Source organism: Dufourea novaeangliae, unplaced genomic scaffold, assembly GCF_001272555.1.
Source record: "Dufourea novaeangliae isolate 0120121106 unplaced genomic scaffold, ASM127255v1 scaffold241, whole genome shotgun sequence".
Classification (NCBI taxonomy): Eukaryota; Metazoa; Arthropoda; class Insecta; order Hymenoptera; family Halictidae; genus Dufourea; species Dufourea novaeangliae.
The window spans coordinates 772,568-877,067 of record NW_015374117.1 but is presented as its reverse complement, the minus strand read 5'-3'; the positions used below and the strand labels follow the sequence as shown (position 1 = coordinate 877,067).

General features: G+C 37.7%; 7 protein-coding genes across 8 annotated transcripts; 5 read left to right on the top strand and 2 right to left on the bottom strand.

The window, feature by feature from the left end:
• Positions 1–2,648: 2,648 nt before the first annotated feature.
• Positions 2,649–4,149, bottom strand: LOC107191177 (39S ribosomal protein L21, mitochondrial). 2 transcript variants are annotated; one of them, XM_015580149.1, is made up of 4 exons: positions 3,918–4,149; positions 3,305–3,433; positions 2,909–3,229; positions 2,649–2,827 (listed from the first exon to the last, which is right to left on the bottom strand). In XM_015580149.1, exons 1-4 carry the CDS (start codon positions 4,015–4,017, stop codon positions 2,727–2,729), a joined length of 651 nt encoding a protein of 216 aa, XP_015435635.1. In that variant the 5' UTR covers positions 4,018–4,149; the 3' UTR covers positions 2,649–2,726. The 2 variants fall into 2 exon arrangements, with proteins under 2 accessions (XP_015435635.1, XP_015435636.1); XM_015580150.1 differs by having other exon boundaries at positions 3,305–3,430.
• A 1,206-nt stretch (positions 4,150–5,355) lies between these two features.
• On the top strand, positions 5,356–16,717 carry LOC107191166 (cholinephosphotransferase 1). The gene is made up of 9 exons (XM_015580135.1): positions 5,356–5,711; positions 6,295–6,442; positions 6,814–6,936; positions 7,012–7,115; positions 9,629–9,763; positions 12,192–12,350; positions 12,435–12,560; positions 12,652–12,790; positions 16,506–16,717. The coding sequence occupies exons 1-9, from the start codon at positions 5,475–5,477 to the stop codon at positions 16,580–16,582; spliced, it is 1,248 nt and encodes a 415-aa protein (XP_015435621.1). The 5' UTR covers positions 5,356–5,474; the 3' UTR covers positions 16,583–16,717.
• Positions 16,718–25,990: 9,273 nt separating this feature from the next.
• Positions 25,991–62,803, top strand: LOC107191184 (MAP kinase-activating death domain protein). Its single transcript, XM_015580162.1, is given in 33 exon segments — positions 25,991–26,066; positions 29,650–29,876; positions 30,642–30,810; positions 31,114–31,279; positions 31,476–31,656; positions 32,118–32,275; positions 32,528–32,828; positions 33,605–33,934; positions 34,440–34,472; positions 34,834–34,943; positions 35,729–36,226; positions 36,350–36,555; positions 36,869–37,107; positions 41,264–41,617; positions 41,985–42,053; positions 42,310–42,466; positions 42,469–42,696; positions 43,046–43,138; positions 43,221–43,351; positions 43,565–43,723; positions 44,097–44,294; positions 44,562–44,649; positions 44,730–44,869; positions 45,494–45,634; positions 47,335–47,479; positions 47,625–47,754; positions 48,093–48,309; positions 48,554–48,826; positions 49,128–49,307; positions 52,415–52,423; positions 60,214–60,286; positions 60,947–60,993; positions 62,158–62,803. Coding segments are annotated over 32 exon segments (5,706 nt in total). The 5' UTR covers positions 25,991–26,066; positions 29,650–29,780; the 3' UTR covers positions 62,545–62,803.
• Positions 62,804–68,807: 6,004 nt separating this feature from the next.
• LOC107191168 (farnesol dehydrogenase-like) lies at positions 68,808–71,828 on the top strand. The gene is given in 6 exon segments (XM_015580137.1): positions 68,808–68,933; positions 70,057–70,121; positions 70,124–70,220; positions 70,504–70,754; positions 70,964–71,110; positions 71,581–71,828. Coding segments are annotated over 6 exon segments (690 nt in total). The 5' UTR covers positions 68,808–68,845; the 3' UTR covers positions 71,623–71,828.
• A 6,054-nt stretch (positions 71,829–77,882) lies between these two features.
• On the top strand, positions 77,883–80,100 carry LOC107191167 (dehydrogenase/reductase SDR family member 11-like). Its single transcript, XM_015580136.1, has 4 exons — positions 77,883–78,020; positions 78,752–79,016; positions 79,379–79,551; positions 79,689–80,100. Exons 1-4 carry the CDS (start codon positions 77,883–77,885, stop codon positions 79,860–79,862), a joined length of 750 nt encoding a protein of 249 aa, XP_015435622.1. The 3' UTR covers positions 79,863–80,100.
• Positions 80,101–85,237: 5,137 nt separating this feature from the next.
• On the bottom strand, positions 85,238–86,974 carry LOC107191175 (serine/arginine-rich splicing factor 1B). Its single transcript, XM_015580147.1, has 3 exons — positions 86,662–86,974; positions 85,708–86,092; positions 85,238–85,621 (listed from the first exon to the last, which is right to left on the bottom strand). The coding sequence occupies exons 1-3, from the start codon at positions 86,829–86,831 to the stop codon at positions 85,430–85,432; spliced, it is 747 nt and encodes a 248-aa protein (XP_015435633.1). The 5' UTR covers positions 86,832–86,974; the 3' UTR covers positions 85,238–85,429.
• A 797-nt stretch (positions 86,975–87,771) lies between these two features.
• Positions 87,772–90,034, top strand: LOC107191179 (WD repeat-containing protein 34-like). Its single transcript, XM_015580152.1, has 9 exons — positions 87,772–87,948; positions 88,017–88,101; positions 88,248–88,463; positions 88,584–88,818; positions 88,889–89,090; positions 89,156–89,355; positions 89,414–89,556; positions 89,655–89,857; positions 89,912–90,034. The coding sequence occupies exons 1-9, from the start codon at positions 87,890–87,892 to the stop codon at positions 89,979–89,981; spliced, it is 1,413 nt and encodes a 470-aa protein (XP_015435638.1). The 5' UTR covers positions 87,772–87,889; the 3' UTR covers positions 89,982–90,034.
• Positions 90,035–104,500: the final 14,466 nt, after the last annotated feature.

The following is a 104,500-nucleotide window of genomic DNA, read 5'->3' as shown; positions in this document are numbered from 1 at the left end:
GAGTGCTTGGTCAAGACGAATCAGCTGTTATAGGGTACTAATCTACATTCTTTAAACTTCGAATGTAGTGCATGACGAAGGAAAGTGTTGCCTGTTTAGTGGTTATGTAATTGCCACAGGTTTCGATCGGATTTACACTGCTAAACGAGCATCAGTTTTCCTCGTCATGGATTACATTCGAAGTTTAAAGAACGCAGATTAGTACTCTCTGGCAGGTGGGAACCAGTAATTACAAGAACATTGTTAAAATCTCAATTGTTTGCAACGGTTGACACTCTATCTCGCGATGCGTACCCCGTTTAGTTCACTTTAAATAGCTCTTCCAACGTTCTATGGACAAGTTACGTCTTGATCAAGCATTCAGTTTGAAGCTGAAAGAACGTAGATTAATCTCCTGTCATTGAAAATAACAATAAACGACCAGAACACTGTTAAAATCGCATTTAATCGCGGAATACCACTATTTTTTTGACCGGTGGCGCCGCCCGCGGCGATTCGCTCAAACTTTTAGCCAAATAATACCGACAGGTGAGTGAAAATTTCTAGTGATGGAAAAATGCGAATTTCTCAGTAATTAGGCGTTGAAAATGAACGTTTTCCTCGTCATGCATTAGATTGGAAGTTTAAAGAACGTAGAATAATACTCTCTAACGGCTGGGAACCAGTAATTACAAGAACATTGTTAAAATCAGATTTATTTGCAACGGTTGACACTGTATCTCGTCATGCGTACCCCGGTTAGTTCACTTTGCATAGCTCTTACACCCTTATACGGATAGCTTTCGTTTAGCTGAAGCACTCAATTTGTAGCTGAAAGTACGTAGATTAATCCACTATTATTGATAATAACAATAAACAACTAGAACACTGTTAAAATTGCATTTAATCGCGGAGTACCACTATTTTTTCGACCGGTGGCGCCATCCGTGGCAGAACGCTGAAACTGCTGGCCATATAATTGGCTAGTAGTTTCAGGGATTCGCCACGGATGGCGCCACCAGTCAAAAAAATAGTGGTACTCCGTGATTAAATGCGATTTTAACAGTGTTCTGGTCGTTTATTGGAATTATCAATAATAGTAGGTTAATCTACGTACTTTCAGCTACAAATTGAGTGCTTCAGCTAAACGAAAACTATCGGTATAACGGTGTAAGAGCTGTGCAAAGTGTACTAACCGGGGTACGCATGACGAGATACAGTGTCAACCGTTGGAAATAAGTGTGATTTTAACAATGTTCTTGTAATTGCTGGTACCTAGCCGTTGGAGAGTATTAATCTACATTTTTTAAACGTTGTATCTAATGCAAGACGAAGAAGAACGGTGCCCGTTTAGCTGTGTAAATGCAATAGAAATCCATACAAACAGGGTTGCTGCTCCATGAGGGTCAACGTTAATCTGGCATAACTACTTTTACTAATTCTGGGGTTTTGCAGTATTGAGTCGATGGATTAAGCCCTCAGGAACAATTTGAGACTAATGATGTTCATTTTAAGTGCTTAATTACTGAGATATTTGCATTTTTCCATCACTAGATATTTTCACTCACCTGTCGGTATGATTTGGCTAGCAGTTTGAGCGAATTGCCACGGTTGGCGCCACCGGTCAAAAAAAAAGGGGTACTCCACGAGAAAATGCTATTTTAACAGTGTTCCGGTTTTGTATTGTTATTGTCAATGACCGGGGATTAATCTACGTTCTTTCAGCTACAAATCGAGTGCTTTATCTAAACGAAATCTGTCCGTATAACGGTGTAGGAGCTGTCTAAAGTGAACTAACCGGGGTACGCATGACGAGATAGTGTCAACCGTTGCAATTAAATGTGATTTTAACAATGTTCTTGTAATTACTGGTTCCCAGCCGTTAGAGAGTATTATTCTACGTTCTTCAAACTTCGAATGTAATGCGTGACGAGGAAAGATGATGTCTGTTCAGCGGTGTAAATGTAATCGAAATCTGTTGCAAGTAGGGTTGCCGCCCCTTAAGGGGCTACGGTAATACAGACATAACTACTTTTACTAATTCAGGGGTTCTGCACTATTGATTCCATGCATTACGTCCTGAGGGACAATTGGAGGCTAATGACGTTCTTTTTAAGACAACTCCAATTGGTACAAGATTGTACAATGTTTATGCAGTTAGAATATTTTAGCTAATTTGAACATATGAAATTGATGTTTATATATTAATGATATTATATTATATATATGTATATGTATATTTGAGTACACATATACGTAAACTAAGTGATATAAATGTTTAAAATACAATACGATGCGCCACTAAATGTCCCAGAAATTCCCAAGTTTTCCGACACTTCCTGAATCCAAGATGGCGGGAAACGGTGGGGTCACAGAACCCCCGCACGAGGCGCTAGAGACCCCGTTCGGTGGGAGCGTGGGGTCATGGAACCCCCGGCGGGGACGCCAGACACCGTGTGGTGAGACCGTGGGGTCATAGAACCCCCGGTGCACGCGAAAGAGTACCCCGTGTGTGTGAGATTACTGTATAGTAGGTTGTTAAGTGGGGTGTAACGCAAGAACAAAGACATCGTTTTCGTCGTTAGATACTTAGTTCAATGCGTTTCATTCAAAATATGATATGTTAATATTTTCAGTGTACAAAATTGAATAACTATATATCAGTGGTAATAATGTATTTATTTTCAAGGGTATTTTTGAAAGTCTGTTCTAGTAGTAATATATTACATTAATGACCTTAGTGTACTTCAATATATTCTATGTAAGCCTTCCACTTCTGCCTTTTTGTCTATGTCTCCATTTATAGTTATAGAGTTTATTCGCAACATTGTTCTGTGTGATCTCATAACTGCAAAAAAACGAGTAGTTTTGAAATAGGAAACTTATCTAATATTCCAGTATAATGGTTATAATTCATATAATATCTTACAGTTGATCCTACGATATTGCTTCCGCGGTTTCATTCTAAAACGTGTTATTGTGTGGGACATAGTCTTTTGAATTACAGTTGCATCCACAGATACCAATTCCCTGTTCAATATTGGCCTTCCAATAAGAGTAAAATCCTTACTGCCAAGAAGTAATACTTTTTCTAATTTTAATTTCTCTCCTGGTTGAGGGGGCCAATGACCTTGAACAGTTATAACATCACTTTCTGTTACTTTAAACTGTACTCCACCCACATGTACAATTGCAAATAAACGCCCAGCTGTGTTGGTAGCTATTTGTTTGTTAATTTCATTTATCACATCTGCAAATAGAGAAGATATTATAGATGTACTAATTAAAAATATAAACTATATTTAGTACATATGCAGATAATAACCTGAAGCTTGTTTCTCTTTTTCCTCATTATGTTCAATTACTTCTTGTTGATAACTAGGTGGGTCACAAAACCAAGGCAGCTTATAACGTGTCCTGTAACCAGCTACTCCCATACTCCATAATTTCACTGCTACAATAAATATAATAATTACTTTTATATTCTATCCTCTATATGATATTATTGAAGAATTATTATATCACTTTTGGTATAAGTTTTCTTGTATTATGTTGTGACTACATTATGAATGCTAATGCAAATCTAGATTCTCAGACTAATTCCTAAAAAATGCAATTAAAAAGATAATTATTTCTTCTATTCTAGGATTTATAAAATAAAATTGTTTCACTATGTGCATAAAAGTATGCATATCCATAGTTCAATTGTTATATGACTTCAATATTACATTAAAAATGATAAAAGGGAATATAATAGCTTGTATTGTGCAAAAACTAAATATGGTCAATCACGCGTCATAGTGTTACGTACTTGCTATTATTATGTTTAATGTAATATTAGTAAATACACAAACGCAAAAGTTAGGTTATATAACCTCAATTTTTATACAAATGAAGTAATAAGACAGTTCTTATTTTTAAACAAAGGTTGGACAAACCTGGGTAATTTTCTTTATATATTGTAGTCGGGGAAATCTTTCTAAGGCAAGTGTTCGTGGCAAAATTGAATAGTTTCGTGAGACCGGTTAGAGTCGCCATGATTTTTATGCACTGATTAGGAGACTAAATTATACATATTCATTTATGAAACAGAAAGTTTCAATCTACATCAATGACGTTTTTATCAGCTATTTAACTTAACGAATACTTTGCTCAATGAAACAAAGTGTCTTTTGGTTCTGGTCTTTGCCAAATAATTTTTGCATATATTCACACTTATTACTTTAAAAACAACATGGTGACAAAGAGAATTAAAAAATTCATCACATTTCAAATGAGACAGTAAATAAGTTTTCTAAAATAAGAATCCGAATTTCATATAGGGAATGGCAGATGTTTTCGCAATAAAAATTATATAAGGATAATGTAAACAATTCAGCGGTAAATTTTCAAATAACATCTTTCGATAGCGTTTTACTCAATAGGAAACGGGATAAAGTAAAACAATGATTATTAAACTGCATTGCGAATTGTTTAAAGATATGTACATATATAGTTTATTTTTTATTAGTTTTTATAGATATACCATCGATAGAAACGCATTGTCATTGTGACGTTTAACTATACCTCGTTCTTACTGTAGCCACATGCATGGCTATGTCGTTGTTGTATTATAAAATTATGAAGTAAATATTGCTGATATTCGAAGTTTCATATATGATATATTCTAAGATATATATCTTATATATATATGTATTACAGTATCCCTCATTTTTACTTTTAGACGAGCAATCAAAGATAAGTACACGGATTGAGAAAAACTAACAAAAGGGAACAAGAAAATCATTATATTATTTTGTGCTATCACAACGTAGAACATTATCGGAAATATATACGAGAAACATGCAATAAGTTATGTAGAAATTCTTTTTTCAGAACAAAATTCATTGGTTGCAACATAAAATTATACCTGACGAAGAAAAATTATTTTCTAAATTTTTATATAAAAAAATAAATATGTACAAGTAATAGCGTAATAAAGAAATGTATATTTTCTATGTGGCTTTTTAATAATAATTTACATTTATTCTATGATCAAATGTTTTAACTCCGTTATGCATCTTAACATTCAAACAAGTCTAAAAAATTTTCTCCACATAAAGACTTTGTTATTTCAAAATTTTGTCAAATGAATACAAACTAAGGGAAATTCCGAAACGTTTCACAGACGTTGAAATTTGTTCACAAATCGTTTGTATGTCACGTAATACGCATAGAAATGCAAAGAAAAATACTTATTTTGTAGTTGCTGAACACTTTCGGAACGGAAGGGTTAAATAGAATTTGAAAATGGTCGCAGTAGTATATGCGGAAGACTCGTGGTATTTTTGTAGACTTCGCTTGTAGTTCCGGTTGAAACCAGTGCGCGAAGAGATGTCGTACGTGTTCACGCGAACAGTTACTTGTTATGTTTAGTCGTGTTGTGAGGGAATCGATGACCGTCGAATTGTCGTGAATCGTTCTTGGTGTTTTCAGTAATCCGGTCGCGTTGAATTATGCAGTTTTATAAGGAAAAGCTTCTGTCGCCCGGACAACTAAAACGCCTGAGCGAGCACAAATACAGCTGCACGAGTAACAGTCTTTTGGATGGGCTACTTCAACCCTGGTGGGACTGGCTGGTCAGCAAGGTTCCGCTTTGGCTTGCGCCCAATTTAATCACGGTTCTGGGGCTTATCGTCAACATCGTTACCACTTTGATTCTTGTTTATTACAGCCCCGACGCCAAGGCCGAGGTACCATTTACATAACCTATATCTCATGTTACACTCTGTTTCTTCTGACAGTGTTGTCCTCGATGTACAAGATATATAGTCAACTCTTAAAATTTATCTGGTCCACCACAGAAGCATTTTTCACACCTTATAGACGACTGTCATCACAAAAAGTCAGAGAGAAAGTTCTTGCAAGTTTTCTCAGGGCTATAGATAATATTTCAACTTGTTAGATTCAGTTTGTGTTGGTTCAACTGTGCAAGTCGTTGTTAACATACAAACCTGAATTCTGTGTAGGCCCTGGGAGAGCACATAAATCGGATTGCCTAAAGAGGTTTACAGGGAACTAGTTTCATGAGCTTGTTATATCTTGTTTATGAACTATAAGACTAATAGATTCTTCAAAAGGCCTAATGCATATTCATTATGAATTTATTGTGTGTCTAAAAGAGTATGATAAACAAGAAATGAAGTTACTGACTAAAAATATATATTGTATATAGGAGGGCAAATATTTGTATACTGTCATTGTGCAAACTAATGTCTCCTATTTATAACTTACATGAATGACAAGGATGTGAATAACATTATATTAATATTTTAGGCACCTCGATGGGCATGTTTCTTATGTGCATTTGGCCTATTTGTTTATCAAAGTTTAGATGCCATAGATGGCAAACAGGCTAGAAGAACAGGGACTTCGACTCCATTGGGTGAACTTTTTGATCATGGATGTGATTCCATTTCGACTGGTATGTGACCCAAGAAAAATAAATTTCTCTGATTCTTTCAGCCATTGACTTCCTATGCTAAATATTTGTAGTAGAATGTCTAAACATTCTTTTCTGTTGAAGCAAAATTATATTAAGGTTCTGTATTATACATTATATGCAATGCAGATACAGAATTCTATATATCTCTACAATTTTAATATTGACATTAAATCATATATCAATAAAAGTTTTTTTGGAAATATAACATAAAGAGAATATCATATATATTATAATTTTCATAATATTGTACATTTAAGAGGTATATGTCGATTTCTGTGATTAACTGTACATACATTTTTAACTTTCTGACAAGGGAAATGATAACATTGTTATTTTTATATTTTTTTTAGTATTTGTTGCTCTGTCAGCGTGTATAGCAGTACAATTAGGATATTATCCAACATGGATGTTTTTCCAGTGCTTTTGTGCTATGACACTTTTTTACTGTGCTCACTGGCAGACTTATGTTTCAGGTAAATGTTTATTTATATGCAAGGTGATTAGTAATGATAATTATATTGTGATCAAATGCAAATGTTTCCGAACAGGGTCACTAAGGTTCGGCAAGGTAGATGTCACTGAAGCACAGTTTACCATTATTACTATTCATCTCATTTCTGCAGTTTTTGGACCTAAAGTGTGGATGATGGAGGTTGTATATTTTTTTTTAACAATAGCATGTTACCATTATGTGCGCAACTTAAAAATATTCTATGTCAATCAGAAAATACTGAAATCCTGATGAAAAAATTAATACTTTCTGGATACGCAGTTGACAATTTATTAAACTCTGTACTTATTAATTGGCAAAAAATGTTTATTTTCCATCTTTTTTTCAGTTTTCAAAACTAACTTAAGCTTTAATGTAAGAAATTCAGTTTCATACAAGCATAGAATCATTTTTGAGGCACAATAGTAATATTTTTATAGTAAAATCTTTAAGAATGCAAACACCCGATTTGTAGTATAATTAAATTGCGAAGTACAAAATATAACAAATTTTCGTTAGATGTAACATTAGAAATATAAGAAGTCAATTTTGGGAACAAGTTCGTAAAATTATTACACATTCATGTATAACAATCGTTCATTGATGAGTGGGTACTGCAACATTAAGTTCATTATTTTTTTTTCCTCCGTTATTTGGACCTTCATGGAATTTTACATGTCGTCGTTCCAATGGTAAAGCTGCGAAGTTTCAACAACGTAATTTTTCAGGAGGGATGAAATCTGCTTTGTTAATTAATGTAAAATCACTGCACTGATTTTATCCACCAATTATGGCATTTATATGTGTTTTTTGACCTTCTTAAATACATAGTGAAAGATTAACTTAAATAAATAGTAAGAAAAAATTCAAACATTTAGCTTGGATTCGCAAAAATTGCAGTTTCGCAGCTTTACCATTGAAACGACGATGTGCGCTATCTTTGTTATAGTTCTCACCGATTCGTTCGTACTTTCATTTACTTCAGTCAGTATCAGACAAATTTATAAAAGTGAAAAAGAAATACATTATACTAATCAGAAGCAGTAAATTAGTAATTCTGCATTGTAATTGAAGTGAACGCCGCACAGATAAATTGGCAAAAAATGAATAATTTTTTATTTCACATTCTTTATCTCAAGACTCATGAAGCTTATGGAAAAAAAATTTTAAGATGCCTTTTTCTGCATGAGTCTAACGAGGTTATTTCTTACAGATACCATACATAGATGGTTTTATGTTTAAGTATTTAATAGGAGTTATGACAGTGATTTGTGCATTGGCAAACTTGTATTCTATCTTTTCGGTGATTTTCACCGGAGGAGTGGGCAAGAATGGTTCAACTGTGGCTGTAAGTTAGTCAAATTAGACTTTTTGTTTTTGGAAATATGGAATTGGGAGCAGCATGGCATGAGGAGCGACGCTGAAATTACTTTTTTTTGCTATGAGACTTATTTATTACTTTAACATGCATTTTATTTCCAGACTTAATACTCATTTATTTCCTTTTCATTAATTTCTTTCATATTTCCTCACACTTCATCGTCTCTACCACAATGAATGTACGAGGCGTGACGATAAAGTTTGAGGAATAATTCATTTAAAAATTTTCTTGACACACGTGAGACCGTCACCTACAAACTAGCCCATTTAAGACTGTACACGCGCTTTCTACCGTCAAATCCATTGATCGTAACATTTCTGGTAGTCACGTGCTAACATCTGTGTGAATACCCGCGTTACATTGCAAGCTGTGACAACAAACTTTCGAGAATAATTTTATTTCCGTCAAAGTTGACGAACTGTTTACATTGCTGTCACTTTGACGGAAATAAAATTATTCTCAAACTATGTAACGCCGGATATTAGAATAGATACCAGAAAGTGAGTACCAGAAATGTTACGATCAATGGACCGACGCTGGAATGCGTGTATGTACATACAGTCTCAAGAAGACTCTGAAGGTGATGGCCTTACATTTGTTTAATTTTCGAAATAAAATTTCTAAACGCATTATTCTCGAAACTTTATTGTCACACCTCGCACTATTTGCATTTATACTTACAATTGTTAATCATTAAACTCATATCGATATACATATATACATATGTTAAAGGTGATACTTAGATGTGTGTTTTTACAACGTACAGTTACACATATAAATTCAACTGTAATTATTTCTTGTATTTTTATCTCAAATGGTATGCTTTTGAAACAATTTCTATGGAAAAAAAAATATAATATACGAAATGTATTTCACGTACAACCCAAAATTAATACACTTCAAATCAATTGGTTTAACACAAAAATCTAACAGAGGATCTACTCTTTTTATCATGATCATAATCCTTTTATTTGCAATACCAACAATTCAGTCTGAATGCCAGCACAGTCGTTATATAATATAAAATGAAGGTAGAGAGGTAACAAGTGATTTCTATATCTTAATTGATTAAGTATACTATGCAGCTCCCTCGTGCCTAGTAATTTATTTTTATGTTATTTTGTCTACAAGTATGGGCCACAAGTGAAACTAGCCCATTGGAGGGCGTTGATATGTGATTGTAGAGTAAAATATATTATATAGGATAATGTAGAATAAACCATATTTACCTAAGTAATGGAAATAATTTTGTCACTAATTTTCATAATAGGCGAGATTTTGTGCATCTGTTTAGATACCAGTGTTCGGTGTAGGCACGATCAGTAACTACGTAGCAGTGATATTTTATGCAGGCTACATTCATGCATTCCTTGAATTCTGTAAAGTATTTGAATCTGGTGGGATTGGAAAGAATGGTTCCACAATTGCAGTAAGTTCCATAAATAAGAAACCAACCAATCGCATACACACAGATTTCTTATATTTTTGCCACTATAGCATAGCTATGACGTCTGTCTACTTTCATTCTGCTTGCCTGTCTGAACTATTGGGTTATATGATTGTTCGTGCTAAGAATAATTTTTTTGACTAATTTACACATATCTATATTAATTTATTATAATGAATATTGTCATATGGTGTGCAGGTTACAAAAAAATGTCGCTTATAGTCTGATATTAAACAACAAAGGTGCTATTTCTTCCATGCACATATATCTCCTTATTTTCTACTCGTGCGTTTTCTCCTGTTCCTTTTGAGTATTTGAGATTTGGTAGAAAAATATCTTTTGTTTCGATACCGGATAAGGAAATTTACTTTTCATCTTGTTATAGAATAAAAATCTTATGGTGGGACTGTTGCCGTCAACTGGCTTTACTAATACCTAATAAAAATATATAGATACTCATTTTCACGTTTATAGGGTCTACAGAATTTCACGGCAAAATTGAATGATTTAACAGTATGATAGTTGTAACTCGTGTTTTACTAATTCAGCACACACGAAGACGAACAATTAGACATACATTTTCGAAAATTTGAAATTGTTTCAAGAGCAAGAAGTTTTCCCCAACGTGTGTTGTCCCCGGAATCAGTGATATACATGTAGTATATAATGTTAACTAATGGAAAGATCTTTCGTATCACTTACACAGTTGCCATACACTGGCACAGAGGTCAAGGTGTTCCCATTATGGGCTGCTGTGGGCATCGCTATTTTACTTGCACAGAGCAGCATATCCGTCATTCTAGCCGGTGGTGTCGGAAAAAATGGCTCCACCGTCGCAGTAAGTCGGTTCAGAAATCATAGGATTATTGTGTAGTGCACTCTGCGTCTTATGTCGATTTAGGCCCACAACAAATAAACCAATATGAATATTTTCTTTTAGTTCCAGTATTAAATGCGTACCACCGTACATTTTTGTTAATATTCTAGCTTTAATAGAGTATTCTGAAGTATTAAAAAATACATTACTGTTAAGGGGAGTCGGAAATATATTTAGGTAAGAATAATCGCGTTCTGAGAACGAAAATATATGTTATTCGCCGTAGTGTTTGCTATTTAAAATGACACATAATTTATTAAAATTAGATGAACATGAAGTATTTTATATTTTCCTTTTATACAACTGTATGATCGGAATTAACATTGGTAAGATAGATCTTCTCAGACTCCTCTTAATGTAATTAGCATGCGAAGAAATGATGTATTTCTGTGGGTCTAAATTTTGCAAGAGCATCACACAGAACTGTTTACTGTATCTTTGTGTCCACTGTGGTTAACACCTTTTCCTATGTATCTGTGAACTTATATTGGTACATTCAAACATGTTTTCCTTCATCTAGTCTTCCCATCCATTGATTGCAGCTCTCCTTCTATCCGATAATAGCTTAGAAAAGTTGCATAAGTTACTGTAAATGCATCCACTTAATTGCATGCTATTAGTAATGATGATATAACCTTTGTTACTGCATATATGCTTTGCAGCAACCAATTTTAATGTGTTGTCACATATACGGTGTGGCCGAGAGAAGATAGTATAAGTGGACAGGAGTTGGTTCCTTATGCAAAAATAAATCAAAAGTATACAATACAATTTTTTCATTCAAGGCTTAGCTTTTGAAAGAATCGTTTTTGAAAACTTACCTGAAACGCGTGTATTCCTATTAAGTAGAAACGGAATGCAACGAACAGACCGATTAGCAAAGTTCTATCCAAATTAAATTATCTCGAACACGAAGCCTTAAAGGAAAAAATGTTATCCCTTTTTTTTCGACTTACTTTTGCATATTGAATCACAACCCGTCTGGTTATACTACAATTTTGGGAACACCCTGTATATTGCTAGATTTAATATAGTTTTTATGCTTCCTAACATTAAAAAAAAATATTGACACTGCAAGTAGTTTTTCTTTACTGTAGTTTGAAAAAAAAAGTATATTTTACATTGGAGTACGTAAATTGTAGCGTCTGGTGGAAATGAAACTTGTCGACTAATTATTTCGCATCAGAGTATACAAATTTGTAGTTACTAATAATGTGTATACCTTAATTGTAGATTAGCTTATTTCAATTTTTTACAAAACCAATATTAACGTTCTGACAATTTACTTACTATACGTGAGATACAAATAGTTGATTCCTTTTTCTTTAAATTGATATTGTTTACAGATTTATGCTAATATTTTAATTATTCAGTGTTGTGTAGTTAAATTAGTATTAAATGTGAAATATTCACGTTTATTTTTAAAAGCGTATATAGTTCCTTGTAACTAGCTTTTGAAGTACAGTTTACCTAAAAATACCTTTTTTCATCAAGTGTGCCAACAATTCTTTCATAATATTTATTTGGTTTCAGGGAACGTCAGTTTTATCTCCAATTATTCCATTTAGCTTTGTGGTAGTACCAGCTTTTATAATTTATAGAAAAAGTGCCGAGCACGTATATGAAAATCATCCTGCATTGTACATACTTGCATTTGGAATGGTTGCCGCTAAAGTTACGAATCGTTTAGTGGTAGGTATATTTGTAAATTTTTTTAAATATTGTATTCAGATTCGCACACTTAATATTTTGTGATATCATTGTTCATTATTGCAGGTCGCACATATGACGAAAAATGAAATGCAATATTTAGACAGTTCGCTGATTGGACCAGCAATGCTGTTCCTGAATCAGTATTTCAATTTTTTTATCAAAGAATATTATGTTCTTTGGTTGTGCTTTGTAAGTCTTATTATCTCTATACATACGTTTTAATCGACTTGTTTTAAATGTATCGTATTTTCATATCCTTCCTGTTTATGCTTGTTTCTAGATTTGGGTTACTCTGGATTTACTCCGGTATAGTGCTCAAGTTTGCCTTGAGATCTGCGATCATATGATGATCAAACTGTTTAGGATACCATTAGGAGACCATCGAATGAGCCAGGTTTCTAGTGCAGCTGAAAAAAATGGTACTAATAGGTCCCAACGTAACAGATTGCAAAAGAAACATCACTAGGATTTATTTGTGATAATGAATGCGCTGTATGATTCGTTTTGTGTATAAAAAACAGAGTTACAATGTAAGGAAACCTAGAAATTTGATAAGTTTTTGTTATTATGACTGTATATAAGAAAAACAATTTTTTGAATAGTACAGTTCATTTATTATCACATTAATTTATAATCACGTCGTATCTGATTGGATATAAATAAGAAGTCCTATCGACATGTTGGTTAAACAGTTACTCATTGCTTGTCGTTGATTCGTCATCAACGAGTACAATATCATGAACTTAGTGATCAGGACTATAATTAGATCAAATAGATTAGAGTGCACGTCACGATACATCTTTAAAAGACAAAAGAAATGATACACTGAGTATTCACTGGGAATAGTTACAACAAAAAGACATGACATAACTTTTAAGTGGCTTTATATTTCATTGTTATCACTTTTATAATAATTCAATTAAATCGGTGAATGTAAACTATTTACTTAATCTTCATTTGTTAACAACTGATATAAAGAATATTTGTCTGTGGTAGAGTGAAATCAATCATAACGCCTTGATTGAAATTTTATTGCAACTTAATTACAAAGAGGAGTTTACAAATTTGATGAAAAAAAATGATATTGGAGACAAATTTACACGAAACATTGAGAAAAAAAACAGGAGTGAAACATTTTTGTTATTATATTACTGTCATGATCTCATGAAGTAGTTCGTTCATATCACGCAAGGTGGACAGAGGAAACATTATTTCTCTTTGAACCTACAGTTCTGAATAACAACTGGCATGTATATAGATTTAAAGTACAGGTAATCCAATATTTACATAGTCAATTATAACAGAAACTGTTTATAGCATAAGGAAAAATTACCAAAGATATTCACTTTTAACTGAAGTGATCCTTGTGTAGAGAAACTATTTTTTTTTAAACAAATTCTAATTTATTGAAGAACTGTATGGAATTGAAGGAATGTTAACAGATTTTGTCTCTAGAAGCATAATCTTTTTTTACGTGGTTCTTTATTCTTTATTAACGAGTGAATAATTCTAAATAAAATTGCACATATCAGAAAATGTGCACATTGCATATATACTGGATGAAGGAATTATTCTTAATTTTGAAGAATTTTAAGTTAGCACTGGTGTGGGCTTAAAATTTGTTTATTGTTGCGAGTCAAGAATTTCTTTTTTTTTTCTTTTTTTTTTCATTTTTTTAGGTTCCTATTGTATACGAAAAGTATAGTACTTCACGAAATAAATCTTAATAAATACAATGATAGTATACGTTATATAGTAAGGATTATCTAATTTAAAAATATAAAACAGGAGTAAAAAAATGATTGATTAAAAAATTCTGAGAAATTAATATTAAGTATGTTAGTAGAGAAAGAAACTATTTTGTATTACCTACAATTTTTTATTTCATCCAAAAGTTTATATGCATAAATTTCTTCGAAAGCATACTTTTCAAATTGAAAGCATTCTCTATTTAAAGAAGTTGTGCAAGATATTTATAAAATTAGTTAAAAGAAGTGGAAACAATAATGTTTGTTCTATATAATAATCAAACACGCCGTATAATATATTATTACATGTTAGAAAAATTTTTACAAAACAATTTAGATTATCAGGACGACAATACAACTAAGAGGCTTTTCTGCAGTATGACCGGAGAATAAATATGTACCTAATATGCTAATGTACCGTATCTTGGTTTCTGTTCGTAAACTGTAATATACTGTTTCGATAAACGGTTTTCCTATTACGTGCTATCTTTCATTTTACACGTTTTCATTAGAGAAGCTTAATGTAACGATGAGAAACTTTAAAACTACTTCCCCACTCTCCCTTCTTCAGATTTAATCCACATTAATCCTTTCAAGATGGTTTGTAAAGGTGATTCTCTGAAATAAACTCTGGGTCTTGCATTCTAATGTAGTCATGTAGCCATTTCAAACTGTAATCCGCATGCTGCATTATTATCTGTGCAAATTCCTTCTAGAACCAATGCTTGTTTAACCGAACAATTGCAGAAGAAAAAGAGTTCAGGTATTCACATGAAATTATAAATTTATTCGAAAATCAGATAACATTATGAAATTAGCTGCACATAAAATGGATCAGAAAACTTGTTATATGATACTTGAATTTCTAATTTTATGATAGTATTATTGTTACAGATCGCATGATGTGTTTCACATTAAATTGTTTAGCCTCAGCATGTTCATGGAAGTTTTATGTGTACTTCTCTTTTAGCTCTTGTGTCAAAGAATATATTTTCATAAAGTGAAATTACTATTTCCACTTATGTACATACATTCTTCTGTATACTGATTCCATTTATAAAACAAGTTTTGTAGTATTGGATAGTTTCTAATATTTATAAATTATTAAATGCGTGAAACTGAGGTTTAAGGTACATAGAAACCAACGTATTTTACAAATATATTTGCAACAAGTGTGCTGTGTAGTCAAATGAAGTGCTCTTCAAAAAGAAATACTTTTGTATATACATTTAATTATAAATGTCTTATTTAAATGCTCCTTGTTATTTTTAAGGGTGATTACCGATAAGACATGAAGTTTCGTGGTTTTGGCACTGACAAAGTAACGAATCATAATACAAAATCCCCCCTTTGTTCTTGTACACAGTAAATCACGAGGTATGTAATCCTATGAATGGAGGATTAATGGCATGTAATCATTAAATTTGCATGCCTCTGTGCCTATTCCTATATTGCTTGGCCGTAATGCTTTATCGAACGCGTTCAGGATGTTACACCTCTTGAATTTCCTGACTACTATTTAATCAGTGATTAATAATCACAATAGAAGAACTTCTGAACACGATCGCTGTGATTGATACACAAGCCGACAATTGGGTTATAGAAAGTAAAGGGTTCGGCGTCCATGGACACGTTTCCAAGAAGTAGGATTGAAGAGTATACATATTTCTTGTATTTCAGTTTTTCACGTAGGAATGATGTTTTAGAGTGAAAGCGTAAAATTACAAGAGAAAGACTTCAATGAAGAATGAAAATATAATATATAGCTTTCTAAGATTTAAATGGCGGCCGTACCCTGATCGACATTATGGTTGTAATGAGTGGTCTGTTACATAATTGGGTATATAAATCCATAGTTATCTAATGTTAGATAGTGTTATATTGTGGTACAATATTTAGTGTGTAATATATGTTACCTTACGTATGTGCGAATAACATTTTAATGCCTGGTGTGAGAGAGAGAGAGAGCGTAACGCCAGTTTGAAAACTCTAAGGAAAGGTAGTTTTACGTGACTATAAGTAACTTTCCCGCCTAATCGGTGTATATATTTCACGTGCAAGTTTTTACGGAGGCACGTTTAATTTCTCTTCATATATACATATACACACTTCCCAGATAGCATGTGACGTCTTGAAGACGCCCGTTTTACGGCTATTTTAGGTCTAACACGCCTTTAAGCCGTCTTCAAGACGTCATTGGGTGTCACGTGCTACCTGGGTTAAGACGGAAACCGCTTCAAGAACTTTTATAACATCACAGACTATTATTTACCATGTGTAATTAATAAAAATTCACGTTTTAACAAGGTATTCGCACATGCCCCCCCCTTGTTTTTGTCTCTCTGTTCTCTTATTCGTTGGTATGCATGAATAGTTTTGTTCACAGTTCGCATGATGGTGGAACAAGAGCCTCTGTTAGACGAGGAATATCATCACGGATCCGATACTACCCTCGACCTATGACCGTTGCAAAAGTATTCATCGGCGTGATGATGATTATTTAAACACTACATTGGGTGGTGTAAATAATACATCTAAATTAAAACACTAATATCACACACACACACACACACACACACACACACTTACATTAATGTACGAAGGAATAATGGAGTGTAAAGTTCGGTTGCAATGCCGATCATCCTTGGTGGATGATTAAGATTTTTTTTATACGAAAGAGAGAATAGATAGATAGGTATTAGATACAATATACACAGAAACAGTTTGTCGATTATTCTGTGGTTGTTTCGGGGGCGGCCGAGACGAAAATGTTGCGTTGCATCGATAACGGTGATTAGGCGCGAGATTGCCCCAGATTCAAAGGTTTTTAAACACGCGAACGAAATAACTCTAATTGAAACTGTGAAGTACAATTCTCATAATCCGGTGACTGATTAAGAAATACATAGTTGTTCTTGTACAGCTGTCGATAGAATTTTACGAAACAGTCGAGACAAAGGGAATAGCAAAGATGTTTTTTTTTTACGTTGTTTACACAGATATGTATGTACCTCTTTATGCGTGTGTGTAAGATGAAACCTAAATGATCAAGTTTTTTTTTTTTTTTCTTAAACGAGATTTGTCCTTACAGTAGAGTATAAGTTTTTCGCATAATGAAACATGTATGTATTGTTTCCGTCTTTGTTTCGGGGAGTATGAAATATCGAATTGAAATTATTTTCAAGTATATATATATATATATATATATATATATATTTAAAATGCAGGAAGTAAAACGATGATTTAGTATTAGTTATTATTGTAAGTACACACTTGTAACGGTACGGTGATAATATTTTATTCGAGTGCTTGCGTTTATCTACGAACAATTTGTATTATCTATGCGTAAGATACTGAATTCGAATACGAATCGGTAATTCCGCGGAATTACGATGTTATACAAAGATGCAATGACATTTAAGATGATTGATTTTCCATCGATTATTGTTATATTTAATCGAAACTAAAAACCAAAATAAAGAACCGAGAATGTAACATCGATTTCTAAATAATCGGCACGTCCAGTTTAAAAGAAATTTATTATAGATTCTAACAGTTGTAATAGCGAACGATGTAAATTATGTAAAATAAAGTTTAAAGTAAAATTTCAATAATATTGTTCAAATCAATTGTTTCGTTCAATTTTCCACCGTGTATTATTATAACATCTTACGCGTTGAAAACACAATTATTTTAATGTTGCTCTCGAAATGCTTTCCTCGCGTTCGAAAGTGGAACGAATTCGAATAACGATTAAAAAGTTTCGCATCCTTTTACAGGGGTGGGGGTGAATTGGGTCAACGGTAATCACTATTTCCCGGGAATTCGGTCACATACTTGAGTGCAGTTCGATAAAAATGTTTACGCATTTTATTAAAAAGGAAGTATAATTCTATAACAATAAATCATCATCTTATAAAATTGTTAATCAATGTAAGAATCAAACATCATATGTAAATTATTGAATTCTCATACAGAGTGTTCCCGAAATGGTGGTACAAGCCGAAAGGATGCGATGCTGCATCTATGTATAAATCAGTCGAAAATGTAGAATATCATTTTTTCGCGTCTGTTCATTAAATTCTTTTTCTAGTTCCTGTCACTACGATTACATATACGAGTTAGATGAATTTTGAAAATTCTCTTGGAAACGAAGTATCTGTTATTCTAAATTTTCGACTTATTTCGCCATGTAGAATCACACATCCCTTTCGGGTTGTTTCAGAATTTCCGAAACACCCTGTATAATTATTTTGAAATATCATTTTACATAATTACACTTGTGTAAACTAGTTTTGCGTATAAAATAAAACTTTTGTACATACATTTATTTTCACCTAGAATATAACGTTTTGTTACTATTGATTTACGTGAGCATATTCCCTTGCACGTTCTTTCTAGATTTTTAATATGCAATTACCTTCAAATACACGCGATAAACGGGTAGAATTGGAGGGTTGTGTCCGATGTTGTCATAGCAATCCTCGAGACAGAAGGTAAAGGGGAATACGTAAACAAGCCCATTTTGTTTTTCGCTCACTGATTCCGTTGACACGTTTTTTGTCGAGTCTGGCAACCTCGAAAAATCATGACCGAGACACGTTTTTTCTACTACCCTTGTTCAGTCGACTCGGGGACACCCTTTGTAGGTACTTGGCCGTCCTCAATATTGCGCCCCCAGAAGCGTAGCCCTTCTCCTTACCCTTAATGTTCAGGATTTTCCTTCCCGTAATACCAAACGAAATTTTCTGCGATTGTTCGTTATTTATAAAAAAAAATATATGATTGAAAAAAATGTGTTCCAAATTTTTTTTGTCCTTACCCTTGGTGTTTCAGATTTTTTTGTGCATAGTATTAAATTTTTATTTTCTGAGATTGCTTGTTATTTACAAAAAAACAATACATGATTGAAAAAACAAATGTGTTTCAGACTTTGATCCTCCTTACTCACTGCTACGCCACCCAAATGTAAGAAAAGAGGCTGGATTATTTAAATACCGTTGCAAAATTTTGCATTTGAAAATAATATATCAATATAATTTAAAACGAGACCAACAGTCTCTATTAATTAAACGCATATATTTTCGACAACTTATGCCTTAAAAAAAAACGAAATAATCACTGTCTGACTACATATGACCCTTTCCACTGCGGCAGTCAACGTGTTAATCGAATACCAAAAATCGTAGAATTTTTTTTGTAACAATTCGATCGATCCCAATTTTCATCTAACTCACGATGTTCATTTGTTACTTCGGTTCTACGAACATTCAATCGAGGATCTACATTAAGTTTCTGTGGACATTCCCGTTTATTCAGACAGATTTTGATAAAGTTTTATCATTAAATATGTCACACGATATTCTAATTCGTTTTAATTAGACGATTTTTTCGGATTATCTTGTTAACGTTTGTCTGGAAATTTTCGTTGGAACGTACCATTGATGAGTAGTACAGCGCACGCAAGCGCAAACAGTGTAACCACATTGGTAGAGGGTAGTAGAATAGTACCGATTATGATCAGCCCGGTCACGGTAGAGGCAAGACTTTTGGTCACGGGCCAGTGAATGCCTTTCCTTTTTATTAACCCTAGAACGCCCAAGGGGGTGGGCTCTTCGAACCCACAAGTCGAATAGCGTAAAATTGTAACTATTTCCCGTTTGCAAACAATTTTCAAAAAATTATTTATTGTCGTATACATGTTTAAGTTTGATATACAAAAGTCCTCGTTACTATATGTGAAGAACATTGTGCATAAAAAAAAGAAAATGGAGTACGCGTTGCGACAGTGGCGATCGCGTTTGGCTGTTATTACGTTTTATTACACGATATATTAAATCTTGTCTCTGAAGAATGACAAACGATCACAGAACGAAGAATCGAACTAATGGAAGAATTACAAGAATTAGATTTAGATTAGCTCCATGTTAGTATACTATTTTACGTGATCATTCTATTTTACAAATACATATAAATAAAAAATAATTTAAAAAATAAATTTGTACCAAAAAATAATTTTTTTTAGAAGAAATATGTAAGAAGTGTGGGTTCGAGGGGGTTTACGTGACAGCTCGAATGCTCGGGCGTTCTAGGGTTAATTGTTCGATGATTTAAAATATTTAATTATAAAACGATAAATGTCCTTACAGTGGTTTCGACCGCTACAGAGGCTTTAAAAGTGATGACGCAGGATCATCGAGAGGTTTTCGATAGTCACAAAGAATTGCTGATGTTCTTGAATAGGGGATTTTCAAGAGTCACAAGGACATCTGTAGATCTCCAGAAGAGATGATACACGGGGATCTCAGGAAAGTTCAGGGATCCTCAACGAAATCTAAGAAACTTTGGGGTCCAAGAATCCTTCAAGATCCCAGAAAATTCTCAAGGGACACCTTACGGAACTCCGAGTATTATCGAGAAACCAGCTTGGCCTAGAAACTGTAAGCTACCTAAAAAATGTCCAGATTTTTAAAAGAGGTTTCGAAGATCTTCAGGACTCTCAAAATTCCCAAAGAATCTAACTGATCCTCTAAAAATTCTGCAGATTTTCGAAATCCTCAAGAAATCTAAAATGGTCCACTGAGAACCTTGAAGACTTCTAAAATCCCCAAAAAACCTAAATGATCCAATTCTGAAGATTTTTAGAATCCTCGAGAAATCTAAATGGTCCATCGGGGGATCTAATGGTAATCTTTAGTCGGTAGATCCATTCACAAATTCCTTCATCTATTACAAATAACTATTGATCGTTAATCGAATAGAAAATACGCCACGATTGTACTATCTACATCGAACAGTCCCACGTTCTTGGGTTCTTTAGGAGGGGAACAATGGAACGGAATTTAATCGATAAGATCGAACGTTACTCGACGAAGGGCTCCCTGTATTCCTATTGTCCCGGGTACCTACGTCCCTGCGTTCCACCTCCACGTTCCCGAGCATCCAGCTAAGCCTGACAGCGTTATTGATCCAGCTGGTGGCGGGCACGTCTATGCAATGAGGCCATCCATTCCCGTGGATGGTCCTACGCGCTCCCTGGCCCGAGAGAGTGTGCCCCCGCCACTGAGAAGGTGCTAACGTCGAATTCGGGAGTCAGTTCGTATCTGCGACCATATATACTTATATACACAGCCTGTTTAGATACACGGATCTACGAGTCGAAGTGAAGCAAATATAACGGAAAATGGTGCCCCCATGTGACGTCATAAGATAATTCCGGATAATTCAACATTTTATTCTGTAATCAGTAATTCTATTAAACAAATGGTTTTTCTCTAGACATCCATTGTTCTTATTATTTATTTTAATCAACGTATGTCAATAAAAGGAAATAATTTCAGATTGAATGTTACCAACATTTCAACTAACATTCAAATAATTTTTCGAAATTATAATTTCCAAAATACATTATAATGGGCATTATTTAAAATCGTAAGTGTAACATAAAAATTCACAACTAGTAAAATAAAATATATATTTTACTTAGCAATGATTAAATTATATTTTCGTAAATTATTTAGACATGCATTCCTTGATGTGATATATATATATATATTTTATTATTTAAATCTACTCTCATACATTCGTGGATTTCTCGTACTCAAGGCCATTGGATTGGTCTTGATCTGTACTTTTTGATCCTTTTGTTCGATTTTATTTAACTATTACGCCCCGCTGATAAAAATATGTAGTACCGTTTAAAAAAGAAATCGATGACCTTGAAATTTCGAAAAAATGTGACCTTGAGAAAAATATTTGATTATCTTCTAACCAAATAATACTTCCGTTCACATTTTTCTTTGTATCTTCGAAAAGAAGTGAGATATCGAAGGTGCTCGCATCAGGAGGGACACGCTACATAGTATGCTATAAATGCAAATTAGCTAGTCTAAATATTAGTTGCAACTCTTTTTTCTATCTCCTTTTAAAATTTCGAGACGTTGTTAATGAATAGAGAACACAATTAGGTCGTGGAAGGAGATTAAGAAGAATCGTAGGTGTGAAAAGAGGAAAATACTAACCGGGTCGAAAATGACCCCAAGACCATTAGTTCTGCCCACGTGTTCGTCGAATCGCCATATACGCTAAATTAAAGGGACTGTATATTATAATCCTACGAGAGAAACAACATCCTCAGAGTTTTATTAAGAACATTACCTACGCTGTGTTATCACCATAAACCACCCTCATCAACCCCCAAGGCTGTTCCATCGAGCGACCGTGAAAGTTCAAGCAGGATCAAGGAAATCGCGAAAAAACTGTACACAGAGATTATTCAAGATGAATCAATATTTTTCTTGGAAAAAGTTTTATACCTCTCTAGTACAAATTTTGCAATTTTTTAAACAAGTATAACGTATAAAGTGGAGTTCTAATATTTGCTTTACACACTTCATACTTTTCTATTCCAACGCATATGTACTTAACTTTTCTTTTTTAATATTCACTACATTTCTTCCTCGAATGTATGCACTCTTATCGAAGGAAAGTTTGCCAGTTTTCATTTAACATTGAGAACTTTCGATAAATGCACGATATTTTATGTCAAGTTGTTATTTTACGTTTCATTTAGTTATTTTCTCTTCGCCAGAACAGCAATCTATTCCCCCAATAAGCCAATTGACCGGAGAGAATCGAATTATTCTGCATTCGGTCAAGTACGGTCAACAATCAAATTTCCAAACAATTATTGAAACACATACACGTGTGTATGGGGACTTCTGTGAACTGGCGCACGTCTTCAACACATGTCTGTGCGTTGTAACCGCATTATACACGGCTGATAAGCTACATTCCACGTGTGCGTGCCGCGTAAGCTGTAGGTATACACATACACGCATAATAAAAGCCGCGAGGAACAGTGGTGGCGCAATTAACTCGCCAGTTGGCGGCCTAAAAAGAGCGTAATTTCATGCAGGCCACGGCAATGCAACCGATAATCACGAAAACCTGCGCGTTCTATTCTTGTCGCACGATGAATGTTTCGGTACACAATGAATATTCAACGAAGGCACAGAAATCACGTTCGATCTGCTATTGGTTCTTTTATTCCGTGCATGCGTATTTATTGGACCGTTTAAAAAAACACAAAGTGCCACACCTGAAAGTGTTTTTACTTTTAGAACATACTACGATACTTAAGATATTATTTTTATTATGAAAAATAATATTATAGTACTTTCACATTGTGTAAAAAATATTAATATTATACTACTTTCACATTGTGTAATAATATTAATATTATAATACTTTATATTATTAGGTTTACTTTAATCGCGATTAAAGGTTCACTTGAAGCTTGGGATTCGCGAAGAATTACTTTGAACTTTCGACCGAAGCTTCATTTAAATCGCGATTAGAGGTTCACTTCGAACTTGACCGCATGTTCACTTTGAACATCATTGAAAGTGCACACTGAACTTGACTAAAGGTTCACTTTAACCACGACCAAAGGTTCACTTCAAGGACCTTCGACTAAGGATGACTCTGGATTCGTGAAGGTTCACTTTGAACGGAACCAAAGATGTTCGCTAGGACCTCGTGAATGATAGACCGAAACTCGTTGAAATTTCATTATTCGGAACACGGTGATGGCTGATTCAGAACTGATCGTCCTATTTTTCCGCGAGGTCTATACCACGGAATTCTGACACGAAAATAGAAATTTACCCACGACGTTTGGTTACAGGTCTCCATGGAGGTGGAAAGCGACGATTCTTCCAGGTCGAATCAGTTTCAGGATGGTTCGCTACAATGATCGGGATAGGGACACACGTATTAATTACCCCTCCAATAACGGTTTCCCTGAAAGGACAATACGTTTATTTTCACTCGTGGAATAAATTGGTTTTTCCAGGTATAGAATACCATCTGCCCCGTGTGCCTTTTGAGACGGAACAAAAGTTGTATATTGATTTGTAGTATTTGTATTAACGAATATTATGCCTATTATTTTTAACATTTGATCATTTTTAAAATTTATAATTTACATTTCTTTGCCTAATGGTTATTCACTGGTGTGCAGTGAATTACTTTAAAATTTTTTATTTTTAATAAAATGTATCCTACGAAATTTCTATATTTAAATAATAATACAAAATATAAAAATGCTGCGAATCCAATGGACACAGGAATCAAGAACTACCATATTTAATATTTTATTAATCATCAAATAGAAAATATTTTATGATTAAATATGAAATAGTAGAAAATATATTATAATGATAATTAAAGACATTTTACGTATTTCATTGCTGGTTATTCATTCTTGGTCGATTTAATGACTGATTGATTAATTTTTTGTAGATCTCTTTAGATCCCCAGTGATTCGCGTGTAATTTATTATACTAGGATCCTGTATTTGAATACGAACTTCATGAGTAACTTGGAAAATGTTCACGTCGTTCATGTCTCAGACGAATTAATCGCCACTTAAGGCGAACTAATTTACAAGTCCCTTAATTTTCCGAGGAGTACGCGTGCAGTTCAAGGCAATGCTCGCTCCACAGACGTTATCCTTGAACTGAATAGTTAACGCAACACCTTCAGGACACACGAGGATGCACGCTCGAAAGGCGAATTTTTCATTTTGTACCTTAAACATTGCAAAAGTGAGGACACCTTCCCCTGTAATGCTGTACATAAAAACGACGTAACCAGCAACATAGTATAAAATAACGAGAGTGAACACATAACGGTGGTCTTAAAAGAAAACAATCATTCAATTCAGGTGCGTCTTTCTTAGTGTTATTTTTCTGCACAACAATTTATACAGATCGTTCATTAATAACGTGTACTATTAAAAATGCAAAATTATTCGAGTAATCGATACTTTACTGGTCTATCTATATTTCCTAATCTCGTTCGCGTACGATGCTTGAAAATTATGTTAGAAATTATTTTTGTTGTAAGTAGCCGAAATCTCGATGCAGGTGTTAACGTTTTATTTTTAACGTTCATCGAATTCACCTGTGTCCAGAGATCACGAAATCGTAAACACCTCGATTTCATAGTTTCGATCGATACTGTAACAATGGCGTATTAACTAAATTAAGAAACTCGATTCTTTGTAAGTGATCTCATAAGAAACAAAATTTAATTTCTAAAAAATATTTAATCTTTTTATTAAATTTATATACTTATAAACTGACAGTTAAATGAGAAAACGTTATGTAATTGTTTATTGCTTGTTTAAAGAATTATCAAAGGTTCTAAATAAATATTTTAAATGATCCATTGAATATCTTGACTTATAACAATGAAGTGCGAACATTTTTATACAATTCCTGAACAGTCGAATATAGTGACTTTGCTATCGCGTCTGCTCATTGCATTCCATTTCTACTTTCTGCCAGCACGAAAAATCGCGCGTTGCAGATGAATCTTCAAATTTAATTTTCTCGAAATCTAAGCCTCAGATGACAAAACATTATTCTATAATTTCGACTTATTTTTATACATAGAATCATCCCCGCCCCTCTTCTCGTCGAAGGTGACCTTGAATAATCACGAAAAAGAAGTTGACAAAAAATTTGCTATAATCACGTTAAAGCTCTCTTGAAACCATGCTACACCTGATAGAAACATTTTCGATCGAACTACTAATAACAGAGTAATCTCTACTGATTCGTGGTTCACCAACATCAGTCTCACAATTTTTGAATAACGATTTAAGGTTCTGGGCGTTAAAGGGTTGATGTGTGTTCATCGTACGTAGGACAGGCCTAGATCCGGGGCTCGGCTGTCACGGGGTTCAGGGGCGACCCGTTTACAACGCAAGTGCCGCCCCTGGTCGCGCACGCCTGCCTAGTAAGCTGTTCAGCGAACGATCGCTAGTGTGGTATCGCCAGTTGGCCGATACGGACTCGGGCTTCGTGTGGGCATTTCCATGACGGCGAAGTGGCGATTATCATCCACGAACACGGCCTCCATTCATCTCTAATTACACGTAAGTTCACATACCTGTCGCAAAAACCGCCAAAAAAGAACTCTAATTTTCCTGATCACGAATCCCAATTTTTGTCGGGATCTAGCTTTGATTAAGGGTTGTCTATGGAAGCGTTAGGATTCTTGTTCGCTCGTGAAATCCAGCGAAAAATGTTCTGGGCACCGATGGGAATTTCGAGTTCCCGATGGTAGAGAAAATCTGTTTTTTTTTTCAGCGTGAATTTGAGGTTAAGATCGATTCCAGACCGTTTGAATCGTGGCTAGGAGTTAACTGAGGATGTTAGCATAGTGAGCTGATGACATTTTAGGGTTTGGCTTCTTTGATGAATGTACGCGTGTGTGTTGGAAGAATAGCTTCTTGGATGGTTGCGAGACGTTTGGTTTTTGGGGGAGTGTTTTAGGGTGGAGATGTGGTTTGAGTTTGGATGGGAGCTTAACGGATGATGAGGAGGACCTTTAGGTTTAAGTAAGTTTTTGGGTGAATATGGAAGCAATGAGGATTTATGGATGATTGTAGAGTCTTGTGGTTGGGTGGTTTAGAGGACAGATCGTTGAAGATTGTTGAATTTTTTCTGTGGGAATTGAGTACAGGTTGCAGGAGACTCGTCCACTATTTGGGACTGGAACGCTGCGTTTAATATTCCTTCTATCAGTTAGTTAACTTAAGCGATAGATAATTTTGTTGTAAATTCTTATTTGAGCCCATAACAGTGCCGTCTTTTAGATATTGTCTGACTGTCATTGCAGCGCGCCATTGATTAATTGGCGCATCGTCAGAAATCTATCGGTTTTGTTCTGTTCTGGTTGAAACGGTTGGGTATGTTAATTGTCCGTCGTTCGAATGTTAATTGATTTAAATTTGTATTATTAAATGGTACGAAGTCGTGATTTAGGATCCGTGTGGTTGTAGGTTTCATAGCTTGACCCAGAATTCCTGTCAGATTCCGGTGGAAGTGGGACGGGGAAATGTGATCCGGAAGTTTGACTGTGGATATGAAATTTGCTTCGTGTTTCGTACGTCCGTCGCTTTTGACGTCGGAATATTTTTGTCGAGTGAAAGAAATTTCTGTTAACCAGCTTGAAAAATTAGGAGAAAAAAACTGTACCAACGAACGTTCGTGAAAAATCGGCAGTATGGAAATATGAAAGTGTCAGGCAGAGTATTTATAATATTCGATTTGTAAGTCAGCCTTAACGTGACATTTTCTTTTTGAATGAATGATAGATAGTACCTAGTATTTCGGGAATATTTTGTTTAATCAAGTGTTAATTGCATTCAATGAATCAATGTGTAATGTTGAAGAACAACGAATTGGAATGTGGTTTTTACTTCAAGAATTGTGTTTGAATGATGGAAGCTTTACCCTCCCCCACGTTCAACGTCAAATTTTCGTTTTCGAGGGGTCGAAGGTCCGACGAATAGGAATTAAATAACCGTCGAGTGGAGTAATGCAGTTATCGGCGATCAATGAAACCCTCCACTTTGTCTGGTAGACGTATCGTGAACCGATATTAACCATTAGGTGCATTTCACTACGAACATAGTCTGAAAAATTTGAAAAGTTCAATTTATCATTTATATTCGAAAAAAATAATACAAAATATGTAAGAGGTACTCGAAAAAATTTAACTTTAAACATTTAACCTTTAAAAATGTAACTTATGCTCATTTGCATAATTTTCTAGGCAAATTACCCTCGAATGTTTTATTATTTCGGGCATAATCATTAAGATTCTTTTATAAGCTATTCATCTATAACCACTTCTGTTACAACCCAACACGAAACTGTGCTAGATTATTCCCAAAAAAATCTCACCGATCCAAGATTGCATCGATTCAAAAATAAACCAATAAATTTCTTCGTACTTAATATCTACACCCTTATATTATAGGTAACAATATATTCCATCTATAACCTAACAAATTTTTTTAGATTATAAACATATATTTAAAAATTCCTACTTTTATATAGATACTAAACACTTTCGTACACACAAAAAAAATTCACCCCATAAACACGTGAAATGGTAACAATCCACTTAATAATAATGTAGAAAGGCATCTTTTTTATTTTTTGGACGTAAACGAACGGAAACATCGGAGGCGACGGCGCGTTACGTCGGCAAACATTAAACTTGAAATCGACGTCCTTCGGTATTGCCGTTCCGCCGTTTTATCGCGCTCGTCGAGCGACGAAACGAACCGGAAACGGATCACCGTTCCCTGTGTCCCCATGAACGTTCCGCGCGCGTTTTCTTTGACGTTCGTGACGGAGGAGTCGGTGACGTTCTCTCGTTCGGACGAGGGAGCACGCTAAACGTGTGGGGGTCGAGAACGATTTGCTTAGGGGGAGAACCTGTGGAAACTGTGGAAAGGTTTCGAGACGAAACGTCAGTGGCGGCCCACGCGCAAACGCGACGTCAAACATTCCGGGGACGAGCGTGTACTTTTCGATCGATGACGAATTTTCGGTTTTCCGGACCCTATTTCCCCCTATGAGGCATTCATCGAATTGCCCACGATATTTTAATAAATTTCGATCGAAGAATTGCCCACGATATTTTATTACATATCGATCGAAGAATTGCCCACAATATTTTATTAAATATCGATCGAAGAATTGGCCACGTAATTTTCAAAAATTTCCATTTATGTATTAATCGAGCTACGGAATAGAGGATATATGTATTTATAAAAAAAATGTATGAAAACAAATTTTGTATATGTATATACTAATATTCAATTGATATGTATTAGGCTAAACGACGGGAAGTTAACAAAATTTGGAAAATACGACGATACTCGTATCTTTCTTTTATCTATTATTTCAGGCGTCGACCGAAATCTGTTCAGTATTTTTGATCTAGAATTGGGAAATTCATATCAGTCGAGTGATATTTAGAGATTTTATAATAAAAAAAAAATCGTATTACTTTGTTTTTTTTTTGTTCCTGGTCGCAGTTGTCCATTCCTTTCTAGAAATTTTTTAGTTCAAGATCATCTGAAGGTCACAGTATACCAGATCGTTGAATTCGTCTGGACACCAGCTATTACACCGTAAAGTTGAAAACATACAGTGCAATTTAACAAAAAACCATCGATGACCTTCAGAAGACCTTTAAGACAATCAGAAAATTTTTCCTATCATTGTATTTTTCTCTTAGAACATTACAACTTTCCCCTTCAACGTTTTCTTCCATCCTCAATCCTAATTGAGATATTGGGGTATTCATGATTTCTCGTGAATCACCCTATACAATTTCTCTCGCCTCGCTAATCCAGCATCAATTTTCCCCACGACTATTTCCACAAAAGAGATACTACTCGTCTCGATTCCGTGAATGAACCGAATTAACGTATCCGTTTCAAGCCGCACATTGTAATTCCGTCGAGCGTAACCACGAGACACGAACGAAACACCCCTCTATAGTTGACTCCATAGGGATCGGTTGTACATATTATATCGTCTGTGTCACGCGGTCTGGAAACCACGCGACGTAGAATAATAGCGAATTAATTGACCCGTTCTAATTTTAGCGTTACTAGAGTGTCTGACTCCTGCTATTGATTTCCGTGGTTCCAGATGTGGAAGACCAAACGAAGAATGCTACAGCCATGACTCGATCGGAAGGGGATTCGTACCGAAGTGCTGCGTCGGCACAGATGACACGTAAACAGTGTACAGAACGGTGACAGAGCTTGTAAACTGCAGCCATGGATATACAGAAGAAGTATCTGTGCCCCCGCCTGGTCGATTATCTCGCCATCGTGGGGGCCAGACTGCCGTCAGTCTCTCGTCAGCCTGTGCAGGTAACCGATCTTCTCGATATTGATGAATATGATTGATCGAATATGATTTTAGTGGGGCGATTTCTCCTGGAGAAACGGAGTGAAAATTGTAGAATGGAGATTTTCTTACGTGTCTTCGTTTTGGACGTACATACAGTAAATCGTTGATTAATGTCCGAAGACCCCTTGGCACTGAACATTAAATATTTCACAAACTAATGGCCATTATTGCGGCTGAAGCAAATATCATTTATTTCAGAATTCCAAGCTTTTATCATTGTGCTAATCCTCATAAAAAAATCCGTGTTGTATCTACTGTACATCACCGGTAATTATTAAACTGGTATACAAATAGGAAATATATATTACTTATCAATAGACTGCGGATTTTATGCATCTAATCGTAAGGCTCTTTGAAACGCAATAAAAGAAAAACATTTTAATCAAATTCAAACGATATTCCGATTTTATTCGGAACCAAATCACATATTTAAGAGAAGATAGAAATTCCCACATTCGCTCTTGCCTTTAACCAAAAGATTTTAGAAAATTTTATTTTCCATAGAAAATTCGCAGTCTGGGTTTATTGTTTACTGAAAGAAATGGTGTTTATTACTAACTAATATACCGCAAAATACCACGTCGCTAATAGGATCACTTGGTCAGTACTTTAAATAGCACTGAATTGGCGGAATTAAGTGGAACACGAGGGTGAAGATTGACTTCTTCGAGACTGATTAATCGGTTCATCGAATAGCCAATTAACGGTACCATGGCGATTTATAGGTTCCAGAATTGCTGCGAAGATATCCAGTGGAGGATCACAAGGATTTTCCCCTGCCCTTGGACATGGTCTACTTTTGTCAGCCGGAGGGCTGCACGAGCGTGGGCCCAAAACGCACAGCCTTACGAGAGGCGACCTCCTTCACGTTCACCTTGACGGACAAAGATTCTGGTACGGAAACCATCCGGTGATACTAACGAGCCTTGTTCTGTTTACGATTAAACAACGAACACGTCCGATATATAACGAAAGTTCAGATTTCACGCCTTATCGCGTGGCTGGCTGTTATTGGATTGTTTAAATAACGAGAAAATTTTTATCAGAAATTACAAGGGAATTTTTTTTTTTTTGAAGAAATAACCCACAAATATTTGTGGGTCTATAGAGTCGTTGATATTTGAGAAATTTTTCTTGCTATCAAAACAGAACAGTGATACCGAGTGGTATTATTAAAAAATTTTGTAAAAATCGTAGGTAGAACTCGGTACGGGATATGCGTGAATTTCTATCGGCCGATAGAAAGGGTAGGAGTCGCGGTCGCTGGTGCAATGGCCGTAAGAAGGGACAAATACAATACCACGTTCAGGAGGGAGAGCTGGCGGAAGAGCATGGAAAAGAGCACGGATTCTGCCTTTTCTAGGTGAAATATAACACATCATTCAATTTTCTAGGACCGCAAAATACGATGCACAATATTTGTGTACAGTTCCTCAAACCATGTCAAGCATCCTCAAACCAGTTCGAACGTCCTTCTTAACACCAATTCAAAGAACCGCGATTGCAGTAGATTGCTAGTTTTACGATTTTGCGATTGTATCTCTAGCTATTGTTTATAGCGACTATAGGAGCAGTGCGGTGGGCCCTAGCGATTCAGAGAAAGACTGTCCCAGCAGCCGAAGGGACTCCGACACTTCCCACATACCGAGCGCACCGAGATTAGGGATCACCGCGCCCAGTGGCGACAGCGAGAGCGGCGGAAGCCACACTCCATCGCCGTGTGCTTCGCGTAGACGACAGGTACGATCGTAAACAGTAATTCAGATGCCTCTCGATTATTGTCCAGACGTATCCCCACAACTAGGGGGGGGGGAGGCACCTATCTAATCTATATAGAAAATAATATAAAGAAGTAAAAGGTACGAGATAATTCTCGACGACGGACAAAAAACGGTGGACAACCGTTCGATGCGGGGATTCGTTAACTGCTCGCGGACTGGGAATGTCGACGAGCAGTTCAGGAATCACTCCATTGTACAGTGGTTACTGCGTGTCGTGAAGTAATGTTACACTTTTTATCGATGATTGAGTAGTAGCAGAGTATGTATTAATTATATACTTCATTGTTTTCTTGAGAAATGTAAGGGAATCGATGTATAATACAAGTTGATCAGACAGTATGGGGTGGCAAAAGGTTGATATTCGATGAATGTATATTTAACCAAGGAATTCTGAGGAGAATCGATACGATGTCCTTTCAGAGGATACGAAACCACTCCCTGACGTCACTCTGCATCATTTCCCATCATCCATTCTTTTCGATGTTCCGGGAATGCCTTTTCGTTCTGAAGAAGATCATCGACGCGTGTAACGAGAGCTCCTCGCCGCAAAAAGTGGGAGCTTCGAGGCAGACTAACAGGTATTTGAACCAATATAATGACACACACACACTATGAAAAACATTATTTCGTCTTATTAAATGGTGTCCACGACAAAGAGAGCGCTCCACGGATCAGTATTCTCAGAAACTCCCCTATTTAGCGTCCACTACGATCCCTTAGGTCCAAGGTCATCCCATAGGATCTGAACTAAATTTAACCTTGACCTTGGATTTCGTCCTTAGAGCATTTATGTGTATGTGTAATCGAACGATTTTATCGATTCACGACAGAGACACGGTATGGAGCGTTCTAACCGGACAGATACTCGAGGGAACGCCGTCTATAGTGCTCCACGACGTACGCGAGATCGAGACCTGGATACTGCGTCTGCTGAGCAGCCCGGTACCGGTTCCCACAAAGACACGTGTCGAGGTCGAGATCGTGTCGCAAAGTATGCAGCCACCGCTCTGTTTTGCACTCCCAGACCACACTAGATTCTCTCTCGTTGATTTCCCTCTGCATCTACCCCTGGAACTTCTTGGCGTTGACATATGTCTGAAGGTCCTCACGTTGATTCTTTTGGAGCACAAGGTGAGCACCCGCAACATAGTCTGTTCATAGGCGAAGATTAGTTAACTCATCATTTGATTAAATGCTTTTCTAAGGAAGACGAGTTAACTCGTCATTTGAAACGAATTTTCCAGTGATGAGGACAAGTTAACTCATTGTTTGAAAATGTTGCGCGACGAACGACGACGAATTAATTTCTTACCAATTAGTTTCTCATTCCCTGCAACGGAGACAGTATATCTGCAGTTGTTCTTTATCGTTAGTTTCATTATTTTATTTTTATCAGAAATACTATTAAGGGAAAACGAGATAAAAGATTAATAGAAGAAATGTTTGAAGAAAGTACAACGTATTATTAGAACTATTAGGCCTTCGAACGTGGCCGTTTAATTCGAACTGGCTCTCGATCGGGATTTACGTAATTGCTAAGGGGCTAATTTACCCCCGACGGAGAACAAGTGATCCGTGTACTTCTAGGTTAACTGCGAAGCGGTAGTTGCGTCAGTGTTCGATTAATCTATTACGAAACAGCAAATTGTTGCAGACTGGTGCTGCGAAAACTGTTTCGAGTTTACCAAGACGACAATTAAAGCGAAACTTTATAATTAACGATGGATCGATATTCTTCAACTTAAATAGTTTTGAATTCACCAATGAATGAACAATAATATTAAGTAAACAAACGTATCGAACGAATATTGAAAAAAATCTCATTTATAAAAATGTAGCGAGACGATCCAAAAAAGCGTGTTTGTAAATACTTTTTGTTCAGTAATTGTCCTTGTGTTTGGTTTCAGATCGTGTTGCAATCCCGCGACTACAATGCCCTGTCGATGTCCGTAATGGCGTTCGTTACAATGATTTATCCTCTGGAGTATATGTTCCCCGCGATACCGTTGTTACCCACGTGCATGAACTGCGCGGAACAGTTGTTGCTTGCACCTACACCATTTGTTATCGGAATACCCGCTACTTTTTTATTGTACAAAACGAACTTTAAAATGCCCGATGACATTTGGCTAGTGGACCTAGACAGCAATAAGATAAGCGCGCCTACTGGTCTGGGCGATCAATTGCCACCGTTGCCCGAACCAGAAGGCAGCATCCTAAAGAATCACCTGAAGCAGGTAAATAATAAATGAACCCGACACACGCACTGTTAACTATCGGTTTCGATCGGACCTGGGCAGGATCTGATTCAAAGAACATTTCGGGTACCTTACGCGGCCATTAACAGATCCGTAGCCGCCATGTTCTCGGTTTTCTTACTTAAACCAAAAAAATGAACACAATTATTTTTTAAATTTGACTAAAATCATTTGGCAAAAATCAGACTCAAAAGCTTCCACAGTCGTTCTCTATAGAAACTTAATAGATGGGGGGATCTACAATTATCAAAACGTCGTGGAACTCCTTGAAGTATTATTTCCACTTCAGAATTTAAAAAAAAAAAAAAACAAGAAATATTCTTTAAAACGGATAAATTTCCAGTTTCGAGAGGAGATGTTTGCCCAGGTCTACCACCGAACCGCCGTCATTTCGATCGTACCGTGATCCGTATATACGTGTATATCGTTTCGAGATCGTATAACGTTCTTAATTAATTCGTTACTCCTCCGTTCGGTTCCGCAGGCGATGCAACTGATGGACCAAGCCGGCTCTGGTGTAATTATTTCTATTACCACTCATTTCGTTTTGCATGTAGCGCAATTAGATGAAGCTCCTTGTGTAGTAGTTAGCGGCATGGAAGCAGTCTGCGTATGACTGTAGACACTATTTTTCGTTACCTTTTATTTTTAACTTTCAAACGTTATTCCGGTAGAATATATCCGACAAAAAGAAACGGGCAGGGGGGGGGGGGCGAAGCTTGGGGATTAATCGGACTGGGCAGCGTAGCGATTTAGATCGAGTAGTCCTAGTTGCTTCAATTACCGTCGACGATTAGAAGGTCTATCATATGCTCTACGAAGGTCTACACGAAAGAATTTTGTTTTTCGTACGTTTCACGATGCTTTCGCGTTTCCAGGCAATGTCTAGTATGAATCCGCAACCGTTACCGCATGACGCCACCCCGAGAACATCGCTCCAGGCTCCCAGTCGAAGGGAGAGCACGACCTCTCATCTGTCTACTTTGAGGTAATTCGAAGAAAAAAATTGTGGGGTCATGTGTGATTTAAACGTAACTTCCCGAATATCATTTTAATTGTGAAATATTTTATACGTAATTCGAATGGCATTAAGTGGTTCAGTATCCTGCAAATATTTTCTCGAAGCTGTCAAGGCCGTCGATGTTTTTTTAACATCGTCAAAAAGTAATTTAGTATACATTATAATCAATTAATAGTATTATAAATTAGCTTCAATTAATTTTCATGTGGCTAATTTTAAAGTTTCAATATTTTTCAAAATTTGTGCACAAAGATAACAAATAAGACGATATCCTGTTTCTTTCTCAAATTTTTCAGCAGAGCTCCGCTATTATAAAATTACATTTCTCTAAAACATTTGCCAAAGAAGTAATTAAAAAATATGTTTTTTTTATCTGAAGTAATTTTCATCCGGTTCTTTTATGCTTCCACTGTAAGTACCCACAAAGCTCATTTCGCTCAGCTTATTAAAGCAACATTTATAGATTATCAACAAAAAGATTGACACTACATTTCAAACAGCTGTAAAACTAACACTTTTTAACATCTTCAAAAATCCATCGAGACACGTCTATATACCACTACAGACACATGTCAAAGTTACAACAAAATCCGAAATGTTGCACCAAAAAGTGTCCGATTACGCTCGGAGAATAATCCTGTACCGAATGTTCGACAGGATCGAATATTCTGTAAATGCTATACATTGGATATTTGGATTCTATAATCCACAATGCAATAATAACCACAATTATACATACGTTATGCCCACAGCATATCGTCGAAGCACAGACCGAGCATCGACCACCACCACCACGCTTATCCGCAGAGTAGCCCGTTGGGTTCGCCGGGCACGATGACTTCCGGTGGCCGTCGATTCTCTATGTCCCAATCGGCCGGTTCTTCGTCGCCCCAGAAGCCAATGTCACAAGTCACGTCTCCCTTCAATCCCTTCATTCAGGACAACGACGTGGACTCGGTGGACGTCGCCACCAGGGTGGCGATGGTGCGATTCTTCAACTCGCAGAATCTTCTCGCGAACTTCACCGAGCACACGCGAACGCTTCGATTGTATCCGAGGCCGGTGGTTGCATTCCAGATTAACTCGTTTCTGCGCTCGAGACCGAGGGCCAGTCACTTTTTAAGCAAATTCGCCCGGACCCAGGCGGTCGAGTTCCTCGCCGAGTGGTCGTTGACACCAAACAACGTGGCGTTCCTCAGGGTACAGACGGGGGTGTTCGATCCGTCCCAGATCGGCGACAAGTCTAAGTGGTACGTTTTTTTTTCTTGCGTCATTTTGCCGTGTAGTCGAAAACCGACGATCCCTTCGGTGGTGTTTGGGGCATGTAGAAATCTGGCCTGCTGACGATGTCCTTCAATTTCTACGAAAAACAGGTTTGCTTCGACTCTGGAACCGATTTATTTCCCGGTCTGGGATTCAGGGAGCTCGCTGGCGAACGCCCTGAAGGCGATGAAGGAACACGAGAATCAGCCGACCGACGAGAGCGGCTCGGACTCGGAGGGCGCTGAGAGTACGAGTTCATCTTACTCCTCTTTGAGCGATTTCGTCTCCGAGATGGTGTCCTCGGACCTATCGCCGAGTACGTACGAGCAGTTTGAAAGTGTGTTGGTTAGAAATTTAGTGTTGTTTCGAAAGAAAGGAATTATACGTGCTTATGAATTTGTGTAGTTTCATTTGTGGAATATCTGCTTTATTCTAATGTAAACAAAACTTGAATCTTATATTTTGAAATTCTTCATGGTACGGTACCTTTGGAACCAAATTCCTATGCGTATTCTTTGTTTATTTGGATAAGTGTCACGGCAACCAATTCAACCAGTTATTAGGCTTAGGTCTGAACACGAATTCTGATGAATATAAGTTAGGTCTGAGCCTGTCGATCGGTTTCACAGGTTACAATTATTCCCACGCGGCCGAGCCCCAGCCGATGTCCCTGTCGGTGGATCCGAAGAACGTTTACAATCCACCGAGTGCGTTGCAATATCCCGGGGTAGACGAGGAGTCCACGGTTAGGCCAGAAAGTCCACCGAGTACATCGTCCAGCCACAGCGATCTGAGCAGTCCGAGCTTCAACAGAGACTCGGAATTCGAGTTGAACCCGAAGGCTCAAGAAGACTCGCCGTCGACCAACGTAAGTTTCCATTCATCCCGTGAAACTTCGTCACCAGTATATTTGTTCAAATTAATATTCCTTTACTATTATACGACACATGTTTCTTGAATTTCGTAGTGAAATTTACCGGGGGATGATTCGAAAAGAACGAAACACTTTAAAACGGTCGTTATTGAGACATTCCATTGTTTGGTTAAAAATAATTGGTCATCGTTTGATTATTAAATGGTACATCAGGTTGTGGTTTAATGTAATCTTTAAACGAGATATCGAAGTGATTCGATTCTTTTTGAGTCTCCCTTTAATATTCTTGTTAGACCACAGAGACACTTTCAGATGAAATACTCATGGTTCACATGATCTCACGGATATATCACTTTTAGCTCGATTCTGCATTCAGTATCACCTGCCCCCGTCATCGTATCACTGTTTCCGATACACCCTGTATAAGACACAAAGCACCGAGTATTTCGTCTGGAAGTACCTTAACACTCTGACTGTCACACTGCATTACAATCTTCGAACGAAATGAAAATCATACGTTACTGCTCATGATTGCCCATTTATATTGGACTCGCAGTACTGAGAGATGTGTATGAAATTTTTCCAGACAACCAATTTCCTTTATAGTACACCCAAATATATTTTTTAATCGTGAAAACGCAAAAAATATTTTATGTGTAATTTAAATGGTATTAAATGGTCAGTACCCTACGGGCAGCGTTCTTTTTTCTAATGTTTTTTCTCTCGAAGTGTTCGAGGTAATCGATGTTTCCTATCAAATACCTATATACATATTTTTCATATATCATACATTTCAGATATGTACTATAATATGACCTTGAGAAGATATGCAGTTATTTATAATATAAGATAATTCTTATGATTTAAAACATAATATATGAGCCGCTTGGAATATCGTTTGTGTACTTACATAGTACGCGTTTGAGGTTAGGTTTGCAATTCGAAGTTCGTAACGTTCACAACCATCCAACAGCCGATTTCTCTTCTAACGTTTTTCATTTACCTTTGGACCCCGTGCTTGATCATAGGATAAAGAGGAGGGTGGTAGCTTTGAGTCAGACTCTGCATCAACAATAACACCACGCACAATCCTGAGCGCACAAAGTTCGGTACGACAGTTCGGGGGTGTCGGAACGGCCTCTATGGCCACCCCGACAGTCAGCGACATTGAACGTCCTGCCGCTCCCCACAGGACCTCACGTGTCAGTAGATTTGTCGTTCCTGTGAGTCATCCGCCACGCCAACGTCTTCTCTCAGTCTCTCGGTGTTAACCACTTTGTCGATTGTTGCCTTTTTATCTGATTGGTGTCACACAATTGGGATGCATGCTGCACGGGACTGGGTACGATTCGGCAACGAAAACAAACGCGATTGTTCCTTCTGCCGTTAGATGGCGAATTTTATTGTATCGAGCGGAAGATCGACCGCTTTATCGAAGGTTCCGTTAATCGTTTCGCTACTGAACATCGATTACAGCCATTGGACCCCCTTTTGCCTTATTTAACGCAAAGTCGAACTCGTGACGATTTTCATTTGGAATTCAAAAGAGAACTTTGGCAATCGGAAAAATTCGATTTTTTTAATAGTAACTGTACGTGTATAATGAACATGGAATTTGTTTTTTTTTTTTTATAGAAATCGTAAGGCAAAGGGTCAAATATAAGGTTTAATGACATAATAAAAAAATACAACTTTAAATAAATATTGTTTTTATATAAATACTATTCTATTTTTATGCTTGGAAGGTCATAGTTTCTAATGCATTGAATTAAGACAATAGAGGAACGAAAGAGCGTACAGTGCGCAAAGGGTTGAGTATCATATTAAAAAAATGTTGGGTTTTTAAAGCAAAGTATGAAAATTAGAATATTAGACTTTACTCAATTTTGTATTTATACTGAGTTTCGAACAGTTGAAAATACGAAAATTCGCAGTCTGTTGAATCCATGGGACGAAAAAACGAATGCAGAGAAATCAGTAGTTCGAGTCAATGACTGACGAAACTGCACTAGATAAAACTTCTCTAGATCAAAATTCACCATGGATTATACATTTACCTCAGCATAGAATATAAAGTCCAGAATTTTTGTAGTTTCATTTTATCGAATCTAATGATTCGAGGCAATTTCATTTTACAAAAAATTTACTTTCAATATCGCCCAAAAATAAAACAATGTTTATGAAGTATTCTACCCAGTCCCGAGGAAAACCCACGTCCAGCATGAAACCCTTTAATTTTCAAATTCTGTACAGGATCCATTACTTGTTTTGCGTTTTTGTGTTCTGTAATACATTGATTCCTCCCTGTATACATTGAACAATTGCAGTTGAATTATTCCTGGAACCATATATTTCTTAATTTTCTGTTCATTCTTTTTCTTTTCCATTCGAATAAACTTGGTCTTTTCGTTCGTCTTTTCGTTGAACTGATTTTCGATCGATCTCACTTTTGGGAATCTCTAAATGCATGCTCTTTGTCTCTCTTTCTCTTTCTCTTTTTGTGTCTCGCACCGTGAAAGCCCACGCGACACACCAGAAATGCTGCAACCCGACGAGAATTCCATTTGAATCGCACTTTTTCTCTCTCTATCGATGTTTACGTGCACACCATTCGGCGATTCCGTCGAAACCTGCATGGTCGAAAACGATCGTTTTCCTTATTTCTGCTCGTTACTGCCATTGTGTTTCATTATATCTGTGTACTGTACTCGTTTCACGGTCGAACCTGTATCCCCCCATGAAAATAATATTCACTGGACCGAATCTAATCACACAGATTCCAGGTATTACATATGTAAAGGGGGGATTTTGTCACATTACACAACGTCGAATAAACACGTGATTAGCCTTTATTAACCCTCGAATGGTAAGGTGGGTGGTTCGAAGATCGTACTTGGTTACGTCGAATTCGATTCGAGCTGTTTTTTGCTATTTTCAAACAGGTGAAGACAAAAAAAAATTTTTTTTATCTTGAAATTGTATGTTTGTTTATTTATGTAATAACAAATAATATTTGAGATGTATAATCTATTGATTAATAAAAAAATGTTTCAAAACGAGAATAACAAAAAATAGAGCGAGGACAGCAGAAGAGGATCTGTAACTTGGGTCAGACACGACCCGGACCTTACCATTGGAGGGTTAAAATTATCATGGAAATTCTAGAAAATTCGAGAAAAAATTTATGAACACACGTGTAACGAAATTCCAGTTGTGTATGCTACTAAAATCTTGCAACCAAAATTATATATTTTCTGGTAGATTCGGAAGATCAAGTGATCGTCGTATTATTGGCTGTAGTGGTATCAGAAACTCGGCTGTGTCGAAACCGAAACGAATACACGGACAGTAAACTGTATTTTCGATATTGAAATGTACTCTCACAGAAACGAGCAAACCAATCCTTGTTTTTTTTTCTGTATACACACGAACACCTGTCGTGTTTCGTAACAATTTTGGTAAAAATAATTTAGTCCCTTCCGTTGTCCACCTATTGGTACATTGTCAGTAGTATCCAAAAGTAAACAGTACCTAGAACACACGTAGGTAAGGAGTATGAAAATCTTTCTTGAAGTTTCGACTTGAAATTCTTCACCCTAGTAAGTACTTAGAAGATCGTTCTTCTGTGACCAAAAGTCTTCGGAGGGATCGTGTCCATTGACATGATAAACATGGCGTGGACACGGAAGAAATACAATATCCTTAGATTTTTATCGAAGAAACAAGTCTTGAACACCTTTGAAAAAAGCGCGCCGTGACTGTCGCTGACCTACGCTAACCCCTTGGTAGGCGGATTGCCTAGCTTCAGGCGTTTTCGACCCCAATTTTTCACGGTTAATAACTCAAAAACTTTGCTTCGTATTAAATGTAGAATCACCCCTAAACGAATAAATTCGTATCCTCTGAAGTTTTGTTTACGGGGAAAATTTAATTTGTTTACTTTTAAAAGAATGTACCGTGTCCGAATGATTGTGGGTGTAACGAAGACATAACGACATACAAGTTATTTGCATATGTGTAACGGTAGCTTAAGGATATCGTATTCTATCCCCAGTGTCCACGTCGCTTAATCTCGCCTGAACTCCCCGAGAGTTAGGGTTCCTGATCATTCGTGAAAACAAACTTCACCATTTCGATTTATTTTTCGAAGATCCAACCGTCTGGAGCGGTTCTTCAGCGTCACCCGAGCGTTGGGAACGTTTTAGCGAGGGCGTCGAGCTTCGGGACCGGTACCGGACCGCTGTTGCCCAGACAGATGAGCAGCAGCAGCGCTGAGAACTCCGAGTCGTCGACGGTATCCAGACAGCTTTCCGTGGGCGAGACGAGAAAGCTGTCCGTGGAAGGTGGACAGAGGCAGAGCATCTCGAACGTGACTGGGAACGGTGTTCTTAGGCAAGGGTCGCAGGGATCGTTGTTCGAGCAGATAGCGACTCAGGCAAAGGATCTGGTCAGGGAAACGACCCGGCAGAGCAGCCAGGATGGCCTTCTTGCTCAGATGGACAAGGTAGATCATCCAGTTGGTAGTTCGAATCTTGTCATTGGGGTGATGCTTAACCCTTAACGAGCGGGACCACGTAGATTTACGTTTTGGCTGTATTTCCGAAAACCGATCAGACCCTATTTGGTTGAAATTTTGCGAATACCTTCATTTTACATAGAAACAACGTTTGCGAGAAGGATTTTTGCCGACTCGAACGTTAAGGCCCAAAATTTGTAAGAAAATATATTTACCACTTTAGTGTCACTCCCAGCACAAATGAATTTTTTCGGACGCTAAGAAATTCTATAACGGGTCATCTATACCAGATAAAATTCAACCACTGTCTTTAGAGAACACACTGACTAATAGAGAGGATTTATTCGTTCGATAGCTGAAACATCAAGCGAAAGAGAAGATCACAGAAGCCGGTGAAGACAGTCTTTTCGCGCCATTGGAACAGGTAACAATTAACATATTAACACACCGTGAACTTTTCTAAACACAGTGGACTCTTGCGCTATTGCCACGCGAGGCACTTCCCCCTCCACACGTACTTTCGCGCGCACAAATTCGCTCTCCCGCCACGTTGCGTACTGCGTCGCCACCAGCACGATCCAGCATTTTATTCCATTACAGCCCCGACTACGGCAACATCGCAAGAGTCCACTGTACACAAGAATCATTTTCGCTTATTTAATCCCACGAAATCACGACAGTTCACGCAACAGACGAAGAAAGCTGTCGGGGAGGCGACGAAATCCGTACAGGAGGCGTCGAAGACAGCGATCGAAGCGAGCAAAACCGCGGCCGGCGTCAGCAAAAACACCTTCGACGATCTGACGTACGTGGGCAAGAGCACTTTCGGCGATTTGACTATAATTCTCGATCGATCGTGAAATGTTTACAGGGTCTGGGTGACTCGCAGCAATCGCCGCCACCGTCGCCGGGTATGCTACAACGTCGAGACTCGAGCAGCACGCAATTGGTCGCCTCGGACAGCCGCGGTGGCCGCCGGGACATTGGACGTGATTTCTTCAGCAATATTAGTAGCGATTTAAATGGCATCGCTGCGCAAACTAGCAGCATGTTCAGTGATCTATTTGGTAAGAAAAATATACACAGGGTGAAGGTACATAACACCGCCCCCGTGTTCCTAATATCTCGAATATATCTAAGATAACTCGTTACTTGTTGATTGTATCAGAAAACATTTTAATGAATGATTTTTTTATAACTTATTTTGGTCGAGATATGAAGGTGACCTTGAGGTTTTTCACGGTCAATGCATCTTGTTTTTAATAGTACGTTGTCGCCAATAAAAGGACAAATTCAAACTTAAAAAGAAAATGTAACATTTGTTAGAAGATGTATTTGGTACCTTCACTCTACGTACTATTTTTCTGTAGTTTTTGCTCACTAACAGAATTAACCTGTCGAACTCAATCTACACAGGCAGTAAGAATAATTCTAATCGGAACGCCGGTCTGCAGCAGCAGTCACAAAAAGGGGACAAGAAGACGCCGATACTGGGGCCATTACCCAAAAGTACGATTCAGTTTGGTTTTGATTGAAATCGAATTTTCAAGAGAATTTTTCCTAGAACTGATTTATACATTTTCTTCGTTAGGTAAAACGGGATTGGTGGAGCGTTCGTCGTTGATCAAACACTCCAACAAAGCCAGCGCGGAGGACATTCAGAGGATGCAGAACGCGGAGCGGTCCAGTACAAATAGCGACAATCAGGCTTTCCTCACGGACGTAAGTTTTATTTTATGGCCATATGCGACTGAAACAAGTATCATTGGCTTCAGAATTCCAAGCTCTATCACTGGTGCCGAACCTCATTAAAAAGTCAGTGTTACACCTGAGGACCTCTCCTTGTTAAGAGTTGTATATTGATTAGCATATTTTTTGACTTAGTATATTTAATCCCCCAACAAGTCCTCTCTAATATTTTCGGAATCGTATCAGGTAGTGAATCAAGCGTTAGCCGGCGAGGGCGTCGGTTGGCTGAAGCTGAACAGGCTGAAGAAACTAATGGAAGACGAGAGCTACCGTGATCTGATGGTCAGCAAGCTGAACAAAGGTCTGAACAAGAAGATCAGTCCTGACGATCACATCGACGATGTGGTACGTTCCGATATACCCTAAGATCAGGCCTAAAGGTGCATATCCACTAGTATTTGCCTAGTGTCGCATCACCGTTATGTATCATTGTGAACGGGTGATTGTGTATCGAAAATTTTATGTAGGATATGCAACAAATGGATACGCACCTTAATAAATTTTCTCTCTCATCTTTGTCGTAATAACAATTTTTAAAAATCGAAGAAATTCGAATCTTTACATCTGCCATTCACGAATACACTTTCGAAACGTGTTATTTTGCAATAAAGTTCCACCGTCCAGTTATAAATAAATCTCAAATAAATCCTAAACGTTCAATGATCGATGACTGGATAAAGAAACCTTGTTTTGACACACACGCGTTTTGTGTGATCAGTGCATATCGAAGCCGGTTTACAAGGGGATGCTAAAGTGCCTTCAAGCAGTGGCTCACGGTCTTGGACACACTTACAATAATTTCGGACTGGGCGGTATGGCTTCCGTCTTCCAGCTAATGGAGATCGCGCACACCCACTATTGGAGCAAGGACTTCTCGGAAGGGGGCGGAGGTTTCGACAGTTCTATAATGTCGCAAGTAAGTGCATTCAAGAGATTCTCGTCTGATTCCGTATTGGATTGTTGCCATAATAAACGTCGTTTTTAAATCCGCAGAGTTTTAAACGATTTTATTTTGAAATAAATATTTTTTTTTAAACAAAACAAAATTCTTCTTGATCTCTATGTTTAACGATTTTTCCGGATAAGTGAAATGAAGCGAATTATGAAAACGACATTTATTATACAATAACTTGATGCTTAATATTGAAACGTGTTTCTTTATGGATCTTTCTGTTCTACTCAGGCATCCAGTCCATTCGGTAGCAGGGAGAATCTGAGGTCACCACAGTCACCTGCTCATCAAGAATACAGCGACGAACGACAAAGATCAGGTTTGAAAATTGTTTACAATTTAACTGATACTATTAATTATATAATTAATGTATCCTTTATTAACTTATTACGACAAAAGCGTCCCAACTTCATTTGGAAATGCCGCACGGACACACGTCACCGGCTCCCGAGGGTTCTCAATCGACGACGGACATGTTCCTCGACATGTTCACGAAAAAAGGGAAGTTCCTCAGCAGGCTAACTTCGTTCGACTCCGAGGTAAAAATATTCGGCGATAAAATGTTCCGCGACAAGGCGGTTCACAAAGGAGAAATGATTTTGTAACATTCTGTCTCGCATTGTTAATCACGACGTTAATTCAATCGGTGTAAAGCCTCGCAAAAATTTCTGTGAAATGGGAACAGGAAGTTCCATCCAGTATGCCTGCTTTAAACGTTACACACGTGATCATCTGACATTCAGAAACTCGACTTCATAAGGGAATTGTAATGGAATATTTCAATTCTTTTTTTAATCATGTCGTTAAATTCAATGTCTGAAATTTAAATGATCAATTCAAGACATTGATAAACGAGGGAAATGGCATTAATACATTTTTGTTCATTAGTAATATTCTACACTTCAGTCATACCGATCATATCGATCCTCCTCACCCCTCAAAATCTACTCGTGTCGCTTTTTGTTCATTGTCGATACAAGACACTGCTGCTTAATAAAAAAAAAAGTATCCCAATACTTCCATACTGCTCGTCGAGATTCAGTATATGGAGTCAACGAAATACCGTTTCGATGACGGTTATCATTGTCCACCGTAGAACAGAGCCTATTCGTTTCACACGATGAGCAAACTCGTTCAGTCGTCGTGTGTGTGTTTTCTTTTAGAGTGGGCGGGGAGGTGGAACAGGAAGCAGCGAAGCTTTGTCCACAGACGGAGGTAGCATTATCACTAACCCTGCTTTTCGGCAAGCGCACCAGGCTTCTTTCCGAAGCACTGTCTCTGATAGCGAGGTCGAGCAAGGCAATGTAAATGATCAACTGAATCCGTTTCTACTTATCTTTTTGTCCGTATTACATACCCTAGAATTAAAACGTTGGTCGTTAGAGCGACCGTGTTTAGAAGCTACGGGAACTAGCCACCCCTCCCCCCAACATCCCCCAAGGTCACCTTGGACGAGTCGAAGTCATAGTCATTTTTGGAAATTTTTTTCGAAAAAATTGCCGAGAATAACTATGTCATTGACTTATCCAAGGCGGCGAAATCCCTGAATAGCTGTTAGACCGCCTGTTTAGACTAGCGTCGATTTCGGGGAGCGAGTCGAACAGCCTCCCCGAGTGTCGTGGACGATTAAATTAACAGCAAACATCGAACAGAATATAAAGAAACTACGAATGAACACGGTGACGATCAACCCCGGCTAGACCAGGATAGCATGCTCTGCTACCGATCGCTGAAGTAGCGTTTGCACACGCGAGGCCGATAAAAGCTTGTTGTAACAATTAGCCCGACACACGTTCGATGCATCTTCCTTCGCTGAATTTAGACACGATCACGTTAGTGGACTGCTCAAGATCCGCCCTATTCAAATATTTCGAGACTTTTACATAAATAAATGGTCGAAAGAATTCGAGGATCATATATTGTAATCATTGTATTTGTCGATATCATGTGTAATTCCGGTAAAAATTTTTTACGGAATCGAAACTATGTAGCTATTAGTATTGTATGTAAAAGATCTGGATTTGTTTCGTTTCCTTGAATTCGATGGAGCAATAGGACTCACACACGGTAGCGATCCTATAATTGTTTTGAGTAATGTATTTTATAGTGTTCGTTAGATAAAACAGTAGATATCCGTTAAATGCTACACATTAGATTTCCATCTAGAAAAGCAACGAGAGAATAAAGTGATCTTGAGCGGACGACTGAATTGGTCCAGTCGCCCTGGCACAGGATAAGGCACACCAATTTTTAGTCAGATATTTTAGATAAGTGTAGATTTCTAGTTTCTAGCGAACCGAGTGGTGCCCCCCACGAGAACCAGGGGTTGAAACGGTCACGAAAGTAATTGTTGATAGATCATAACAATTGTTATATAAAGGTTCCGACTGAAACTGTTACGAGGAACGGAGATGATGTTACAACTTTACAAATGTCTGGGCTCTGGCCTACATCGTTTTCGGTTAGGATTCCAAAGTCTGTTATTATAATTAATTTGGGATCAGTACGAAACTGTTTTCCCATCGTGTCTATCATTCTGTTTTCGAAGAACAACATAGAATCAACAGGAATAACATCGAACCAATGTAGAACCAATATAGAAACTATAAAGAAACGATATAGAAACGATACAGAAACGACATAATTGTGGAAGTGTAACCGAAACCAACATGGGCCAAGAACCTTTTTTACCCACGACAGTGACCATCATTTCAGTTCTTTGTAACTGTATCGGGAACCAGAACCGAAATCAGAACCGTTTTCAATCCCTGCCACGAACGGCTACACTCCGTGAACAAGTAGTTTGATCGATCGAGTTGAGCTTGCAAACGAACTGCATCGAGAAACACGATCGTAGGTGTGATCGATCGGGCTTGTTAGACGAGTTAGAGTTTGATTGCTAGAGAAGAAACGTTCTATCTTTTGCGAGTTCTCGACGAGAATAAGCACATTTCGGAATGGTGTTATTCCTTTCGTTTATTTTTATGGGAATCCGTTGTTTCAGTTCCCACGTCAGCCGAAACAACGTACCGGAAGCGTATGGTCGAGCAAATCGTCGCTGAGCACCGGTTTCCGGTACCATGGCGGAAGTCTGGTGCCGACAAACACCGCGCAGAGTCCAGAGGCCGCCAGGACATACTTGTTCGAAGGTATTCTCTTAAATGTACCGTGGATAATTTCATGGAAATTCATCAATTCGTCCACTAAAAACGATGGTCGAACGGAGATTTCGAAAGGTTTCATCGTTTCGAAAATGAAAGAGAAAATTGAACGAGCTTTATCGAAATTTTGTAGGACTATTGGGGAAAGAGAGATCGTCGCTTTGGGACCAGATGCAGTTTTGGGAGGACGCGTTCCTGGACGCTGTGTCTCAGGAGAGAGATATGATTGGTATGGACCAAGGTCCAGGAGAGATGATGGAAAGGTAATCACTGATTGCTATTAGTGCAAGCAGATCTGGGCAAATTTGATTTAAAATGAAAACAAGAAAGAACTATGTGAAATAATTCCTTCAGAAAAATGTCAATAATCTGAACTCAGACCTAGTCACCTGTTATAATTTCGAAGAACAATTTCACAATTATTTCTAAGAATTAATATTTCAAATAATATCATTTTAGAAGTGCCCGGGTCTGTTGTAAAATAATAGCTTTTTGAACAGTGCACGAGGGTTAATAGTGTCCCAGTAAAGGTCTAAGCTTTTCGTTCGACAAAGTAGCAGAGAGAAAATAATTATTAATTATATTAATAAATATACATTAGGTATAAAGGCTTGAGCGAAAGCGAGAAGAAACGACTAGAGCACGACGAGGACAGGCTACTGTGCACATTGTTGCACAATCTGACAGCGATCTTAGTGATGCTGAACGTCGAGAAGAATGAACTGAAACGTAAAGTGAGAAGGTTGCTCGGGAAAAGCCACATCGGTCTGATCTACAGTCAGGAGCTGAACCAACTCCTCGACCAAATACACAATCTTGTAAGTGACCCAATTCTTCCCTAAGCTTAAACGTAATTGTAAATTTTTTCTTTTCTATTTTTGTTTATTTTTGTAATTCTTTAGATAGTTCTATGGAACTTTTGTCGAACTTTTTTTAAACTTTTTTGAGTTGTCCTCTGGACTCTATAATTTATGTTTCACTATTATAAATTTTTCCTCACTTTTGTAAATATTACTATTATTGCTGTTTCTTTTTTTTTAATCGGTTCGTTGATCGTTTCAGTACGGCAACGACATAGACTTGAAGCCCCTAACGTCACGACAGATGCACCGACAGTCGTTCACCGTGCACGCAGGCGTCGACGCGGAGGGCGATCTACGGTTCCTCGAGGTCCGTCACGACGGCCTCGTGCTCCGATCGGTAAACGGCGTGATCGTCGAGCGATGGTGGTACGAGCGTCTCGTGAATATGACGTACAGTCCGAAGAACAAAGTATTGTGCCTTTGGCGGCGAAACGGCGGGCAAACGCAGTTGCATAAGTATTACACGAAAAAGGTATTTCGGGTGTTCCTTTAATAATGGCCATATATGCCGGGAATAAATATCATTGGCTTCAGAATTCCAAGCTCTATAATTGTACTAAACCTCATTTAAAAAAGTCAATGTTACTGGGGATCTCTCCTTGTCACTGTCGAGGAGCCGTCGAGCACTCATCGAGTATTCACTGTATTGCTCATTCATCGGTGAAATCTGTATTTTTCTTTTTAATTTAATTAGCCAAACAAACAAAGATGGCCGATACCGATCTACCACCTACGGTTGATAATCTTTGTAAAAAAAAAATGTGTGTTTCCAGTGCAAGGAGCTCTACTATTGCATAAAAGACGCGATGGAGAAGGCAGCGCTCCGCGGTCGGAGTGCAAACGTGGGAGTCGAGCTCGGCGGCGAATTTCCGGTTCAGGACATGCGTACCGGCGAGGGTGGGCTTCTTCAGGTTTGCATGGAGGGCGTGGGTCTCCTCTTCGCGAATAGCAAGGTATGACTCGCCCCTGACAAGTGCAAAAGCCCCCCCCCCCCCCCCTAATTCTGTCGAGAATATCTTTCTAATGGTGCAACAAGAACGATGCTTTCGATCTGACAGATTCTGCAGGCCGTTCCTACTATATACAATATTTATACATTCTCCTATTCTCTCGATTCTTATTATTACATCGCCTAATTGTTTGTATCGAGCTGAAAACGCAACCGATTATCCGTTTCTACCCCCACCCCTCCCCGTACAGTCGAGTAAATACCTAACCCCTCTACCCCTTCCACTCCGTTTATTTTTATTCGATTTCGCCATCGTTAGATGGCGATGTCACTGCTCCGCCGATAATGTTGAACACAGGATAACGATGCATTTATTTCAGCGGTCGAACACGATTCAGCACGGGACGTTTGTTCTGTTGTGATACGTGTTTCTGTGAGGGGGGCGTTCGTTTCCGTTGGGGAAGGTTCGCATCGGCTCGGTCGTCGTGTTCACCTGTTTGAATTTCGCGGGCTTTCCGAGTCGATGGGAGATAAATTAGATATGTTTGTTGGTTGAGTTAGAGTTGAGGAAATTCGAAGGAAACATCAGACAAAATAGGACGCCTTTCTAGGCCAGAAAGTTGCACGCGTGACGAATCGATAGACCTAACATCCGCCATCTTGAAAAAAAAAGCAGATGTTTTCAAGGTTCAAATAATAGTTCGTAAATAATACATTTCCCGGGAGGGAAACTAGTCTGAAGAATTATTAATAAATAATAAGTATTCTACAGACTAGAATGTACAGCGATTTATCTCCCAGCGATCGAATTAATCGGGATTATCGTTAAAAACTGATCGAAGATCGAGCCGTGGCGCACGATCAATGGAGCATAATCGCGGCTCCGCCCACTTACCCCCTTTTTACTGTTCGTATTCTTTCGATTATTAAATATCCTCTCTTTCTACTCTCTCTATCTCTATCTATCTCTCTATCGATCTATCTTTCTCTCTGTGTTCTCTTTTCCTTTCGTTATTGCATTGATGCAAGGACCACTCAATATTATCTCCCATCGCTAGCCACCACGATCTGCTTAATTTGTCTCTCTGTACGTATCTTCTTTTTTTTACCAAGTCTTCTTATGTATTGAGTTCAGCGAGGTGTACGATGACGACAGGATGACGAGTGTGATCACGCGGTAACCAGCACTGGTGTGCCTCGGGACCTCGAAACTCGATTGGAACCATTTTCAGGTCCAGCGTCTATAGACACGTTCAATTACACATACACACACACACGCGCGCCAGAAACACACATGCACAAGGAAACGGAGCCGTAGATAGAAAGAAAAACAAACAAAAACAAGAAACACACATGCAGACACTCCCAGAAAACGTAAAATAGTGTACAATAAATCCTCGATGAGTGTTCGAAGACTCGTCAGCACTGAACATCAAATATTTCATAAACCAGAAACGAATATCATTGACAAGAGAATTCGAAGCTCTATCTTCGAACACTCATTGATGATTTACTGTATATTGCGGGTATAGTACCCTTCTTTACATATCTCTACTGAACAGAATCGAGATATTCAGGTGGCCTATTGCAGGCGTGCCTCATCCTGTGTTATCTCGAATCGATTCCTCTACTCCATAACACTAATCCAAATTTTACTGTATTTCCCTGATATGATATATGTTTCCTACGTTACGGTAACAAGATTTCCTCGACAATATTTGTGTTTCCTCACGGCAACCAAATGGACCGGGGAACATCAACTGATTTACAAATCGGACGATCGACGGTGGAGAAACTCCCTCCGGGGAACACGTTTCACGTTCACGTACGATCACGAGTTCGCTCGGTAAAAGCTAGAAAAAAATTTAAAAAACATCAGAAATCACATATATACAACCTACACACTGTTGCACACAGGATATGAGGCCCCCCGACACGCTGGTTACAATTCTATTTAACTTCAATTGAATTTAATATGAAATATGTATTTCTTTACCTTTAGTAATACTTTAAACAATTTAACTATGTGGTATAATTGTACTTTTTCGCGTACCCGCCCGGTACTTCGTTACACGTATATATGTATATATATACATATATACAAATGCATTATGTATATATGTATATATCCTCCCACGTACATATATACATACGTTATATGTGTATATATATATATATATATATATATATACACATATATATATATATATATACACATATATATATATATATATACACATATCATCGGTCATTTCGTTGGGTAATACTTTTGTTGAAGCGTTAATCAGTGTTTTTTCTTGCATGGAGCTCGATGTGCAGCTGCAGTCTCTTTTTATCTGTATTATAATCACATCCTCATATTTTCTAACCATTATATACGATTCATATATAGAGGTGACAAGGAACTAGGAAACAAACAGACTTGAGTGATATTATACTCTTCTATCTATACATATACATATATATATACATATATATATATCTATCTATCTCTCTATATATATATATCTATATTATAATTTGTATATTGAATGTTGGATGCCAATTCTATTTTAATCTCTACGAGTCTTAAAAATCGACATATTCTTCTTTTTCTTCTATTTCCTCTACTTCTTCTTCTTCTTACTCTTCCGTTTTCGTTCCCTTTGTTGATTTCTTGTTTGTCGTGGTCATATAATGCGAAAGGAAAGTCTATTTCACGACGATGAAAGAACGACGAAGGATTGGGTTCTCGAAATGTGAGACACGCATAAAATATGTAATTAAATAAATTATTCCCACCAGGTTCCCGTCCGATAGACTTTTCTCAGCTTGGGGAACTTTTGAGATGGTCCTTGAACAATGATATATATGTATATATCTTTGCTACCTTTTAATTGGCCATGACCGATCTATGTAGGTGTACATAATAATCTCTAGCCTGTGATCCATCGTACGTACTCGAGAGCCCTGGGCTAATCTAACGCTAACCAACTAAAGAAAAAAACAAACAAAAAAAAAAAACATTCAGCAAACATGTTACCTGTTGGCAGTGATTTAATTTTTGTGTTTTTCTCTGTTTTCTGTTTTCTTGTCCTGTCCGTCGGCATTGCCCCTGGGCTGGGCAAACAGGATTTCGAGGTACTAATCAAACTCAATCATTGTTTGTTATATGAACTCAGTATATTAATTAAATATAATCAATGTTGGCCGTGTTTCCGGAAATGCTTCTTTATTTCACCATTTACTTTTAGCCGTGTTTGAACCACTCTTTAACCGCGCGCGCGCGCACGTTATATGACCAGGGCGGTCGGTCGGTCCCCCTCCCGTTAAGAAACCCCGATATCCTCGTCGATTCGTTCATCCGGTTCGACGACACTAGAAAAACGATCTGATGGAAAGCTAAACGGATCGTTGGTATGTTTTTTCTTCTTTTAAATGGAACACTTCGTTGCGTATTAGATTGTAGTGAAACGTTTGGATTCCGTTTAAAAAAAAAAAACAAACAAACATATCAATGAGTTAAGAAAAAGAATCAATATTCTCGAGTAAATCTCACGAAAGTCATCGAACTGTGTAACTTAACGTACACACGTGATTTTCTATAACCGTCGTCGATCGGATAGAAAAAACACGAGGATTCATTTCTAATCGACCACCCTGTATATATACGTGCTATATATATATATATCTATTATATACTACACTCTGAACAGTGCATTTAAATTAACTGATCTGCTCTGTCCACCTTACTGTTTTCCTACCATCGATCGGTGTTAGTTGTGACACGTATATATATATAAAAGAGGAACACACAAAAACACACACACACACACACACATACAGAGAGAAAAAAAACTTTTTATATATATAGACGCGCGCCTGTATGTTCCCTTATTATATGACATGATATTATATCGTTGAAGCTGACTCAGGTACCAGCTGATCTATATAATAATAATAATAATTATAACAATAATAATAATACGCGGAACAGTGTCTGCTGCATTTCTCACCGAACGATCCCCCGAACAAATATCTATTGTCCACACTTAAATATATATATATTTTTATACTTTTACCATAGTCTATTGTCATTCGTATATTATACACTATGATTCGATCCTATATAACACAGAGTATATTTCATTTCTTCCACGCGTGTCTCGTTACAGCTTCCTTACACCCCCCGGGGCGCGTTCGACGTAGAAAACGAGAAAATTACTCGCCAGTCGCGTCGATCTACAGAGTGATTCATCAGATATTACCATCTTCGATTGTACGTGAACCATTGTTTATTCGTAGCGAAAAATGATTCACGTAGAGTCGAATGGTTTTGGGACAGGGCACATTCTGATGTTAATAGTTTTTTTCTTTTTATATACGTGGACGCGTAGGGGACATACGAAGGTTACATTTTCTGTAAATCTAAATCATTATAAAATTAACAAGACGCTCATTATTTCGTAAAAACAATAAAATTAAGATTTCTCTTAAATTAATGAGTTTTTAACATAAGTAGGTAACACTCTTTTGCAAAGTCCAATCAACTTTATGTGAACCCATTTTTTGCTACAAATAATAACAGACACATACAATCGAAGTGGTAATTTCTGATGAATTACCCTGTATATCGATCACTAGTTCTCTATCTATCTCTTTCTGATGGTACTGGAGGTGGTAAGGAAAACGAAACGGTTCAAAGACGATCACTGGTTATCGTCGCGTAACAACGACAGGGTGTATCTCGAAGGGGCACTTCACGAACCGCGGGAAGATTACTGTCTAATTGAAACGACGCCCATTAATCAGGCAGTTCAGACGGTTGTAATACGGTAATTGAAAGTTATCGACACGACCCCTGCGCGACGGTTCCGGGTGGAATTATCGGCGGTTCAGTGTTAGCCGGGGACATTAATCGTCGCGAACGATGCTTGACGCAGTGTGTATTCCAGTTTCATAACGGCTAATGACGAAAGATTTATTGCATCTGATATTAACGGTGTGAGATTCTGCTTCGAATGAAACGTTCGATGAATGGAAATACGTGGAAGAATCGTTCATTGGACCGAAATGAATATAAAGTGTGGAATAATGTTTCCTTGTGCAACTCTTTTGTTTATTGTATTTTTACATAGGAAGTTCGAAAAATATGATAAATACTGCGATAGAAAGCTTTCAGTAACAATTTAAAATCTTAATGTTACGCTCGATATCGATTATTAATGTTTCTTTTATCAATAATCAAAAATTCATTAAATTGATCAAAACAACACGAAGAAATGATTCTCTCCCGAGAAATAAATCGAAAGTGTGTAGCAAAGTTTCTAGTCGGGAGCCCAAATTTCTGAAATAAATAGGTTTGAAGTCTTGAGGTGGAGAATCCGCCATTAAGATGATAAGGAGACGCCATTACGACATCATTATCTATCAGACACTACCTATGTGTATACAGAAATATTCAATCGTAATTTTCTCAGGAATCACACATTGCACAAGGAAACTTTATCCCATAATTGCAATTAATGATAATTACTAGAAAGTCCTCACACTATGCAGATTTTTGTAACTTCTTCGTTAAAAAAGAGTTTCGTATCCACCCTCCAGGAACCATTCGAAAAAAAAAAACGGAACGAAAGCGCGATTAATCGATGATAACTCATCGGGAAGACTTCTCGTGCCACTTATATGACGCGCAAAACCGGGTGACGTTGCCAGAGCCACGAATATTCCCGCGAAAGGTCGATTACGGGCGACGTGAATCTCATCGAAGCTTGTAATACACACGTCAGTGAAACTTGTTCTCGTCGAGAACGACGATAGAGATGAATGTTTAAGTGCAACGAGTCACAGAATTGTTCGTGTTCCTCCTATTATTGGCGATCGAACAGTGTCTTACGAAAGGGAAACAAGATCTTTCTGATCTCGTAATCGATCTGATTAATTAAAAAGTAAACAATTCGTAGTTAAAATCGTTAAAATCGTTTCGAGCTGATAACGAAGTAGACTGCAAACGATTCTGTGACTCGTTGTACGTCTCTTCAAGGGAATTTGAATGCACTGCATGAACGAGTAGATCTCGATATACTATATGTATAATAGAAGGAAGTCGCCCGCTTTTGCAAACCCATCTTACAAGACCCTATCACATTGCCAGTTATGTAGTAGAGCAATGGTTTCGTGCTATATAGTGATGTCTGACTTTATGAATGAAACTAACTCCGAGAACGTGGACACCGACTCGAGAGAGGGCCAGACGACCACCCTCTCCCGCAACCCCTATTTACTACACTCTCTATAGCAGTGTTTTTCGAAACGTTCGTGGATCGTCAGTCTTTGACCATACAGACTGAATCGTTACAGCAAGTAGAGTTTGAAATGCTTTTCGAAGACGATTTAACGATTTCTTTGTTAATTAGGTATGCACTTGGAAGATCTCTTTCAAAAGTGTACAAGATGAACGGGCGATAAGCAAAAAAGAAGAACTACATTTAAATGTCGCAATATACTAACATCCCCAGTGATAAATAGTTCGAACAGAGTTGTAAAAAAATTAAAACGACGAATTTCGACTAATATTCTTATCCTTTAAAGCCAGTTCTGGAATTGAAATGGAAAGTAAAATGAAATATATGTGTTCTTGTGTACATAAGTATAGTAGTCTTGTATAGTTCTATACAATTTTTTATTAGTATACACTTTAATTAAACTTCTCTATTAACACATTCGTGCCATCATTGTGAAAGTGCGTTAATAATATGTAGCAGTATAGTATACACCGATATAAAAATATTTTCTTTTTGTGGCTCTTGAACATTCGAAAATATACGGAAAGTATTATACGTGGCTCTTATTATCGAAGAACTTGTCCCCCACACCCTGGACCAGACCCACGAATCATCAAGTGGAATGTCAAGATTTTTATAACAATATCGCACAATTTCAAATCTTCTTTAAACCACCAAGAAAAGTTCTTTAAACCACCGCGCGTCGCGCAAGAAGGAACACCAGAAAACAACGGAATTTATCCTCCGTCGGAACCTAACCTTACCAGAAGATGAGAACCAAAGTATACCAGTACGAAGATACCTATATTGCCGAAGAAAACCGGTTCGATACGTTCGAAAAACACTGTTCTATAGTATGACACCGTTAATAACACGATATTTCAAGTATCGAGGAGAACGATCCCTCCGAGAGCCCCCAAAAATCTTATGCATCATCGGAAAGAACGAGAGCCCTACAACTCTGTCCTACGTCTGTACTCTCTCTCTCTATCTTTCTCTGTTTGTTCGTATATATATATATATATATTTTTTTTTTGCTCTTAAATAAATTCTTCGTCCGCGCCAGACGATACAGTTTTGCGCAATACGAGTCGATTGACCGACGCTGAGGCCAATCGACGACGATTCACATTCGATGAGTTTAGGCCATCTCCAGAGTTGCCTGCCTGCCCGCTAACAGTTTTCTTATCGCTGCGATTGCTGGCTGGCCGCTCGCCTGAGATACTATCTCTATTCCTCTATCTGTCTCGCTTCTGACGTGAAAACGAACCGTACTCGCTGTCACGGTTTCTAATCGCTTTTTTGTTGTCGGGCAATTTCTTTTTATTTTTTTTGTCTTTTAAGTAACGACCGAAAACACAGCAGCTCCCCTGTTCAGTATATACGCAGGAGGGTAAATATATCTACACGAATCAGAGGGGACCGCGCGAGTCGCCTCAGCCTGGACGCATTTCTGTGTAAAAAGCGCTTTTCTTTTCGCCGGCTTTGATCGGTGCTCAGCTCATGGGCGTAGCCAGGGCGGAAGAGGGGGCACATGCCCCGCCCCCCTAGAGAAAAAAAAGTATCTTTTCCATACGTTAGAGGAGAAAATATTGAATTTCCCCTCCCCATTAATAGAAAAAAAAATGGCCCTTTGCATACCCCAGAGGGGAAAAATTGCATTTTGGCCGTCCCTTCTAGAGAAGAAAAATAATATCATGAAAATTACCTTATGGTAAATTTTGTAAATGTTGACTGATAATCTGGCTACGACCATGGCTAAGCTGGACAATGGGATGACTTTGCGATTGGCGGTGAAAATGATGCATGACGCACCGAAGAATGCATTGCGTTTGTCGTTGCTCGTTTGATGGTGTCCCTGCATGTCCTGTCGGTGAATATTGTTCCTGTACATGCACACGAATCGGGAATCGTAGGAAAAAGCAAACGGTACCGTGTATAGAAAGCAACGAATGTTTTTCATTGATATTGTATATGATTGTAGTGGGACGATTTCTCCTGGAAAAACGGCGTGAAAATTCTAGAATGGAGATTTTCTGTACGTGCCCCCGTTTGGAGGTACATACAGTAAATCCTCGATGAGTGTTCGAAGGCTCTTCGGGCACTGAACATTAAATATTTCATAAACTAATGGCCATATGCGATTGAAACAAATACGTTTGGTTTCAGAATTCCAAGCTCTGTAATGGGATTTGATACATTCGGTTGGTATGTCTGACCATTAAATACCGTTTCTCCTTTCAGTAGAACGAAGAAATTTTATTAATTTTCAGGAAAAAATGATAATTATTTATGATTTCCGATTCATGTGCTCATGGAGAATATTACCACTAGATCTGCAAATAGATTTTAATACTTTGCCCGTCTGGAGGACATTTTAATAGGCTCTTTGGTGCCCCGACCTAGTCGATTATTCGAGTCGATGAATAGAGGTTCGAAGTGTCAGTGGATAATTTTAAAGTCTTATTACCCCCTCGAACTCTTCCTTAGTTTGTCGATTAATAATGACAAAACTACTTTACAATATATACTAAATCATTACGAAAATCTTTAAGCAACGTTAAGTAATGTCGTCTGTTTGGCGATGTGCATACAAATATGTTACAAAAGCAATTCGAGATAAGAAGTTAAAAAACAATTAATAGATAAATGTTGCATCAAAAAACCTAGTGGTAGACTCCGGATTGGAAAAGTGTTACATCGTAGAGCTCGAACCTCAGTTACTAGACTAACACTTATGCTACGTGTCCACTAGAGAGTGCTGTTCGACAGTTACGCTGCGTGTCCACGTGAGATGTTTCAATTTCGAGTGTTGTTATATGTAAAACAGAGCTCTTTACTCTCGAGAGTTCTTCAACATTAACACCACGTGTTCACACGAATTTTACTCTCGACAGTCACTCGACATTAATGCTACGTACCCACAGGAGAATAACTCTCGATAGTACAGCTCACTAATGAACACAGTCCTAATAACGATTCTCAAGAATCTAAAGCGTAAATCTCAAATATTGAGAATATAAATCAAAAGAATCTACTGTCAAGTGGACCACAGATAAAGCAGCCTCCCTCGATAGTGGATCCCCCGTGGAGACGTAGCATTACCCATAGGGAAAAGTTCGGTTCTAGAGCAACGAAACTAGTAACACCACTTATAGTGACTAAAAAAGCTATTTGCGCACAACCAAGGTTTAAAAAATAATTTCACGACCTTTCAGACCGTGCTATAAAGATTACAACATTTTAAACAATATATACTTTACTATTACATATACACTACCGCTTATAAGTATATGTCTATTCATATTAAATTCACATTACTAAAAAATACGACAAGTTTCAGAGCAAGCGAACTTCGTGTGAATTTAATTAAAAAAATTAAAATAAAAAGAGGTAAATCTTTCGTCGATCGGAGACCAAAATGTACTTATGATACCGTATTCATTACAGAAGACAAAAGTGTGCAAATACTTTTTTTATCCACACTGTAACAATCACATACGTACATATACATATAATATGTATCCATATGTTTCCTTTGGGTGTTCGTTATCGTGCCACAAATAACCCGAGAAACAGTCAAAAAATAGAAATTTATCAACATTCATTGTGTCACTCGAAGCGAATATGTTATGTGATAATGAGCTTTGGTGCCACAGTCGAGGAAATCTCTCCCCTCGTCGTACAAATGAACCGATAACAACTGTAATTCTAAAAAAAGAAAAAAAGAAAACAATAGCTGAACAGAAAGAGATCTCCTCGACATTCGATGAATCTTGCTTTTTGAGTCAGACGCACTGTGACGCGTATTAACCGATATGATAGTACGTGAGATCACGGAGGTTCAGAGCTTGATCCCAATCCATCAGAGACATCCGATTTACCATTTTGATGTGTACACGCCTCTTAAGCTGCGTCTACACTACATAACAAAAGAATGTTATACATACAAGAAATTATTTTGCTATTCAACATGTTTTTATAATTTGATAGAAAATTATAGCGTTTGATAGCACTTGACGGATGAACGTGTAACTTGCTATATAACACAAGAAATGTTATATAATATTTTTCTTTCTGTTCTTCTATCAGGTTTTATAACTTGTTATGCTGTACAGAGTGTTCGCGGGTATTACTAGTCAGCGTTTTTCTCGCAAATAGGAAATATTAGAAAAAGAAATGAAATAGAAACAAGTAGTACGGTTTTTCGTAAGCAACCTAATGGCGTCTGTAATTTTGTTTGTGTTTGCACTATTTCTTTTAGAAGTGATGATGACTTTCAATTCTAAAAAAATAATGCAAACACACAAATATTACATACGCGATTACGTTGCTTGTAAAAAGCTGTACTACTTTCTCCTCTTTCGTTTCTTTCTGGTATTTACTATATGCAAGAAAAACGCTGAGTATTAATACCGTGAACACCCTGGTGTAGTGTAGACGCAGCTTAACGATGAAATTAGCTGCGCGCGCGAGCACACGTATACACGCGCTCACCGTATTTCGCCGAGGCATAAATAAAGCCGTATAGCGGATTATAAAAATCACCAAGTGTGCATGTAAAGAGTAGATATATTTCACCGTTGAACCACCGCTTCATTGCCCGTGAATTCACTAATGCGTAAACGATCGTGTTATTTGCAGTTTTTTGTAAGACTCGATCATATCCGCAAGTGCTTTACTCAGAAGGATGGGATCTTTGTATTGGAAGAATTCAGTGAGTAATCAACACGGTTGTCGCCTTTATCAACCACGTAAATACAATGTTTTTGTGTTCGAGCCGTGGCGTGACTTCAAATTTTTATATAGATTAATTTACCGAATTGAAATTATCTTCATAACAGTTATTCAGAATAAAGGTATTCTCCATAACTGTTTCAAGAACAGAGATCGATTTCATAACAGTTTTCAGAGACGATGCAGCGTAGACACGGAAAATACAAAATTATTTTTCCGAATCATTTAATCACACAGATGACCTTCTCTTTTTCGTTTTAACCCTTACGGTACATGGACCGTCAATACGCCATTTGTTTTTTCGTCATTTTCAAAAGGCGATAGCAGATTTTTCGTTTATCTTTTAATTTAATGATTTTCGATATTCACTAATAGATATTTAGGGTGAAACAGAACTTATAAAGTGAAAAAAAAAAGAATTAGAAAAATAGGGGATTCCATGTCCTTGAGGAAATGAAAAACAGAATAAAATGAATAAACTGGAGTTTCACAATTTTCGTTGGAACGGATCTAGATTACACTTTAAACGAGGATAAGTTTTGGAAAAGGAGGATGAAATTCGTTTATTTTTCACGTGTCTACGTAGCATCGCTCCGATAAAGCCGAAAGTATACACTGACAGAATTTTCTTACGTTTCAGATCCAAAAACTAGACAAGTAGTTCAACGTAAATATAAGTCTCAAATGGTAAGTTCTATCGATTCTCCAAAGTGAACTAATTAGAAAAAGTTGTTTTTCGATTCGTCTGTGATATTCATTCCTTTATCTTTTTTTTTTATTATTTCTATTTGGAATCATATTTTGTTCGTGTACCTAATTACTTTGTAGAAGATTGATGTCTCTTGTTGATTTAAACAATTAATTTTAATGTTCTCGAATACTGTGTAACAGGCCAACGAACTATGCCACTGCATGCACAGAGTATTCTCTGTTGCGTTTACGTTATCCGAACTCTCGTCTGAGGTTCAAGTCAACCCCGAGATCGACAATGCATGAAGGTTTAGTTATGATTTTGTTGTTTTTTCTAACCAGTAACCGTAAGTTTCATTTCTTTATTTTTCACTGTTCCGACTCTATTCTCCCTTTAAATCCAAGGATATGCAATTTAGTGATGTAAAAAATCATAGAAGGCTAATTAGTTAAACTGATAAGACTCACAAAAATAATTAGAAAAACGTCCAGTCTTTACGATTCATTACCACAATTAGACATTCATTTATCTCTATTTTTGTGTACGCTTGTTTGTCTGTTTTTCCTTAGATATATTTTACAAATACTTTATTTTTGCGATTGTTATACCTCTATACGATATTCTTTTTTCAAATCAAAATTATCTTTTTTGCTCGGGCACTTTGCTTTTAGAATTGTATTTCAAGCAGTTTTAGTACCGCGCTATCTTAATGGCAAAAAGTATCGGCTTATCCTCAAACATTCGGTAAAAGTTACGTTTAGGGGATGAAGCTTCGATGACCTTCACTTCACCTTGACATATGTTGTTAAGGACACTCCTCTGCGTAACTCCTAAGAAGCTTCACCTGTCGCTGATTTTTTTATGAACAAGTTACTAGCAACAAAAAATTTGCAACTATATCTGTTATTCAGTATGATGCTTCAGAGGTGGTTAGCGACAGTTCAAAAAAAAGGTATCACTGTTCTCTTAAGAACTTTTTAATAAACATTTGATAACTGAAAGTTTTTGAAGGTCACTCAGAAGGGTGACCTTGGCAACATATGTCAAGGTCAAGGTCGTAAACGTAATCTTTACCGAATTTTCTTTTATCATGGTAAGAAAAACACACCGTTCAACAAATACTCCTGAAACAAACTAATAATCTTTCAAATAAATTACAGGCAGATCAAATCTGTTACTCGGTACTCTGTGTGTTCTCTTACTTGGCTGCCGGGTTGGAGCAACGAAAGCAGCCTAACCAGTTACCACAACCTCCGCAACCACCTCAACAGCAACAACAACAACAACAACAACAACAACAACAACAACAACAACAACAACAACAACAACACCAGTCACAACAACAGCAACAACAACGTCATCAGTCGCAACAGAAACAACATCAACATACACAGCCTCAACAACGTTCCCAGTATCAAGCTCATCAGCAACGTCAACAGACGACGCAACAACAACAACAACAAAATTCAGGTAGCAACACAACAGCCGCGGCGAATCACCAGGGCCAGAAAACCGCGCACTTCGAGCCCTATCCACGGCAACACTGACACAGAGGCAGACACTCGCTCCCATTTGTGCATAATTACAATAAGTGTGCCCCCTACGCTTGCCTACCCTGGGTGTAATAAAAACAAAACATCTGTCCCCCTAATAAACTTCGCCTAGTTACCCCGCATGGCAGACGCAAGGAACTGGTTTTCCAAAAAAAAAAAAAAACCACGAATATTCGGAATTCGCTCATGAACACTCTCTGCCCCCTCCCCCACCCTTCACCCTCTTCGCCCGTGTGTATCATCCTCGCGCTATCCCAGACAGACCTGGGCAAATTTTATTCGAAACGAAAATAAGAAAACACTATTTGAAATCATTTCTTTCGAAACTTTATTTTCAATGCTGTTATTTGAAAATAAAAATATTATCGATTCTTGTGAAATAATAGCAATTTCAGGTATTGAATTAACTTGTTGTTTTTGTATTTCGAATTTGGCAAAAGAAATAATATGGAAAATAATATGCAGCAGAATGATTTTATTTTAAGGAATCTTTACGGCAATTTCCTTTAAGCAGAACTCTTCAAAAACTCATCCGCGAGGGATTTTTGCTTGAACCGATCTAATATTGTCGTGAAAGAAAATAATCGTTCCACTTGGTGTGGAAGATGGAAGAGGGGTGTTGCTCGTCAGAAAAATGTTAATAAACCAATCTCGGATCTAGTCACCTGATATAATTTCAGAGAACAATTTCACAATTCTTTCTAAAAATTATGTCAAATTATTAGAAAATAAAATAACATGTTATTTGAAATAATATTTCAAATGATATCATTTCTGAAGTGCCCAGGTCTGATCCCAGAGAGCCAGCTCGAAAATCTCTTCTATGTGTGAAACGGGAAAAGCATTGAAAAAAAAAACAGAAAACAAAAGCTGTTCGTCCTCCACTCGAGAGAAGGTGAATAATACACCATATGAGAGTGAGCTGAGAGATTTGTGAGACCACGGGACTCGTGGCGAGCTGTAGGAGTAGGAAATCGAGAAACAGAAGGTGGCCGGGCGTGACCGTGGTATTAAACGAACATTTAAAAATAGCAAGGTGACCTTGAGTTTTTTCAAAGTCAACGCATCTTTTTTTTAAATATCATCGTGCTATAGGTCGTTGAATTCGTCCTTCTATTAGCGACAACATAGTATTAAAAAAGGTGCATTGACCTTGAAAAAACTCAAGGTCACCTTGATATCTCCAAGGAAAATAAGATATAAAAAAATCAAATTGTATACATCTGATACATCTCTTAAAATGCTACATAATTCATTAATCGCCTTCAATTCTAAAGTAATTCTCTAAGGTTCCAAATTTAATCCTCTCGAGCTCAAAAGTACAATTCAACCTCAAAGAATCGTCCTTCTACAATATCTGTTGCGAGTCACGCCCCCACCCGACGCAAATTGAACGCCCAAATTGGAAGAAGAAAACCTGCGCGGCAAAAAAGAAAACGGCAGACAAACGAAAACTGAAATTTGGCGAATCGGTTCAGACACAGTCGTGGTAATTATTTGCAAAACGGGAGTCGTAACGTGTGTGCAATAAGAAAAACAGAGAAACAGACGAAGATCAATGAACAATTAAAAAAAGAAACAATATATAAACACGAGATAATAAAAACAAGAAACGGCAATGTTAATATTCTTGCACGGATGCTAACAGCAGCTATTGTACAATTTTAGAGAACAAAAAAAAACAGATTTTCGAGTGGCATATCTACAGACTTCTGTATGTATACATAGTAGACTGCTGACTTCCTTGTGCGTATATCGCTTATATAAAATTTACCCAAAAAGCATTTACAAAAGTATCTCATTCTGCACAAGCGCAGAAGCAATGAATATTATTTATGATTAGTTAGTAAAGGTTAATAAGGTTATCATTATAACTATACATTATTGTTTTACATTCCTGTAAATATTTTTTTATGGATACTTCAGTACAGTGGACTCTCACTATATTGCCACTAAACATATTGCCACGCGAGGCACTTCCCCCTTCACACACTTTGCAGAATGAGATACTTTTGTACATGCTTTTTGGGTACATTTTATATTGGAAGTAGTAGTCTACTGTATATATGTATATAGAAATTTGTGGGTAATATCGTAGGAAATTCCGATCCGAATCGTCGTGCGTACGTTCTCTAGAGATTTTTCATTCTTCGGTAATGTCAGTCGTGTGTCACATGTAGAGACGATGTTGTGACCGTTATATAAAAACTGTTCTAACCCCAAATTGTACTCATCCCCCATTTCCCCTCGTCCGAGAAATTTTTGCTTTCTTCGAAAGGATCTTCGCCACCCCCACGTTCCGCAACCTCCCCCTTCCCTCGACGAACAAAACGAAAAGACGGAAAAGAAGAAGAAAAAGAACAATCGATTGAATCTCCTGAGGAGGAGACGAGGCCCGCGAGAGATCGAGTCTATATTGCGTCTGAGGTGTTTTCTATGAATAGCAAGTAAAGCAATTCTGAGATACAATAATAAATAAAATAAAAAAAAAAAAGAAAGAAAATATCGCATGATCGGAGAGGAACAATTTTGTATAAAGTACATCGAAACAAAACTGTAACTGTGATCGTCTAATTTTGAGGGAGAAGAAAACGCTATTTAATTTTCTTACGGTCGCATGTGAAATATTATAGCCGATTGTATATTGAATAGGACCGATGCAATAGACACATTCTGCTTGATCTATGGTTTCGTATCTTTTTTTATGATGTTGTTGCGCGTAAGAAGGTTTTTATTAGAGTACCGAGGATTGTTAAATGAAATTGGCAGATTTCTGTTCGTGATTTGTCATTAGGATTTAATATAATAACCGTACTGTTATCTGTTAGTCCCTTTAGTTCAGCGTTGTCTCTGACTTTACAATGATAAATTTAACGAGTCAAGCTTCTAACGACTCGGTGAACGCAATAAATATTATTAATTATTGTTCATTTCCCAACATTTATTAATATATTCTGCTAGAGACAAGAAATGTTCAGAACGAAACGGGAACGATTAGAACAGCATTACGGAATTTTCAGTTCGTTATTTCGATAAACGGAGATGATAATATTATTAATAATACGATTTATGCAACACTATGGAACAAAGAAACAGTAAAGGAAAAGACGAGAATAAAGATGAAAGAATTAAGATAAGTGATTGACAATTGGAAAACAGATACGATGGAAATTTCATTTAAATTGTTATTTAGTAGTAAAGAATGTATTGAAAAGAATTCCTCGAGGCTGACGCCGGAGTTTCTTTTTTTTATCAAAGTATCGAAAGATACGAGGAATGAGTCGTGTTAAGTAACGAGTCGCGATACTATGTATATTTTAAGTACCGAGACTAATGTAAAAATCAATGTATATTTGTGATTTCTTGCAGTACACGGAACAGTCATTTGTTTTTCCTTGAAACGCAATTTTTTATTTTTGAATACGAAACACTCGAGGCATCGCGGCGGGAATTTTAAAATAGAGAAGACATTAACATCTCCGTTGTTTCGCCTGTTTGTTAATTTAATTTCAAGAAAACTAGACCTGGATAATCCATCAGATATTCGATGAATATTAATTATATTCAATGACTATTTAATTTGATATATCAAAGTGCAGGTAATTTTTTGAATTTGTTAAATATCATTCCGTTACTACAAAAACGAATATTATAAAGTTTTAACAAACCAACCGACGATCTCAAACTTACGACAGTCTGTATAAATTATTCGTTTTGTTTAGACGCCACTGAATAGAAGAAGACAGTGCACGATCGCTACGATGATGAATTCCATGAGTTTCTTCGATATCACGTTTATTTTTTATTTCTACTATTTAACGTTTATTTAAATTAATACACGTGCACGGAATCTACTGTTCGGTAGTGGATATGGTAAACAATTCCTATTATAAGTATTAGACTTCTTTTTCTATAATAGTTTTCGTCTGTGATCACCAATTTCCTAGACATAAATTAGATTTCTAATTACTGGACCGCGGACGATTGCGAAAATTTGCAATTTTCATTTTTTCGACTGATTCGCAGAAACGTGCTTCGAATAGATAATAAATTGTCGCGATTAAGTGTTTCGTTAGGCTAGAAATAGAATAAACGTTTTGTTGAAACGTTATTGTTAATCGTTAGATTTATCGTGTTTTCTTTTTTTTTTTTAAGGTGTGAACGCATTAAATCCGCAGTCTACTAATTACGTTTAAGTTCGACTTTTCGGGTGTGTACGATAATTTCGATTAGTTACACGAATACATAGAGATAATTATCGTTTGTACACGCAGTGGAAAGAAGATAAGAGGATAACCGTATAAATATATTTTCGCCGCGACACTAATCGATAACGAGAGATATGGCTATGAAAAAAAAAAAAAAAAGAAATGAAAAGAAAAAAAAACGATTTATAAGGGGATACCGTAGGATTTATTAGATAATCGTCGACAAATTAATCGTAGAAAACGTATTCGACGCTCCGCCGTTTGTAATTAAGAGAAAGAGAGAAAGAGAGTGAAAAAGAGAGAGAAAAAGAGCGAACAACTGTTGTGGGCGACCACGTTAAACCGAGGGGGGGCCGATTCTGTCTCGTCTTCGGAAGTTCCATGATTAATAATAATACCTCTTTGACTTCTGAGACTCTCTTTTAACGCCTAACCGCCCCGACTCTTTAGCAGTTCCTGTTTAGCGCTTGGACAATGTTTTAGAGAAAGCCATTGTCGTTCGACGAGACCACAAACAGTCTCGAAAAACTACCTGTTTAGAGTTCCACTGGATCAGGCCCCGATACATTCAAAGTGTATAAGCACATACTCAGCAATGTAGGCCGCCTTATATCCAATAAACACTTGTAGATTTGACAACTGTGTTGTTTTGTATGTATATTACCCTCTACTCAATGTTTGCAGAACCGCGCGTTTAGTCCTTTAATTGAACGTGAAAGATCGACTTCGATCGAATGCGAAACACTGGGATCTTCGATTGAGTATGAAGCATTGACCTCGGTTAAGTGAAGCATTGACCTCGGTTAAGTGAAGCACTGACCTCGATTAATCGTGAAATACTAACCTCGGTTAAATGTGAAATACTGACCACGGTTAAGTATGAAATACTGATCATGATTAAGTGTGAAATACTAACCACGATTAAGTGTGAAATATTGACCTCGGTTAAGTGAAGCACTGACCGCGGTTAATTGTGAAATATTGGCCTCGGTTAAGTGTGAATTACCAATCTCGGTTAAGAAGTTTGCTTCATTAAATAAAATGATAACATTAATAATAATACGTCAAATATTACAGCCAAAACAGCGTCCTAAACTACAACAGAAAATATTCCTGCATAATACATTTTATTTTATACCATCGCCCACTAAAGAACGTATTGTGCCATCGTCGTTAAGTCTGCACCGTGACACATTTTACATCCCTTTAGACGAAAGTGTCATGGTGGAGACAACATAATATGCAGACATTCAGAGGCTTCTCAATTAGCATCCTACGAGGAGTAGGTACCGTGCACAGCGTTGCAGTTGCAGTTCTGAGTCGAAAGTGCATCGATCGTGTCTTATTAGACGTTTCCGAGCGATATTTTTACAAAAAAACCGAATCATATAAAGACCAAATGAGATATAAATCAAAATACATATATATAATCTTCTGACCGAGGACTAAAGAGAGAAGTAATAACAGAAATTACAGAGGTGTGCGAATTGTTAAGATTAAATTGTTTTATTTTAAGCCCCAATTAAAAATGTTCAAGTTTCTAACGTTACGCTACACGAAACGCGAATAATTCCTTTTTACTTTGACGCAAATCAGATTACTAATCGAGATTAATAATTGAGAGGGGTCTGTACTAGGTTCGACAATATTTACAAAATTTTGTGATAATAACTTCGAATTTCTTTTTCTCGGATCTTTAGCTGTCTATTCATCCCGAAAATATTTTTTTTAAAAATCATATCTGTGTTACTGCCATGATCTTATAATAGTAGAATGCTAGAAAATTATTACACGAACCGTATCTTTGTAAGGTGTATATTTAGTTTTGATTCTCACTGTATATCAAGAGATCACCGCGAACAACAATCAATTGTCGAGGACGTGTCGATCCGAAGGCTAGGTACGGGTTTACCGCGACACGCTATCGGATTTCCTGTCGGACCAGTCCGATGATTTTTCAGCGACGTCGTAGGTTTTACTTTTTTCACCTATTCGGTTTCCAGACTTATAAGCGCGACCTTATTACTTACATACCGAGTGTCACGTCGAACAGTCGCGGATACAAGACGCGAATATTATCGCCAGGGATGGATCGATGGACGGATAAAGTGGCGGTGGTGACAGGCGCCAGCGCTGGGATTGGGGCGGCCATTGTTAAGCAATTGGTCCGAAAAGGTGAGTAAATCGATGTTTAATTAATTCCGTCTAGGGAATATAGCCAGGTGATGATAAAAAAAAAAAGTGTTCCAAAAAAAATGTGTACCAAATTCGAGATGCAGTAAACAGTAGAAAATAATTTCTATTTTTATTATTTTTACAGAAAACATATATATATTATTGTATTTTTAATTTAGCAACGTCTCCAAAAGTATTACAAGAGAAAATAAGTTTTTTTAACAAATAGAGATTATTTTCTACTTTGTAACTCATGTCGAAGGAAAAATAAGACCAAAATCAAGAGTAACAAAATTGCCACAAATGCTTCGTTTGTTAATTATAAGCGTTTAAAAATACCCCTAAATGATGGCAATCTGCACGGCACGGACTGTCAGCGAGAGTAAAGCTGGTAAAGGGGCGTGTAGTCGCTCTAAACTCTAAAGACTCAACGACATGCAGGAAAAATAGGTAAAAAAAATCTACTTACCAGGTAGAAAATGTCAGTAACTTGTGACGGCGGTATTTGATTCGAATCCACTTGAAAATTCGCAAGGAAATGTAATTACCTTCTGACAAATATCGTGTATGGATGGTTAATGCCCCCTCTGGTTGTCACGTACAGCGATTGTCCTGTCCACGAGTCTCCAAGAAATTACTCCACACATGCACGTACACCACAGAAGCCACGAAAAATGTCCACACACACTGCGATTGTCCCGACCGCGAAAAATGTTCACACACTGCGCGACTAATTAGACTCGCGCTCGGTTCTTCCGTTACATTTACCACTGCTATACGATTTTTGTCTACGACTTCACTTTCAAGAATTACATTATCGTTAATATTTACCCAGATACAAAAGGACTTCTATTCTTATGGAAAGTGTTACATTTATTCTAAACTTTACATGTTAATACCAACGAACGTGTATTTCACGTCGACTCGAAGAAAACGAATAATATACATGTTTACTGAACTCAGTTTGAAGTCGTTATCACGTGTCTGAATCGATGTTGTAAAGCAAGGGGGTTAAATTGGTAAATATGATAAAAAGTAAAAAGGAAAATTCGGAAAAATAGAAGGAACTGAAAAAAAAGGAAAATTAGAAAAACAACGAAATGATTTTGTTTGTTCTTGCAAGGCATGGTGGTGGCTGGGCTGGCTCGAAGGGTGGACAAAGTCAAAGAACTTGCGGACACCCTCGAGTGAGCGTCGTTTCCGCTTTCGCGTGGGTCCAGGAAAATCTTGGATCCGTGAGCGTGCTGGTGAACAACGCTGGAATCACGAAAGAATCCTCGCTGATAGGTGACGATCCTCTTTATAAAATACCACGTTAAACGTTACCCAAGTAAGGTGTTACCGAATGTTTACTTGAGTTTAATAATAAAATAAAGATTTCAACAATCACCGATTTCAATATGCAACTTTCGTTGGAAAGTAGTACGTCTGAAAAAAATGTATGACACGTACGTATTTTTTATTTACCATCGTCCATTTCGAAGTAGTAAAAACAGTCCTCGAAGTTAGGGGTGCGAAATATATATAGTGTCATACATTCTCGCGTACAATAATCCGTTGAATTATCTAGAAGGCAATCTGGAGGACTGGCGAGCCGTCTTCGAGGTGAACGTACTCGGCCTGTGTCTTTGTACGCGGGAAGCCGTTCGAATGATGAGGGAGGCTGGCGGAGAGGGTGTCGTGATCAACGTGAACAGTCTTGCGGGCGAACGGGTGCCATTCATTCCTGGATTTTCCGTTTATCCCGCCTCGAAGAGATCCATCGTTGCCCTGGCTCAGACTCTACGTCACGAGCTCACGGGAACACGAATACGCGTCACGGTAACGAACGATTTAACGACTAGAACTACCAAGCAAGTCAAAATGACTTGTCAATAGACTCTTACAACGACGATTAAAATGTTATAACAATACATTTTCTCAGATCTATTGAAACTTTTATTACGATATGAAAGTGAAGAAATTAGTCGATTTCTAATTTTTCTAAAGTTAAAGGGTTAAATCACTCGCGTGTTTCATCGCGTCCGCAGGGTATAAGTCCAGGGCTGGTCGCCACGGAGCTGATGGTGTCCTACAGCACGTATTCCGAGGAAGCATTAGCATCGTTTCCGACACTGGACCCAGATGACGTGGCTGCTGCAGCAGTTTACATTTTGTCATCTGGCCCACACGTTGTAGTGAGTAACGATTCCTAATTACACCTACGAACCTGGCACACATTCTTCGTAAAAGAACCACACAAATAACACATGACGCCTTGAAGACTGCTTAAATACGTCTGAAACCTAAAAGCCGTAAAATGGACGTCTTCAAGACGTCATGTGCTATCTGGGCGTCGTCCATAATTTGGTATGTAGTAACAAAACGATAAGAGACTGATACAGATTAATGATAGAGACTGATATTAAATATTACACTTCCGAGACCGATAGAACAATAAAACTGACGGCAGATATTTCGACAGTATGACAGAAACGCTAAAGAACACCAAAGCAAAAGAGACATACTGTCTCTGTTAATGGGAAAACAAAAATGATATGTGAATTTTGTTACATCTGTGATTGCGCATTTTTATGCAAAATTACCCTTAAACCCCACCCCGTTCACATGTCCAAAGATCTCATACGAATTTAATCTCAAATTCTAGGTACAAGACATCGTCCTGCGGCCACTCGGTGAATCCTGGTAGTGAACTTACTCTATCCAGAGCTGTACTCTACATACTTGCACTGTTATTACTGTTTTGTCCTTAATGATTATCACGAAACTGCAGACGTTTATGCAAATACAGGTTTTTTCTAGGTTAATTCGTCGGAATCGAACAAAAACGTATTTACTTTGCATAGTATCCTACTAGATTCCAGATCAAATAAAAAGCTCGATAAATTCTATATCAAACCCTTAAGACTAAAACTACCAAACTCATTAAAGTAACGGAAATGCAGATTTCTTATTTTACGATTATCGAAATTCGAATAGTGATGTTAGTGGAATTTATTTTGGCTTCTTAATTTACCATACATTTTACGTTATACTATATTATGCTAAATTGTACTATACAGAAAAAAAAAAAATCTTATTAAACTTCATCGATCCCTTATGGGGTTAGCCCACTTTGCATCCGAAAAATAAAAGCTATCCATTAGCAACTTTTTGAACGTGAAAAACAATAATTTGTTAGATGAGACATTTTAATCAAGGAGGGCAGAATAGGTAGGCTGAAGTTTGCAAAGCAAGCTCGGCTCTTTATCGCTTTCCTAACCGCAACATGCTTCACCTATATATATATATTGTTATGTTGTTCCATCGGACAATATGTTTTTCTCGATAGATACGTCGCCGATATGTCGTGACGTAACCTATCGCTCGTGTTTTTTCGCTCGACGGAAATAGCATGCGTCTCGGCCCCGAAACGATTCACCAAAGCTAATTCCCGCGATGGAGATATTCGAACTGATCGAAAAGAGGAGGGCCTTCGCGCCACCGGAGCTGCGTTACAAGAATCCTTATCAGGAAGCAATTAAAGTGAGCTTCGAACATGTACATATGAAGAGCTCAGAATCCAATCAGTGTATAGATAATTGTGTAGAAATGTAAAAAGTAAAATTTTGCTATTAACAAATAAAAAAAATTATTTATATGTACAGGATGCATACATATGAAACTGGATGCATATAAAGTAAATAATAAGTGTATTTACACCGGATAAATCATTGTTAATGAAACAGTGACTTACATTGATGGACTTCTGAACCCTCTATTATAATGTATGTTGGTAGACAAGATACAGAAAGCTTCCACAGTCCCTGGCCAAAAAGTTAGGGCCAACCATGATTTTCCAAATTTAAACGTTGAATTAGAAGCTCACCGTAGTGCATTAATTATATTATGTATAGTTGCGGAAATTGTGGTCCTATTACAAGACGCTCAGTAAGAGCGAGGAGATGCGCGAGGCGAAACGCTACTACAAGCAAGCCTCGAAACTGATCGAGAACGCAGAGCCGTCGAGAAACGTGATCAAGATCATCGCGAAGGGGCTGTATTTTAATCCACGGTACCACGTGTTGTACGGTTTAAGAGGCGATGTATATTCAAGCAAAGGTATTACAGACTCCTCTCGATTATTGTCTGGCTAGTGCTACACGATTATTGTCCAGGTGTTATCCCCACCACTGAGGGGGCTTGGTGTAGAACCTGTCAAGCGCATACTTCGGACAAAAATCGAATTTACGAGGGTCTGAAGCATTTCTCCCTATAAGATTATTGTCCAGGTACAGATCCGTGTTCGGGAGAATAATTGAGAAATGTCTGTATTAATGAAACGGTCGAAAAAAAACAAGAACGAAAGTACTAGGATAGTCATAAATATTGGAAAATAGAAAGAAACTCTAACTAACGGAGGACACGACATGGGTAAAACTTGGTGAAAAAAAATATAGAGGACGATGTACCCCAGTAAATCCTAGAGTATTAAAAAAAATTACTGTGAACGTTAAATGATTCGACCACTGTCACATCTTAACAGATTTAACACTGAACAGTGTTTTTCTGTGTGACATATGTGTTTAACACTATTTTTTTTTTGTTAAATTGTTCAGGTACATTGTCCTTTAATTCTGGCATCAGGTTAAAAAAGAAACCTTCGACTAAGTTGTTTATCAGCTTGGCTTGCTCGTTTATCAAAATGGCCGCTTAACCTGCATATTACGCCGTTTGAAAGCACATTCTTGAATGTAATCGACAGTGTTTCACCGACAAACACGCGTTAGGAGGGCCCGATAATATTCTTATCGAGGGTACAACTAACAAGTTGTAACCATTTAAGGAGATTGGTCGAAAGCTATAAACAGCTACGAGGCCGCCAAATTGACGACGAAGTTCGACTTCAGCCTGGGGGAGCGAGCGACGAGAATCCTGTATAACGCGAAGCTGATTGAATGTTACTCAAAAAGGGGAGATCAGCACTACGAAAACACGAGGCTGATTGAGGCTATGGGCGATTACGAGCAAGCTTTACATCTCGAATCGCCGACCCCAATTGCGGTGAACATACAAGTAAGAGGGTACACCGATAGGTATTTCGATAGAAATGGCTGCCGCTTCCAAATCATCGAAAGTTCGAGACCCCAAATTAAATCAAACGAATTGTATCTAATACGGTACCGATTCCACACAGATAGGATAAATTCTTCGAGATCTTGAAGACGTTAGACAAATACGAATTGTTTCAATCTACCTTCAAGACTACCCCCATTTCTCTCGAAAGTTCGAGGCTCGAATGAAATTAAATGAAATTTTGATCTAATATGGACACCTTTCTACACCGACAGGATAAGTTCTTAGAGATCTTGATGACGTTGGATAAGTACGAATTGTTTCAACATTACTGGGAATGGTTCGTAAGAGGCGCGAGAGACGAAAGATTGTCTAATCTCTTAACCGCATTAGCCGCGTACAAGATCCACCAGAGGGAAATGGCGGTGGGTAGACACGTGTTACTAGAGGCCCTACGTCTGAAAAAGGATAACGTTCGGGCCCAGGAATTATTGCAAGTTCGTACACCTTGTTTTCTAAATGAAATAAAAACTGATTGTCAAAAAAAAAAAACAAAAAAAAAGAAGAACTTAATTCTGTTTCATAACGGATGTAACTATTACCGATTTCTCGACCAGTCATTCCCCAACTTTTCTTTCGAATAATCGACGGCCCATTTCTTTTTTTTTTTTTCCTAATATTAATATGTTATATTGTTATACAGGTTGTATACAGAACTGGTCACATGATGACAGGTTACACGATAATATGGTGCCTGCACGGTTGCTACGACAAAGCCCTGATGACGATCGAGAAAGCGCTGGACTGCAACCCGTTCAATCCAGGATTCACGATGCTGAAGACGGTTATCCTCCGGCTGTCCGGCCGTTTGGACGAGGCCGTTTCATGGCTGGAGAGCGTCAGTCGGAATTTCTACAAGTTACTCGAACCGTCCGCGGACACCGAGCACTCGATCACCGGGAAACTGTCGATCAGCGAGACCCGTAACGAGATGATCAGGCAGTGGTATTTGACGAAGTAAGGGGTCCCACCGCTTCGACCAACCTCGATTAACTTTAATCAACGATTAAACTCATCGAATACCTTTCACCCCTGAACACCATTTACAGGTACAATAAGGCGTTGAAGAACATGGTAAAAGATCAACTGGAGACCGCGGCGCGTGTCATCTACGGGAACAAATTGACCGATTACTGCGCGGAATCGCACGTGTTGCTCGGCGATTGTTTCCTAAAACGCGGGAACGTCGATCTGGCGATGAAATCGTACCTGAAGTACCGTGAAACGTCACGGAAATTCGGTTCTCCGGTATCTGAAAAGCACGTCGAGGTGATGAAACGGATCGCCGATATCCTGAACGATCGCGCGGAGATCGCTTTGAGGCAAAGACGACCGAAGGAAGCGTTGAAACTGTCGGATCGTGTGCTTGGATTGCTGGACGAGGATCGAAACAACGTGTCTAAATTAGGCGTGCAGCGTGGCCGTGCGCTGCTGCACAAGACACGCGGGATCGTCCAGACGGAACGATTATCAAATCGTAAGGACAAACGTGGCTGCAAAATGGCGGCCGATAGCTTACGATTTATCCGTGAGCCCTGCGAGACGGGCCTGTACAGGACCCTCTACGGCGAGAAGTCGTTGGAAGACACTATCGATCGATTCGGCTCGAAACAAAAACTCCCTCGATCGCTGAAAATTCTTATGCAATACTCTTAACACATTGTATGCGGGACACGTGTTGGCACGTTTTTGGTGGACTGTCGATAGTCTGCGGAACACGTACCAGTACGTCTTTCATGTATTGTTTGAAATTAATCGTTACCATATACCATGAGACATTATTAAAATTTTCAATATAGAGACTCCTCTCGATTATCGTCCCGAACTCAGGTCCGGTCCAGGACAATAATCGTATAGGGAGAAATGCTTCAGACCCTCGTAAATTCGTGTTTTGTCCGACAGTTCTTTTGTTTAACAGGTTCTACGACTCCCCCCACCCCTCCCCAATAGTGGGGATAACGCCTGGACAATAATCGTGTAGAACATGCCAGACAATAATCGAGAGAAGTCTGCATATTGTTTCGTATAAAATATAACCTTATAAACCGATTTTTAAACCGAAAAATGTAATATTCAGTGTTTTTCATTGCTAACCTTAAAAAAATATCTGGTATTTATAAACAATGTATTTTAAGAGTAAGACAGCAAGGGTGTAGTAAAAAGAAAAAAAGATTAAATAAAAATTCACAGTAAATTAGTACTTAGAACGACTTCTTGAAATCCCTTGCAGACACAGCCAGGTCGCCAAAACTGACCCGCGCCAAGCCAGGTGAAACACGAAAGACAGCCCGTATACAATGTGTTACATAGGGCCCAAGTTACGCGGAAACGCTAGCACAACCCTGGATGATCTGAAACGAAGTCAAAGTTGAAGATTTATTTCTTGTTTTACATGTTTTTTTTTTAACAATTTAACACCCAGTGTAACGTATACGTCACATTTAGAAAATCATATTTCCAAGGGTTTCGCCCTGAAAATACAAATGAAGTGCAGAGCATCGGAGCCATTTTTGTGTTAACTACTGATCGGGATATAATTTTTGTCCCCGAAAGAAGTGTTTGGGTGTTAAAGGGTTAAAAATAAATTTCAAAAAAAGGTAAAAAATAGGTTAGTTTAATGTCGATATTTTGAACTTCAAAAAACTGTTGAAAAAAAATTTCCCGTAAGTTGGCCAGATTGTTAAACGATCCACTAGAAACAAAAGGCTGCGCGTTGCTTTCTGCGATACTCGACGTCAACACCTACAACATTTTTATTGTAACACCTCCCGGATACAAAATGCTCGAAAATAGCGTCTGACGCAACATTTGCAGCGTGTTACTCTCCCGAAGATACACTTGTATCGCTTTTTATCGTTGATTGTACCTCGCTGTAAACATACATATGCCACGCGAATGTTTTGTAATTATTATAATTACATTTCTCATCTAAACACAAAATTATTACTTGTTTTTATACAGATTTATGTTAAATACAGACTATAGAATTTCTAAATTGAAGACAAGAAAATTCTACAAATTGTACGTTTAAACAAACTGAATAAACGCTTATACGAATTATTCCTTTTGCAAAATCGAATGAAAAAGTGAACAGTTTTTATCATTTCAATATAGTCTCCATTCCTGAATCGATGTACACCGCGGACCGGAAGTGGGAAGTACTAGCTTCGAAAATTAAAGGAACCTGGAGCTTCTTCCTTCTTTCTTAAAATCTCCAAAACTTCGTTAATTTATGAATCTGCATTATTTCCAACAAGCTGTCCCTTTTACCTAACGCACCAGACATAGAAGCACCTTCTAATCTCCGGTAGTTCTAGCGTTTTAAATTCTTCTCCAAATAAAAACAAAACGTCATTCGCAAAGAAAAATATACGTTCGACAATAAATTGTCAAACAATTTTCAGACATATTCCACCTCGATTTCTGCACGGATCTTCTACCGAACACTATGTAAACAAGCATGATCGATCGAGGATTTATCGCGGAGAAGAATTCGTTGGCGAAAAAATAAAACAAAAACACGTTATTATCTGTAGATCCATTTCCCGACCGCGATGGGGACGTGCTCTCGGAGCGTGATTGTTTTTCAGAAAATAAAACTATGTATCGTTTAGCGTGTAAATAAACCACACGGATACGCCGGTGAAATATCTCCGGTCGTATGATACCGGGCGACCCCGTGCAATCTTGGGCCACAAACTAGCGACACCGGGTATAAAAAGCCGTTGTCGGAGCACCGAAACGCAGAGAAATTTTGTGACTCAACTCCCACGTTGTTCAGTCGTGTTTGCTAACCAGTACACCAGTGTGGAGAAAGCATTTCCTAGAATCGTCATGGATCCGAAATTCTGGACAGAGAAGATCGCCCTGATCACCGGCGCTAACTCCGGCATAGGGAAGAGCTTGGTGGAATGCTTGGTCGCCAGGGGCATGAAGGTCGTCGGCATTGCTCGGCGCATCGACAAGATCAAGGTAGGATTTAAGAGAAATTATATCCGTTAAAGAAATGCTGGAGCTCCGACATTAGCAGCAACTTCAATTCGGGGGTCTAACACCGGATAAGTTTAGTCCTCTTGAAAGGTCATAGTGGATTGATGAGAATTATTGAAATTATCCGTGTTATTCCTTGCTCTTCTGTGCGTGCAGTCTTCTTTATGTGATTCTTTGGTCGATCGAAACGTATTAGTAGAGTTTTTCCATTGAGAAATAAGCTCGTTTACCTTGATTGGGGTTGCAAAACCCTTTGTCTGTGGGCTGAAACGGTGGACGTCACGTTAGATTATGAAATTGATTATGCTTATGATGATAGACTGTTAGCTAGATGAACTGACCTGGTTGAAAGTGCAAGATCATGTTTTGAATTAGAATGTATTGGCAATAATCTGTGAAAAGACTAGTCCCTCCCTTGCGTTCCAAAGGAACTAGTAGAAGAGTCATGAAATAATGATAGAAAGTGCTTCTAACACTGGATAAATGGGGATAGTTATCGAAACGCCAGACAAGTTATGAACAACAGAAGATAGTGTTTCGATAAGTGTTTGACTAATGACGAAGATCGTTACGATAGACTGCAATAGACTCAAGGGAATTCACGTGTACGGCAATTTTTTATTTCAAGACTCTCGCTAATATATAACAAACGTTGCCTCGTCAGACTGAAAAGACTCGAGGAGAGATTCACTTGTGTGTCCTTTATTTCGAAGGCTCTTGCTGAGGAGTTGAAGTCGCAGCCCGGCAAGCTGTTCCCTCTCCAATGTGATCTGTCCAACCAAAACGACATCCTCCGTGTCTTGGAATGGATCGAGAAGAACTTGGGAGCCGTCGACATCCTGATCAACAACGCTGCGATCAACATCGATCTCACTCTGCAGACCGGTGAACTGGAGGACTGGAAGAAGGTCTTCGACGTGAACTTCTTGGGACTGACATGCATGACCAAGGAGATCTTGAAGCTGATGAAGAAGAAGGGTAAGCGTCTCCAGGAAATTCAATCTCTCGCCGAACACGATGCCCCCAAGTGTAAATAACTAAAAGGACAACAAACGTCTTACAGCGTTTAACATTTAACTTAATAGAACTACAAACTCCTCTCGATTATCGTCCGGCTTGTTCTACACGATTATTGTCCAAGCGTCGAAGCATTTCTCCCTACAAGATTATTGTCCCGACTTGGAGTCGAGTTCGGGACGATAACCGAAAGAATCCTGTATTAATGTAAAACAATTATATCCTCTGTGAATTGTGTCTTCGTACCATTGATCTTTCGAAATTGTTCGAGTGTTCCTAAACCACAGGATTAAAGTATGTAATTACAATGTGTTTACATTTAGGAATCGACACTGGCATGATCGTGAACGTCAACGATATCTGCGGACTGAAGGTTCCGATCTGCTGCGATCGCCCAGTGTCAGCAGCCTACATTGCCAGCAAGTTCGCTCTGACCGCTTTGACAGAGTGCCTTCGTTTGGAATTGGCGCAGCTTGAGTCGAACACCAAAGTTATCGTGAGTCTTCAATTTTATTCACTGTTTCGTATACAAGTCTTGACAGATCATCACACGATGACTTGTGACGCAAAGTAAGTCCTACGAGTCCATATAAAATCACGATGATCACAAGCCCCGTCCTTGTAATGTTGCAGTCCATTTCCCCTGGCTTGGTGGAGACCGAGATGACCACCCAATGGCTGAAGGAGAATCCACGCCTGGCGTTGAAACCCAAAGAAGTCGCTGACTGCATCTTGTTCGCCTTGCAGACCCCGGACACCGTGTTGATCAGGGAGCTCGTGGTCACGCCGATTCGCGAAACAATGTAAAACATGTGTGGAGTAACAGGTCATTTCCGGTTCCTTTTTGTTGTCCGGTTACCACAAAACATGTCGATCAACGCATTGTAAATACATATATAAAATAAAAAGCTTTGCAATATGTACAGTTGAACATTATTTAAAGAGATCATCTATGGAACTCCACGCGCATTAATTAATATCATTACACAACTTAGGATCTACTAGAAGACTGAAGCATAAATACAAAGATGTGCAAACTGTTAGATGACAAGCCACATAGGAGGAAAGAATTTGTAATCGTCTTTTCTCTTGTAACTGAAGTATCATTTACAGATTAAATACTAAGCATACATTCCACTGTTTTTAATTAATGAATTAATACAGGTTGGCACACTTTGCTGAAAGCTATAATTAACCTTCCACAAAACAGCTACTGATTAGGTGCAGTAAATACGGTTTTTTTTTCTATGATCATTTTTTAGCCATAATTGTTTTTTATACCTCTCAGCAGCAAAATGTGAATCGAATAATTTGCACACTTCTGTAATAAAATACACTGTTGCGCACGGTTCCAGTAGAGTAACGGCATTTTATTCACACATACATTGTATAACAGTAAAAAAGCTTTTTATAAAGTAAGAATGTAAGGTTTTCATTGGCGTTTAATATTGAAAATATCCAAATTTTAATTGCTAAGGAATGTAGTGGCTAATGGAAATGTTAAACTCTGGGCTACAAAAATTTTTAAAGGTAGTGTCTTACCTATATATGCTTTAATACACTTGCGAGAATCTGATACGAAACTAATTTTCTAAAATGCTTACTTCATTAGTCAGTTATGTATCCAAGACCAGTAGAAGCTCATTCTTCTCTTGATTCAATGGATTATCCAAATAGACTTACTAATAACAGAGGATTAATAATGTTACATTTCTTCTTTCTTTGTTTTGTGTTACTCACCTAATGGTACAGTAGACATCGGCAACAAATGTTGCAGAATTCCTATTACCTTGTATATTAACACCCATGTTTTCAGTAATCCGAGAAAATCATTTTCTGATATATTATGAATACTTCAATAAAAAGAAATATGTCTCAATCATATGATTGCAAAAAAATGATTTACTTTTGTTTAATGCTATTTCTGAAGTATTTTGAAGGATCAATTTAGGAGTAAAATGCTAAGAAAACAAAGCCTGCTTCTACAAGAAGAAAGTGAAGCTTTATTTAAGTATTTCCTTCTAGGATTCTTCAGAGAAAGTAAAACAACTGATATTAATGATGCAATCAAAAGAAAAATATTTTAGAATAATACACATTAGTTGAGGAAAGGAGTTCAGAACATCCAAAAACATATGAATATGACAATAAAACGTATTTTTTATTGCCTCTTCTTGAACAGACATCAACGACCAGGAGCTCTGTAATGTTTCTCTTATCGACGAAGAATAATAAAAAAAAAAAGAACGTAATGCCAAGATGTAACAATTAATGTTGCTATTTGAGGAAAAACTGGATACTATCGTGGATAGGTAAATGCTACTGGGGGACAGACATTCAATCTGCCAAAAAATATGAGCATTGTTTGAGGGCTCAAACGTATGTAAGCTGAACGTAAAGGACATGAATGATTAATTCAAAAACACTTAAATATCGTTCGAACAGACAGTATTACCACATCTGTTGTTACTTAAGTTAGTTTCTGGTGGATAATGGTTGTGGTGAAAATAAAAAAAAAAAGTGGACTTTTTAAGAGGGCGTACACTGTTTAGATGAAATGCATGCAGAAAATGTGTGGTATGTCGAAAGGGACGTCAGATATTAAACTTGATCAAATACCTTACAGCGAGTGATCGCATCCGTTTCGATCCGTGAAAAATGATATCCGACTATATCCGTATTGATCCCGCTAAGTGCAAGTCCAATTTCCGTATCCGACCTAGGCGAGAAATCCGTGACAACCTATATGAAGCATGAACGACGCCACGCTCATCTCGATCTGATCGATACACCTCGAGAATCCAAATCCATTTATATCCTGCATGAATCCTGCGTATCGTATATTCTCCGGTTAAAAGATCCAAGTGATCCGTTTAATACGATCCGGTGAATATTTCCAGCCAATTTATCCGTATCCAAAAATCCATCATGAACGCTAATTAATCCTGTCCAGCATCCTAATCCCACCGTTTTGCCGAATCCTGTCTTTCGTTTACTTTACGTTTTTTTTTATTTTATTTTTTTGTCCCGGGAGATCCTCTACAACTAGGGAGAGTTGTTCCTTGTTAAGATGAAGTATTCTGTCATATTTTTCCGACCCCAAACATTATTATCCTCTTGCGCGTTTTAGTCCCGACGACCAGCAGATATATGTAGTTCGTACTATTATACAGGCCACATGTGTACGTATATACAAATATATGTATTGAAACAATACATACGCTCACGATCGATCAATAATGCAATCCAAGATCGAAATTGCCAAGAGAAGAACATTCGGACACGAGTTGATCTCGAGTGGAATAAAGGTTATGTACGCCACACGTAAGAACACAGAAACGCGAGTTTCCTTATCGGGGGACCACCGCTTTTCCGTTCTCCTTGATCCTGAGGAATGCTAAACGTGGAACTTCTGATTATATATCGCCTACACCCAGACTCATTGCACGGGTCAACGAGGAACGAAGAAGATTTGTTGAAAGAATCGTTTTTCCCGTGCGCGTTGGACCGGTTCGTTTTCCGTGTTCATGTCATCGCGAGTCGTCGATCACTGTCGCCGATATAGATGAGAAGGTCTGATATACTTCCGGTAACGAACTTCGTCCGAAGAGAATCAGAGTTATTGTCTCAGTAACGATAAAATTAATCGATCTGATCCCGCGACACGTACGAAAGTATAAGCATAAATATGCTTGTAAAAACAAAATGCATAAGATTGACATTCGATTACTAGTTTTTACGGTTCAGAACGTAAGAGAAAAAATTACGAAAATCACTTGTTCAAAGCTTAGATGGCGCGAATACGAAACCACGTGACGCATCGAAGCTGTTCATTCCGCGTGTTCGTTAGGGTTCAATTTTCTTTGTTTAGTTCATCAACGTGAAAGCACTGCTACAGCAAAGAGAAAGCTATGATAAAATCGTTTCGAATCCTTGCAATGGATTCGCCAACGTTTTCTGATGAAAATCCAGCTAATTGAGAATCCTTGAATGAAATGGATCCTTTCTTTCATCCGATTCCTTTCCTTATCCCGAACTTCCTCTTGAAAGTATCCATACTGTTTCATTATTTTCATTCGTATTTTTACGTCTTAATCCTTTTATAATATATGCTCCATACAAAATCCATCCAAAACGCATTCCATCTCATCCCACCGTCAAGCGAATGTGTATTATATCCATCCAAGAAGCAAGATCGTGTCGATTTCAGTTTTTCATTCATTGTGTTATAATCCAATCCAATATACAAAAGAAGAAAAAATACATTAGTCCCTTATACAATATGCATTAATGTTATATATAAAATTTATCATTGCAAATGTAATGTCTGTGACTTGATGCTCAAACAATTAACAATTTTTGATAAATCAAAGGGATATTATGCAAAGAAACACTCTCTATGCTTGTCTAATATGATTTAGAATACTGAGCACAAGCTGAAATCACAGGATTAATTTGCAATAATAATAGTCTCAAGAATACACGAAATAATTGTTTTCCTTCACCACTTTTAAATGTATAATAGAGATTTTAAGAATGTGTATTTTCTGATATTGAACATGTGGGAAAAATGTATGATTTTTCAAAAGGAAAACGTTAAACGAGAAATGTGTGGCAGAAAGTATTTTGTCAGTGAATCATCTGATTGGTAAAAACACATTTCTCTAGATAAGTCGTGTATAACTTAAAATTTACTTCAATATGGACATTTCACCGATGTCCATATGATTGACAGATATGTTACTATATTCTTAACAACAATAATCTATATTAGATCTGTTCCGTTTAGAAGTAGTACATAGCACACAGTTTTTTCGTCAAACCAGAAGAGTGGCCCGATGATCGTCGTTAAAGAACATTTAAATACAGGAAATATAATTTGTAATTCGTTACTGAATCATGTGAACTATATGGATACATAATTAATGACAGCTGAAAAAGTTTTCTTTTCCAAAGCAAATTGGACATTAGAGTATTAATCATTTAGTAAAAAATAAATCTTTCACCTACATTTATCAAACGTTATGCCTTATATATACCATCATTCGATGGATACCGATGTATTACATTCTCTAAGTATTATATTTTCAGCACATGGAGTATGTCGTATTGTCATCATTATATAGTCAAAAGAAAATTACTTGAACTTTCGTGATAACTTAAACGACGGTGAGCCGTGTATACAATCTTGATGTATTTATTTGTACACACGAGTTATCTGTTAAAATTAATGCTTCGTGCAAGATATATATTTTTAATAGATTTACCAGAATCGTTTTTAGCATGAAATATATGTACAAGTGAAAGAAACTTTTTAATTGAACATCTAATGCAATGCTTTCATTATACTTATAGTGTTTTTTTTTGCCCTGCACATTATATATGCACTTTAAGAATATCTACTTATTTTGTTATAGTATTGTTTCTGTTTTTAACATATGCAGAATAATTTTGAGCAATCAACAATAAAAAATAATATGTTAGCTTCGTAAATGTTTATGATAAGCATTTTAGCATTAGAAGCTTAAAAAAATTTTACATGTTAAATATGCTTGAATATGTGCTGTCCTTATCACTGCAAGTGTGAATAAATAAATGTAAAACGACAATCAAAGGCTGTATTCACATTGAGTCAAGTACTGTGGTATATTTACCAATTATGATACTGTGCTGTGCGACAAGAATGATCGCGCATTAATTCATTAAATGAGAACAATCACCCTGAACATAAACAAAATTGGTAACTATACAACAAATAGTACTTAGCTGTGTGAACACTGATTAAATGATTGGTTATATTAGTTAATTCTTTTTAGGTTCTCATTCGTAATACTTCAAAATTGTTACACATTTCAAATGTAGTTGTGATGTCAAAATAAACTCCAAAATACAAAGGAATGTATTTTTTTTTAAACATAAAAGTAACTCTAATCAATATACCATCAACAATAATATGCAATTAATATGAGCACGATTCCTTTTTATTCAGGCAATGTGAATATGACATTAAAACTTTATACTAGTCTTTACTGTTAGAAAATCTAATCACTATTTCTGGGTTCATTCGAATAATTAAATTTCAACATATATTTATAAAATAAATTCGTAACTGAAAACAATTAAACGGAAAGAATGACAAAATCATTGGGAAGTAGTTTTGGTATATATAAAATGAACCGTGCTCTAACTATACATTACATACAATACAATTATTAAATCCAAGCAATGTGAATAATAATTTTTGAATGTGTACAAACTTGATTTGGATTGGAAGGTGTCTTAAAGTGAAATTCAAATCAGTAATAATGAAACATGGTAAAGCAAATATCGACAAGCCTTTACTTATATTACCATGTGAAACATATACGTACACACTAGTCGTATGAACGAGATCTGGAACGAGATCTTGATCGCGAGTAATTACGCCGTAATGGTGAATAGGTGGGTGAACCACGACGCCTAGGACTATAGCTTCGTGAGTGACTTCGTCCCCTCTCTCTATCTTCACTACGTCCCCTATCGCCACTGCTGTGATCTTCTTTCACTCGAATGTAGGCTACTTCACCCTACAAATAAAGATTACAAATATACAGGATATATATACAATGGCATGCAGTCTTCTTTATAATGTGACCATCTATCTATAGCTTACTTCGTGGGACCTAAATCTGGAATCATCTAATTTTTTCACAGCATATTTCATGTCTTCGTATCGTAAAAATTCAACAACCCCAGTGCCATCTTTATAAACATCAGCGAAGCACACATCACCAGCTTCACGCATATGATCCTTTAGATCTTGCCAACTACCAGATGGAGGTAGTCCAGTAACAAGAACTCTGTACTGAGATCTTCTTGCAGGTGGCCCACGACCTCGAGAATTACTCATTTCACCTCTACCACCTCTCCCACTATCACCAGCTCCACGGCCACCACGGAAATTATTACTAGGACCCCCTCCCCTTGGAAATTCAACCCTTAATCTGTAACCATCATAATCATATCCATCCCTTGCATGGACTGCATCTTCAGCATCTCTGAAAACAATACATTCCAAGAATTACATATATTATTTTATATATATTCTATACATGTTTATTTCAGATATGTAAATCCTTTGTTATTGTCTTAAAAAGTTACAATTAATTCTTGAATTAATTAATAGAAACTAAAATCACATTTGACCTATCAAATATATAAATGCAATTGAAAACATTATATTCAGGGTTTGTCTTGATGTACAAAATGGAAATATATACATTTCTAAATTGTAAACTCAAGGACACAATATTATGGAACGGACAGTCGTAACTACGCCACAACTTGTTTTCATAATTCCACACAAGACCCAGAAAGTTGTAAATCGTGTTATAAGAAACATTACGGAACATATTATATTGTAACATATACATATATAATCAATGCAGTAGTTCTTTCTAGATTCCAAAAAATATATAAATAAATATAAAATATAATTAACGACAATATTGGGGGTATACATGTCGAGAAACAAAAAGATATGGTAGACGACACGGAAAGTGCGTAATGCGTAATATACAGAAAAATCGCGAAATTCTGGTATAATCAAAATTTATGTTCGACGTACCTTGGATCGTCGAATTCGACGAAAGCGAACGGTGGACCTCTGCGATTTTTTAAATCAACAAAGATAACTTTACCGAACTTATAAAAAAGGTCTTGGATATCTTTGGTTCTTATATCGGGTGGTAAATTGCCCACGTAAATTCTACACTCATTCCTACCACCGTGAGACATGTTCTCAATTCTTATTGTTGTTTAATATATACCAAACACGAATAAAAGCACTTTAAAACAATTCTTACTCGTTCCTAAAATCTCACACTCTATCTATTGATGAAACAAACAAGATGGAGGTACCGGTCGAGGGGAAGCGTGATCACGAAAGGCACAGAAAGTCAAGAGCACTAAACGAACGTGAATGTACCTATCAGACATTTTGTGTAGGTAACGACCAATTATCTATCGTATCATACTTACATCCTTCTTTCCTTTGCCAATTAACAGTTTATATTCAAAAGACATAATTTGCTCGATTATATTAAATTTTTACAATTAATTTTTCATTTGATTAAGAATTTTGTGTACGATGCGGGCAATTCAAATTTAAAACATATTTTATTCTGTACGTCCTAGTGTTAATATATTTTTGAATCGATTTTATAATTTTAACTCATTGTAAAAGCTTGGTGTTTTTAATTTTTTGTAACAAAATAGAATAAATAAATAATTGAAAATAATGGATATTATATATTTGATTACTTGTTTTTCATTTTACGAACATCATATTAAATATTGACAACCATGTTGAAACCTGCGGAATTGATATTGTTTGTTAACAATTATCGGATGTGACGTTTTTAATTAATATTCAATTTTATAATACGTAACGATAAAATGGCCGAAAAAAACGAGTGGTTCCATCTACGGAAAACCGTCCAAACTTTTCACTAATTAATATCGAAACTTTGCCACTAGAAGATGCTGCAAGTAGTTTTGCAGTAGTTTCTATGGCTCATATATTGTCATAGTAAGCAATAGTTAGGTGTGGTTAGGTGGACAACAGTGGACAACTCTTTTAACTGTCGGCGTTTCAACGCAAAATGCATTTACAATAAAATTGTTAAATAAAAAGTGACATTACAGAAAACTTTTTTCGTTCATTTTTCTTGTCATCACACGATACAATAACATTTTCAAGATTGCTTTTACAGTTGCTCTTCAAGTATTTATGTCATTAATAGTTGAATAATACATTGGACTGTTTTACCGAAACAACGAATTTTTGTTTCACAATGTTCACTGACCGATCATTCGATTCTGTAAGCTTCGATTCACAAGTATCAACTCCAAAGTATGTTTTATGCCTTTTGTCACTAAGATCATTGTTATTGTTTGCCATTAATTATGAACATTTCTCAGATCGGAATTATCAACGACCGTGCAAACAACAGAAATTGTTTATAATGAGGACCCTGTACAAACAATCGAAAGAAGAAGTATTGAGGTATTTATAAATACACTGTTTTTCAATGATGTGTATTGGTGAAAATTGTTGGTGATCTGATGTCCTAATAACAAAAGAAATGATTGAAAAGCATTGTATATTTATGAGAATATGCATATATTGATAAAACTATTTCTCTTTATTAGACTCAAACCATTACCGAAGAGAAGAAAAACTTGAATGTTGACTATGATAAGTTGGCTGAATTTTTAAAGAGAGTCACGCCAAGTATATTGGAAGCTTTAGATGAGGCATATGGAACTGATGCTTTTGAAGATTATGATCCAAAGACCAGTGAAGATTCTTTCACAAATACCCAGCTTCTGCAAAAAATTAATAGTACTAATGAAACAGAGTCCCAAGTAGTTATTATTTTATTTCTAAGTTATAGATGTTTATGTAACATTAACGTGTGCTATGAGTGCATAAACATCTGTTCTTGCCCTCTTGCAAAACTTTATATTACTTAGGCATACTTTCAGATGAAAGTAAGCGATATATGTTGGAGTATTGGAGGAGGAACACTGGCTGTTTCCCATGGCATTCCTTACCATGATACATGGTGTGATCACCTGTCTAAAATACAATTGTACAACCAGACAAAGGATGGTATTTTCACAGACAGTCCAAATAAGATATTGGAAATAAATGCATGTGTGACAACATTAGCTTATCATCCAACTGAACCATCTATTTTAGCAGCTGGTTTATTTAATGGTAATTCAGAAACTTCTTAATATAAATATACATACTAATTAAATGTTCATATGATTATCATTCGATGAAGGTGATGTTCTTGTGTGGAACCTAAGGGATGATGTATGGGTAACATCAGTATCAGTTTGCACTCATGGGGATACTGTGTCTCAAGTGTACTGGAAAGAAAGAACATTGAATGATGTGTCCTTGCTAGTGAGTTCTAGCAAAGATGGATATATTTTTGTAGATAAAATGGTAGCTAACTTTACCATTGCTCACCCATATAAACGGTAACCATTCCCTTTAAAAATTACTAGTTTTGATAAGACTTTTTCTTATTATAATATTGTTTCAGATTAAAAGTAGCCAAAGAACATAATCCAATAGAAAATACAAGACCACGTAGCTCTGGTGGAACTCGTGAACGCGCAATTGAGTCCGGATTATGCATCACCGCATTTGATTTCTCATTCAAACATCCTGTATTCTTTATTGTTGGTACTCTGTGTGGTGGAATATACAAATGCAGTCTCGATCGCGTTGCTCCCATTGAAGGTTTGTATTTTAGTAATATCATTGCACTATTACAATATTAATAAATTTTTAATTGCAGGAAGTAACACTTTCATGGATCCTGTGATCGACGAATATGAGAGGCATGAAGGTAGTGTAACTTGCATTAAATTCTCCCCTATTCGTAACCTTTTCATCACTTCCGGTACAGATAAGGAAATGCGGATATATGATTTTGAAGAGGTAGAATTTTTGTCAATGAATTTTTGTCATTTGAAAGTTTTCAATTTTGAATAGATGTTTTAAAGTTAAAATAAAATAATTCTATTTATATTATTTAGCACACGTGTCTACGATCAATTTCTTTTGAAAACACAGTCGTAGGATTAACGTGGATGATTGGAAATCAAGATGTATTGGCAGCTTATGGAGCTGGTTCACAAATAAGGTTGTATAATGTCACTGATGGTAGACCTATAACCAGTGTCAAGTTTGAGGAATCTGATAGAGAAAATACAAGCTGTTTACGCGTCAACTCTAAAAAGTAAGTTGCATCATCGATGATGTGCATCACATTTTATCTAAATTTCTTTTCCAGAGACTTAGTGGCTATTGGTGATACTCAAGGAAATATAGAACTTTGGAAAGTTCCACGACAATTGCTTTAAATAAATTATAGAAAATATGCCTTATTAAACTCTGAAGTCATATTATAATTATACGCCGCTTTTTTACGATAAGCACGATGTAATAACTATATATTTATTAAATATATTACTTTTGTACAAATATGGTTGCGTCTCTAATTTCGTTTCGATAAATATAATACAAGCTAAAATTATACCCGGATATTAATAACATGTGAATTTTGGATCCAATATTTCGTTCTTGTGACTTAAATACTTATCTCTACTTTGGTGTACATATTTCACGATGCAAAAATAGCTGACCATGTTTATTACGAAAATGCACGCCAGAAGAATGCAGTGGCAAGAATAGAAGCAAAGAAAGAGTTACGTTCGCAGAATTGAATATTTTTGGACAAGATATTGAAGTAACGTTTAATTATTACGTACAATTTAGTCGAGTAAATGAAAGTTTAACAAGGCTTCATGGCGACCTCCTATTATGTTAAAATATAGAAATTCGAAAGATGAAACTTCTATGATAAATTAGATACAATAGGGTCCTATTCTTTTACAAAAATAAACATTTATTACTCTTTAATTGCAAATATACAAATACATTTATTATAATTTGATTTCTGGGGCTATGAAATTAGAAACGTTGAGCAAATGCTGCTATAATAAAATGACTAATCAATTTCACCCGTGTACAGTACAGTTATATTCGTTACGCTCTTTCTTTCAACTTTCGAGTCGTGACGTCTGATCTTTTTGATTAGTCACACTTCCACCACGTCATACACTTACGTGCATGAAATACACATAAAACACGTACATTGGACCCTTTTCTACAATATACAAAAATGAGTAGGTATCGAAAGAAACAGAGTGCAGTTGGAAATTACGAGATGTACGAAGCACTGGAAAAACAAATGTGGAGAACTTTTATGAAAGAAGTTCATTTCTTTCACAGTTTGTTCCCGTTACTATACTCTGCACCCAGTCAGTTTTCACCACATGTACGACGATCTTAATGTGGCTCACGACGCTAAAAATGAAAAAAAAAAACGGTTTAATATATGCAAAAATAATTTACTAAATTTATTCATTCACCAGGAACCATGTTTAATTTAGGGTATTTGATAATATATGCCTGTTTTTGTCAACAATAAATAGTGCAACACGAGTAAAAAAGTTAACTGATTTAGCACGCAGACAGCGCAACAATATCGCAAAACTTATCTGTTTCCTAGTTAAACGTGACGTGACATACTTTAAGCTTCCGGAACATTCTATACCGGATTTCATCAATGACCTCAAGTTTCTTTTAACGAATCATGTTAACGATGAATAATATTGGTACGATTAGATACCTACACGTAGACCCACGTCACCTACAGCATTTCCAAAGTAAAACAAAGAAAACATCTGTAAAAACGAAGGTGAAGTAAAAAAATTCCTTTTGCCTTTTATTATTTGATACTTTATGGGAATGGTAATTTTATTTATAACAAAGTTTAAATATTAATGATTTAGAATAATTCCCATCAATTTTTATGTGAAATTATATTAAGCAAAGGATCGTTAAGCGCATACTAGGCAGCACAATTATAAATGTTACTCATAATTAGACTGCAGGTGTTTATGCATTTATAACGTTTTTTAATTTAGCAAATGCAATAAAATAAACATATCAATGAAGTTTAATGCTATTTATGTGTCATTATTAATATATAAAACCTCTAGTATCGAATTAAAAATTATGCTCTATTTTAATTTTCATGTATAAATATCTAAAATTTTAATTTTGCACAAACTTCTGCAATGTACTCATAATTCAAAAAATATATTACACCACGTATAGATTCATAAATGTTATAAATGTATTAAACGATAAACTTTGTAGTCTCATTATAACAAAACAGTTTCTACTTTCATTTTAAAAAGTATACATACCTAATACAATGGCACATAAAATGTAATAATATCACAGCATATTAAAAAAAATGATATAGGACTTCGATTACAAATTTTGTCTTGAAAAAGGTAAAGTTGTTAATTAATTGATACTTCATGTCAGGACAATCTTCATTTTGTCCGCACAGAAGGCCAAGATTCACAGAATCGTGAAAGAAAATCCTAAGAAAGGTCAGCTCCAGCAAATTTTACTCTGAAAAGGACAATTCCAGTTGATACTTTCCTCTGAGGAAGATACCTTTCAGATTATCTTTAAATGGGACAGGTATCGTCGAATCCTTGGACAACAATTCTCAAAGTTTGGCCTAGATGGGCCAGTTTCAGGATGTTGTCCTGAAAAGGACAGATTCAGACGTTGTCCTGAAAAGGACAGATTCAAATGTTGTCCTGAAAAGGACAGATTCAGACGTTGTCCTGAAAAGGACAGATTCAAATGTTGTCCTGAAAAGGACAGATTCAGACGTTGTCCTGAAAAGGACAGATTCAAATGTTGTCCTGAAAAGGACAGATTCAGACGTTGTCCTGAAAAGGACAGATTCAAATGTTGTCCTGAAAAGGACAGTTTTTTTTTTCTATGTTATAGTGCGTCCAAGATGTTGCTGCTCCGTAGCTGACACATTTGCGGGCCCTAGGCAGGGCCCTAAAAAAAAGAGGGATAGTAAAGAGGAAAATGTGGACGGGAAATGCGTTGGGATGTCGAGACAACAGGAACTAAACTAAGAAGAAAAAGTTAAGAAAAAATATATATATATATATATACATATATATATATAGAAGAAGGATCGTCTGAATGCCAGGGAACGTTAAAAAATTTTTGTCTTCGTTCCTTCTTCCTTCATCTTCGTTTCGAGAAGTGAACTTCCCATCTGCGCTCGGTAAACATCAAAAGAAACATGAAATGCATGGTGTATCGTGTTACATCCGGCGTAACGGTGCCTTCCTTCTTCAATTGAACGTTTTCAGACGTTCCGTTACAGCGACAAGTAGACGCTTTCTCTTCGTTTCCATTTAATATTCTCTCGAAGATACTCCGGCACTTCTATCCATGATACGTGGTGACGTACAAGTAGTAGTAGATATGTGCGTCCAGCGTTCATTTTCGAATTTAGCTCACGCGACTCGCACAAAACGCGCGCACATCATCATCATCTTCTGTTTGACACGATTGTCATCGTGACCATTTTCGTTTCTTCTGTCACGCGTTATCTACATACGTGTGTATATGCGGGGACATGTATCTCTCTATTGCCCGTTTGTGTGTATGTATGTTTACGTGTATGTGTGTAGTTGTGCTGTACCCGAAATACTTATTTCTCTCCAAATACGTCAAATTCTGAGAAATACATACGTATATATGCACTCAGAGACCCATCACCGATGAGTCCTTTTTAAAAACCAAAAATCCTCGAAATATGCTTTTTCTGTCTCCAGACGGAAGAGGATCCCAGAAATCCGTTGTGTTCTCCTTCGTCTTCCCTCGGTCGGAAGCTCAGCTCTCCAGCAAACAACTATTGCACACCAACTCTCTCTTTCTCTCTCTCCATCGCTCTGGCATTTTTCTTTCTGTCTCTCACATCTTGTTCCTCGTTGTTCGTCTTTCTTGGACCGTTTTCTTACCGCATTCAGTCATCCTATCGCTCTTGCACACATACATACACTCTTCTCAAACTGATTGTATACACAGATTTTTTTTTTTTGGCGCTTTTTGTGTTCTCAAAAAGACATTTTTTTTTTCTTACTGATCGTTTTTTTTTAGAAATCCTCACACAACATTCGCTCCGATTTCGCTCGCAGATTCCCGACTTCAAAACAATCGAGGTCCATCGAACCAGACGACGTTCTTCATTTTTTTTTTCCCATCATCATACAATTTCGAGAGGTTCGCGGTTGATCCCTCGAATCTTTCTTCGCTTCCTTCTTCACCGTTAACGACCATCCTCTCCTCCTCTTCCAACGACATACTGTTCTGGCCCATTTCTCTTCATCCTCCTCGTCGGACACGCTCCGTATCCAATTTTTTTCTTGCAAAATTCGTGTACACATATCGCGTGGCGAACAGTACCAAAATTACGATATAAACTTCAGGTACAACCTTGGATACCTTTCTCCTCCCCTCGGCTACATTTTTTTTTACTGGCTCCAATTTAATTATCTCCTCTGTCGTATCCGGGACGATCTGTCTTGCGATCATCGCCATTTTCTCATTTATAAATCCGGTGTGCGCCGTGTGTGTAGCTGGGTTTCGTTCGCGGAAACTTTCGAGCATTTCCGTCATTGTCTAGTAGGAAGGGGGAAGCAAAAAAATCAACAGCGAAAAATGACTGTTCCACTGATCGAGCCTCGTAGTGTGGACGATTATTATAAATGTATCCCTCGAAAGTGGTCGAGTAATATTCAATCAAAGACATCGGCGATGACCTATTTCTCTCTCTCTCTCTCTCTCTCTCTCGTCATCCCATCTGATATACCTTCTTCCCCATGTCAGGGGTAACAACAAACATTATATTCACGTCGGACGCGCAAACACGAGAACGTTTGTTTCACCAAAGAAAACAACGGGATGCGCGTCGAAAGGTGGCCAATCGGTTGATCCCCAGACTTCCCACCGTCGATCGCGCGCGACATCGTTTTCAAGATCTCCCGTTATCCTCTCGTCTCTTTATCTCGGTTTCCCTTTATACAGTCTTCTTGGTCCTCGTATTTCGCTTCATCTTTTTTTTTTCGCTTTTTTTTTTGGTTCCTCTTTAAATATTCTCGAAGAAAAAATCCAACAGGAGTGTTGCGTCCAGTCAAGATTCTCTCTCTCTCTCTCTCTCTCTCTCTCTCTCTGCTTCTCGTTTTTTCTTTTCTTTCGGTAAAAATGATCGTGTCGTGGATCACGAGATCATATATAGTGATTCAACCGGAATGTGTGGTTATGTATATATTCTCGATGCATCTTCTTCGGTTTTCCGTGTTTGAATATGGCTGACATATGTGACCAAGATGGTGGATATGAGCTTCGGAATGATAAAATGTTGAAATCTCGTTGTTGCGCGTAACGACGGCGTTTCTCTACCCTTCCATCTCTCTCTCTTTGTGCCACCTTCCTGCGTTTCATCATCATTCTTCGCCCAAATATTCGCAATTTCTCGAGGCCGAATTACTAACACGGACACACGTCCTCGGGAACATCGGCAACAACTTCCGGTGCGCTGTAGCTTCAAAATGGCGCGGCGCCTTCGATTGCCTCTCTCTCTCTCTCTCTCTCTCTCTCTCTCTTCAATCCCCAAAAAAGTCGAACACTTCTTTCTTCCATCCATATCGTGTACATAACAAAATATTCTATCTCGCGGGCGCGCAATCACCACACGGCTCGCACTAACGGGCTTCGTTTCTTCGTTTTTTTCTTCTTATGTACATTATACGTTATTGTTAATTCTTATTATCAATCGATTCCCCACCTCCCCCGTCTCGCCCTTTACACGGGTACTCCTTAATACGTGTTTACAATGGGGGTACATTATGTTTCGTATGTAATGCACACGAGTCGAACCTTAAACGTTATTTCTTGTGTGTATGTTTGTTTTCTGTGTATGTGTGTGTGTGTATATGTGTTTACGTATAATAATAGATTATACATTATATATAACTCTATTCTTATGTACCCTCAGCTTGACAAGCAAACTGCATCGTGTTCGCGACGGAGTTTATCTCGAAGAGGCACACACGACGAGAGAAAAAAAAATACTCTCGTCGGTTACAATCATCGTTCTCTCTCTTCGGTTCATCCGGTCCGTCGCCCTTAAAATCTACGTTCGTCATGATCCGATCGCAAATTCGCGGCCTCCCGACACAACACGTGGTTCGTCTTCATCACAGAGATCGCGATTCGATAATCCTTAAACGTTATCTACAATTTATACTGCCTACACGATAAACAATCGTCACCACCTTCTTTCTCTCTCTATTCGTTGGAACGACAGAACGAAACGGTTCTGACCACCTTCTGCTCCTTCTCCTCCTCCTCCTTTGCTCTTTTTTTTGTTTTTTCTGTAACCTCATCGGACTCGTTGAAGCGTTATACCCCCGCGAACCACACACACACACATATACACACGCACACACGGTCGGGTGCCATTCTTTAAAAATCCATTTCTTCTCTTCCTTTCGGAACCTATCGGTAGACTGTGTGTGTGTGTGTGTGTGCTTGCAATTTTGTACACGTTTTAAGAAGGAAACGCAAGATTCTCATTTTCGCGCGAAATTTTGAATCGTAAAGAAATGGACCTAGCGCGCGCACGCGCGCGTGCCAATGGCCCCCCGGGGGTATAATATAATAATAAGCTTCGCAGAGTAGTGCCGTTTTGTTTTTGTTTTCTTTTTCGGCGCACAGGCAGCAACGAAAATTTCTCATTCGTTCGTCGCTTACCGCTTCGTTCGTGTTTTTTTTTCCCGGGTTTTAAAGCAGACCAGAGTTTTCGCGGGACAAATGCTCTCTGTACACAGGCGATGCTTGGTGGAAAAATCTAAGCTTACAAGAGAATGGAAAGAAAAGAAAAAAAAACGGAACGGAGTAATCCCCCACCCCTTGGTTCGAAGAAATGCCACGTGTGGTTTTTGGTGGAACACGGAGACCGCTCGAACGGAGGAACCCCTGCGCGCTGAGAGAAAGGCCGTTTTTGTTTTTCCTTTTCGTCGGACCGCTCACGTGTGTTCTTGTCTGTGCCCTGAATTTCATTGCGCAACAATTCCTCAGATCGATTTTTCTTAGACCGCCACGCGAGGTCCCGGATCTCTGGAGGAAAAAAGGGGAACACCCGAGGACCAGCTTCCCCTCCTGCCCTTTACAGAATTTTTAAGACTCTCTTTTTTGAGAATATTCCAGAAATTCTCAACCATGTATATATACATACATACATACATATATATAGTTTGATTAAAAACCTGTTAATTCGTAACAGAGAGCCCTGGATAGAAGGCGGAGAAGGAGACTGTATCGGGACCTCAGATCTTCCCCGTGAATCTAGGCCTACCACAGAAGCAGCACGCCTCGAGTACTAAATGTTGGCATTTTTGCTGCAGTTTCCGCAAGAAGCCGAATTGAACTCACCTCCTTGAGGGAACGTAAAATGTATTCAATGTATTCCATCGATCGAGGAGAGAGCCAATGGCAGAGAAAGTACTGGGTCTCGGTATAACATCGAGTTGGACGCTTACAGATCATGCTATTATGTAATTCCGTTTCCGATAAACCCTTTAACATTGTACTGAACGTGACCAATAGTGGGCCATATGATATGGACCACAAGATGTGTACCACAAGATATGGACCACGAGATGTGTACCTTCTTTACGTTAAAAACAAATAGTGATATGACTGCAAGCAATTGATTATCGCAATCCAGTAAATAACCAAGTTCCTGTACGATGTATATTTTCGGAGTTAGGGGATACTATTTGCAGGCTAATATCGCCATCTTCCAAATTCCGCCAAGCTGTTAAAGGAATAAATTGAACCAGTTCCTGACTGAGAATGTTATACCGAAAATTAGTACTGTCTATTAAAAGCAAGGGACAGTGTTGTATCAACGCTTGATTCTACCACTGTGTTACGTAAGTTACTCTGCATCGAATCGTGGGCAATGTAGAATTCACGATAGAATAAACAAAATGGCGCACTGCTTCTGAAGCTTGTCGCAGAATCACAACCTCCAGGATACAACACCCGAAGACCAAGACCTCGTGCCGATCCTACTTATATATATACATATGTACCATATACATATATATATATGGGTCATATATATATATATATATATATGTACCCGATAGGCGTGAAAACGAATCTCGAATTCGTTCGCGCGGACGTTGCCTCCTGGTCGAGCTGCGAAACGCAACGGCCGGGTAGGGGATACGAAAAACAACCTAATCTTACTTCGTAACGCCCCCGGGTTTTACACGATAGGAAAAAAGAGAGAAAAAAAAACAGACAATAATTATTGTCACGCACGCGCGGTATCACGTGTATTCGCGTACGCAAAACGACACACACGTCATATAATAATCGCATTGTATTTTCTTTTCGTTCTGCGCGTGCGAGAAATCGAGAATCCAAACGGGAACGTTCCTCCTCTTTACAACGGTTGATTTTTCTCATTTTTAAGCCGTTCTCACCACGAAGTAGAGGTATCATCGCCTTCGTGGGGGGAGGAGAGAACGTGGCCGTCTGTTTCCAGAGTTGGGTATTATCCGACATAAAAGAAGATATTGATATATGTACTCGAAGATCGAGCAACCTGAATTTTAGAAGACGGGCGAGAATTCGCGGCTAAGAAATTCAGTTCACAAGATTGATTTCCCGTTTGACAGAACGGAACAGTGTAACAGATGAATTTAATCGACGAACAACAGGTAATTGTTTGTCGTTTATTCGGGGAACGACTGATCTCAGTTGTGGCATACGAGTCGTTCGAAGATCTTCCGAATGGACCGAAACACGCGTTTCACTTCCGACGCTTCGGAGGCTGAGCCGCCGCCATCTTGAAAAGATGGAAAGGCAGGGGTGTGTTTCGAAGGAACTTCGTATGACTTCTCCGGAACAACGATAAAGATGAAAAAAAAAAGAAGATGAATCGTTCCACGAATACACAGTCTGTATATGTCGACTAAATTCACACTAGAAATATATTGTTTCTCTCTCGTGTCCTCTTGGTTATTCCGAATTTTGGTCGATCAAGATTTTGCCCAACTCTGCTCCCAGAGCGAAAAGCTCTTCCTTCGTATATAATGTATATAATATATATATATATATATTTATTTCTCTCGCTCGCTCAGTCTCACTATTTTGGCACGCTCACATACACGCGCGGACATTCACTCGTTACAAATACACTCCATCTTAATCTCATTCACACACACGCGCGCGTGCGATCTCGCACAGACGCTTACATACTTTCTCGAAACACGCGCAAAGGTATATTATATATATATCAAGGTACATGGTCGAATCTCGATTCGCTAAAATAGTCAGTGCGTTTTCTCGCCGCAACCAGCGGCCGATCCGTTTCTCCCTTACTTGTATTTTAGCCGTGTGTGTGTGTGTGTGTGTGTGTGCCACGACGCGACACGCATAAACCGAATCGTGTACAGGAATTTCGTGCAATTGCTATCTTTCTCTCTCTTTACTCGCGTCCTCGCCACCATGGGGAGAGAACAGGTTTACGATTTTTAAAATTAAACTCAGTCCACATGGAGAGACGACGACAAATGAATGTTTTCGGAGTCATCTCGTGAATACTGTTTTGACCTCTAAGTGTCTTTGTGGTTATGGTCGACCATAGGCATATACATATAATAGACTACACGGATGTAATGTATCTTATGGTAGGGCTAAAGTCGAGACCGAAGGCCAAAAGTAGCACTGGAGTTTCTCTATCTTGCTCTCACATCGCAGAGGGTGGGGAGAAAGCGACTGGAGGGCGATGAGGGGAAGGGATACTGCACACATGTAATGCCTTCATTACAGCCGTAGCAAAATCCCCCACCAACAGGCCCATTAAAATGAGAGGTAGATGCTCCAGTTATTGCCCTCTCCCTCTTATGTCGACTTCAGCCCTACCATAGGACCGCGCGGTCTATTCTATATGTATGTCGATGTAGTTGACCTGGCGGCCATTTTGACGTGATGTCACTATGAAAAAGGGAAGTTCGGAATCGAACCGATGAAGCGAAAAAACGAGGTGTTACGAGGACGAATGAAATCTGCCGATTTATATCCTCCAAGTGGACCGATTTCAGAGTCTCAAGGATTCGAAAGAAAAAAATAAAAGAACACAGAGATTGAAGATCACACACGATCGAGGTCGCGCGTGTCGCGGTGGCGGACGGCCGGACTTTCACGAGCAGCAGCAGGAAGAAGGATTAAAAAATATTGTCGTCGACAGGCTCGTCTGTTAGAGACGCGCGTTAGCGATGGAATTTGCCCTTTCCTTTCATTCTTCTATTTACGAGTGAACAATCGATAGATACGAGATACTTCTCCTTGCTACCGTAAGTAAAAATCGCGTTTCCCGTAACGATCATCTACCCCCCCCCCTATTTCGGAAATGTCTTTTCTTCATACGGGACAGAGACGCTGTATTGTATACATATATATACGTGTATATATATATATATAGACATTTTGATCGTGGAGCCACGCTTTCGTTTTACGTTTGCCTCTCTCGTTTCTTGGCCAACCTTCGGGGCAAGCGGTTCTTGCGCGCGCGCGCGCGCGCGCGCGTTTGGTGGCTGACCCGAGACGCCATTTTGTGGCGTCCGTGAGTCGTAAGAGAATAACAACAGAGAATTCAACTGATGAGATCAAAACGCGTATCTCGAATTTCAAACACGTTTTCAAAAGTTACGCATACCGCGAAACATCGGATATACGTTTGAAAAAATATGATGGCGTTGGAGATAAAAAAAAGAGGCATAATATCGAGCCCAAATCAAAGAAGCAAAAAATTCATCGATTAAAATCGTAATCTCACGCGTTCTTACGCATGGAAAACGTTCAATTATTCAATAATAATCGTAGACCGTGGCTCCGCTTTCCAATGGACCCCAGAGCCTCTTTTGTTCTCTCTCTCTCTCTCTTTTATCTTCTCTCACACCTTTCTTCCTTCTCACAAACTTTTGTTTCTCGGAGACCTTCTCAACTTAATTCTAAATTTAAGGCTTAATTAATTAATCGACATAGTGTTTCGTGTGGCTGTGTTCCTTGTGTCCCTGGTGTGTGTATATGTATATGGATTTGGTGCTTCGTAAAACATGAAAATCGGATGAACGACGGCTGATGTCTACACAGAGTTCTTTTGGTTATTCGCGCGCGCAGGAATTTCGAATGATACGTGTTATGGCGTGTTTGTATGGATATATACTGGCTTGGATCGTGAGACGAACTCCCTTCGTGAAAAATACTTTTGAAGGAGGGCTCGTGGCACGACGAATGCTATGTTCGTTTGACGGTCGTGCAAAGATGCTGTTTTATTATATAGTTTTTTTTTGGTTCCATTTTCATTGGACGAACGATTTCTCGTTCTGTTCCACCGAAACAAGAACAAAAACAACGAATATTCGATGAGTAGTCGTCTCCGGTATTCTTTCCCTGTGTGAAGTGGCACGGATATGCAAAAATTCCTTCGATTTTTTGTTCTCTTCTGCTCTTTAAAGTCTGCATGCGAGTTTTCCTCCCAAATGCGCGAAAAAAACAGTCAACGCTAAAAACGTATGTCCAAAGTGTTCAAATGTTACAAATAAAATTTTCACCCGAATCGAATTTTAATATTCCAATCACGCTTACGAAAAAAAAACGCGTAGCATAAATCGGCGACTAAGAGAAAAGAAAGAAAAGACAACAGCAAGACCTGTTTTCTCCGATGTCATTAACCTAAAAAAAAGCTATTCGATTGATGTTTTTTCTAAAAGAAGAAAAAAAAGCAACACACACCTCGATAAACCTAGTTAAAACTTATGTTTAAAAGAGAGCAGAGAGAGAAAAAAACAGAACATTACGGCCTGTTTACAACGAATATCTCGCCTAAACACGGAAACGAATCGTGCGCGGGACTGAAGACGCGGAAACTTAAAAAAGAAAAAATAAAAGAATGAAGACATTCTACGAATAACGATCGATCACGATTTGCTTTCACTGGAAACGAATCCCCAGGCCTCCCCTTCGCAACGGAGAAGAAGCCGTACAACTCGAATGCGCCTTTCCAACGCGTCGCAGAAGAGTCTAACGAACTAACCATGTTTCTTTTTCCTTCGTGGAAGCTCCAAAGCTGATTTACATAGGAAAGAAAAATAGTGAAACGCGTATGTTTCTGACGCAATGACAAATACGACCGAACCTGAAATCCGATTAACGGGGAGTCGAAGACAACTTAAAAACGAGATATGTAACGTCAATTGTTTGCCTCGCTTTCGTGGCTAGCCTATTGGGCAGAGACGGGCAAAATTTGGTTCCGATAAAACGGATCGCAACACCAATTGAAAACAGGCACAAAATTTCCTCGATCAACACTACCGACGGCGTCATCTAGGTTTATATAAGATCACATAATTTTACGTTTAAGAGCTAAAAATTAATCGCTTACGAATAAGATACTCTATAATAAAAATAACATTAGTTAGAGCCTAAGAGACTTAATAACGATTAAAAGGACCTTTATATTCCTGTTTCATTTAAAAGAAAAAAGAAATATTTCTTGATGAATTTCTTCGTTCGAGAAAAACGATAATACGATAAAGTATATTCTCGCGTGTAACATTCGAGCCAATATTTTTGTACAATTTCATTTCTCGGTGTCAACACGTTTCTTTGTTCGAAACTTTTTCGGGGTCTGGAATGAATTTGCCCATCTCTGGTCTATGGTTCGATCGGATGGATGGAAAGTACAGAACACACGAATCGAACTTTCGAAAAAGACCAGCGAAAAAAAAAGCAGCTTCGAAAGGTACGAAGAAGATACCGTATATGTTGATCGAGACTGGACACGCGAGGGCACACGCGTGTGACTCCTCTCTGTGCGATTGCATGTCTCGCAATGTTCGTCGACGGATGCATCACGGTTTAAATATGGCGGAGTGTGTCTTGGCAGTTTGCAATGCCCCGGTTCACATCGTCGTGAACGTGTTCGTAAGCGTCAGATAACTATTCCTATCAGTTTTTTTTCGTTTGATTTTTGAACATTCCCCCAGCTATATATACATATTGATCGAATCGAAACAATCGTTTAATCTGACGTCGGTTAAACACAATGCAAAAAAAAAACCTGGTAAAAACTGTTTCGATTTCCAAGAATACAAATGACTTTTGTTTAAACAGCCTTATGTACCCCAGGGATAAACAAAAATTACTGTTGACTAATACTGTTCGTAAAATGGTAAATCATTTTCTTACATATCTGTGAATTGGGGACTTAACGCGTTTGCTACCACAATAATTTTGGTAAGAAATCAGTTCACAAAGATCACACACTGAATTCGTGTCGTCTCGATTGGGACGTTCAAAAATGTAACGATGACGTTCGATTGGTCTTTTGGTGCAGTTGTGCCTTTTTCGATATACTAACATAAAATTGCAAAATCATGACTCTATGGTTCGTACACGCAAAGCAGTCGATTTAACACACAAGAATTGACATCCCACTGATGTGAGACTGGTAGCAAGAACGTTAAGAAGCGCCATATTTACCCCCACCCCCACCCAGAATGTTCAACCCGGTAACGCCACACGTGCACGGTGTTGCTATATTTTTCTTTTTAGCTGTTTCATTGTTAAGAATGGACCCATGACACATCCGTGAAGCTTTCACGAGAATCGTAATTTTGTCTTATCGATTATTCCTCGATCTTTCGTGTAACTCGCGACGAACGATTTTGTACGTTACAATATCACAATAAATTGCCAGTCGAGTATGGGACCGTCTCTTCTCCCCCATTCTTTGCCCTCCTTCTCTTTCACACCCCAGAAACAGTCATCCCCAGACTTTTCTCAAATTTTTCCGTTCTATGTGTTACATGGAACGACAAAAACCAGTGAAACTCGAGGGAACAACTGAACCCGGAAGCGTGAATAAAGTTTTCCCTGATCCGGCGTCGTGATCCCATTTCTTCGAAACGACCCAAGTCCTCGGTTGGCTCTTATAATTAGAACTACTAGCTATATTACTCATCTTAAAGTCACGAAGGTGGATTGCGACACACACGTTTGATGGACGTACTCGAAAGTTTCTAAATAATACATATATCTAATATATATATATATATATCATTTTGTCCCTGCCCGCGGAAAACATTGCACCCCCGATTTCGTTTACTCGTGTATATACAACGCTTTCGAGCATTCTTTGTTTCTTATTCTCGCGTTCCACGATCACGTGTCGCTCTCTAAACCACTAAAAACTGTATCGATTTAAATTGCCGTACGTAGTAACACACTTGAAGGGCGGGTTGCGATCCCAGTTCCCCGGTAAAATGGTTTTTAGAGACGGTGAGAAACGTCTCTTCTGTTTTGTTTCGTTTGACAATTAATCCCCACGGAGTACATAACGTATATATCTCCATATCTCGTGCCCACCCCCCCCCTCCCAACCCCGAAAGAATTGTTAATTCGTTCTTCGGTACCTTGCACGTTCTTAAATTATCCCATCTTATCATTTACCATATACATATAATATATAATATATATATATGTGTGTGTATATATATATATATGTGTGTGTTGATCAGTTACCAATTAAAAATTAGTAGTACCTATAAGGTCATCATCACAGCTAATTTCTTATCATTCTTTTTCATTTAAACATTATCGATTGGTTGATTATTTCGCTTTGTAATTCGTGCCCATCCTAACGACGCCATGGTTGTTTCGTTAACGTAACCTTTTTTAAACAGCGTCCCCGTACCTCCACCCCCTTCCTATCCTGACACACGCAACGAAAAAGGTCTCTGGCTTAACCTTCGACCGTCTTTTCAAACAATTCTTGCCCCCTCCCCCACACCCCAAAATTTCTTATTTACTTTACACACATACTGACTATTTCTCGCTTCTCCGT

What these genes read in the sequence shown, in the direction of transcription:
- LOC107191177 (XM_015580149.1), bottom strand. Translation starts at nt 4,017, where the DNA reads ATGGCGACTCTAACCGGTCTCACGAAACTATTCAATTTTGCCACGAAC. An exon ending in ATATAAAGAAAATTACCCAG is followed by an intron (nt 3,434 to 3,917) that starts GTTTGTCCAACC and finishes TATTTATTGTAG; the next exon opens with CAGTGAAATTATGGAGTATG. An exon ending in AAAAGAGAAACAAGCTTCAG is followed by an intron (nt 3,230 to 3,304) that starts GTTATTATCTGC and finishes CTCTATTTGCAG; the next exon opens with ATGTGATAAATGAAATTAAC.
- LOC107191166 (XM_015580135.1), top strand. Translation starts at nt 5,475, where the DNA reads ATGCAGTTTTATAAGGAAAAGCTTCTGTCGCCCGGACAACTAAAACGC. An exon ending in AGAATGGTTCCACAATTGCA is followed by an intron (nt 9,764 to 12,191) that starts GTAAGTTCCATA and finishes ATTTGGTTTCAG; the next exon opens with GGAACGTCAGTTTTATCTCC. An exon ending in AAGTTACGAATCGTTTAGTG is followed by an intron (nt 12,351 to 12,434) that starts GTAGGTATATTT and finishes TCATTATTGCAG; the next exon opens with GTCGCACATATGACGAAAAA.
- LOC107191167 (XM_015580136.1), top strand. Translation starts at nt 77,883, where the DNA reads ATGGATCCGAAATTCTGGACAGAGAAGATCGCCCTGATCACCGGCGCT. An exon ending in GAAGCTGATGAAGAAGAAGG is followed by an intron (nt 79,017 to 79,378) that starts GTAAGCGTCTCC and finishes GTTTACATTTAG; the next exon opens with GAATCGACACTGGCATGATC. An exon ending in AGTCGAACACCAAAGTTATC is followed by an intron (nt 79,552 to 79,688) that starts GTGAGTCTTCAA and finishes GTAATGTTGCAG; the next exon opens with TCCATTTCCCCTGGCTTGGT.
- LOC107191175 (XM_015580147.1), bottom strand. Translation starts at nt 86,831, where the DNA reads ATGTCTCACGGTGGTAGGAATGAGTGTAGAATTTACGTGGGCAATTTA. An exon ending in GTCGAATTCGACGATCCAAG is followed by an intron (nt 86,093 to 86,661) that starts GTACGTCGAACA and finishes TATTGTTTTCAG; the next exon opens with AGATGCTGAAGATGCAGTCC. An exon ending in CCAGATTTAGGTCCCACGAA is followed by an intron (nt 85,622 to 85,707) that starts GTAAGCTATAGA and finishes CTTTATTTGTAG; the next exon opens with GGTGAAGTAGCCTACATTCG.
- LOC107191179 (XM_015580152.1), top strand. Translation starts at nt 87,890, where the DNA reads ATGTTCACTGACCGATCATTCGATTCTGTAAGCTTCGATTCACAAGTA. An exon ending in TCGAAAGAAGAAGTATTGAG is followed by an intron (nt 88,102 to 88,247) that starts GTATTTATAAAT and finishes TCTCTTTATTAG; the next exon opens with ACTCAAACCATTACCGAAGA. An exon ending in TTACGCGTCAACTCTAAAAA is followed by an intron (nt 89,858 to 89,911) that starts GTAAGTTGCATC and finishes TTTCTTTTCCAG; the next exon opens with AGACTTAGTGGCTATTGGTG.